At 42.5% G+C, this 144,179-nt stretch overlaps 1 protein-coding gene and 1 long non-coding RNA gene across 3 annotated transcripts; one reads left to right on the plus strand and one right to left on the minus strand.

Annotated features, from left to right (window-relative positions):
- Nucleotides 1-9,650: 9,650 nt before the first annotated feature.
- On the minus strand, nucleotides 9,651-32,920 carry LOC139079704 (uncharacterized). 2 transcript variants are annotated; one of them, XR_011533561.1, is made up of 3 exons: nucleotides 32,658-32,920; nucleotides 21,722-21,866; nucleotides 9,651-10,700 (listed from the first exon to the last, which is right to left on the minus strand). It is a non-coding gene; the product is annotated as an uncharacterized lncRNA (long non-coding RNA). The 2 variants fall into 2 exon arrangements; XR_011533562.1 differs by lacking the exon at nucleotides 9,651-10,700 and adding an exon at nucleotides 15,144-15,750 and having other exon boundaries at nucleotides 32,658-32,912.
- Nucleotides 32,921-59,923: 27,003 nt separating this feature from the next.
- Nucleotides 59,924-108,621, plus strand: RAD23B (RAD23 homolog B, nucleotide excision repair protein). The gene is made up of 10 exons (XM_070596289.1): nucleotides 59,924-60,803; nucleotides 75,724-75,805; nucleotides 77,178-77,257; nucleotides 80,358-80,626; nucleotides 84,767-84,822; nucleotides 89,936-90,063; nucleotides 92,788-92,920; nucleotides 94,668-94,795; nucleotides 95,529-95,699; nucleotides 106,156-108,621. The coding sequence occupies exons 1-10, from the start codon at nucleotides 60,738-60,740 to the stop codon at nucleotides 106,267-106,269; spliced, it is 1,227 nt and encodes a 408-aa protein (XP_070452390.1). The 5' UTR covers nucleotides 59,924-60,737; the 3' UTR covers nucleotides 106,270-108,621.
- The last annotated feature ends 35,558 nt before the right edge of the window (nucleotides 108,622-144,179 follow it).

Consider the following 144,179-nt stretch of genomic DNA (forward strand, 5'->3'; position numbering starts at 1 on the left):
CAGGGATAGATGCATTAACGGATTATGCATTAAGCACCTTGAACAACGAAGACCCGTGAAATGCAATCAGGCGACGACTCTCTTTTTTTGTCTCCTACTTGCCCTTCAAATTGTACTCACTTGCACTTGATGCTGCAAACACAGTATAAATCCAGGGATTAAAAGTCCAGTCACCTATAATAATCAAAGCTGCCAACTCATTTGAAGGTAAGACTTTCCCCTGCTTCCCAGGGAGGGTGGGGGCTGGAGAAAGGGGAAGGAGTGGGGAGCTTCCTGCGCCTGCCAATGCTCCCCTCCGCCAGCTTGTCAACTGCAGTTTCTGACCCCCTCAGGGTTGGGCGAGGGCAGGGTCAGGTGGCATAGGTGGTAGGAAGGAAAGGGAAGACTGGCAGAAAACGTTTCACAGCCACAACTTTCTCCAAAGAAATCTGCATAAATTTTCCCTAAATCTCCACTCTTTCAACCTTATTGTATTCTTAATATAGCTGTGGGTTTGGTGAGCTGTGGTTTTCAACTTGACTTCCCTGTAATTTCCACATATGGCCTAGAATCTCCTTTAGGCTGTATGTCATTGCAGCAATTGAAATCTCCAATACAACGTCCTGATTAATTTTCAGTGACCAAATGGGAAAGAAATGATAGAATTCATTAATAGCTAGGTAAGTGCTTGATGTTCCAATGCAAAGCCCTTGTGAGAGAATAAAGAATACAGACGAGGCCCGAAGCCATTGCTTCCCATTCATTGAATCTCTGCCTCTTCCATTCCCCAGACCCAACGGTGAGATGTGATCATTGCGGTGCAAGGAAAGACTAATGTGAAGCAGCACCTCACAACTGCCAGAGGAAGTGGAGCAAGTCAAACCACTAAAAAGACCACATTTGGTCCCAAACCTAGTGCTGAGTATTCCAGGCATTTTGGTGTGGGATAAGAACAGTAGACAAGGTTAGATTGTCATTTGGGAGAAACGGAAGCTGAATGGAAATGACCAAGTCTCCTCCAGCACAGTAGAGAAATCCCCTAGTCTTTCCCAATCCTTGGAATAGGAAGTGAAAGAGGAAGGGGTAGGCGAGCCCACCATGCATAGATTCAAGAAGTGAAACAGAAAGAGGATGGCTTGGTTCCCACTCCTGAGTAATCCAAAGCTTTCCAACTGGCCAAGTTGCATACCATGAGTGGATTACACGTGTGCCACGAGACCTTAAACTCTCAAGCCTTTGGAGCTGCCAGAGACCCTGGACTAGTTACCTCCAGCCATAAGTAGCCTTATTTGGGGGCTTTGCAGAGGGTGACCCCAGAGGAGTGGGATCCATCTGTATACCCACAGTCCCTGCAGGCGCGTGCATAATAATCACCACTGAGCACTAACAGTGCTGAGCAGAGCCAAGGAGGGGCCCTTCCACCTGGACAGCCACGCCAGCAGGTAACCATGGAGCCCAGACTGCCCATCAGAAACAAGTGGCCCAAGGAGCTTTGGGAGGAGTTTGTGTTTCCAGTACCCAAGGAGCACAGTGCATAGCCCAAGGTGCCACCTGTCCATGTTGAGAGAAAGGGGAGTAGGAGCTTCTGATGGTGGCCTTCCCGTCTATTTGGGATTCCCACCCATTTGTAATTGACGTGTCTTTCAGTGGTGACTGCTCTGATACGTGAGAGTTCTGCAAATTAGAACCACACTATTATTATTTTGAAATACCAGATATGAAGGACTTCAATTAGATCTGAAAAACATTTGCATTATCACAAGAAATTCCAACATTAAATATATTGACAGAAGAAAAGGATGGGCTGTTATAGTCCTTAAATACAATTTCAACTATTATGAATTGTGGAATAGCTGTAACACAATGGCTTAAATACTTTTTTGTGACCTCCTCACGCAAACAATTTTCAAAATGATCTCTTCGTGCAAATAATGATCATCCTCTTTAATGGCAAATATGCAAAATTTGAAGAGATCATTATTAAAAATTTTGATCAGGAATTGAGTTTAGCCATTTCAAGCATCAAACTTGATATAAAAAACTTATATTTCCAGAAGCAAACTCATTTTCTCATTTAAAAAATCAACAATATTCTATCTGGGTGTTTCATGCAAGCCTAATGTCATCTTTCTCAATTTTCAGTTTTCCTTGTAATTACATAATGTAAAAAACACAATAAAATGATTTTTCACCTCGTCCTACATAGAAGTCCCCACAACCCCTTCAGCCTACCCACAATACACTGTAAAAATATTACCATTTTTTGTATGAGCAGTAATCCCGTGCACATGGTCTAATTATCAGCTTAGGTATGGACTCCTTGCAACACTATCTTGAGTCAAGTGAGGAAGCTTAGAGGGAAATTTTCTTATGAAAATATTGCTTCAATGTACATATTTTTAAGTGTGCATGCTCCATCAAAAACATATTGAGGACAGCCCTGTGGCATTGTGGTTAAGTTGGCGCACTCTGCTTCAGTGACACTGGGTTCATGGGTTCGGATCCTGGGCGCAGACTTATGCCACTCATCAGCCAAGTTGTGGTGGTGACCCACATCTAAAGTAGAGGAAGATTGGCACAGATGTTAGCTCAGGGCAAATCTTCCTCAGCAAAAAGAAAGAACACATTTATTGTGTATAATGTGTCAAAAATGTTTCCTAAAAAATTTGATCCTCAACTATAGATCTCAGCTCTCAAGATTCTTGCATGAATCTCATCTTGGGAGGATTGCTCCTGGCCACCTCATTCCTCAGGATCCTCCCTCCGGCAGGAAGACACAGAACAATCTGGGCACTGCACTCTCCCAGAGGTTTGACATTACCACACCACGTTTTCTTATTTGGTCGTTTGGCCACTTTAAAACAACAAAAACAACTTAATTTTAGTATATTCTTGGGCTAATTTCACTATTGTCAGTATGTAATCTTTAAAAATATTTTCTCTACTCTTTTAACTTATTTATAATATTGTATCTTTCTTCTTAGCCTAGCCCGTTGTGGAATGGGAGGATTGAAAGATGAAGGTACTCAGAGATTTTCAGAAAAGGCCTCACATAGGTGACCCAAGTCAGCGACACATGCGGCCCCAGCCTTAGGAAGCCTTGCTGAGTTTCTCCTCCGCTATCATTCATTGTTCACTCCTATGTGCTAGGCACACGCTACTGCTACTTATTACAATGACCCTGCAAGATAGGTATTAGTAGATCCAACGTACAGATAAGGACACCGATGCTCAAAGTGACTTAGCAATTACCCAAGGACGCATCTCTCGTGAGTAGGTGAGCGTGTCAGAGTTACAGCAAGATCTGTTTGATTTTGAACCTGTGCTCTTTCTACTTGCACAGTACTTCTCACACTTTAAGATGCTTCTAAGTCACCTGAGCATCTTAAAATGCAGATTCTAATTTAACAAGTCTGGGGTGTTGCCCGAGAGTCTGCATTTCTAACAAGTTCCTAGGTGAGGCAGATGCTGCTCCCCTGACACACAAGTCAAAACGTGCACATGGTCTTAGCCAGGCCCCTCCGTACTTTGGCGTCAAGGGAACAGCCAGATAGAGCTGTCGAGGTTATCATTTACAGCTGATTTCGCCCTCTTTCCTCGACTGGCTTTTGATCAGGGTTCCAGTGGATGGCTAGCAAGAGCTAATTACAATCCCAACTAATTCACTGTGTCAGTTGCTATTCATTAACAAATTATGTTCCTGACAAACTGCTCTAGTGTGGTACCCTAAGTACTGTAATTAAAATCGCGGAAAGTTGCATGTGGGCCTAATTGATTTCCTTAATGTATTACTCAGACTAAACATTCCATTATTTTCTGTCTTGATGTTTATGAAGGGGCGGATCTGCCGCTGCCACCCAGGCGGCAGAGGGAGATGGGCTCTGGGCTCACGGGGAGCTTGCCTGTTCTTTGGGACCCGCTCGCTTCCCCAGCAGCGCTGCCTTAGCATTCAAATAACAGTGGTGATTGCTCTCCACCAGAAATATTCACAGAGAAAGGGATGGAGGGTGATTTGACTGATGCCTATAAATATTTTGTGTCCTCCTTGGATTTCCAGACTTTGCGAAAGTTGCAATGACTCCTTAACGGTCCGAGGGAGGAATGGAGAGATGTTCCCTGAGGCTGTTGCAGCCTCATGTCCTATAGGCTGTCCCTGTTAGCACTGAGCACCACAGGGCAGAACGGGAGGGGGAGCTGGGGACAATATCTACACTTCATCTGAAGTCATGTGTGATGCAAAAAAGTCTAAACGTATTTGGCAAATCTGGGATGCTATGGACAGCCAAAATGTATCCTGGGGGCTATTGCATTAGACTGCATGTATTCGTTCATTCATGTCTTCAACAGCCTCATAATGAGTTCCTAGTATGGACTAGGCCCCTCCCCCCAAAAAACCATGCAAAATAAGCACAATCATAATAGCAAACACTTATATATTACACCAGGCACTGTTCTAGGAACTTTAAACATATTAACTCATTTCATTCTTGCTGAGTTCCTGGTAGATACCCTTATTATCTCTGTTTCACAAATGAGAAAACCAAGGCAACAGAGAAGGTAAGGAACTTGCCTAAGGTCACACAGCCAGTATTCAGATCCAAATAGTCTAGCTCTGACTGCTTGCTTGAACCTCTGTGCTATATACTGCCTCTCTTAAGCATAATAATAGCAGCTGAGGAGGATTTAGCCTGTCCTCATGAGTAATTTTATACTCACAAAAACCCTAATGAGGTACTGTAGTTATCCCCATTCCACAATTGAAGAAACTGAGGCACAAGGAAGTTGCTTAACTACCCCAAGGTTTCACGACTTGTAAGTGGCAGGTCAGAATTTGAGCCCAGGTCCACAGCCTATGTTCTTAATCTCTATGCATCTTAGATAGAACCAGCAGAGATCTGAGAAATCATACAGTGATCTGGGGCCTGCACGGCCAACAAAATTAAATAATTAAACTCCAGGTGGCCCTGCCCCAGATTTCCAGCAGATGAAAGTAAGACCCAGGTAGAAAGTGCAGAGCTGGGACGTGATACAGATGGTCCAATGCCTGAGGCTGCCCTTGACCTCTGTATTGTCACACCTCTTCCGTACCCACAGTTCTCTGATGCTATTTCCCTGCCCTCTGCCCCACTCACCCGCCCTCAGCATCCGACACAACAGGGTGGACCGCACATGTCTAAGGATAAACCTAGGCTGGCAAAACGTTGCATTATTCATGACACACTATACGTTGAAGAAACTAAAATGTGCTTAATTTTGGAATTTCACTTTCATTTTTTATGAGGGCACGCATCAAAAAAAGGCAAATTATAAAAGACAGATATTTCTCACATTTTCCTGATTCTGAAAAAAACGGTGTCAGTTCTAAGTTCTTTTGGAAGAATTGGACTATTTTGTGCGCTGGAACAGGAGACTGGGCTTTTTCAATAGGTGATTTCTCACGCTGCACTGACGCGCTCAATGAGGACTCCCGTCATCCTCTGGCTGCCCCAGGCATGACGTGCTTCACGAGTGCTTTCCAGCTCTCTGCCTGGCTCTGGAACCACAGCTTGACATGACTCATCCCCGCTACCCTCTGAGTCACTTCCCGTGTCGCTGGTTCACATGCTCCCTCCTCACAAATCGATTCTTTCTGCTTCTCTCTGACCAGCGCCTTTGCCTACACCCCATTGCAGGCTTCCAGATCATCTTCTTCCCAGACTTCCGCCCCAGGCACCAGAAATTCCTTTCCCTCCGGTTTCTGGGGATGATCTGACTACATGCCATCCTTGCTGAGTTCCTTCATTCAGCAGTTTCCACTCATTATTAAGCACGTTTTCCTCTCAGATAAACCAACTGTGTAGCCTTCTGTGGGAATGTCCCACTGGTAGGACAAAGTGATGTTTCATTCATCACTTTAAACACATAATATTCTTCAGCTGTTTTTTAATGCACATATATCTGTACATATATTTATACTTTAATGGTAGCAGCCAATACCGTACATTCTTATTATATTACTAAGCAAAAACTGGTTTAAGTTCAGAGTCATGTAGACATATTCATTCCTGGAAACTCAATTTTCAATTCTTCCGCAGGATCATGGAGCGTTGATGTCTTAGCTGATAAAAATGCTGTCGAAAGTTAAAAAATCGCTGCTGGGGGAGCACTACCTTTCAACAAAAGAGTTCTTAAAAACACTTGACAGAACTCGGTTGCATATGACAGATTTTTCCTCTACACAAGTCACCGTTTGCAAGCAAAGAAGGAGGCAGTGCAATCGTCAGGAAAACTTCAACGCTTCTTTTCAATTTATTTGATATAAAAGAAAACATCTGGTTTAGGCTATGAGCTCAGAATGCAGACTATGTGTGAGGCAGGGATGCTGGTCCCTAGTAAAGACAGAAGCTCTTTTTTTCTCTGCTGGAATTGCCGTTGGGGAAGTTGCTGGCACTTTTTAGTTTTGGGAGGCTGAGAAAGCTCTCAGAATCTTTGGAACAGATTCCTTCTGTTTTTGGAAAATTACCAGGACTGGCCCTGTGGTTACATAAACATAAAGCAAGTACCCACCCACTGTCCTTGGTGATAGCGATGAAGTCACCGTAAGTCTGAATGCTGATGCTGCAGAGTAAGACGCCAAGGATGCTGCTCAGTGATGTCAGTGGGGTATCTTCAGCCAGAACCCTGCCCTTGAGGAAGGTGAGAAATGCTTTGCCTAAACGTGAATCCAGAGCAGGACCGCTGGTATTGAAGTGGTATTTAAGGAGTAGATAACACCAACATTGTGAAATGTCTTTGCAACTTTTTTGATACACAGTTTTAAAAAAAGATATTTTATGTTTTTGTTTCTGTTTTTTTTAAAGATTGGCACCTGAGCTAACAACTGTTGCCAATCTTCTTTTTCTTTTTCTGCTTTTTATCCCCAAATCCCCCCAGTATATAGTTGTATATGTCCTTAGTTGTGGATCCTTCTAGTTGTGGCATACGGGACGCTACCTCAACATGGCCTGATGAGTGGTGCCATGTCCGCGCCCAGGATTCGAACTGGCGAAACCCCGGGCCGCCGAAGCAGACTGTGCAAACTTAACCATTCGGCCACGGGGCCGGCCCCGATATTTTATGTTTTACACAGTATTGCAGTAACACATGCCACAAATATCTAACACAAATAAAAGTTTCATGAAGCAATACTTATCCTTATTATGTGTAACACTGATATTTCTATATATTCTATGTCATTGTTTTTAATGTTGGTTGTGGCTCATTGAACTCATCTGATGACCTGTATATGGGTCACAATTTGGAGGTTGAAAAACATCCCACTATTGTGGTTGCTTTATCTGAGCCCAGTGATCAATCTTTGGAATCCAAGAGATTAGGGACTTTGAGGTTTGAGGTTTGAGGACATATGGTAATAATCGTAATTTATTCTAAAACACTTCAATATAGACAGTGACATAAGACATATGTACCAGTTCGTTTCAGCTTTTACTCTAGGGACAGCTGGGGTGGTCAGCTGGCATCGTCATCAGCAGTCCATCCACCAGTGTTTCTGCCATCTATATTTCAATCAATAGTCAAGCCTTTGCTAATTTGCACATAGAATGTCAAAATGGGTTTCTATTGTGAAAAATGGTGTCCTGTTGATCAGCATAACAAATGTCAGAAATGGGCTTTTATTAGTGAAATTAAAAGTATTCTTTGTCAAATATATTTCAATAAAAAATTTTTAAAAAGAACACATAAAAAATGTTTCTAAGAATGCTAAAAAAAAGGTGGGTTTTTTTTTTCCTTTGGTGGGGAAGATTGGCCCTGAGCTAATACCTGTTGCCAATCTTCTTCTTTTTGTTTGAGGAAGATCATTGTTGAGCTAACATCTGTGCCAGTCTTCCTCTATTTTGTATGTGGGATGCCACAGCATAGCTTGATGAGCAGTGTGTAGGTCTGTGCCCAGGATCTGAACCTGTGGACCCCAGGCCACCGAAGTAGAGCATACAAACTTAACCAATATGCCACCTTGCCAGCCCCAAAAAAGGTATTATTAATATGTGGACTGGCTAAAATATCTCTACCCTCACACAATCAGGGTGTCAGAATCCAGAGAGCCCAGTAGCCTATAACCCTAGGGAGACTTGGTTGCTAAAAGGCTCTGTATGCATCACTGGCGTGTGTCCTTCGATGTGGAGTATCCTTGTCTGATATTGACTGAAAGAGTGTCAGAATCCTACCTCTGCAGTCTTGGCTCTTATCTCCCATGAACAGAAGTTCATGCAAGATGTTCATCAGACCATCCAGAAGGCCAGACACAGGCTTCGACTCCCTCAAGCTTCCAGAATAGACAGCTGTTTTGCGTCTGCTCGCTAGTGAATGTGTGTTTAGCAAACGTCTGCTCACGTGATGGAATTTGGTCTGAGACGTGCTTTCAATAGAACATGGTGGCTAGGTTATGGGGGAGGGGCAAACTGTCACCCACCTCAAACTCCTTTGGGTGACTAGTGTTATCTTTAAAAAAAACCCTAAGAGCTGTGATTACCAAATTGATCAAATCCAGTTCATAGACCCCTTCTGCACTTGCAAATCTACGTGGAGAGCAGGAGATCCTGGAGAAGCAGGTCACTTTGGGGGTGAATGGCTGAAAAACACAACTGGCAGAACAGATACGTAGAGCGTGAGAGTGTTCTCTTGACTCCCAGAATTCAGTTGGTGAGAAAAACTTGGCAGAAGAAGGATCTTCAAAGGGTGGGGACTTAGGGTCATTTTACTTTAGATCATAAAAGGAAATATGACCTTATTTGGTAATCAGAGGCTAGTGAAGCCTGGAAATCCATAAGTCACGTTCGGAACCACATTATATAACAAGAAGGATTTTGTTGACATTCCACTCTACTTTAACGCTGGTGTTTTAGTTATGAAGTTCCCTTTCTCAGGATAATACTGTGGGAGGAAAAGTGGCAGGATTCCATTAGAGCTTAAGATATATCCATTGCTGAGTTTCAGACCCTCCTGATGAGGCAAACAAAGTGACAGGCCACAGTGAATAACCACTGAGGAAGGGGCTTTCTGCATTTTGGGGCTATTTGGAAGGAAGTTAGTGGAGATGGTCTGAAAAGCATCTGAGAGAGATGAAGATGAAATGAAGGATTTGGGATCTGGTTTGCATCTCACTCCCTGGCCCAGCCCATGAACTAGGTCTGGTCTCTCTGGCCTCAGGCAGAATCAAAAGGAGACATGAGGATATTGCTCCCAGTGCACTGGACCTTGGAAATGAAGTGTAACTCAGACTAGGGAAGGGATCTTCTCATTATGGCTGTATGGATCCAACACTGAGCAGATCCAGGGGAGCGCACAGCTGCTTGGGAGCTAGAGAGTCTTGGGTATCACTTAGAGAGCACAGACATCAGCGTTGTCTCCCAGGGCCCTGACATCAGTGACAGGACCACCGGCATGACCACTGAGGGCCTTTCAGTTGGTGGATGTTAACTGCGTAAGCCAGAGAGGAAGAATTTGAGATCAGTGTTTGCAGACTCATGCAGTTTGGAGCAATAGCCAAGATATTTTGGTTATGACCCACTCTAAGCTCTATTGTTCCTATTTATGCAGGTGAGACTTGAGGAAACTTGGAATGAATTTGGGGATCTCATTAGAATTGTGATGATTCTGGCTTCTGCTTCAGAAATAGAGCCTGAGACAAGGGCTTGCATGCAAGCAGTTTATTTGGGAAATGATCCAGGAAAGTGAGGCCAAGAGGGAAGGGCAATACAAGAGTATATTATCAAGTTGGTCACTGCTGTGTTACTAGGGCATGACCCACTAAGACCTTCTGAGGAGCCATGGAGAATATGCCTCATTTATCCACCAGCTCTCATCCCCCATTAGAAAGGGATGCCCCATTGGGCTTTAACTCCCTGCCCTTTTAGGTTGCGCATGCCTGAGTGGGTTTCCACAGCCATCTCACAGCACAGCATTAGAGAATTCCCAGTGCAGGAAACCATAATGCAGATGAAGTGAGGCACTGTCAGAATATATTTGCACAAAGCTCGTTGCTACAACAGTGGCTGGAGTCAAATGCTGGCTGAGAAGATGCGATGTGAAGCGGCACACACAATGTGTCTGATACAGTACATCTCTCGCACTGCTCAGATCTACTCTCGCCCTACATTGAGTCCCATTCATCAGACAGCCTTCAATGTGGGGGCCCTCCACAGTCTCTGCAAAAGACTTAGTACAAGAGGCTTCCTGAAAAAAGCGATAGATCCTACTGATGCAACTGGTGTTGCGTGAAGGGGTCTGCCACCAGGTGCCTGGCTGAAACCTTCCTCATACCTTCCCAGGAAAGGGAAATTACCAGTTGTGAGAGTTGCAATTCAGTTTCAAGTAATAGGTAACTGACCCAAAGTGGTTTAAACTAAAATGGGAAGTTATTGGCTCATATAACTGAGCAGTCCAATAGTAGATGTGGATTCAGATAGGACTTGACGCAAAATGTACGTGATATTGTTGCCATGGAACAGAAGGAACTGATGCAGGGCAGGAAAAAGAAAACAAGTGTGTATTACACCAATATTTGACTTTTTGCCAATATGCTAAAGGAAAAAACCCAGCATTTTTACTTGCATTTCCCTAAGCATTGCTGGTCCAGTCCTTGAAGTGGGATTTGAAGACAAGTCAGTTGACATAGGAATTCATATTCTTTTACCAATACACTACAGTGTATCCTTCACATCAGCTCCATTTGGAATCCTGAACTAGAAAAAGGCAAGAAAGAAACAAAAGTGTCTATCAGATCTACGAAGATGACAAAAGTTTTAGAAATTCTGCCCAGGAAAACTTAAGAGAAATGAAGACTGTTTTCCTCATTGCTAAATTTGAAAAGGCTGTGAAACAACGTAACTTCTCAGGAACCTTTAAAGGTTTAACTATTGCCTTTTATTGAGGGAGAATCATGAAAAGATTCCTACCAGCTCTTCTGGCAGAAGAGGAAAGGGACTGAACTGGAGCCAGAAGGAATCAGCCTAGTCACAACAATGACATTTCTTAACAGAAAAGGCACAACACAGGGATGGGTGTAGTAGACATACGTTGCTGTCTCCCCTGCATCCTCCCCAGTTCTTGTAGTCCTACTACACTGGAACTGTGAATAATGATGCTGCCCTTCTCCCAACTCGAGCGGTCACGTGGCCCAGGCTAACCAATCAACATGTTCATTTCTCTGTCCTAGAGGATGGTTCAAAGATGGGCATGTGATGTTAGGGGAGCCATGACTAGTAAAGTAGAAACAGAAAACAGCATATTTAAGGATCTATACCCAGACCACCAAAAAAGGAGGGAATGGAAGAGAAAAGCAGAAAACAAAACAGAAGTAATATCAGTTACCACCTGATCCTTGTAGTAAATGATAAAATATGATGTGCAATTGTTCAATTTTCTTTGCTACTCCTAAAATGCAGGTCCGCATGGAGTCCTCCCTCGGAGGCTTCTGTCTGAGTAATCAGAATACCTCTTTTCCATCACAGTTGATAGCCTGGCGTTGGATGCCAGCAGCAACCCTGGATTTCCAAGTCACGTGAACTAATCAGTTTCTATTTTGCCTGTGCTGATTTGTTCAGATTTCTGTTTTCTAACAAGAAGTTTTTAACCAATATACCAGCTCACACTCAAGTCTGTTGTAGCTCTTTCTTCTGAGTCTATTGATGTGAGATGACTTGTGTGCAGAAGGAGGATGGCCAGTTGACACCATAGAGGTGGGTCCCTTATCATTAGGGATCCCATGGTGAGTATAACGGAAAGAAAAAGGAATGCTTCAGATTCTGGAAAGTGTGTTCATTGCCCCCACATTCCTTAAGTATGATTCCAGAACTCACAGGTGAGCGACATTTAAGCGATTTACAATGTGTAACAGAGAAAGCTATAATCCTTGCTCCTTCGTTGCATAAGAAATGAAAAGTTGATTCCTGTTTACAATCATTCACACAAAGCAGATTCCGGACCAAGTGTCAGCTGTGGTGTCATCAGCCAAAACAGTGCTTTGTAAACAGTCCTTTCTCAAACTCATCCAGTACAGCCAATTTATCAATCAGCAGATGAGCTGGAAGCAAGGCTGTGATAAATAAAGATTAAGTGCAGCCAAATTAAAGCCTTTCTGAGAGCCGTTGTAACTTGGGGTGTCAAGGGAACAGAAAAAGGAGTTGAACTGAGTCTCTGACCCTAAGATGTTTCGGTTCCGTGGAGAAGAGAAATAACATCAAAGCCACAACAGGAAGGGCCACCATTTCTGGAGCTGCGGCTACATGCTGTGCACGGCACACACTTGATCCCACTTGATCCTCACAACTATTTTGTAAAGGAGGCGTTTCTAACGCGTGGATCTTCATGTGGAGAAACCGAGGCTCGCCAAAATCCAGGTTTGCCCAAGGTCGCAAAACTGGTACACAGAGGATCTAGGGTCCAGCTTAGCTCTAGCTTGTCCAAGACCTGTGCTCTTCTCAGAAGCCTGGGTTTTCTCCACAGCCTTATGTGGCCATCTACAGCTGCGTTTATTAACAGTTCTGCCTTTACGGCATTCCTTCAAGAACTAGACTTCTAGGCAAGTCCGCGGAAGGAATCGAATCGCACCCACGATTAGTACAGTACTTCTAGAAGGATGCTCTTCCAGAGGGACTGTTTGCTGCCTTGACCGCTCTCGGAAAACCTCAGTTCACAGGTTGTGAATGTCCCAGTAAACAACCAGCTTTTTATTTTTTGCCACTGGCCTAACTGCATTACTGCCACTCACGAGGAGTCATTTCCTAATCTATGGTAAAGCACACTACACACTCAGTTCGTATTATAGCTCTTGCCCTAATTATATGTGCCCTTAACTGGAAATGTTTATATAGTCGTGATGGAATCAATTTTATTAATGTTGCAGTATCCACAGATTTCCCCTCTCCCCCACTCTGCCAAAGAGATCCTGTAATTCATTACTTGTCCCATTTTCCTGCTGAGGAGACATGAGAAAATAAAAGAACTCCTCTAATTGTTTGGTGCTTATTTGCACCTCTGTAAATCTCACTCTTCTCTGAGACTGAGCCACTGGGGACATAGCTCCTATGGAGTTGCACAGTAACACCTGTGAAAGCTAGCGGCACGCCAGGTACAGACGCACACGTGCCCGGTGGTGTGGCAAAGTAGGATGATTGGTGGAACCAACCATCCCTTATGTGTGCTTCACAGCATTATCAGGGGGATGACATGAAACAATATGCACAAAAATACTTTCTGAACTACAAAACACTGTGCAAATGTGAGCCGTTACAGCCACGTGGTGTGTGCAATGGAGATTACCTTCTGCCAGGGGGTAAGCATTTCAGTTTATATAACACTTTTCATTGCAGGAGCCCCAAACCCTTGTGAATATTATCCTAAGAAACAGCACTTGAAACAAAATGCGTATAAATAAACAGAGTCTAGCAAATGGAGGCACCAATTATGATGACAATGATGATGATCTGAAATGAGAACATCAACATTTTGACATGTCAGCTCTCAAGGATGTCGCCACTGTAGTCACAACACCTTCTGAGGGGAAAATCAATTCCCAGCATTAATGTTTCTCATCAGTGTTGACTGTCTGGGGGAGGGGGGAGGATGAGGGGAACAGAAGTGGGAAAACATTTTAAAATGTGAATTTTATTTCCCAAAGCCGTACATCAGAAAACTCAAATAGAACTCCACAACTCTTTCAAGAGTTTCTTTTTGTTTTCCGATGGTAAAGGGAGAGAAAATAAGCTGTCGTTATCAGAATGATCAAACGCAGAGAGAAAAGAGGCAGAGGGAAGTAAAACACCAATTACAGCGCTGCCAATCTGTGTGAGTTGGGCATCTTCCAAACAACAGAGCGAATGGATTTGAGGACATGGGGAAGGGGACAGTGAGGGTGGTGACGAGAGAGCTGCCAAAGTACAAGACAGGGAGGCGTAGAGCAATTGCCCCCTGACGCTCTGGCAGCGGTTGAATCAGGCGGAGCCCTGCGCATTCCCATGCACCCATTCCATTGTGTGTGTTCACTTGCAGATTTGGCTTCTGGCTCCCTCTCTTTGTTTGGGTAGCTAGGCATGAAAAAGAATCATCTGCAACCAGAGCTCAGCTTAATTCCCAGTTCCTCTCTGGAAAGTATCTGTTGGCATCATGAAATGTTCTGTGTAAAAGGCCACGCTTTGGCCAGTCTAAAGAGGAATTTCAGACCTTCCATCAGAGTCTTTGTGGATAAAGCTAAGCCAATTCTTGGAAATGGACAGAGGAGCCTGCACCTCTGGAATAATTTGTGCTGCCCCAGGATCTCACTGTTCTTGCCAATGACAAACGGGAACCCCTGACAATTTTTCCTCTCTCTCCTGGCAAATGCAATGACGGCACAGCTGTTTTCTCACTATAAAAAGACTGTCACTCCTCTCCGTCACTCCAGCCTATAGCAAAAGGTCAACTTCCATTAGTGATTGAGCTACCATGTGTCATATGAAGAAACACAAAAGAAGCTCACCAGGAGAGGCTCTGAGATTCATAATCATTTTGTCCACGTCCCAGCACCTCAATCTGAGCCGAGTGCTCATTGGGTTTTGAATGAATGCAGAGGAAGAAATCTGGATAAATATTGCATAATCTGTTGTTTTCAGAAATCTTCACGCAGGGTAATTTTAATCCCTGCCTTTTCTCCCCTTGGGTCAGGGAAGCCATTTTATCACATTATAACTGCTTCGATTTGTATCGAATACCTGTTGGGGTCAAGAAACATTCAGAAGTGCTCTGGAAAAAAGAATAAATGGATAGACTTCCAGTAAACAGAAAAGATTTTACACAAAATTGGCCTCTAAAATGACAGTGAAAATTAAAAGAAAAAATAAAACATGAACCCACAGGAGCAAAGAAAAGGGAAAAGGAGACGACAACAGATTATAGACAGGCACAATATTTTGAAAATGAAAACCCAAGGAGGGGAGGGAAAAGGGGTAAGGGAGGAAGAGTCAACCAGAAGCAAACCCGTTCATGCCTCCGAATTCCCAGGAAGTCTCAGGAATTGAGGATGCCAGGTGCCCCCAAAGGCAGAAATGCTGAATGGGTTTGAAAGCAGAACAAGTGATTGCAAGTCTATGTGTTACCAGCACATTGGGTTCTTATTGTCCCCCAGGATGGAAATCAAGGGAGACAACAAACAGGAGCAGAAAAGTAAAAGTTTATTAGCTTGTGCCTAAGAGAGGCACAAGGGAGCCGGTGAGGAAAGGAAAGGGGCAGGTGCCCAGCTCGTTAGGGAGCGGGACTGTGGGTCTTTTATTAGGCAAAGGTTGGGGAGGAGTGCCTTATCATGGCCTGTAGAGGTGGGGGTGTGCTTGTGCCTGTGCTGTCACGTAGCATGCTACTATGTGTGATGCACATATGATTAGTGTGCTAACTCTCCACCCCAGGTGTGATTTTTACTATGTTAATAAGATTAGGGTCACCTTCAGTGGACTCCTGGGTGCTAGGAAGCATGCATAAGCCCAGGAACGTCCAGAGGCTGTAGAATGTGGATCTTGGTGGGCTCTATCTGATTCTCCCAGCTTGCCAATTGGTTAGGGGCCTTATCTTGTTAGGCCAGGGGCCTTGCAGATGGCCCTGTCTCGTTAGGCTGATTCCTGTCTCGTAAGGAGTGAGCAATCTCCCAAGTCCCCTCGCCAGCCCTTTGTGGTCAGGCAGCCACAATCCTTCCCCAGTGGAACATCAGAGGTGCCCCCCTGGACATGCTGTGCAGAGGTGTTCTGGTCTTGGGAACAGCAGACACACCTGCAAATAGAGGGAGGCACTACAATCAAATGGAGAGATTGAGTGAAAATCACATAATGAACAGAAAGTCTGACCCAACTCCAGTCCCTTCTTCATGTTAGTTCTCAGAAGTATTGCCATTCAAGCTTAAAATTGCAGAATTAGTCACGAAGAATTAGGGATGAGAATGGCTCCATCTTCTCTATAGCAACGCTAGCAGCATGATCTTGATTTAATCTCCTTCAATCCCACCCCACATACCTCCAAATGCTTGGTTCTGAAGCTTGGACCTTATACATAGGCTCCCGCAAAATATTAGTCTTTGCCTCTGTAAGTGCTTAGTATGGCATATCCACCAGCCCCTTCTTACCAGAGAAATGGCCTCGCTTCTCAGCCTACAGAGATATTGAGGAAGTGCCTTAGCAAAGGGAAGGACCAGCATAGATTGTTCCCAGGGAACCTCTGTTCTTCAGAGAGTGCTTTACTCTCAATTCCCTGTTCTCCTCTTGTGATTATAAACTAAATCGCAACTATGGCAGCCAATCCCAAATATATTCCTAATTCCTGCAACATAGCCAAAGACTGATTTCATCACTCTGTCCTCTTTCGCTGATGATTGGAGGAACAATTAGATCATGGGCTTGGTTTGATGAATAAATAAGCAGCCTGGTGACATTTGGAGTGGCAGCCTTCCAGATCTGCAATTCCCATAAAACTGCAGACACAAATAATGAACCTGGGGAGGAGACGTTGGGTTCAGGGACCACAGATTTGATATTACCTCACCATCAGAGCAGCAGCCTTGATTTCCCTTTCTTGGCTGCATTCAGGGGCTAAATGCCAACTCCTCATTAACTACGTAATGGAGACAAGAAGGCAATGATCACAAAGTCCACCATGGTGTCTGGAGCCTGCAGTGGCTAGTATGCTTAACACACACTGTCATCATGGTGTTAGAAGTGTCTTTTTAATGAAAAATAAAGGAAAGGAAAGGAATGAAAGAATAATCTCATCTTTTTAGATGGCTGATGGAGAAGATGACCACTTTTGCTTTCATTAAACCAATGGAGGAGAAGGTCAACTCACACAGTCTGGAAAGGAATGAGAATCTCATTCTTTTACACTATGAAAAATTTAAGAGAGATGATTTTTAGGGACTTGAATGGATACAACTCTATCGTGTCTTTGGTTCCTGAACCTTGTTTTGAACTTCCTCTCTCTGCCATTTGAACCTTCCCTTGATAAAGCTGGCCCCATTCACTCATGAAGAAGAAATTTGCACATGTCCGAGGTTCCAAAGCTGAGTGAATCAGGGAAGATAGTAACATTCGCTGAAACTTACAATAGAGGAGAAGAAGCCATTGAGGGAAAGAAGATCAGTTTGTCTGGGGGCATGGTGAATTTGAGATCCCTTCAGAACACTCAGGTGGAGGTTCCTGTGAGCAGTGAAAGTGTCACAAGATAACGAGAAAACTGGAACCCGAGCTCCGGGGATCAATTCAGTTGAGTTCAGTAGATTTGGAATTCATCTGATAAGAATGTAAAGTTAAAACCATAATCTTAGATAAACTCCTCAGAGGATATGGTGAAGAGTTTGAGGAAAAAAAGAAAAAGAAGGCTGTTTCAGTCAGGATAGAGTCAGATTATGCTACAGAACAAACAAGCCCAAAATCTCAGTGACTTAGTACATCAAAGGGTTCTTTCTCATCCATTCTTTACATCAAGGGGTGACTAGGAATTCTGTTCCACGTCATCTCATTCTGGGATTTGGACTGATGAGCAAGCGCCTACCTGGAACATTGGTGGTCTCTGTAGCAGGAGGACAGAAGGGTCTCATACTGGCAATTAAATGCTCTAGCCCAGAAGTGACAGACGTTGCTCTGCTTATAATTCAAAGCCCCACTCAACCACGAGGAAGGCAGGACGTGTCATCCAACCATGCCTCTGGAAAGAGGAGTGCTGCTATCAGGAGCCACATCAATGACTACCCCAGGGCCCAGAGCAGAATGTGTACAGACACGTTACTCCAGAGATGCCAGAACTAGGAGTCAGCGTGGAGAGAAGACAGAGAAAGAGCAATTAGACATAGGAGGAGGACCAAGAAAGCAGGAGCCATGAGTGACCAGGAGGAAGGAGGGAGAGTGAAGAAAGAAGCAAGTCACGAAGGCAGAAGTTTCTAACAGAAGTGTGCACCATGCACAGTAGGCAGAAAGAGGTAATAAGAAGGTCAGGTGGCTGTTTCGCAAAAGGCACTTCAAGATGGCACTCCTTTCCTTGATGAATTTCTCAGAGTCACAATTTCTGTCCCTCAGCCTAATGCTAACCCCACCTCTAACCTTAATTATAATAATGCATATGTAAGGCTGCCTTAGCCTGTTGCCGCCGAACACTCTCAATGTCTAATCCCAACCCCCTTGCTCTGATTTCATTTTTATTAAGCAAACTTCTGCTTATGATTTGGCTTTCCTTGAAGGTCTATCTTCAGTAAGAGAATGTGTTAGTCATATTAGAGCATTTGAGACCACATGACAACTCCATTGCTCACTGGGTAAATTTAAAAGCCGACATTCTGGTTTTATACATCAGTGTGATGAATTTGGTACATATGAATCTCTCACTAGATGGTTTCACCCTTGATAGGCAGGTAAATGTATAACATGCAGGCAAATGTCAGGCCTACAAGTCTTATATGCAATATCTGACTTTTTATACAATGAGCGTTTAGAAGGAAAAATCCAATAAAAATGAACTCCATGTTGAAGAGAGACAGAAGAAGGAGTAAAAAGAATACAACAGGGGGGAAATCTAGATAACAAGGATTCAGAAGGAAAGGGAAGGGGGAAAAGAGAGACCATGAACGGAGACTGTAATTTCAGAAACCTAAAGAGTTTGGTAGCCTTTTTATTTTTGCTGAATTTAAAATTGGACTACAACAGTTTACGGACTATAAAGTCTGCAATTTGGCAAAAGTTTAAGCTAAGGTTCTTGCTGGTGGAGTGGAAATACCAAAACTGAATACCTGCCAGAAGCCAAGTGTGTACTAGATTTTTCTATTTCTAAAAATAAGATGCTGAAAATTGTTAAATAAATTATAACAGGACCAGATTATATATTATATTATGTACAATATGCATTACAATATAATAAATTATGACAGATTACAATATAATGGAATACAATAGAAATAGAGTCACCAAAACTAGATTGTTAGAGAGTATTAAATAGCACAGAAAAAAGATGGCCTGAAAATAATGTTCAGTGGGAAAACAGCAAGATTTTAAAATGTGTGTGCATTATTATAAAAAGTTTGAAAAATAGAAAAGACTGGAAGATCTCAAGAATGGGTAAGGAAGTAGTGGTGTGATTATGGGTGATTTTCATTTTATTCCTTCTACTTTCCCGTGATTTTCAAATTTTCTATAATGAACTTAGAATTCTTTTAGATAATGTAAATTACTTTTATAGACAAGCTTGCTTCCATTAGCAACTCAGTTTTTCAATTATTTTGGTTAGTTATATTGGAATTAAAATTCATTCGATACATTAAGTGTAACATTTTTAAATGCTCAGGGTACATATGCTCCCGACTGCTTTTAAAATGAAATTGTAATTAGATGGAATAAGAGAATTGAGACTGGAAAAGCTCTCTGAGGGTAATAGCAGAGGCACTAAATGCCCTATTTCCAATATTGTGAAATACTTATCATACAAATGGCAATCTTGTGAACATACTTTGCAGAATGCAATACATGTAAATTAAAACCTGACTTTAGATCCTCTCGTAGATTTTTAATATAAACAGGAAAAGTTTCCAGATTTCAAATGGAGCTAAAAGTTTATTTTTACATTATATGAAAATGAGATCATAAGCAAACCAATATTGAAAATACGATCGTGGAGGAAATAGTCCACCTGCCTAAGAGAATATACTGTTGTCAAATAGTGGAATTATCCTTTACATACTTACAACGTATGTGTTAATTAACAATTAATACTCTTACATATTTACGATGTATGTGTTCATTAACAATACTGTAAGTATAGCTCTAAGCTCCACTTGGTGATGCAGAAGAAATGGAGTTTACTCCCATCTGATGGGTGCTACTTTCTCTACAAAGACTGAGCAAGATCATCTGAGGGTAGCAGGGCAGTGTGAAGTTCAAGGATCGAAGAAGGCAGAGAGGTTCCAGGCAACTTTGCAGAGAATAGGAGAGTGTGTCCACCAGAAAAATGTTCTATTGCCACGGCCTGACGGTTGAGACTCAGCTGTGGATTAGATTATTTCTAATGATACTAATTGAATGATTCATTGAGCAAGCTGGACTCCTAGGATGCAAAGAGAAAAGAATTTTATTCTTCACCTGCAACTGCCTATTTGAATCTTCTCCTTTGGGCCAGTTCTTCCCACCCTTCAGATGAATTATATGGAAGGTCTCCTGATTCTCTGATCATCTCAGATAATAAAATGTCCTCTGGTCATCTCAGATAATAAAATGCCCTCTGGCCACTTCATCCCCAAATCACAGCCTCAGTTTATAAACTAATACACCCAGAACTATTGTAATAAAACTCCAAACTGCATTGCAAGCTTGGACATGCTTTAGACCAAAGAGCCGGCAGTGGGGAATGGGGTGTTGATCTCTGTTTCCCATTAATGCTACTTTCTCTTGACCCTCATTCTATTCTCCCACCTCTTGTCTACCAATGGGTCCTCCCATTGGGAGCAGAGAGAGCAGGAAGGTAAGAGGAAGGAAGGCCTTATTTGACCACACAGATATAAGCTGGGGTAGCTCCCCTCCAGCTCCAGCTGATGTTTAAAGCTGACATTTATTCTCTCATCCGAGCATCTGGGGCCCCCTCAGACACTCCCCTGCTGGACCCTTCCGCTGGAATTCCTTTGTCTCGGGCAGTGTCTCTCCTCAAATCAGCCACCCACAATCCCCCTCTGCTTCTCCATCTAGTGGAATCTCCAACCCCTTTTGGCTGAGGACACCTCATCAATTGCAGGAAGCCCTCTGGGCCAGGATTCCTTTTTAAACCACCCAGATTCACATTCCTGCTATGGGTTTCACATCTGGAAAAAATGCAGCTTCGGCCTGGCATAGGCCAGAATGTGGTTATTTCCTAACTGCAGTGCTCTGCTGTGCTGACACAGCCTACTTCAGCCATCCTCTCATTAAAGACTTTTTCTCTAGGCATGAGTATAATGCCTGTGTGTGTCCCCCAAGCTTCAAAAGACACCTATCAAAGATGCCTACGAAGCTCCCACATGGCTACGGGGGTAAGGAGGGAGGCAATGACAGGAATAATTCACAGCTCACAGTAAGTGAAACACACAGACCATAAAACTTGTTTTCATCCTCCCTATGTAGAAGTCATGGATAGGTGGGCCAATAATTTGCTCTGGAATGTGATAGTATTTGGCATCCTGTGTCTTGGGGCCTCATTGAAAACTGGAAGAGAGGGTTCTGTTTTAACTTTGTCTTCCCTGTGTGCAGTTTTTTCAGTACTGCTCACCCTCCCAGTTGAAGAGAAAGAAGATGGTGGAGCTCAAGTTACGTCAGATAGGAAGGCTGAAAAAGAGAGCAGCAAGGGGATTTGGGCTCTGGCGAAAGTGATTGAGTTGATCCACCATGGAGTCAAAGCTGGAAAAGGAAGGAAGTAAAGGTCAATGGACAAAAGGGCTCAAGAGGTTGGAGAATATAGTAGGAATGGTTGAGTACACATTCTGGAAAGATACTTTTAGCAGTTGACTGGCTAAAGGGAGTGGAGATGAGAAAGGGTTGAACAGTCTTTGGGGTTTGGAGTCTTGTGGACTGGCCAGTGATTACAGAATTGTTGGCAGGGTTCGGGTATTGGAGAGGAGAGATGATTTTCAGGGCATCATAATGAACTCCACTTTGAACAAGCTGAACTTGAGACGATAGTGAGACATCCAAATGGAAATGTCCCTGAAGGGCTGGAGCTCAGAACAACAGGGTTCAAGATGTACCTTTCAGAGCCAGGACCAGAGATATTATTGGAAGTCACAGGATTCAGTGACTTCTCCAAAGGAGCAAGTAGAAGGACTGAATGCAGAGGTTGATGACCACTTGGGAAACGCATCTTCTTATAGAGGAAAGGAGCATAAAGAGAACCTGTTAAGAGAGAAAATAGAACTTCCTGTTACACAAGAGAAAGACTGCATCTGAGAGTCAAGCTAATCTGTTCTGGAGAGTGCTTCATCCAAAAATATCTCCTCTTCTTCCTAATTACCCTTATTGCCTGGTTATGCAGCTAAATCTCCTCCTACCTTTTATGCTTAGTTTCCACATCCGTAAAATGAAGATAATAGCAGTATCTGCCTTCCAGGGCTGTGGCAAAGATACAATAAGGCAATGGGTGATATGCCTGGCAGAGGGGTCATACCCAACAAATGTGAGCTATCCTTACTATTGTCACTACTATTTTTTCTCGTATTTGTCTCTGTTTAATCAATAGGCATTCCTTTACAAGATGAGTATATCAAACTTATTTCCAGAGGTTTTGTTTTTTTCATCGTTGGTTTTTTGTTTTGTTTTTTGCCTGTCACTAATCTCTTCCCTCTGATGCAAATGGCACTGAGAAAGAGAGAATAATTTCAACACCCCAGATTGTGGATACTCTGGCACAATTAGGATAAATAGGTTGCCATGATGGTATTGGTTTGATTTTCAAATCTAATGCTCAGAGGTCACTGTTTCCTCTTAGGGACTATGCCTAAAGTTTTGAGACAGTGCTGCCAGCTGGATGATGGTTGCTGAATTAGGACATTTACTGTATTAGTTTTCTATTGCTGCATAATAAATTACAACACATTTACTGGCTTAAACAACATCCCTGTATTAGCTCACAGTTCTGTAGGTCTGAAATCTGGGCACTGCATGCCCGGGTTGTCTACTTAGGGTCTCACAAGGCTGAAGTCAAAGTGTCAGCAGCAGTCCTCCTCTGAGGCTCCAGGTCCTCTTACAAGCTCACTAATCGTTGGTAGAATTCAGTTTTTTGTGGTTGTAGGACTGAGGTCCCTGTTTTCTTGCTAGTTTGTTGGTTGGAGACCAGTCTCAGCTTCCAGAGGCTGCTCCTTTCCATGGGCAGCTCACCACATAGCTGTAGGCTGTCTTCCAGGCCAGCAGGAATGTTTTTCTCTGATTTCTTCCTTTGCTACCATTCAGAGAAAACTCACTGCCCTTAAAGGACTCGCCTAATTAGAGCAGGCCCACCCAAGATAATCTCTCTTTAGCCATATAATGTCTCATCCTCGAGAGACTAATATGTCATCATACTCATGTTTCCCACCCACACTCAAAGAGAAAGGGATTATACAATGGCAAGGATCATTGGTGGTGATCCCCTAGAATTCTGCACGCCACATTTACTCACGGAACAGCATTTACGCTTCATTGCTCTGGGGCATCGCACAAAGCACTGTGGGTACAGAGATAGATTAGATGCTGCCTTCGAGTTGCTCATCCTCTAGCCTTGCACTGTCCAAGACAAGAGCCCCTAGCCACCTGTGGTTAGTGAGTGCTCAAAGTGTGGCTAATCCAAACTGTGATGTGCCGTAAGTGTAAAATTCACACCGGATTTCAAAGAATTAGTACTCCCAAAAAACTGTAAAATATCTCATTAAGTGTTGTTGTTAGTGCCATCAAGTCAATTCCAACTCCTAGCAACTCTGTGGACAGCACAGCAGAACCCTGCCTGGTCGTTTTGCGCCATCCTCTCATCTCCCAACATTGTATCAGACCATAATCTGCTGCTATTCTCAGGGTTTTCATGGCCAATGTTTTCAGAAACGAGTGGCCAGGACCTTCTTCCTAGTCTGTCTTAGTCCGGAAGCTCTGCTGAAACCTGTCCACCATGGGCGATCCTGCTGGTATCTGAAACACTGGTGGCATAGCTTTCAGCATCATAGCAACATGCAGCCGCCACAGTCTGACAACTGACAGATGGGTGGTGTGGTTCCCCAACTGGGAAATGAACCCAGGTCACGGCTCTCGCCCCAAATCTTAACCACTAGACCACCAGGGCTGGCTCATTTATATATTGACGTATAAATTATATATCAAAGTGATAATATTCAGGATATATTGGTATCGATAAAATAAAACATACTATTAAAATTAATTCCCCCTGTTCCTTTTTACTTTTTGAAAGTGTCTATTGAAGAAAACTTAAAATGACAAATGTAGCTCGCACTATCAGACAGTACGTCTGGGCCAAGAAAAACAACCAGCCCTTCCATGTCTAGCAGGTGCCATGAGAGAAGAAGCCAACAGTGTTTTGGGCACACAAAGAGGCAGTGGTCCTCATCGCTGGCGAAGAGAGTTCCAATAAGAAAGGCTTCAACTGCGTGGTTTCCCGTTCACAGCAGACAAGGTCCAGCACACTTTCCCACACAACAGTCCTTTCCAATAGACAGGAATTCTTTATATAAAACTGCAAAGCAATCACTACTGACTTTTTTATTTTAGAAGACACAATTCAGAGCAAGATGTTAAAACAAATCCCAATACCCAAATACAAGTGAACACTTTGCTGACGAATTTTCAGCTGTTCTCCATCCACCTGGACCTTGCTCTTCTTTCTCTCAGACCACAGCAGACAGCTCTCGGAGCTACTTCATGAGGCCAAAGCTTCAAGGCTGTCGTCCCTGAGAGCAGCCTGTCTTCAAAGTCCTCGCAGGCAGTGTTTCTCTGTCTTTTGATCTCTCCAATAGAGGGCAGCTATTACCAGCTTAATTAGAGAGTAGTTAATTACCTTCTTGGCCCTCCCAATTCGTTCAAAGAGCTCCCTTTGGCTTCTTGACTTATGACAAATCAGAGAAAGAAATGTTGAAATGTGATCTGCAAAATTTTTTCTATAATAGCCTTTTTTTCCATTGGGAATTCCCTATCAGTTATCTTTTTAGACTAGATCCCACTTCCCATAAAGACCCACGCAAATAACGTTTATCCATTAGACAAATACCTTTATATGCAAATAGTTAATACTTGTCAAGCATATGCTATGTATTAGCTATTGCGTTAAGCCCTTATGTCATCTCATTTCACCTTTACAACTCAAAAAGGTGATGATAATAATAATATAACGCTAACAATTATTGAGTGCTCACTACGTGCCAGGTACTTTTCTAATCTCTGTTTATTTGTGATGAAGTTAATTAAAGGATTAATTAAGATAAAATATGGGGAGTGCTAAGTGTCTGGCACTGGGAGAGGTGCTCAATAAATGTTAACTAATATTTAATCCTCACAAAGATCCTATGTCATAAATATTATTATTATTATTTCTATTTTGCAGATAAGTAAACAGGCTTAGAGGGCTTAAATTCCTTGCCCTGGAACAGATGCTCTCAAACTTTAGAATGCACCAGAATTATCTGGAGGGCCTGTTAAAACAGATTGCTGGGCCCTACCCTTGAGTTTCTGATTCAGTGGGTCTGGGGCAGCAGCCAGGAATGTGCATTTCTAACAAGTTCCCAGTGATCCCGTGATGCACTAGATCATACAGTTAACTGATGAAAGACTTCACCCCAGTTGTCCACGCTCTTCACCACTACATGACACTCCCTCTTTGTCATCTTATGTTAACAGAGCTTAAAATGCCTAAAAATCAAGCCAATATCAGAACTTAGACAACTTTAAACAAATTATAAAAGATTTTTAAAACAGAGTATAAAATGAATGACTTACACTGCATATTGGGAAATCCTGAACCAAATAGGGCATCAATTCTCTTTCTAAGGAGCATGTCATTCATCAATTCTCATTAGTAAGGGTCTTTTACTCACTTCCAGACCCCATATATGCTGGCAAAGATGAGTAATATCTTTTCTAAATATGCATGTAGATGGGCCTTCCCAAGCAAATTATGGCTTGTTCTTATGGAGGAGGGATACACAGCACCTTCAGGATAAGGGTTTTCTCCAGAGAGGAGAGGAGGGCTATGAGACTGAGAGGAATTCATAAGTTTTAATTAGAATGCCAATGTTTTTGTTCTTTAAAAATATGTGAAACAACTCTGGCAAAATGTTGAGATTTGTCAAAGCTCATTGATAAGTACACAGGTGTTTATTATACTATTCTCTACATTTTTATGAATCTTTGGACTATTTTCTAAATACATATTTTTAAAAGGCCCTATGCCGGCCTGGTGGTGTAGTGGTTAAGTTCCCGTGCTCCACTTCGGTGGCCCAAGGTTCACGGGTTCGGATAACCGAGTGTGGACCTACATACCACTCATCAAACCATGGTGTGTGTTGAGGGGCGGGGGCATCCCACATACACAAAATAGAGAAAGATTGGCACAGATGTTAGCTCAGAGACAATTTTCCTCAAGCAAAAAGAGGAAGATTGGCAACAGATGTTAGCTCAGGGCCAATCTTCCTCACCAAAAAGAAAAAAAAGGCCTATGCCTACCAGTTAGGAGAGAAGGCACATGGAGAAAAAATAGACACAGTTCACCTCCCATGAGAGTCACTGACCAGCAAAGGAACTGGCCCTGAACCAAACAATCATGGACAGGCATAGAGTTACAAACTGTGAACAGTTTACAAAGCTGAGGTTTAGAGTGTGAGGAAAGCTTTTAACCCCAGTACCTGACCCGGACTTGGAGTCATGGAATGTTTCCCTGAGGAAGTGGAAATTCAGGCTATGAACTGAACGACACAGAAGTGTTAACTAGGAGCAGGTGGGTTGGGGCACAGAGAAAACTGTAAAAAGTCCAAGTGATAGAAAGGAGCAAGAGGTTTTCAAAGGAATGAAAGCAGGTCTGTGGGTCTGCAGAAGAGTGAGCAAGTACAAGGATGGCATAAGATGAAGGTTAAGAAGTGGGCAAGGACCAGACCATGCAGAACCGTGCTAAGGACTGCGGCCTTGATCAGGGCCTTAGGAGAAGGGAAGGAGCCCTCATGGTCACTCGGAAATAGGTTGAAACTGTAAATATCAAAGCCTCGACTATGAAGTATCTATAGTGTAACAATTGGTGTGCTGGCAAACTGGCTCTCCAAATTTAAAAGAAGTCCTGGTTGAAATGTTTGCCAATTTCTGGGGTGCCAATACTCCCACCATGTCTGATTTCAAGCCAGTCACGTGATGTGACAAAATGCGGAGTTGGGAAGAGATGTGTAGACAGGCTCTCACTGATACAAGACCGCTTCTGTTCATCATCGTACTGTAACTCGGTTCTAGACAAACTCTAAATGGAAACGATACTGTGTACTTTGGTATTAGTGAGAAACAAGCAGCTGTTGATGGCAGACAGAATATAAAGCACTTTTTCACAGAGAATATAAAATGTTCTCTTATCTGATGAAAGATGAAATTTTCCAGGATGAATTTGAGGTTTTGCCACTTTATGTAATCAAATGGGAACAAACTATGATTTCAACCTAACCTTGAGTTTATAATCCTCGTCCATGCTTTGTTTCCTTACGTGTAAAATGAGGAATGCTTTGAAGGGATAAAATCTTTATTATTTTATGAAATGAGGTCTTTTATAATCAAGATCTAATTTATGCTCACTCAGGGTTATAGCTTTCCAGTTTCATTGTCAGGGTATGGAGACACAAAAAATCAGCCACCTGCTTGCTAGTGGTTTCTGACTCGTAAATCGAAACTTCTTCTCTTCTCTATATGTCAGAGAATCACCACTGAGGCCAGTTAAGGATTTGAATTTGCATTTTCTTTTCTTTTCTTTTTTTTTTTTTGAGGAAGATTAGCTCTGAGCTAACTGCTGCCAATCCTCCTCTTTTTGCTGAGGAAGACTGGCCCTGAGCTAACATCCATGCCAATCTCCCTTTACTTTATATGTGGGACGCCTGCCACAGCATAGTTTGCCAAGCAGTGCCATATCTGCACCTGGGATCCGAACCAGCGAACCCTGGGCCGCTGAAGCGGAACGCCCGCATTTAACTCCTGCGCCACTGGGCTGGCCCCTTAATTTGCATTTTCAATGTCTAGTCCTTAGCCAACTATGAGGAGGAATCTAATACGCCAAATATCTGAATAACTAATGTAAGCATTCTTTATACCAAAAATTTATTCCACCAGGACATGCAATTAATTCTAAAATTAAAATGTCAGACACCTGATTTTCTAGAGCCATTCTAGGTGATGGCCTACTATGTATGAGATGCTCGGGCAGCCTTGACTTTCTAAAGAAGTTAAAAAAAAAAAAAGGTCAGTGTTATCTCATGAATCCCAATTTGGTACACCATAGGTGTTTTCTACACAAAAGTAGAATTTCCTGACTGTGAAGTTTTTGTTTAAGGCTGCAATGTAAGAGTGGTCTCTTTGACAAAGGATAGAAGGCAGAATCCTCCAGCATCATTGACAAGGGGTTACGATTTCCGTTGTAAAATATTCCTATGTGATTCATTCATTGCATGAAATAAAAGTGAATGGCGGCACATGCTTGCGTGGAATATCATTTGAAATCTCTCCATGGACTTGTTATTACTTTCAAAACACCCCATTACAATAATGTATCATGAAATCTCGTTCATTCATGCTTGCTTCAGGGGCCATACTTGGAACCCCAAAGAACCACCCAGGGGCAAACAGTCATGGATTGGCTATATTGCTCTGAGCGACTTTCTAAATTTTTATTATGAACACGAATGTTCACACGTATCCCAAATTAGGGAGAATGGCAGAATGAACTACCATGTAGCCATCACCTAGCTTCAGAAATTATCAACTCATGGCTGATCTTGTTTTTTCTTTACTGCCACCACCTTCCCTTCATCCAATCCCACACTGAATTCCTGAGCGCTTTCAAAGGAAGTCATGAAATCCTACCCTGTGGCAGAACAACTCCTCACATTTCCTCCCAGGGACAACACTTTCCTATAACCTTACAGTTTGAGCACAGCTAACAAAGAAGGAAAGAATACATTGTCCAAATCATTCTATTTACATGCTCAGGGTTTTCTATCACTCACATAAACGAGGGTGACATTCCAGTTCAAACTAAAGTGACTCATCAAGCCAGAGAAGTGGGTCATTGAGGACACAGGACACCTTCCAGTTTAACCTGCTCTTTGACTGTGAACACCTGTATAGTCATCTTGCCATAAATTTTTCCCTGACCTTTCTGTAATGGGAGACACTGTTTACCAGATCCTGAGCCCTACTGGTATAGTAAAAAATGGTTTCAATATTTATTGTAGGAATCCTCAATTTTTGGAGAGTTTAAATTTAAATCAAATTCAAAAGCAAGTTCGTATCTTTACTTTAGGAGTAAAGCAAACCATTGGAAAAAGCACTGGGAGAGAGAGAAATGAATTCCTTCAACCAGCAACTCTGTATCTATCAATTTTTCTTAAAGAAACAATAAAGCAAGTGTCAAAAGACTAATGTATTTGGGTGTTAGTGCAATAGATGGAATATTGGGAAAATACTGGAAACAATCAATTATTCAACCATAGAGAATGATGGAAATAAGCTATGGAATATCAGGACACCTTTAAGAATAATGGGGAAATATTTGTGATATATTAAGTAAAAAAATTATCTTTAATAAATCTATTGTAAAAAAAATAGGAAGAGACTTAAGAGATGTATTAAACAAATGGAATGTATTGTATTGCCTTTGTAAGTCCAAGCGTGCACACATGTGGGTGCGCACACACACATGAAAACTGAGGAAATGTGAACAATAACTAGTTATTGAATGATACTATGGAATTTTTTATAATTATTTTTTAAATGTGATAATAGTATACAATTATTTTTTTTAAGTTCTATATTTAGAGATGAAATGCTATGCTGATGGGGTTGTGAGTATGGCTATAGATGAAACAAGATTAAGGAAGTTTAAGGGTTCATTACACACTACTCTCTATGCACGTGTTTAAAATTATGCACTGAAAAAAGTTTTTAAGTTATAAAACAATATGCCTACTGTGATCTTATTTATTAATTTATTTTAGATATCTTTTTTACTCTTTTTTATGAAATGACAGTTTTTAAACATAGATATATTTTTTGTAATAAATATTTAGCAACTTGAACTAACTTACGCTAGACATTAATGATCCAAAATTTGCTGTTTTCCCATTATTGCTAATATACACGGAGTTTGTTCATAAACTGTTAAAAATAACAATGGAAGATGAAGTCACACATTGTCTCAAACTAAACTTCTTGACCTTCTATTCACCTAAGGCCCATACATCAGTTATGAATGGACTTTTATCCTCTGGCCTGGGAACAATTCAAGCCTGAAGCAAGCAAAGGGATGAGCACAACTCTTTTGAAATCCTGAGCTTTCAAGTTTCAATCAAAAGCTAGAGCTTCATCAATAAAACAAGAGAGTAGACTCAATTTCCGAATAGGTGAGTGTAGAGAAACAAACACACCGTTATTTTATATAAATGATTTGCATAGTTTACAAAATTTGAGGGGTACTTTTGCCTAAATCAGTAAGAAAATGTGATTTTCCCTGGTCCCAGTTTTGCTTTTGCTCTGTTAAGGTGGCTAGATTTACCTCAGATAGGGAAAAAGTCACCAAGACATTACACTTTCAAACTCCTAAAAGAGGCATTGAAGCCTGAAGTGGGCCTTCCAGAAAGTGACAGTAAGCATACAAAACGGAATTAGGAGAAATTAACGAGAAAGTACTTATATTCTCGGAGCCTCTGTTGATGGGGGTGTTGTGCCAAGTAACTTGTTCCTGCTGAAAAACTCAGCCACCGCTCCTGTGTGCCGGAAAGAGAGCAGTATGGAAACTGGATTTTTGTGATCCTGCTTGTGTTCTCCAGGGCTCCATTGTGTTTCACTGACTAGAAAATTCTGCTTTGCTGCAGTGCTGGTCTCCCTTCCCTGGCCCTCTCAACTACAGGCCCCGAGCCCAATTCGGGTGATTGAGTTCTGCCCCACTCAGACTCCTGAGCCCAAGTTCACCCTCTGTCCAGAGTGACTCTTCGCCCTACCAGAGAGTGGGGTCTGGAATGGGCCTGGTTGCCGTGTCCAGGAGCCAGATGGGTGCAAGGAGCTGGGCGCTTCTCCCCTGACCCCTTCTCCAACAGCACCTCCGACAGACTCTGTTTTGGTTTCCTGCCTGCTCCCCTGGTCAACACCCAGAGAGAAGCCCTGAGTGTCAGCCTTCTGCCCCAACATGTGGCCCTCATCTTACCCTTCTAGTAACCACAGGCTCTCCTGGCTCCCTACATAAGGGACCGCCTGGAACCACACTGCCCCCTGGTGGATGCCACTCTTCCTGCCTGGAGATCCCTGCAGCCAGGCCACCCCTCACTCCCGGTGTGGCACCCAAATATCGCCTTAGATGGGGACTGAACTGTAATTTGCCACACCTGTAAAAAACATAATTAGGACTGTAGGATGGCCCTCAGTGGTGTGCTGATTAGTAATTTTTCAGGCTTGTTACAAGTTTAAACACAGCCATTATTAAAATTTATATAAACTTACAATTAATTTACATTAAAAACAAAGGTCATCTATACTCAAAACTCATCACTTCTTAATAATCTTACTACATTTTACTATTGTCTGTGCTCATGAGTTATTTACATCTATTGTTATCCGGACAGTGGAAATTATCCCACTTGTCAAGTCATGGTTGAATTGCAACCATAGGTTGACTGTGGATACAAGAATTCAGCAAAAATCAGTGAAAGCATTCAGTGAGAATCAATTGGCTATACGGAATTGAAAATAAAGAGAATTGTATATTTTATTATTATCTGTAAATTGCGTGCAACACACTCTTTGTGTCAGTAAAATTTATAAATTGATATATTTTGTTTTCCAGAGAGCTAATTGTTAAACATTTCAAAGCACACAGCAGTGGCCCTTTCTCTCACTCCAGGGCCAGTGCTACAGTCTCATTAAATTCTCCGAGTTCCGCTCGTCTCCCGTTACTGACTTTGAGCAGGTGGGAGGGTGGGAAGCTCACAAGCAACCCCCTCTCCATTTATCTTGTCCAGGTGGAGGAGCATCCGTTAGCATAACACACTTGGCCTCGTCTGCTCTCTTACACATCCCTCCCCTCGGGAGGTGAACTGACTTGGCTGGTGAGTTTGGAAGGAGGAAGAAGTCATGCACAGCCTACCTCCTGTCTTTGTTCCTTTTCTTAGGAGTTATCCACATGGGGCATCTTTCACCACATGGGAAAGTCTACCATGTTGTGGTGTTGCCTGAGGCTGATGAGTAAGCTGGTCAAATTCTGGAGCTCGATGTCAAGAACTCCACTTGCCCAAAGATAGAAGCTATGTTCTGTAAATTAGCATTGATCAGTAATGAGGGCCAGACATTGGTCTCCATCTGCTGACTCCTTTGTCTTATTTCTCAGTTGGTTCAAAAATTGGGGAAAAGGAATGCTATTTATTGGGCCCCTTAGAGACTCCACAGGGTCCTCTCCATCAGCCTTTGCTCCTGAGGTCCCAGAATGCCTTGTGACTGAGCCTATAGATCACAAAGGCATAAGCCTTTTCTAAGATAAGAGAACTTGACTGGCAAATTTATTTGATTCTAATTCCTTTCATTACCAATATGTGTATGTGATAATACTTACACAATTGAGCACCTTAAATATGCCAGATATTGCACATACAAACTGAGACCTTGACAAACAAGTGTTATTAGTAACCTAGAGTGTTTAAGTAATTTCCGAAGGTCACAAAGTAACCAAGCCAGTTGTCTAATTCCAAGGCCCTTGCTCTTTCCATTACACATTCTCTCCCTCCCATTTTCTTGCTCTCTTCCCACCTCCATCCCTCCACCTTCCTCCTCTCTTCTCTCTCTCACCCACCCTTCTGCCTCTACCTTCCCTCATTTCCACATTTTCTAGCCCTCTAACACTACAGAAAACTAAGACAACATTTGAAACTTCAGAGATTGCAGTATATGTATATATATATACAAAAAAATTCTACAAAATCTTACCCCAACAGCTGGGCCCTCCTTGGCAGCAGGCCATAGGAAAACTGTGGCTGTCTCTTTAGTATCCTCCTCAGGTTTCTCATGAGGAATGTCCAGCATCCCATTCAAGGTCCTGAGGGAGGAGGTCACAAAGAAACTAGTGTGCATTGAGAGAGACCACAGGACTTCATCAAGCTGCAGTCTGTCCAGGCTTGACCTGGGGGCTGGACTCTATGTAGAAAATGCAGTCTTCCCTCAAAATGAGTGTGTGCTGTTACTGCTGAATCAAGGTTTCTTTCGCTGGGGTCAATAGTTGTGTAAAAAGTTCAGGGATTGAGCAAACAGTTTAAAAATTACTTGATGAGTGACTGAGGCAAGAAAAAAAACATGTATATATCATTCATTCTCAATGGGGGTAATATCGCCCCCAAGGGAGTGAAAATTGGCTCTTGGGGGAGAGGGTGAAAAAAATCTCACTCTTTTTACATATAAAGTACAGATGGTACCTACATACATATAGTACCTAAACAAATACACAATATATCTGTGGTATTAAAATTTCATGGCAGGGATATTAAGAAAAACACATCTAAAAAGGCCCCTTAGGGGAGCAATAATTTCTAAAAATGATTGGAAAACACTGATGTATATAAACAGCCTAGCAGCTTCTGTGACACGTGGTAGGTATTCAATACGTGAGAATTCTCATTGCTATTATCATGGTTAGCTGTGATTACGACTGTTCTACCAACTAACTAGAGAACCACGCCATCCCTCCGTGGTCAGGGTGGAGAACGTGCACTGTGGCAAGTGCCCAGATGAACTTAAGGTGGATCCTGAACAAGCTGGAGGTTCAAACTGCCCCAGCTTCTAGAAAACAAGGAGATTCTCGCACACTGCTGAGATGACCTCTGGGATGTCAGAAACACTTGTGCACCGTGGTGTTAAAGTCCAAAGAAGAAGGCATGGTACAGATGTTTGTGGGCAGGGCACAGGGTCCCACGATGCCCACTTGAATCCTCCGGGAAAGGACACGCTGCCCAATTCACTTTCTTCCTGGCCAAGAACTCCACCAAGTTTTGCACCCACGCCTTTGTTTCTCCTTACAGAGGATCTGGCTTGTGGGAGGCCCTCAATAAATGACTTAATATGGGCTTGGGGCAAAAGTTGAGCAACTTCTCATGCGTGCTGCACGTGCTTTGCAGCCTGGAGGAAAACTAAATAATCCAGTGACTATTCTTAAAACCTAGGTTTGTGTTACTTTTAGCATACAAAGTGGTTTCATTTATAGTATCTTATTAAATCATCATAATAACTGTGTAAGGTCAGGATTATATCCCCACTTGAAGGATAAAGAAGCTGAGGCTTGGAGAGTTCACTTAGTTATTTGTCCTCTTTAGCCACCCAGAAATAAGTTGCAGAGCAAGTCTCCTTTCTACTATACTACATGACCTTTCATATTCCTTTCCCACAGAGGAGAAAGACACGTGAAATGGTAAAGCTCTGGAGGAAAAGTCATGTGCTGGGATTTGGGGCCCCCCTTTGAGGGATGTGGTAAAGTCTGTGAATGGACCTAATCAGTTGTGAGGGAGATGGTAACGTCTGTGAATGGACCCAATCATTGTGAGGGAGATGGTAATGTCTGTGAATGGACCCAATCAATTGTGAGGGAGATGGTAATGTCTGTGAACGGACCCAATCAAGTTACGCGGGAAGGGGTGTTATCTTCATGGAGTATGAATCTAGTGTATGGCAGAGCCTGCTGGGGCTGGTCAAACCTATCAACTGCCAAGTTACAGGGAAATGAAAAACCATCAAAATAGAGAATGGAAGCATCTCGAGAGGCTGTGAAATCTGAGACATAAAATAAAAGACTTAGGGGCACAAATGTTGAGAACAAAAATATGACATGAAAAAAATGAATGACTAGGCACACACTCAGAAATGTTTATTTCAGAGCCAAGGCTTCAAATGCAGAAATGACGGATATTTGACTAAGAACAGAGAGCATTTTTCAAAGACTGAAAAGAATGTGTTTCGTCAGAGACCAACTCATCTGGCCTAAAGGGCTGTAAATGGAAAACAGATGGGAAGGAGAAAAAAACACCTAGATAAAACTGAAATGGGTTTCCATGGATGACATGAAGGAAGGCCTGGGAAGAATTTCAACAGTGAGGGAGGTGCCGAGTAATTCCATGAGAAAACAATTGGGAAGGACATCAGAAACAAAATGTAGGCAGCAGATGTCCAGATATCATGCACAGCACATGAGCAAATAGTAACCTTGAGATTATGGCACAGGGTGACAAACAAGACCTCAGAGATAGCAGAGAGTTGGCAGGATGGAACGGATCCATGGGAACAATGATAGAAGGGTGTGCTGTGCACGAAAGACTGTTGGGTGGAGATGGAACAGCACTGTAGGCTGTGATAACAATAGATTCAGAGGAATCCCTGAACACTTGGATGAAGATGAAAGGAGAGAGGAACAGAAGTGATGTTTTTATGGAAGCAGAGCTGAGCCACGTGGAGGAAAGCCACAAAATTGGCAGAGCACACACGATGGGGATAACATTCTGGATACTTCATTCAGATAAAAGCAGAGTTCTTCACTTGCCTTCCTAACAATTTCATGTCTTAGAAGGTAGAGGAAGGAATGAAAATAACTGTGCTCTGGCTGATTCCAACCAATGGGAAGAAGCCATTAGTTGGAGTGGAAGGGATAGCAACCTGGAAGAATGTGACTGAGCCATCTTCAAGGAAGGGCAAGGTTGAGCTGAGCAAAACGCATACAGAGGACTTTAGGAAGCTAAACTTCAAAAAAATTTAAGAAAAAATAGGCATAATTCTGCAAGTTTCCAAAAGAAGACAGTAGCAGGAAGGGCTCAGAAGCCTGACTTTGGGGAATTCCAATGAAGAGAAAAGAAGAGGGGCGATTCTTAAAGAAATCAGAGTGATGGCACAGAGCTCTTTAAGCCAGGATATAGAATTAACATTCAAAAAGATGGAGACAAAAGATAATTCTATTAAGAGTGGCATAAAACCACACAAATAGCAGCAGGAATGTTAAAATCCTGCAAGAATCAAAGCATGCAGAAATGGTAAGGACCAGAAGAAGTGTAACGGGCCAAGGGAATTATGATAACGGATGGTAGAAAGAATGTATTATCTCTCAATGATGTCAGATTCCTTTAGGCTCTGACAAGGACTGTGATTGCGGGGCTGAAAAGACAAAAGGATAAGAGTATGTTGCAATCCAACTTTGAGGAAGATATTACTGATCCCTTTCAGAATCTAATCTGGGATCAAACTTGGTGGTCTACAGTCTGCCCATCTCCAAACTTTGTTTCTTCTTCCTAAGTCTTATCAATACCATTTCAGGAAGTTGATCTTCAAATTCTTTCAGGATCTTGGGGGTATATCATTCTTTTGGGTGAGAAAAATTGATTCCATTTGAATCATCTGCATACTCTCTTTTATGATGTTTTTTAATTAGATATGTCTAGTTGAAGGCTTGAAACTAGCTAACTAGCTACAGACAGTTTCGAAAGTCCTCAGCAGGATCCTGTTTATACCTCTAGGCAAAGAAAGCTTACTTACTTAAGGTATTCCACCTTTACCAACACAAATTGAAATGTGCTGGAGTTGTCTAGAGTGGTTTCTCTTGAAAGTACTTGGAAAAAGGAGTGTCAATGTCTTTTATAACAATTATGAAGTTAGCCCATAATCAATACAGTATTTTATCAAGTTCAAGAATAATCAAAACTGATCCCTGGGATAGAAATCATAATAGTGGTTGCCGGCATAGATGGGGGCAGGGATGGAATGGAAAGGGACCCTAGTGAACTTCTAGGAGGATGGCATACTCTGTTTTTCAGCTGGAGTGTTGGTTACATGGATATATGCATTTGTCAAAACTCATCAAACTGTCACTATCACTGTATGTAACTACACCTCTATAAAAATACACAAAAAGCATATAATAAATCTGGGCAGTGATATAAAGAGAAGAAAGAATGATTTTGAATGACTCGACAGTAATCAAAAGAAGTTGACATAAATAGTCAAGGAATCAGAGAAAACTAGAGTCACAGAGTTTGAACTTAGCCATGCTCTCCAAGTAGATTTAGGCAAAAGTAAGTCTGACCAACACCCTCAAGCTGTTAATTTCCTATTGCAAAGTCCTCCACACTGCAGAGAAGGAGCACCACCACCTTTTAGCCTGGTTCCATTGGAACCAAGTACCAGTGGTTCTCAAACTTCCATGCACATAAGTATCACCTTGACTGCTTGTTAAAAATGCTGATTCTGGGTCCATACCTGGAGATTCCGATACAGTAAATCTAGGTTAGCATCTAGAAATTTGCATTTTAATGAACATCCTTGGTGAGATTGATGTAGGTAGTCCATGGACCTACACTTTGAGAAACACTTCATGAGATGATCAAATCGTGAAACTAGCTCCTACTTCCTCTAATTTCAGGCTCTCCAGGCAACCTTCTGATAATAAAGACCTTTTCCATGCCTTCACAGAGAATATGTTGCTTATATCCACACATGTATTCCAGCCCACGTGACAGTGCTCTTTTTCATTCCAAACAATAAATAGGCATTGGTTTTGTACCTCAGTCTGATGAGCTTGACAAATATTGGTTTGCCCCTTATAAATAGATGTGTTACCACGTGATACTGAAAAATTGTGCTTCTAGGATCATGAGGGACAGAAACGTGATTTGTGCCAAATTACCAAGATAAAGGGTATTTCCAAAATTTCCTCTTTAAAGAAATCCTATGCTTGACATCATTATGGCTATGTTTTCCCTTTTTTTTTAATTAATAAACTTTTTTTAAGAGTAGTTTTAGGTTCACAACAAAGTTGAGTGAAAAGTACAGAGAGTTCCCATTTACCCCCTCTCCTCCCCCACACACAACCTCCCCCAATATGGACATTCTCTACCACGGTGGTACATTTGTTATGATCAATGAAACTGCTCTGACACATCATTATCCCTCAAAGTCCACAGTATAAATTAGGGTTTATTCCATGTTGTACATTCTATGGTTTTGACAAATATTGTTCTTTTAAGCAATTGAACTTAACAATAATCATGTGTTAATATATTTTCATTTTAAACTCAATGAATTTTTAAATAATTTGCATTGTGGCTTATTTTTCTAATTCTAAATAATGTTTATTATTGACATTGACATTTTGTAAAAATGGGAACATATATAGGGCCGGCCTGTTGGCACAGCGGTTAAGTTCACACATTCTGCTTCCGTGAAACCCACCTATGCACCACTTGTCAAGCCATGCTGTGGCAGGTGTCTCACATATAAAATAGAGGAAGATGGAGATGGATGTTAGCTCAGAGCCAGTCTTCCTCAGCAAAAAGGAGGAGGAGTGGCAGCTGATGTTAGCTCAAGACTAATCTTCCTCAAAAAAAAAAGAAAGAAAGAAAGAAAAGAAACAAAAATGGGAACATATAAAAGAAAAACACCAATTATTCTACTACCTTGGGCTATCCACTGTGAGCATTCTGATTTTTTTTTTTCTTCAAGTCATTATTCTGTCTTTAGGTACATGTATTTATGGTGGTGGTGGTAAAGATGGCTATTTCTTTACAAAACCTGGGATTATACTATATAAACATCTTCTAACATTGTATCATCGTATCACATTTTAACAGTATTAACTCTCCTCTGATCTGATTTTATTTTCCTTCTTAGCATGAATCACCACCTGACATATTTGTTTGCTTATTTATTCTCTGTCCTTTCCTGAATGTTCCAGGAGAGCAGTTGTTCCAGGAGAAAGTTCTGTTCACCATGAAAACCCAGCACCTATAACAGTGCCTGACACATGTTAGTTATTCAATACATATTTGCAGAATGAATGAATAAATGAATGAGTGGCATTTTATTGTGTCAGTAAATATGCTTCAAAATCATGACTTATGGTGAGTAGGCAATTCTATCAAATGTATACAATGTAATTTGTTGAACCACTCTTCTAGAATTTAACAGTTGGGCTATTTCCACCTTCCAATTGTCACTATTATAATTAATGGCGATACATACATCTTGCTTACAAAAAGGAGTTCATATTTCTGAATATGTCATTAGGACTAATACCAAGAAGTAGAGTTGGTATCTCAAAAATCATGAAAATCTTAAAGACCTTTTCACATTGCCATATAACTTTCCAGGAATATTGCAATTTATATGTCTACAAGGAGTGTAGGAAAATGTCCATCTCTGCACCTTTGCTAACACTGAGCACTGCCATTCTATTAAAAAAAAAGGTCCTGGCCAATTCAATTAATCAAAATATATTTCTTTGATGTTTGAGTGGATTAATAAAATAATAATAAAGGGTTTTGTCTCATTATACATGAAAGACTATTGCAACACTTTTTCCCAGTTTATAATTTCCTTTTTTATTTCATTTATGTTTTTTCCAATAGACGCATTATTGACTTTGATGCTGTTAAGTCCATCTATTCCTCTGCATTTTATTCCACTATTTTTGTGCTTGGAAGCCCTTTCCCCATTCTGAGATAAGGTAAATATTCACCTCCACTTTTGCTAATTGTTAAAAGGCTTCATTTTTCACATATAATCCATTCATCCACTTGGAATATATTTTAGCCTATGGCGTGAGGTATAAATCTAACTTTTTTTTCCATTTAATTTATTAATGACTCCAATACAATTTAAATGAGTCATCTTCCTTTTCTTTACTTACTTGGGTTATCACTTTCATCATACAGTTTTTTTTTCACATGGAAGGGTCTGTTGTGAAGCATTTAAATCTGTTCCCTTGATTCATTTGTCTATTTTAGTTCCAGTATCACCTTGTTTGACATCTTCCAAGTTATTAAGTTTAAATATTTAATAAGGTATGTCACCTCAAATTTTTGCTCTGTTTGGGAAGTGCCATACACGATAACTAAAATCTCATGTTCTTCTCACTTGTGTTGAGTTAAATACTAGCGAAGTGGAGTGTTTTTTCAAATGTGTGATATTGACCACTTGTGTTTTTCATTTATTTATCGCATGTCCATATCATTTGGCAAGTTTTCTATTAGACTATTTAACTTGTCCTTATTGATTTATAAGTGTGCTCTATTAGTTAGAGATATTAATGTAACACATGGTTTATTTTTGTTTTCATTTTAATTCTTCTTTATCTTTATCATGAAGAATGTTAGCTGGAGCACCAGCCCCCTCTTATAATTGACTTAATTTCTGCAGGAGCAGCTTACTGTCATGGAAACAACCATTCTTTTCCCACTGATTTAAAATGCTCACTTGGATCACATTCTGTTTTTATGGTCTAGTGGTTAACAGTGAAAACTCTGGGATCAGACTGTTGCCATTTCTCTTTGCCAGTTTCTGTAAGGTTGTGAGTGAACTGGAGCAGTGGCCTTCGGCTCGTGGTAAGTGGCATATAAGTGAGAGCGGTCAGGACTGCACTGGCTAAACATCTCTCCTGGTGTGTCTGGTTTGTCTTCACATCTTGCCTCATTTGATGAGATCAAGCTCAGTAAGGCTTGACCTTTGCTCTTTGAATATTTTCAGCTATTCACCTCCCTAAAGGCAGTTAGGAAAATCCCTCAAGTAAGATAAATGGAGTTCTCCAAATTCTTTGCTTTGATGTGCCCCTCCCCCACCCTTAAAAAAATCCCGCTCAGCATTCCAGCCTCTGTCCTTGGGATACTAAGGACACTGTAGGAAGTTACTGTGGAGGTGACATGCTGAATTATCATGACATGCTCAGTTTACCACAGCAGCCTGAAAGGGCACTGCTGCCACCAAACTCCTTTCCGCCCAATTTAAGAGCTGCCTGTGGCAAGCCCCTCACTTAGCCGGCACACCGAGCAAAGGGAGGTGTGCCAGGCCTGAGGTCCTTCTGTTCACAGCCCTACCCAACTCTTTGCGTCTCAGGGCTGGCTCCTGATAGCAGCGCCTCTGCTCTGAGCTCGGAATTTTCTTCCTTGAGCTCATACAGGAAAATCCACCTGGGTGTTTTTTGGTCCTACCAATCCATTTCCAGATGCTTTATAGCTTCCAGAACAAGAGCTGCGTATCCCAAAAACTTCATGGCTTAAAACAGCAATTTCTTATGACCTCTCATGATGCTACATGTTGACTGGGTTCAGCTGAGTGGTTCTTCCTCCGGTCTCTCTTTAGATCTCTCACACAGTTACAGTCAGACAGCTCTGCTGCACAGGGACATCCAAGATGACTTCTCTCACACATCTGATGCCTTGGTGCTTCTGCAGATGGCCATTCTTCCCATCCTCAGGGGCAGCTCATCCTATAGGGTCTTTCTAAGTGGCCTCTCTCTACAGCATGGTAATTGGACTTTACACATGGTTGCCAGCTTCCAAGAATGCGTAGGGGACCAGAATATGCCACCCCAAAATACGCCACTTTGGCGTAAGGATTATTTTGACCTGGAGGCAAATGAGAATGGACAGATGCAGAAAGAAGCCTACCCGGAGCTTCCCTTATCTGATCAAAAGCAGAAACGTCTGAGCAATGAGGACTGCCATAACTCCCCTCTTCCAGGGAAGTTTTATGGCCATGAAAAAGACAGAGTCAACACTGAGATGGACCTGCGCAAACACACCTTACTCCACTAGTTTCCACCATATATTTACCTTCCCATAGTTTGCCACCAGTGGAAGCCTAAAACCCTTTTCCTTTGTCTTGTCACTTCTCCACAAATTTACTATTCTTTGCTAAGATGCCATATAAGCTCAAGTTCTAACCACCTCTTTGAGATACTCATCATTGAGTTCTCCCATATATATGCAAATTGCATGTGTTAATAAAATTCTTGGGGCGGGCCAGTGGCACAGTGCTTAAGTTTGTGCACTCCGCTGCAGCAGCCCAGGGTTCTCGGGTTCAGATACCGGGCATGGGCCTACACACTGCTCTTCAAGCTATGCTGCGGCAGTGTCCCATATACAAAAAGGAGGAAGATTGGCACAGATGTTAGCTCAGGAACAATCTTCCTCACCAAAAATAAATACATAAATAAACGCATGTGTTATTAAAATTCTTTTGTTTTTCTCTTGTTAATCTGTCTTTATTCCATCTAATTTGCAGGGCTCTAGCCAATGAACCCAAGAGAGATAGAAGAAAAAAGTATTTTCCTCCCCTACAAGTGTAAAACAGGAAGCTGCCTGAACTTTTAAAGGCTTAGATACAAAATGGTACATCATCACGCTCACTGTATTCTGTTGGTTAAAGTCCAGCTACTATATGGGAGCTGGTTACACAAGGACATGAGTACCAACAGGTCTGGCTCACTGGCAACATTTTTGTGTAACTATTACATCACCCTTTTCAGTTTTCCAGAGCTCTTATGGCTCTTTTTTTAACTGGATTATTTTAAGAAGATTTCAAGGAGAGACAAATGGTGAATTCCTAGTTTGAATTCACCATCTTCCAAGAAAAAGTTGAGTACTTGTTTTGAAAATAGCTCTGTGAATTATTTTTGGGTATTTATGTCATTCTCTTTTTACATATATGTATTGCGTAATATTTACAATGATCTCTTCATTGTCTGATCCTATCAACATCAACTTAATTGAAAAAATAATTTTTTCTTTGACAATGAAATCCCTCAGAATAAGAATATATTCGATTCCTCAATTCAATAAACATTTTTAAAATGCCTATTATGTGCTGGGTCCTACAATTAAGGTGCTGACAGACTAATATGTTCAATTCAATTCAATAGTCAGTAACCACAAGCATCTATTTTTTTTTTTTTTTAAGATTTTATTTTTTCCTTTTTCTCCCCAAAGCCCCCCGGTACATAGTTGTGTATTCTTTGTTGTGGGTTCTTCTAGTTGTGGCATGTGGGACGCTGCCTCAGCGTGGTCTGATGAGCAGTGCCATGTCCGCGCCCAGGATTCGAACTAACGAAGCACTGGGCCGCCTGCAGCGGAGCGAGTGAACTTAACCACTCGGCCACGGGGCCAGCCCCACAAGCATCTATTTTTTCAAAATACATTGAGCTCTTGTTAAATGCATGGTACTATAAGGGATATAAAGGATTATAAGACACAGTGCTGTCCTTAAGGGGTCTTGCAATATGGAAAATTATCAAATGTAATAAAAATGAACATCTATGGGGCTGGCCCCATGGCCGAGTGTTTAAGTTTGCATGCTCCTCTTTGGCAGCTCCAGGGTTTCACCAGTTCGGATCCTGGGCATAGACATGGCACCACTCATCAGGCCACATGGAGGCAGCATCCCACATGCCACAACTAGAAGGACTCACAACTAAAATATACAACTATGTACTGGGGGGCTTTGGGGAGAAGAATAAAAAGAAGAAGAAGAAGAAGAAGAAGAAGAAGATTGGTAACAGTTGTTAGCTCAGGAGCCAATCTTTAAAAAAAAAAAAAAATGAACATCTAGTAGCTACATGCAAAAAAAGGAAATTGGACCTTTCCCTAACACTGTATACAAAATTTACCCAAAATGGATCAAAGACCTAAACATGAGATACAAAACTATTAGAGAAAATCATAGCTTCATGACATTGGATTTGACAATAATTTCTTGGATATGACACCAAAAGCACAAACTACAAAAGAAAAAGTAGATAAATTGGACTTCATGAAAATTAAAGAATTTTTGTGCACTAAAGGACACTGCTGTGGTCTGAATGTTTGTCTCCTCAAAATCCATATGTTGAAATCCTAACCCCCAAGGTGACGGTATTAGGGATCAGTACCCTTATAAAAAGAACTCCAGAGAAATCCCTCATCCCTTCTGCCATGTGTGGACACAGGGAGAAGACTGCCATTTTGAACCAGGAAGTGGGCCTTCACCAGACACTGAATCTGCTGGTGCCTTGATCTTGGACTTCCCAGACTCCAGAACTGTGAGAAGTAAACTTCTGCTGTATACAGACTATCCAATTTATGGTATTTTGTTATAGTAGCCCAAGTGGACTAAGACAGACCATTAATACAATAAACAGGCAACTCACAGAATAGGAGAAAATATTTGAAGATCACATATCTGATATGGGATTAACATTCAGAATTTAAAAAGAACTCCTAGAACTCAAAAACCATAACCACAACAATACAACCCAATTCAAAAATGAGCACAGGACTTGAATAGACACTTCTCCAAAGAAGATACACAAATGGTCAAAAAGCACATGAAAAGATACTCAGCATCACTAATCATTAAGGAAGTGTAAATCAAAACCACAATGTGATACCACTTCATACCCATTAGGATGACTATTACCAAAAGAAAACAACAACAGAAAGAAACCAGTGTCAGTGAGGATGTGGTGAAATTGCAACCTTTGTGCATTACTGGTAGGAATTACTGGTAGGTAAAATAGGCACTATGGAAAACAGTATGGCAGTTCTTCAAAAAATTAAACATGAAATTGCCATTTGATCCAGCAATTCCACTTCTGGTTATATACCCAAAACTATTCAAAGCAGAAATCTGAACAGATGCATCCATGGTCACAGCAGCATTATTCAAAATAGCCAAAAGGTGGAAACTGCCCAAATGTCCATTGGCAGATGAATGGATAAACAAAATATGGTATATACATATAATGGAATATTGCTCAACCTTAAAAAGGCAGGAAATTCTGATATGTGCTACAACACGGATGAATCTTGAAGAAACTATGCTAAGTGAAATAAACCAGACACAAAAGGACAAATATTGTATGATTCCGTTTATATGAGGTACCTAGAGTAGTTAAATTCAGAGACAGTGGGGCTGGCCTGGTGATGCAGCGGTTAGGTTCACAAGTTCTGTTTCAGCGACCCAGGGTTTGCCGGTTTGGATCCTGGGTGCCGACACGGCACCGCCTAGCTAAGCCATAGTGTGATGGGCGTCCCACATATAAGTAGAGGAAGACAGGCACAGATGTTAGCTCAGGGCCAGTCTTCCTCAGCAAAAAGAGGAGGATTGGCAGCAGTTAGCTCAGGGCTAATCTTCCTCAAAAAAAAAAAAAATTCAGAGACAGAAAGTAGAAAGGTGGTTGCCAGTACCTGGGGGGAAGGGAAGGAGTAATTGTTTAATAGGGACAGAGTTTCAGTTTTGGATGATGAAAACATTCTGGTGATGGATAGTTGCACAACAATGTGAATGTGTTACATGTCACTGAACTGTACATCTAAAAATGGTTAAAATGGGGGGCCAGCCCTGTGGCATAGCAGTTAAGTTCAGCATGCTATACTTCCGCAGCCTGGTTTCACATGTTCAGAACCCAGGCGTGGACCTACTTCACTCGTGAGCCATGCTGTGGTGGCAACCCACACACAAAACAGAGGAAGATTCACACAGATGTTAGCTCAGGGCTAATCTTCCTCAAGCCAAAAAAAAAAAAAGGGTGAAAATGGTAAATTTTAGGTTATGTATATTTTACCATAATAAAAAATAAAATAAACACATAGAATAAAGAGTGGTGAATGCTACAAAAAACACACAAATAACCTTTCTCTAGGATTTTCCTCAGATATTGTATCCAAAATTTCAATCCTGTTTCCATCCTGATACTTCTTAACTCCCCAAACTCGCTTCATTTGTTCTTATTGCTATGTAATATTCCATAAATTTAACTTTATTTTTTTATTGTCTGCTTTCTCCCTTAGAATGTAAGCTCCATAAAGGTAGAAATTTTTGCCAAATTTATTCATTGCTTTATCTGCAGGGACTACAACACATAGTAAATGCTCAATAAATATTTGTTGAATGAGTAGAAAAATGTTGAAGGAATTGAGAGGAAGGAAAAATGATTCACTGAGCAGTTGAAGGAAATCTTCAAAGAGAACGTGGAAATTGGGGCCCCCGATTGGGTTAACCCCGGAAATTGGGTTAAGTTCTTGCACTCTGCTTCGGCAGCCCAGGGTTTCGCTGGTTTGAATCCTGGGCGTGGACATGGCACTGCTCATCAAGTCAGGCTGAGGCGACATCCCACATGCCACAACTGGCAGGGCCCACAACTGAAAAAATATATATACAACTATGTACCGGGGGGTTTTGCGGATAAAAAGGAAAAAAAAAATTCTAAGAAAAAAAAAAAGAGAACATGGAAATTAAATGTACTCTTAAGGATGAATAGGATTTGAACTCTTGAGAGGCAAGAGTGATTTGCCCATCAGATTAGCAAAAAGGAAAATTACACAACACATTAAGTGTTGGGCGGGGGTCAGGGGAAACTGGTACTCTCAAACAGCGTTGATAGGAACGTACATTGATGCAGCAATTTGGATAGCATTTTGGTAGGACCTATTAAATTTAAAATACACATTCTCTATGACCCAGCAGTCTCACTTCTTTGCATCTTTCATGGAGAAATCCTCAGACACGTGCACAGTGGAGGAAAACTGAGGCACAGAAAGAGTAAGTACCTTGACCAGAGTCATCTCATAATTCATGTGAGTGTTAAAAGTTAATGCATTAGGCATTTAGAAAAGGACCTGGGCACATAATAAGCACTATATAAACACTGGCTCACATTATTATTTATTGGCTAATTGTACCTTTTCCATGAATTTTCTGTATAAAACTTTTGTGCTTTTGCCTAATTGGATCGTAATGCTTTCCTTTTCAACTTGCATGAGTAATTTATATATTAAGGATACTAAATTTGTCACATGTTGAAAATATTTTCCATTTTGTTGCATGCTTCTTATTCTGTTTACATTGTTATTACATGATGAGATAATGAAATCTGTATGTAGTCAACTCCATTATAAGTTAAGCTTGGATATTTCCTGCCAACCAGAAATTTGACAAATATTTGTTTCTTATTTCTTCTGTTTCTGTAGCCTGACTTTTTATACTTACGAATCAACCCATCTGGAATGTACATTGGTGTACATAGAAGTTTTTGTATTAATTTCCTGGGGCTGCTGTAACAAATTACCACAAACTGGGTGGCCTCAAACAACAGAAATTTATTGTCTCACAATTCCAGAGGCTAAAAATCTGAAATTAAGGTATTGGCAGGGCTATGTTCTCTCAGAAGCTTCTAGGGGAGGACCCTTCCTTGTCTCTTCCTATCTTCCGGTGGTTGCTAACAATTCTTGGTGTACCTTGGGTTGTGGCAGCATTCCTCCAATCTCTGATCCATCGTCACATGGCATTCTTCCCTGTGCCTGGGTCTGTGTCCAAATTTCCCAGTCACTGGATGCGGGTCCACTCTAATCCAGTGTGACCTCATCTTAACTTGATTCTATGTACCAAGACTATATTCCAATAAGGTCACATTCACAGATACCGGGGTTTAGGATTTAAACATATCTTTTGCAGGACACAATTCAACCCACAACTAAACAGCTAGCCAATTATTTCACCACTAACACTTTTCTCTATTAAAGATTATTAAATAATGTTTTTTTGTGCCATCAAATCCTAAATTAAATGGATATACACTACAGTCTCTTACAGACTGTCATTTTTCACTCTATTCTATCTATCCTTATACCAACACAAGAGGCAATATCCTTTTAAGTGGCGTATAACCATTTTTCACAACTACATTTGGTCCTGGAGACTTACAGTGGTTCGATTTACGATTTTTCAACTCTATGATGGTGGGAAAGGGATACACATTCAGTAGAAACCATACTTTGAACTTTGAATTTTCATGTTTTCCTGGGCTAGATATGCAGTACGACCCTCTCTCGTGATGCTGGGCAGCGGCCATGAGCCCAGCACCCAGACAGCCACACGAGCACGAGGGTAAACAACCAATACACTTACAACCATTCTCTGCGCATCCAACCATTCTGGTTTTCACTCAGTACAGTATTCCATAAGTTACATGAGATGTTAATCACTTTATTATCAAGTGGGCTTTGTGTTAGATGACTTTGCCCAACAGTAGGCTGTCAGTGCCCTGAGCACGTTTACGGTAGGCACGGCTAAGCTATGATGTTTGGTAGGTTAGGTGTATTAAATGCATTTTTGACTTATGTTTTCAACCTGTGATGGGTTTACCAGGATGTAACCCCATCATAAGTCCAGGAAGATCTGTAGTTGAATATAATGACTTTTTTAAATGTCACATAATACAATACAACCATATCATTTCCCTGAGCAGCAGGGTCTTCTTCATTCCTAACTTTCTCAGAGCCACTGGTTTTGTCACGAAAGCTAAGAAGTACAGTTTTTGCTATGTTTAGGAGCACGCCCCACTCTAGCCCTGTTGTGTTTTTTGGTTTTATTTTATTTCAACTAAACTACAATGTGAGCTACATCTACTTTATAACAATTGGGAACTGGCAGTGAGGAAACCCAAGAAGGAATGAGACAGACTGGGAATACCAATGGGAGCTAGAAACTACAAAACCAATTTCACTCAACAATGAATATGCAAGAAAAGATGGATCAGTGAGCCAACTGCTATCTAAACTTCAAACACTTTGGGTCCTGGGGCTCTCCTTAACTTATACTATTACAGCTCTGCAAAACACAAGCATGCTTGTACTGTAAAACCACAAATCATAAACACGAGTCTGTGAAAAAGAAACCCATGCTTGCCATTTAAAGTTAAAAAAGAATTCTTCTTAATTCTCTAAATATAGTCATGCACCACATAACAATGTTTTGGTCAGCAACAGACCGCATATATGATGGCAGTCCCATAAGATTAGTACCATATAGCCTAGGTGTATAGTAGGCAATGCCGTCTAGGTTTGTATAAGTACTGTAGGGAAAAAGAACTTCTCCTCTACCCTTCTAAGTTCTTCTGGCTGGTCTAACAATCAAATTGACATGAGACAGACTAACAGGAGAAAAACAAACAAAAGTTTAATAACATGTACACATGGAAGAAACCCAGGAAAACCTAGTAATTTGCCAAAATGGCCAAATCCCTCCCCTTAAATACCACCCTCAGCTAAAGACGAAAGAAAATGTTGGGGGTGGGGAGAGTCAGGGACTCCAACGGGAACGAAGGCAACTCACAGGTAGTGAAGAGGAGCAAACGTTTGGCCACACAGAAAGAGAAGAACACAGAGGGGAGCCCAACAAACAGGCTTTTCTAGGTTCCTCGCTGTCTATCACCCAGTTCATGTGATGCCAAGGTGATAGCTCGCTTCCTGAGACAGGTTTTTTATCTGAATTCTTTTAGGGAGTCAAGGGGGAGGTAACAAGAAAAACTTTCTGACTCTGATTCTTAAAAATAATCAACCTGAGGCCGCCCGGTGGCGCAGAGGTTAAGTTCGCACGTTCCGCTTCGGTGGTCCAGGGTTCACCGGTTCAGATCCCAGGTGCGGACATGGCACCACCTGGCAAGCCATGCTGTGGCAGGCGTCCCACGTATAAAGAGCAGGAAGATGGGCACGGATGTTAGCTCAGGGCCAGTCTTCCTTAGCAAAAAAGAGGAAGATTGGCGGCAGATGTTAGCTCAGGGTTAATCTTCCTCAAAAAAAATAATAAAATAAGATAATCAACCTAAAATAATTCTCATGTTAAAGAGGCACATTCTGAGGTGGCAAATTTTGTTGCCCTTCAGTACACTCTACGATGTTTGCACAACAGTGAAATTGCTTAATGATGCATTTCTCAGAATGTATCCCCATCATTAAAGTTTCTTCAGAGAAGCCCACAGAATTGTATTAATTTATTCATAATTTCCTTTAGGACAAGATAATATTTTAATTTGAATACAATTTTCAGAACATTGGCCAATACAAAGATTAGATAACCAGCTGTGAAAGAGAGAGAGAGAGAGAGCTGAAAGATGCTGAGTCCCCGGGTCCATCTCCCACCCCACCCAGGGCCAATCAAGCCCACTGCCTTCCTGGAACCTGCCTCCACCCCAGCACCAAACACAGATTTTGTACTTGTTTATTCCTCCTAGCAACCTCCTGAGGGCAGAGAGTCAGACTTATCCGACACAGGTAGGGCGTGTGGGCATATAATCAATTCCCAATAAACATGGGAGAATAAACAATAATAAATTAATTAACGAATAAACATGATTTCAACAAAAATCCAGCTATGATTTTTAACTCTAAAGACAAGGCAGGTAGACTTCAAACAAATCATGTATTAAAATCAGCTTTAGCTGAGAACGAAAAGATCTGTTGAATGAGAAAAAGAACATTGAGCTGGGAAAAAAGAAAAAACAAGAACTGTTTAAACATATTGAACTTTAGCAAAAGATCTATTTCACAATTTATTGCTAACAATCTTTCTACTCTCTCTTGCAAAACTAATGAGAAAAATCAATTCAAATGAGAAAAAGAAATGTTGGGTTGCGTAAATGATACTGTTTAAACATAAGACATGTGAATGCCAGGCCTTTGCCCCAGTGGCTGGCTGACTGCACCATAAAATCAGCTTTTCAAATCATAGAGAGCTGAGCCAAGAAAAGTAGTTTTAGGGGTATTCATGTAGTGTGTATAAGAGTTGAAATTCTGGAAGTTAAGAACCACCTATATGGCTAAACGGCTTTCCAAAAGGTTGTAACCAATTGTAAGCTCAACAGCAAACTATAAAAACACCATTCCCATGCACTTTGGATGTTATTGGAGGTTAAGTCTTAACTGTTAATGTTAACACATAATATAGCCTTGTTTTAATTTGCTTTTTTTGATGGGTGGCTCAGTTTTCCTTTCATTATTAAATGAGTTCTTTTCTCTGTTCCAGGCACTCTTCCTGGTGCTTAAAGAATGTGAAGGAGCAAAACAGATAAAGATCCCTGTCTTCCAGCAGGAGAGACAGACACTCAACAAGAAGACATAATAAATAAATAAATCATGTAGTGTCGCAGAAGATAGTAAGTTCAATGAGGGGGGAGAAAGGAAAGCAGGGTAAGGGGAATCGGCAATGTTGGACTGGGAAGTGTAGGGCATTGTGTCATACTGATAGGGTGATCAAGGGGTCAGGGTAGGTTTCATTGAGAAGGTGAGATTTGAGCAAACGTTGGAGGAGGTGAAGGAGAGGTCAGCTATCTACAGAAGAGTGTTGCAGGGAGAGAGAACAAATGACGGAGGTGGGAGCGGACCTGGCCAGTTCAAGGGACAGCAAGCAGGCCAGTGTGGCTGGAGCAGAGTGAACTTGGGAAATGTGTAGCTGATGAGGAGGAGAAAGGGGGGAGGTATTGTAAAGACTTGGGAGTTTACTGATTGAAGTGGGGAGCCATTACAGGGTTTCAGCATGAGTGAACTGATCTGATTTATGTTTTAAAGGGATCTGACTATTGTCCTTCAGAATAGGCAAGAGTAGAAACATGATGGGCACGTGAATAGAGTGACCATGTGGCAGAGATGGAGACTATGCATAGTCTCTTGGCATGAACTCTCAGTTAGACTGATGTAGCTACGATCACCTCTGAACATCCAACCTGCCAGAGAGACCACTACTGAATTTCCAATATGGTACCGTTCTTCGAGGGATCAACTGACCGCCTGGTGGCAAGTTGACTGCATTGGGCCCTTTGCATGCTGGAAGATCATGCACTTTGTTCTCGCAAGAATAGACACTTATTCTGGGCACAGGTTTATATTTCCAGCCAGTAGAGCTTCAGCCTGACCCACTATACAAGAGTTTACAGGATGCCTGATCCATAGTCACAGAATCCCACCCATCATAGCATCTAACCAGGGGACCCACTTCACAGTGATGGAGGTTTGGGAGTGATCCCGTGATCATGAGATCCATTTGTCTTATCATATACCACCCTCTCCAGAAAAGGCTGGCTGAGAGAGCAATGGAATGACCTGCTGATAGTGCAGTTGAAGCTGTATCTCAGAGGCAATATTGTGCAAGAACAGGGTCTCATTCTCCAGGATGCAATCTACGCACTGAATCCGAGAACCCTATAGGCACTGAGTCCCCAGCAGGAAGACTAGTTGAGTCCAGGAATCAGGGCAAGGAAGCAGGAGTGATCCCACTTATCATTCCCAGTGACCCACTGGGGACTTTTCTGTCCCCATAACTCTGGGCTGTGTGGGGTTAGAAGTCCTGGTCCTCAAAGGGTAAGCACTTTGTAAGGGGACAGAGCAATGGTCCCATTGAACTACAAGCTATAGCTGCCATTGTTTATATCAAGAGACCAATAAGCAAGAAGAGTCATCAACTTGGTAGGGGCAATTGATCCTTACTAGCAAAAGGAAGCAGGGCCACTGTTACACATCAGGGACAAGAAGGAATATATGTGGGATTGACTTGGGTGCTTCTTGCAACTCCCTTGCCCAGCTGTGACTATGAATGGACAAGTGCAGCCATCCAGGTCTGAGAAGAGTGTCAACATCAAAGGCTTACTCCCCTCAGGAAGAAAAGTTTGGGTCACACCAGTAGCTAACGCATCTAGACCAGCAGAGGTGATGGATGAGAACAAAGGGAGTTTAGTAAGGATGGTGGAGGAGGGAAATAATGAGTACCAGCAGTGGCCCCAAGCCCAAATCCTGGTGTGAACGGTGTGGTCTGTCCCACTATCTTACCTCTTCCAGGCTTCCCTCCAATAAGAGAGGCTCAATGGGCCCCTGGAGCAGCCGTGTCCTGAGTGTGTATGGATGAGTGGGTCGACACGGTGCAAGCAGAGGCCTGTGGCACTCAAGCAAGCACACTGCTCAGATTGCCTGTCGAGAAAAAACTTACCTGTGAGAACTCAGCTGTGAGAAGTACAGTTAGCTGATAGCTTTTCCTGGGCAGTCCCTGAACATGGCGGGGATACCAAGGTCTGGCAATTTTGTCCAAAAGCTGACTGCTCTAATGGGTAATCTTTGCTCCATTTACTTTCAAGGGTTGGCTAAGGCTTGTCAGATCCGCATCACAGTCTGAATCTTTCTCTACCCAATCTGTTTCCTTCTCTTTCCTTTCACAGGAGACATCAGCACTGTGGTCTAAAGCCTTTCTCTGCCAAATCCTGCTTCCTCCCCTTTATTTTTCACAGTTGATACCCACCACAAAACCTCCTGTATTCCTAATTCCATTTCAGTGTCTGCTTCTTCCCACAAACCTGAATTGGCAGAGTGACTGAACAATAAACGAGATTCACACGGCTGAGAAACCCAGGGGGGCAGGGAGGAGGGAGCTGGGCAGAGGTTAAGGAAGCCAGGAGTCTAAGCTAGAAGACATATATTTTTTTTTTTTTTTTTTTTTTTTTTTTTTTTTAAAGATTTTATTTTTTTCCTTTTTCTCCCCAAAGCCCCCCGGTACGTAGTTGTGTATTCTTTGTTGTGGGTTCCTCTAGTTGTGGCATGTGGGACGCTGCCTCAGCGTGGTCTGACGAGCAGTGCCATGTCCGCGCCCAGGATTCGAACCGATGAAACACTGGGCCACCTGCAGCGGAGCGCGCGAACTTAACCACTCGGCCACGGGGCCAGCCCCGACATCAGATATTTTTAAAGGTCAATTGTTATGGGCTGAAATCGTTTTAAAAAGTATATTTAATTCTGGTATGCAGAAATACTTTCAATAGAGTTGCAAGCTTTGATTACAACAAGGAAATACTTGCACCACTCTACAAACATCTAGAACTTGCAAAGAGGTTCTATTAACATAAAATTTGTCATAAATCACCCATAGATTTTACAGTATAATACAGCCTCTTTCTCTCACACTCCACGTTGACGCCATCAGCAAAGCCTGTGAGCTCTTACAATAAATCCAGAATCCAACCACTTCTTACCACTTGTATGGCTTCCACCTTGATATAAGTCACTACTCTCGTCTGGATTATTGCAGTAACCTCTAACTGATCTCTTTGCATCCATCCTCCTCGAGCTCCCCCAGGAAGTTCTCCACATAGTGATCAGAGTAATCCTTTCAAAACATAAGTCAGATCCTGTCACTCCTCTGCCTTAAACCCTCCAAGGAGGTTCCATGTTACTCTGAATAAAAGCCAAAGTACGCGATGGCTTTCCGCCCATTGCCCCACTTCCTTTACATCTTGAACGTCACTGGCTACTCTCTCTCCACGGCTCCCTCAGCTCCTTCATCTGACCTCCTGGGGATTCTTCCAATATGCCAACGATGCTTCTACCTCATGGCTAAATGTGCTATGTGAGTATGAACATTTGTGGCTAATACTGTTGCTCCTCTATTTGGTTTCCTCTAAATCTCCCTGGAACCTGCGTGGCTGGCTTCCTCACTTCTCTCTACTCTAATATCACCTTATCACACAGACTTTCCCTGATTAACCGGTCCATCAGTCAGGGCCTCAGCAGAAAAACATGCCACATTCAAATTAGGTATTGATATGGGTTGAATTCTGTCCCCCCAAAGATATGTTGACAACCTAACCCCCAGTACCTCAGAATGTGACATTATTTAGAAGTGGGGTCATTGCAGATGTAATTAGTTAGATTAAGTCATACTGGTGTGGGTGGGCCCTTAATCCAATGACTGGTGTGAAATACTAAGAAGTACCTATATTGGTTTCTGCCCCTGCTTCCTGCTAATATTTAGTCTTTGACCCTGGTTCCTGACACCGGATTCCTAAATCCCTTGGAATCTCCTGGGTGATAGCAGTGTCTTTTGTTCTAATGAGGCGACTCGTGGTGGGCTCCTTGATGGGTGCGGGGCACCAGAAAGACTAAGCCTGGATTAGAAGCTTGGAACTCTCAGCCCACTCCCCATTCTCCAGGGAGGAAAGAGGGGCTGGAAATTGAGTTAAGAATCAATCACGCCTAGGTGAGGAAGCCTCCATAAAAATCCCAAAAGTACAGGGTTTGGAAACCTTCTGGGTTAGTGCACACATCCACATGCCAGGAGGGTGACGCACCCCAACACCACGGGGACAGAAGCTCCTGCACTCAAGACCCTCCCACACCTGGCCCTATGTATCTCTTCATCTGGCTGTTCATCTGTATCCTTTATTATATAAGAAGCTGGTGAACGTAAGTGTTCTCTCAGTTCTGTGAACTCTTCTAGCAAATTATCAAACAGAAGCAGGGGTCGTGGGAACCTGTTTATAGCTGGTCGGTCTGAAATACAGGTGACAAGCTGGGACTTGGAATTGGCATCTGAAGTGGGGGCAGTCTTGTGCAACCGAGCCCTTAACTTATGGGATCTGATGTTAACTCCAGGTAGTATCAAAACTGAATTGAATGGTAGGACCCCCAGGTGGTGTCTGCAGAGAACTGGAGAACTGCTTGGGGTGGGAAAAACCTACACATTTGGTGACCAGAAGTAAAGTAATGAAAGTAGTGATACAGTGGAGAGTAGAGGAGAAACAATAAGAGTTTTTCCTCATCTACTGACGTCCTTATAAGAAAAGACAGAGACACAGACATACAAGGGGAGAACAGCATGTGATGATGGAAGCAGAGATTGAGGTGTTGCAGCCGTAAGCCAAGGAATGCCAACGATTGCCAGCAAACCACCAGAAGCCAGGAAGAGGCAAGGAAGGGTTCTCTCTGACAGGTTTCAGTGGGAGTACGACCTTGCCAACACCTTAATTTTGGATTTCAACCCTCCAGAACTGTGAGACAATAAACTTCAATTGTTTCAAGCCACCCAGTTTGTGATATTCTGTTACGGGGGCCCTAGGAAACTAATACAGGTGTATTCCAGGAAGATCCATGAAAGGGACTCTACAGTGATGGAGGGGAGAATACAGGGAAACTACAGGGAGAGCGCAGTACCCCGGAGTGAGAAATAAGGACCCTGTAGGCCTGAAGGGGCAAGGTGGGGAGCAGTGACCAAAACCTGGAAGAACAGGGTCACCTGGAGAGGGGCCATCCTACAGAAGCAATGACCTTGTGTCAGGGGCACCACCAAGCATAAAGAGGAATAAATTCCCTAACTTCACTCTCCTCCCTCACTCTCATCTCCCACTGGGACTCCCCAGGACGCCAACTGAGGGAGTCCATATAGGTTGGCCTTCCTGGGGCCAAGTGCTGGATGAAGAAGGGAGAAGAAAGAATCATGGGGGAGGGGAAGGAAAGATCTGGCACATTCTCTGTAGCAGCTCTATCTTTTCTGAGCACTAGCGATTCTCTTCATGTGTTTTTTTTTTATTATTAAATGCCTTTTTTTTTTAAAGATTGGCACCTGAGCTAACAAATGTTGCCAATCTTCCTTTTTTTTTTTTCTGCTTTATCTCCCCAAACAGCCCCTCCGCCCCCCGTACACAGTTGTATATCTTAGTTGCAGGTCCTTCTAGTTCTGGGATGTGGGACGCTGCCTCAACGTGGCCTGACGAGCGGTGCCATGTCTGCACCCAGGATCCGAACCCTGGGCCGCCGCAGCGGAGCGCGCGAACTTAACCACTCGGCCACAGAGCCAGCCCCTCTTCATGTGTTTTTCGCTTATCGTCAGCTGATATATTTTTTTATTTTTAGCTTATCATCTGTTCATCTATCATCCCACTTGAATAGACACCTCTTGAGGGCAGTTGTGTTCCCTACTGTATCCCCAGCATGCAGAATAGTCCCTGGCAGGGAGAGAGTCTCAATAACTATTTGCTGAATCAATGAATGGTTTGAACCTGGGCATTTTTTACCCTGGTATTTTCGAAATCAGTAGCTGCCGCATCTCTGCTTGCTCATCCTCTTCCCTGTAATCATTTGACTGATTTCCAAAGATGCGAGCAAAATTCCTGGGCTTGTTACCAAAAATTTGGAATCAAGGACTCCCTCCATCTTTTTGTCTGGGCCCAAGAGCTCTGCAGGAAGCCTAGCCTACAGGGCCTTGCTCACAAGCACCCTCACCTCGGTGGCCTCTGCATTTTGGGGGTGGCGGTGGGGTTTCCCATCATGTGTCATGTGAACAGTGGGACTGTGGGCTCAGGCAACTACATCTTACAAGGAGGTATATAGTCTGTCCAGCCTGTGCTATTGGGCCAAGAGTGGGTATGTCTGGCATACAGTTTCTCCAGAAATTAAAAGAAAACAAAAACAACTTTTTATTTTAACACTGTACTTTAGAGAATGTTACTGGGTGAATCTTTCAATTAATTGACACTGACATTTCAAATCTACTATTGTCACAACTATTTGGGGGAATATGTTCTTGCATATATCTAGAAACTTTTTTGGGGGGAGGGTGAGGAAGATTGGCGCTGATCTAACATCTGTTACCAATCTTCCTCTTTTTGGTTGAGGAAGATTGTCACTGAGCTAACATCTGTGCCAATCTTCTATTTTGTATGTGGGATGCTGTCACAGCATGGCTTGATGAGCAGTGTGTAGGTCCACGCCCAGGATCTGAACCCGTGAACCCTCGGTCAGCAAAGCAGAGTGTGTGAACTCAACCACTATGCCACTAGGCTGGCCCCTAGAAATTTTTAAGACACTCAAAACAATGGTTATTTCTAGGAATGGGGAATGGAATTTTATTTTCAATCAATCCCTTTCTACAGTTTTGTGGGGTTTTTGCCATGAGAAAAAGATTATTTATTTAAAGACACACACTAATATATAGAGAGGCATCTCTGACCTCTCCTTTTCTGCAGATAATAGTAGTTGAAGCAGGAAAGGTTTTAATACCTCTGTACAGCATCTTCTGGTTTCTAAAATAGTTCCACATGCTTTTTTACAACTGTTATCAATTATAACTAAAGTGACTTTACCATTTTTTCAAGCAACATAGATCAAGCATCCATATTGTGCTAGACTCTGAAGATACCATGATGAACAAGACTGACACAACACCTCGCCTCCTGGGGCTTACAGCTGAGTTGGGAGTCAGTACCTCTTGAGCTCCTACTTGTTCCAGGCACCATTCTAGGTGGTGGGGAAAGAGCCGTGAAAAAGACAGTGAGTTCCTCTCCCCAGAAAGCAGAAATGGGAAGTGGGTAGTAATGTGAGATAGACAATAAACAAGTTAAAAAATAGTAATTTCAGGTAGATCCATGAAAAAATTTAAACCAGGGTAATGCACTGATCTGATGGAGTTTTGTGGGACTTAAATGAGACTATCTAAGTAAAGTGCCTAGAATAGTGTCTTGTCTAGAGTAAAGGGTTAATACATGTTTATTAAGTGTTATCAAAGCTGTTGGAGAAGTCCTCTTAAGGAAGTAAAATATGACTTGGAACCTGAACGATGAAAAGGAGGTAGCCATGCAAAGATCTGGGGGGACAGAGTTTCAGGATGAAGTCACCTCAACTGCAAAGGCCCGGAGGCTAGAACCAGCTTAGCCCGTCTAATGGGTGAAAGAAAGGTGGTGCAGAGGGATGAGAGTGACTGAGAGGGAGAGAGAGGAAAGAGATGAGGCCAGAGAATGTGGCAGGAGTCAGATCACATGAGCTCTGCAAGGCCAGGTGAAGAGCTTGGATTCCATTCGAAAGTGTAATTAAGTGTTAAGAATAGATGTGATGGGCTGGCCCAGCAGCGCAGTGGTTAAGTTCACACGTTCCGATTCAGCAGCCCGGGGGTCACCAGTTCGGATCCTGGGTATGGACCTACGCACCACTTGTCAAGCCATGCTGTGGCAGGCGTCCCACATATAAAGTAGAGGAAGATGGGCACAGATGTTAGCTCAGGGCCAGTCCTCCTCAGCAGAAAGTGGAGGATTGGGCAGATTTTAGCTTAGGCCTAATCTTCCTAAAAAAAAAACCCCGAAAAACAATAGATGTGACCCGATTTGATTTATGGTTAAAAAAGACCATGCTGACTGCTGGGGAGGCTGTTGAGGGAAAAGAGTGCAAATGCAGAGACCAGCTGGGAGGCAGGTGAAGGATAATGATGAATTAGCCTGGAGTTGTAGAAGTAGAAATGGTGAGAGATGGCTGAATTTGGGATATATTTGGGAGAATAAAGTTGATAGGAGTTGCTAATGGACTAGATGTGGTAGTTGTCAGGGAGGAAGGGAGGAGAGAGATTTATCAGGGACGATGACTAAATTTTTGGTCTGAGCGCCTGGATGGATGGTGGTGCAATGAACTAAGATGGGGGGAAACTGGGAGAGAAGCAGGTTTCAGTGGGAAGGGAGGTCCAGAGGGAGATCAATGGTTCTGTTTGGCCATGTTAAGTTTCAGAGGCTTGTTATATTTCAAGTGAAGATATCCCATAGGCAAGTGGCTAACTGTCTATGGTTAAGGGGAGACATCCAGGCTGGAGGTATTTCAAAACAAGGGACAAGATGAGATCACATGGTGACTAACAGCAGATATACAGGAAGACAGAGGGCAGAGGGTTAGATACTGAATTACCATACAGGGAGATACCTGCTGTGGAAGAGGAAATACCAGGTTAGTGGAAAGGGAGGTTGGTCAGGGAAAGTTCCATGGAAGAATTATATCTCAGCTCCTAGAATCCATGGAAAACCAAGCAGTGACATTGTATCAGTAAGGACACTGGCCCAGAGAGGTACTTTGTCATTGGTCACACAGCTAGTGGTCTCACTAACTTTCCTTTATATTTGAACCACTTTAAGTCAAATGTGCCACAGCGTATCCTACGAAGAGACACAACAGCCGGGCACCTAGGCGCACAGGCTCTGGACTCATTCTGCTAAGGTTCAAATTCTGGATCTGCCACTTACTAGGTGGGTGACTCCAGGCACATTACTCAACATTTTGTCTACTTTATTTTTCTTATCCGTAAACGGGCATACTACAAAGAGTTAACTACTTACGGACTGCTTACTATGTTCTTTGTACTAAGATTTTACATATATTATTCATCAGAGGGCCCTTATTCCCATCTGACTGATGAGGAACTGGAAGCATATTCACCCATTCCACAAATATTTATTCTGTGCCTGCTATGTGCCACACACGTTTCTTCGTGCTGGGGGAACATAGGTTAACACAATAAAATTCTTGTCTTTGTGCAGCTTCAGTCTGGGGAGAAAGATGATAAATTATATAATAAATATGTACATTCTATGGTAATTAAAGCATGATAAATACTATTTTAAAAAAAACAGGGCAGGATAATGGAGCTAGAGAAGTTGCGGTTTTAAGATGGGTATCCAGGGTAGACCTCATTGAGAAGGTGACATTTGAGTAAAGATTTGAAGGAAGTGAGACAGCGAGGCACCCAGGTATTTGGGGAAAGAGGACTCGGAGCGAGGACAGCAAGAGCAGAGGGAGGCCCTCAGGCGGGAGGGTATGCCTGGTACCCATCAACGCCAAGGGCACGCCGGGAGATTCCTGAGATGTGCCGAGAGGCAGGGGCTATGTGGCCAGTTCTAATAACTTTGAGTTTTACACTGGGTGAGATAAGGAAGCATTGGACAGTTCTGCCCAGAGGAGTGATATAACTTGACCTCCCACATGGTGCTTCTATTTAGGTCCAAGGTCCATCCACGCAGTCGGACGCTGGAGTCTGTGCTCTCAGGACTAAAGAATCAGTCGCGACCCCAAAGACTCAGCCACACAGCAAGCGCCCCGTAAGCGCCAGCCCATCTCAGTGGTTTCCACGATCCTTTCGCTGAAACCCCGCCCCGACCTACCGCCCTCTAGCTCCCCAGCTCCAGGGCTGGGCATCCACTCAGTCCGGTCTCCACGTAGAGCTTCCCCGGCTACGGATTGCGCAACTCCGGCAGCGGGGCGGAGTCCGGACGTGGGCGGAGCGGCTGCGCGCGGGAGAACGCCCCGGCTCTCAGACGCGACTAGGAAGCCCCGCGAGCCCCCGGAACGCCCACTGACTGCGCCTGCGCACGCCGGAGCCAGGCCGCGGACATTCCAGAGCCGCAACCCGCCCCGCCCCAATTCCGGGGCGGAGTTCTCGGCCGCGCCTGCGCACAGCCTCGCCGCACCCTACGCCTGCGCACTTCGCCAGCCCGGCACCATCCTCGGGTTCTTCGGGTGGGGGAGGGGGCGCGTCTCGGCGAGTCACGATGATGGCGGCCACCAGCCTGTGGTGAGCTAGCGGATTCTCTGCTGGTCTCGCAGAGCCCCTCGCGCCTCCTGCAGACTCCGGGGCTGTCGCCGGGCACGTGAGGGAGCACGGCGGCCCGAGCTCGCGGGGAAGGCCGCAGTCGCGGAGGCAGCGGCGCGGCCGAGGGCGAGGGCTGGGGGAGAGGCCGCTCCACAGGGCGAATGTGACAAGCCCCCACCCCCCACCGCCTTCCTCCCGAGTGCGCGAGGCGCGCGGGCGACCCCGGGGCCCCGCCAGGCCACAGACCCCGCCCAGCGGCCAGCACCCGGAGCAGGCCCGGCAGCCGAGCTGCGCGGCGGCACCATGCGGGTCACCCTGAAGACCCTCCAGCAGCAGACCTTCAAGATCGACATCGACCCCGAGGAGACGGTGCGAGCGGCGGGGAGCGCGGGCCCGGGCGCGGCGGGGGAGTGCGAGGGGCCCTCCGGGCCTGGGCGCGCGGGGGGCAGCGCGGCTGCGTGCGGAGCCCCGGCCTCGGCTCCGAGCAGGGCCGGCGGCGCGCCGGAGCGGGGAGAACTCCCGGCGCCCCCGCGGGAGGGGCGGCGAGCGCGGGGTTCGGGCCCCGGGTGTTGGATGAGGCCTGCGGGTTCCGGGAGCGGGTAGGGCCCCGGGGCCCGGCCCTTCGGAGTCCGCCGCGGGCTTTGTGGCAGAAGTGAGGGGACGCGGTGGCCGGACGCCGCGGGCCTGGTGGCAGATGGCGTGGAGCACACGTCCGCGGAGCCCGGGAGGCCTCGGCCTGGGAGCTCTCGGTGGTGGGCCGGAGGGGGAGGGGGTTAGGGCTGCCTGGGCGGTGGAGCCGGCTCCCTGGAGTCGGTGCCTAGGTGGGGGAGGGAGAGGTAGGCGTCGCCACTACCCCTGCGTGGACGGGTTAGGCGCTAAGGTCTAGGAGGTGGTAATCGGAGATAATGAGCCTTAAAAAAGTAGGTATCAGGTTCCGTCTGCAGGAGAGAGGTGAGCGGTGAGGAGTGGTGGAATGAATTCTTTGCCCTCTTCTACCCAGAATTGGGAACCCTTTTATGTGTACGTTTCTTGAATTATGGAGCTGCAGTTCTCCCGCCACCCACACCCACACCCTTATGTAGATTGTACTTTGAGACCTCTTTGGTGGTGAAGATTTTTGCATTAGAGCCCTTCCAAGAAAGGCTCAAAGTCAGCTCCAGATTAGCTGGTCCTCTGTGTTAGACGTCTTGGAATTGTAGGAGTTGGAACCCTGCACCCCTACCCCGACATAATAGCGTTTCAGGGGGTATAAAATTACTTTGAATCTCTACTGCGCTTAAACCCTTGAACACTTCCGAAGTCCACGTGGTAAATTCTCATGCCACCTTCTGTATTTGTGACTGCAGAAAGAACTACTGTGTCGAAATCAGTACAACTTCATGCCAAGAATCTAAAAATGCTTTGGGTATAAATTTACGACTTACGTTCTGAAATTGTGATTTCGTACCCCGTTAAGATTTGTCATAATGCTAAGTTTAAGCCAGCAACTTTCTGCCCATCTCTATTTAAAAAAATAGTTGATTCTATTTTTGGTGGAGATCGGGGGCCTCCTGTTAAAGAGACCTGAGTGCCATTTGTGGCTCTAACTTATTTGATAGGACCTTCGGAAAATTAATCTCTTAGTTGCACCCTTTGCACAATGGGAGTAATAACTGCCTTGCAGAGATGTGAGGATTAAATGGTATTTAATTTGTGGTCAAAAAGTCGTATCTGTTATTAATCAACGGATGCTTTTGAGTGAACATATAGTGGTGTTTTACCTATCTCATATAATCTAAAGTTTTCCACATCTTTAATTATTTAAGAAACATAGTTCCCAACCTTTTTGGACTTGTCCACAAGATAATTTGATTTCAGGATATTAAGTGTATGTGGAAGTATGCTGTGTGGTACATTCTTAAAAGTGCAGGAAGTAACAATTACATAGGAGAAACTTCAGAGTCCTCAGAAGTAATTGACAGCACACTGTGGATTGAAATTACTTACAAAAATCAAACTCTTCTTGAGTATTCCTTTACTGCTTAGTGTGCACTAAGTTGTTAAAGGATTTAAAAGTTAAAATGCAGCTGTTTAATGTTTTCAGACAAAATTTTGCATGAGATATCTATTTGACTTTGGTTCTTCATAGTAAGAAATGTTGGTGCTGCAGGAACTTTATCAGCTTATAATATTCAGAATTAATTCCAGAATTATCGGAATTAATAAACCTAAAGGAATTTTTTTTTTTTGGTGAATATCTGTGGATTTATTGAAGTTATGCAGTGACTTCCACAGTGCCACTGAAATATTTATGTTCTACAAGGTTTGTATAGCTTTTTAGGCACTTTGTGCGTACAGTATCGTAGAGCTAATATTGTATTCGTATAGATTCTTAACTCTATTTGCTGCTTTCAAGTTTATTTCCAGGGGAATGTGTTAAGTTATATGAATTATAAATACATTTCTAGAACTGTATTTTCTGAAGCCTCATTGTAACAGAGAGAGGCTTCAGCTTATTGTTGCTGTTTTTATAAAGGTAATTTTTGTTGCCATTTATATAAATATGAAAACTGACATTGTTAACCTGGGGCAAGAAATGAAAACATTTATTTTGTGATATGACTTGTAGGCTTTCGTTTTAATGGCTTTAAATTTCACAGATGTTTCTCAAGCCAGTAGTATTTTAATTTCATTTTATAGTGGTTTTCTAGTTAATATTTATTTTTGATACAGTACTTGAGAGTAGAATTCCAGTAAGAAAAGAAACAATAAAAGTTATATAGTATAGGGAGACTTTTAAGTGTTCTGTTTCTAATTTGTTGTGAAAACTAAATAACCAAATATATTAGAAATACATCTAAAACGAAGGGAAAAAATAGGATTTTAGTGAGGCCTGTAGGAAGATCTACATAAAATTAACAGATTTTGGTGTCTGAGAGCTCGTATTTTGGCTGCTCAAAGGTTTGTCCTTGTTTGATTTTTACCTGGAAGGAACTAAGGAAATTAAGTAATTAGAGGTGGCCCATACAGAAACTCTTGTGAGCTTGAGATGAACAGGAGCAAAAATGAGTGAGAGAGAAGACTGAAAGATAAGAGGAGTCAGGGGAATGATCCATTTGTTGAACGAGTAAATGTTTAGTAAGCTTTGACTGACAGGACCGGAGGAGTTCAGGGACGTGTGGGACATGGTCTGGGTCTTCTGGAAGCCTTATTGACGTAGCTGGAGCTCACTGGCCATAGAGTAGATGTACCGAGTGGAAAAAGCAAGCCGATTTGTTTTTAAAGTGTTTGTATTCCTTTAGTTTTTGAATGTTCAAAGTCCTCCCCACCTTTTTTTTTTAACTAGCAAAACTTTCTTAACACTTACTAGCCATTTTGTACCGTTTATTTGACCATTACCATGCACTGCCTTTAGTGTTAACTGTTGGAAAGTAGTCATTTTATTATTCCAATAGTAATGCATCTCCTCTTCTGTTCAAATTCTAGAGAAACAAAATGAGATGGTAGTATGTGTGGGATGGGGAGACCATTGCTAAAGGAATATTCTTCATTGTGTGAGGTTCTATATTAAATAGATAGTTTACTGTAAAACAATGTAGGAGGAATTTAAATAATCTATATGTCTAATAAAGCATTTAGAGAGGTGTAATAGACTGCTGCTCCTTTAAATTCTTAAAAATTGTGAAGTTTCTTGGTGTGATGGACATTTAGTGGCAAGTGGAAGATACTGTTTTTAAGCTTAGATCCAAAGTCACTTAGTTTTTCGTTTTGCTGTTACTTAAACTCATTAATTAAGAACAAATGAATTAAAGAACAAAATTGAGATAATTGTAGTACAGTGCAGATTTTATTGTATCACTGAAAATGCTGACAGAAAGAGTATGTGGTATACAGTTAATCCTTCAATCTGCTAATCCTTGCTACTGTTATGTGCTTTTATAACTGAAAAAAAAACCCAACAGTAAATTTGAGATAAGAGTTTAAATGCACAAGCTGAAATGTGATCATACTACTATGTAAGTGACATCAAAGCTGTGTATATACACTGGAAAGTTTTTGATAAGAGAATTGTAGAGATACAGTAGTTTTAATTAATATAAACAACATATTTAGTGTGGTATACAATAGTCTGCAAAGAATGACCTCGTTTTGTGGTTTATCTGTGTAATATTGGTGATTATGCTATAAAATACTGCTTTAGTACTTGTTCTTTATACAGTATTTGCTACTCATCATTTATTACCGAGTTATTCCTATTGTGGTTTATTGTATTTTAGTATAGTTGTGCTGGAGATGGTGTTTTATAGAAGCTTCCTAGATTATTGAAACATTAAGCGGTAAATGTATTAACATACTATATCATGTAGGTGAAATTAAGGTTTCTTGGCATAATGATATTGGTAGAACAAAACACGAGAAGTACCTGTGAGATCTGGTATGGTTTCTGCTAGGCTTTTGCTCTTTCTATGCCTGGCACACAGTAGGCATTTAATAAAGATCTTTTGAATGAATTGAATGCATTCTTTTGGTGAATTGTCAAGTCAGTGATCCCTCAATGTTTGCGTGTTGATTCATTTATTTAATACTGATTGAGTACTTATTAAATGTCAGGTCCTGCTGTCATGGTGCGTACGTTCTAGTGGAATAAATCAGTCAAAAAACAAATTTTAAAAATGAGATAATGGTAAGTGCTTTGTAGAGAATTGAAATAGGGTGAGGTAATGTGATAGTGCATGACTGGGTGGCTACTTTTAAATTGGCCACAGGAGGCCTTTTTGAATAAGGTGACATTTAAACTGAGATCTGAGTAATAATAAGTACTCTGAGAAGGTGGGGAATTTTTTCTTTAGGGAAAGCCCTTTAAGAGTGTGTTTTGGCAATCAAAAAAGGCCTGTATTGTGGATCTAGGAGGCAAGAGGAAGAGGGATAAGAGATTAGAGAGTTGGGCAAGGGGCTAGAGCCTGCAGAGCTTTGTAGTAAGCTGGGGGTTTTCAAGGTAAAATAGGAAGCTTTGTGGGATTTTAAGCAGAAGGGGAAATGATATCTTTTATGATTTGGAAAGGTTACCCTGCCTGCTGTATGGAGCACGGAGAGTAGAACGAGCAAGAGTGAAAGCAGGGAGACCAGTTAGGAGGCTTGTGCAGGAGTCGTAAGCAGTCAAGGCTTTGACCAGGGAAGTAGGAGTGGAGATATGGAGAGAAGTGGGTGGATTTGAGATACATTTGGGAGGATAGAGTTGAAAGAATTTTTTGATGGGTTGGAGTGGGGAAAATTGAGAAACATAGATTGTGATTGTATAAATTGTATACTTGTGTTCTTTCGTGAGATGTGGAGGGTGGGAGAGGAGCAGGTTTGGAGATCAGGGTGGGAATCTGAGGCTTAAGTTTAAAGTGCCTACTAAACATTCAAGTGGAGATGCTGAGAAGATTTGTTATGAAGGTTGATTCCAGAGAGAAGTTGGGCTGGAGATAGAGACAGGAAAATAGCCAGTGTGTATGGTTGACTTGAATCCGTGGGACTGGAGGAGATCATCTAGCAGTCTTTTTCAGTGCCCATTTCTTGAGGAAATTGGGCCCTAATGCCTAAATTATCCATTGTACGTAATTAGTACTTCTATGCTACTAGAATTGAGGAACGTTGGTGAGAATGTTGCTAGGTAATAGGATTTGGCCTAGAGCTGAATCCTGGGATGCTCTAACATGTGGAATTTGGTCAGTCAAGGAGCAAGCCTTGAGGTAGGAAGAAGCCAAGAAGAGAAAATGTTTCAAAGAGAAGGAAAGGGTCAAATGTGTGTAATGCTTATGTCAACGAAAATAATCCATAACCAATCTATAAATAAAAATTTGGGAGAGTTTATTCTGAGCTGAAATCTGAGGACCATGGCCTGGGGCCTTTCTTCCCGAAGGAAGAAAGGGCACCAAGGAAGTGAGGTATACAGAGTGGTTATATACCCCCATACAGGACATTTCACATGATTGAAATGTCCCTCCCACAAAAGTCACAAGATTGCCCTGCCCTGTTGGCACAGCGCTTGATGGACACAGCAGGTAGTGGGTCCGCTATCTCGGAGGGCGTAGCAGGAGGCAAGTCTATTGTCTTGAGCTGGGTGGTCACAGGTGAGCGCAGCAATCAGTTTCTAGCCTAAGAAAAGATGCTTAATCCTTAAAGAAATGCCGAAGGTTGGGAGGGGGAGGGAAGTTGCACCTTTATCTCAAGGGCCTTTGCTCTTGCCATAGGGAATATCTAAAGCAGATATACAATGCACGCTCAACAGCCTCTGTCAGGCCCTTTTGGAAAGACAAGGTCAGGCCGAATTAGGTTTACACAAAATGGCTTCCTCATATTCTCCAATATATGCTATTGCTTGCCATTTTTATTTGTCGCTTAAGAAATCCAAAGTGAGATACAAATGCACATGACCTTTGATTTTGGCACTGTGGGGGTAATTAGTGACTCTGATGAGTAGTCTCCTTGGAGTAGGGGGCTGGAAGCTAGATTTGAGTGGATTGAGGAACGAATGGGAGATGAGAAAGTGGAGATAGTAGCTTTGGACACACAGTCGTGTGCCAAATAATGACGTTTCGGTCAATGACGGACTGCATATACGGTGGTCCCGTAAGATTAGTATCATATAGCCCAGGGGTATAGTAGGCTATGCCATCTAGGTTTGACTAAGTACACCCTGATGTTCACACAGTAGTGAAATCACCTAACAATGCATTTCTCTGATCATGTCCCTGTTGTTAAGCAACACATGACTGTATATTGCTAATGATCCTTGACATTGTCCTTTTTCCAATCTAGTTGCTTTTATCTGTGGGTTAAAAACATGAAAATGATTATAATAATTCTGAGCTTCGCAGCATGTGGTAGGCATTGTTTAAAAAGAAACCCACACCAGAATTGTGAAAAATATGTAATAGTGTATCTTTTAAAAAGAAGAAATGAGAACCAACCTGATTAGTAACTTGCCTGGGGTCACAGTCAGTGGCCTTGGTAGTTTCAATGTCTTTGAAAGATAGTCTTGCCCATACCCTGGCCTTCTGTTCTTTAATCTCTCATCCAGTGATCTTTCCTTCTACTCTACCTCAAGTATTCAGTCCCATGGCTAGTAACTAGCTCTTATCATTACCAGTAATTGTAACTCACCCCGCCACCCCCACCCCGTAGTCTGTTTTTAGTATCTCACTTTACCTTCTCTCTTATTCCAACTCTAATGAGATCTATAATCCTTTTGATCTATACTTCTTTTCGCTGGCCCTCCCCTCATGTTATCACTTCCACCCTTGCCCAGCTAAAATAGAATCAGTGATTATAATCACTCCCTGCAAGGGTCAGCATAGCATGACTGTTGAAGCCTGGGTTTCAGTCCTGGCTGTACCACTTGCTATGTGACCTTGGGCAAGTTACCCAATTATATACCTGTTTCCTCATCTCTAAAATGTGGATACTCCCACTGGAAGTACTAACCTTGTAAGGTTGTTTTGAAGGTTATGTAAGTTTGAGATACTCCATATAGAGTGCTTCGAACGATGACAGTGCTTGGCAATATGGTCCCACACTCACTCCGTTGTTCTTGCATAGAAAACTCCAAATGTGATTAAATTCAATTCTATGTGCTTGCACCTGTGCAGCTAGAAGACAAACATAGCCACATTGACTTGTCTCACTTAAGTTCATGAACATTAACCTTAACTAGGCCCTTTATGCTGCCTGACAGTCATATATTTCACTCACTAGACCATTCACTCTTCTGCTTCCATAGGCAGATTTCATGTCATCTCCTCCTTATTTTCAGCTGATGACCCTAGATTTTAGATATTATTGAGATTATAGAAGCAGTCAGGACAGAACTTCTACAAGGTCCTACCAGAGCTACCTACCTGCCAGCTTCCTTTTCTTGTGGATAGCTATCTGTTGTGGATGGTGCTGTCTAAGGCCTGTCCCTCCACTTTTCCACTGTATCCTGTCCTCTGTCACCTGTGAAGGACATCACTCCATCAGTTCTCCCATTCTCCTCTGCATCATTGATTTTTCCATTTCTAGAGTATAGTACAAACATTCTCCCCATCTTAAAACCCTGCCATGTCTTCACATCCCTCTTTGGCTGCTGCCCCATTTCTCTGCTCCTTGCAGCAAAACTTGAGCAGCTCTTGATTCTGTTTACTTTTTTCCACATCTTGTTCTTTTTCAAATACATTGTACTATTCCTAAAGTAAAGGAAACTTTTCTCCCACTTTGTACTTGTCCTGTATCCTTGAGCACAGTACTTAAAAAAATCTCTTTTCTCATTAGTAAAAATGAGTAATAATTTACCTGCCTTCCTCATAAAGTTGGTGTGAAAATCAGGTGAGATCATGGATCTGAAAATTTCTACTGAATTGTGAAAATGAAATAAATTTATGCAATTTTTTAAACAAATCTGCTTTCATCACTTTTCTATTATTTTGATCGATGTTTTCATTATCCTTTCTAAGAAAAGGTTTGTGTGAATGAGGTGGTATTAGTATCTCAACTTGACATAATCAGCAGTTTCAAACAGTTTGTAAGAGCAATGTCCTGCCCTTTTTTAACTTGGAAATTGTGAGATTATTTGATAGGTAATGTATAACATTTCTGTTACTTTTTGAAAGAAATGTGCTAAATTTCAGCGTGCTGCAGCACTGGTCCATGCCGAAGGACACCACAGCATCTGCTCCCTGTAAGTGTGGATAAATGAATGCCTTGTGTAGTGTCTCAAAGAACTAATTTTATAACTGAATGACCTTTATGAACCCTTTAAACATTATGTAAACCTATTCCAGCAGAGGCAGTAGACTGACTACAGATGACTAATATGTATGATCAGGTCCTAGAGGCTTCAACAGAGAGATAAAGATTATACTCTCTCTCCCCCTCCTCCACACACTTCTGGTTGAATAGGTAGGTGATTTTTTTTCCCTAGTGTATTAGGGAGATCCATTCTCTGTTGGTATAGAAACTTTAAAAATTATGTGTATCTTGGGAGTTTCTACTTTTCTACTTAACTCAGTCTTCAAAGTCCTGTGTGTTTTTTGGTCTTGTTGAAATCATCCTGTTAGGAATATATTTTAGAATAGGATAGATTAAATTGGCATGCGTAGTTTGCCTTAGGAGCCTATGGACCATAGTTGCTGTGGGAAAAATGAATTCTGGATTTCAAGTTATATTTAAAATAGTAGGCTCTTGGATCCTAACCTTAATTTAAGGATTGATTGCCCTTGTTTACTGTATTCACTCAGTACTGTTTACTGTACTCAGTTATTTTTTTCAACAAAAAATATCTCTTGTGCTATATTTTTTCATTCCTTGGGTCCAGTGAGGATATTTTTTTCTGTTTGCACTGAAGTGGACTGACATCTTTATAATCAATTCTGTTTTTAGAATTAGCAGGAACCTACTTTTGGGGAGAAATTCAGGGACGACTACTTAGTGCCTGTGCCACTTTCTCAAATGGAGCGATACCACCCAAGGAACCAGAGAGGAAAAAGCTTTGCCCATAGTGAAAATCTAGGAAATCCTTCTGTCAACATATTTGGCTTTGGCACGCTCTCCTTTTGCTAATAATTGCCAAAATTTGGTTGCTCTTATTTTTTAATTTGTTAGGTTATGTATTAGAACTGCTGCCTTAGACTTTTTTTTTAATGAAATCTCAAAATTGCAGTGTTTTCTTGTGTAATATTAGTAAGCAATAGTTGGGGAGGTGCAGAGAGATTTTCTTCTTCTTTAAAACTATTGTTTTCCCTTAAATTACTAAAATAATCCAGGCTTATTATAGTAAATAAAGTATATTGAGTTAAAAAGCTTTAGGCCCCTGATCTAGGTAACCACTGTGGTCTCTGTACATGCCCTTGGTCATGTTTGTTTCTATGTATCTAAATGTAATACATGAACACAACTACATTGTGTATGTTTTTTAAAAAATCAATTGCTTAGCAACTGGCTTTTTTTTCCCTTGAGGATAATTGTAAATATTCCTTTCATCATTCATTCATATGTGCATGCGTTTAGTGAATACCTTGCTTACATAGTCATCATTCTTGTATTGCGTAGTATTCAAATGAATGCATGTGCAATAATGTATTTTACCTTTTTGCAATGCTGGATGTTTAGGGTTGTTTTTAGTGTTACAAAGAGTTGTGTAGTGCACATACTTTATGGATAGATCTTTGAAGTACTTCTGAGAGTATCTCTCTAGCATTGATTTCTGGATGTGGGATTGTTGGATCAAAGGCTGGCAGATTGGTTCAAAAACACCTGCATCAGTGCTCACAAATATCACCTTTATTTGTTCACAGATATCGACTGCCATATGAGTAACTAGCCTGGATTCAAATTTAGGCAGTTGGCCTCCACAGCCTGTGCACTTAATCTTCTGTTTCTATGCTTTTGTGTCCCCCTCAGAAAATGAGGATAATAATAATATCTGCCTATGTACTAGTTATCTATTACTGCATAACAAATTGCCTAAAACTTAGTGGCTTAAAACAACAATAAACTTTTATTATTTCATAGTTTCTGTGAGTCAGGAGTTCAGGGGTGGCTTAGCTCTGTGGTTCTGAAGGTTTCTCATGAGGTTGTGTTAAGGGCTGTAGTTATCTGAAGGCTTGACTGGCTGGAGGATTCCCTTCAGGCTTTACCACCTGGCTAGCAACTTAGTACTGGGTGTTGACTGGAGGCCTCAGTTCCTCCCCATGTGTTCCCCCCCACCCAGGCTGCTTGAGTGTCCCATGACACGGCAGCGGGAATCTCCCAATGTGAGTGATCCAAGAGAGCAAGACAGAAGCAATGGCCTTATAAACCAGCCACGTCGACTGTGTTTAATATTAGATATTGAGTATGTTTTTGTTTCAGAATTCACAGTTTTATAAGAGGGAAGTATTTGGCTAGGAAAAAAGTTTGATTTCTTGAGTATTGCTATGCTTTAGCTCTAGTTGAGTCAGATGTTCAACTCCTGTTCTTTATCTAGGAGGATAAGCAACAAAAGGAAAGCTTAGTCCTGGCTTCTTGTTTATTAGTCTTGGATAAGATAGGCCTGGTTGTTTACTGGGACTGTAGTGCTCAGTTTAGATCTATCCTGTGGAGATGACTTATTGGAATGGGAGTGCTGGCACAAGGCTGAGCAGTTAGAGGAGTCATGACTATATCCATTGCCGGTCATGACCTTCTCAAGAGAAACCTTGTGCAGGGTTGCTGCCACTTCCTTCTTTGCAGCACCCAGAAAGAAGGCCCTTCTTTGTAAGCTGTTATAAAGTGTGCTCGATTGGGAAAGGGAAGGTTTAGACAAACTAGAAACTATCCTTCAGCAAATACATTGTGGTTGAAATACCTATAGGACATCCAGTGAAGGTGTCCAGTAGAGAGATGGGTATGCGTAACTGAAGGTGAGGAGAGAGCTGGGGGATACAGATGGCATCTGGATGGTTATTAAAACTACGAGTGGATGAGATGGATTATCCTGGAAGTTTTGTGCAGAAGAAAAGGCAACCTTGGGCATAACCCTGAGTAACACTTAAAGGGCTAGCCAAGGAAGAGGATTTCACAGAGGACTGAACAGAGAGATAGGAGGACAGCCGGAAAAATATGGCCTTATGGAAGCAAAAGGAAGACAATGTGAAAATGAGAGACAGGTCAGTACTGTCAAATGTGACAGAGAGGTCAAGTAAGATAGAGAAGGACTAGGAAGTGTCTGGTTATGATAGTGCCGAATTCAGTGATACTGGTAAGAGCAGTCTTAATGGAATTGTGGGAGTTGGCACGACTGGAGAAAATATGCAGCGAAATGAGAATAAAGTCCATGCTTCTGTTTATCAGTGCTGTATTGCACTCTTGAGAAAATAGGTGTGAGGTTATAAGTAAGTGAAGAGAATATGTAGTTAATTTTTTGAAAAATGCTTGAGGGGCTGGCCCCTTGGCCGAGTAGTTAAGTTTGCCGCTCTGCTTTGTTGGCCCGGGGTTTCGATGGTTCAGATCCTGGGTGCAGACTTAGCACTGCTATCAGGCCACGCTGAGGCGGCGTCCCACATAGCACAGCCAGAAAGACCTACAACTAGAATATACATCTATGTACCGGGGGGGGGGGGGGGGGTGCTTTGGGGAGGAGAGGAAAAAAAGGAAGATTGGCAACAGATGTTAGCTCAGGTGCCAACCTTTTAAAAAAAAAAAAAAAAGAAAAATGCTTCAGACTAGGGGGAAGAGAGTATAGCTGGCAGGAAACAAGGGGTTGTGAAGTTTTTTTTGTTTTGTTTTTAAGATGATAGAGAATTGGACCTGTTTAAGTGTGAATAGAAATGAACTGACCTAACCTTTTAAATATATATATTTTATGGGTGCTGGGAATGAAAATACAGTTTCTGTTAGATAGAAACTAATATATATATATATATATATATATATATATATATGTATATATTTATCAATTAAATCTGTCTTAATTGCCTGATTCATTCTGACCTGTCAAGGAGTAAATTCCTGCTTGTTTCTTTTACTTTTTGGCTCATATATTTCTTCTTTTTATTTCCTTTTTTCTTCATGTATTTCTATGCTACATTAATTTACTTATTCAGCAAGTGATAATTGAGTTACCCCTATGTACTAAACCACTATGTACTGTTCTGAGAACTGGATTGACTCAGAGTGATTCATGTGGTCTATAATTCATTTGTGATTTTTCACCAAGTAATCACAGTTGTAAATATTGCATCTCTTCTCCCTCTCTAAGCAAAAAAGTGTGAAAGGAAATTTATCATTCACCACAGAGTGCTCTAACCATGCTTTGCTACTGCTCACTTGACTTTGGGCAAGTCATTTAGCATGTAAGATAGCGGTTTTCAAACTTTTGGTTCTCAGGGCCCCTTTACACTTAGAAGTTATTGAGGACTCCAAAATAACTTTTGTCTGTGTGCTTGTATTTATTGATATTTACCATATTAGAAGTTAAAACTCAGAAATTTTTTGTGTTCAGTTAAAAATAATAACCCATTAAATGTTATAATCAATATATTTTAGTATGAAAAATTATTTTCCAAAACAACAAAAAGCAGTAAGAAGACTGACATTGTTTTACTTGTTTTGCACATCTCTTTAATATTTGGCTTTAATAGAAGATAGCTGGATTCTCATCTGCCTCTGCATTCAGCCTTTTGTGATATCACATGCTCTGTATCCTGTGGAAAACTCAGAACTGTATACTTGTGAGAAAAGGCAAATGATGTCTTTTGATCGTGCAGATGACCTAACAGGGCTCCCTGGACCACACACACCTGGAGAATCTCTGCTCTAGTAGCAATAGAGGGGTACTAGATGGTCTTTAAAGGCTACTATAGGTCGGAAATTGAGATCGTGTCTTTTATTTCCCACTCTTATAAAGTGCTAACGGAATGTATAGGTAAAATCAGAACTGTCATAAATGGTATTTAAAGCAGGGACAAACCGTAGAGTTGTTAGAGAAGTTGTGGACTCTTTGTGCTGTTTCAAACTGACCTCACCTAGCATAGAGTTTACCATCTAATAGAGTAACAATGTACTAAATTGGATATAGACATGGAATTTATATCCTCAGTTTGTTGAGATCAGATTTTCTGAGCGCTTTTTTAAAAAGTTGTTACTTATGTTAGTCTTACTTTTGAAATTCAGAGCAGCAGAAAATGGTTGAGATTTTTGTAATGGCTTTCCGCTTTGGGGAACATCAGACTAGCAGTGATGCCACTGACCTATTTCAGGAAGATCAGTGTAGAAAGGGTGATTTATCTGGATGGTATTTGCACAGTATACTGGGTTCTAAAGCTTAGAGTCAGAAGAGCTGGTTATGGGTTTCAGCTACTACTTAGTAGCAATGTGATTTGGGGAAGAAATTTAACCTCTTTATTTCTGTTTCCTCATCTATAAAATTGAGTGGACGATATTCCCATTTGTCCCAGAGTTTTGAGGATTATGTGAAATTGTGTTTGTTAATGTACTTGAATCTATATAAACATTACTATCTTTTTTTTTTGGAAGAATATGCCATCACTTTGTAATTGTACAAAGGAACCCTCTCTTTGTATCCCTTTCTGTCAGACAGTTTTTCACTGAGCTTTTCATAAAGCTCAGAACTATCAATTTAGACAATTTTCAGAAGTATCCTGGGAAGTAGAATTTTCCCCCTTGATTCTTGTGCCTTTAAAGTGATGAAACTAGTTCCATTATGTCTCCTTGCCTTTTTTACTCCTATGCCACTCTACTGTCTGATCAGTTTCAGAAGTTGATTGGACTCGTTTTCTAAATACTTCATAATGAGCCTATTTTTGCATAATTTTAGTAATCGAAGAGACCATAAAGATCATCTGTTTTAGTCCTTCTTACTTTACAGGTGAAACTGATGCTAAGATAAGCCAAGCCACTTGTTTAAGATCATTTAAGTAGAACACTGGTTCTCAGCCTTGGCTGAACTTTGGAACCACCTGTAATGCTTTGTAAAAATACTAACGTCCAGGGGCCAGCCCGGTGGCACAGCAGTTAAGTTCCAATCTTCTGCTTCGGTGGCCCGGCGTTCGCCGGTTCACATCCCGGGTGCGGACGTGACACTGCTTGGCAAGCCATGCTGTGGTAGGCGTCCCACATATAAAGTGGAGGAAGATGGGCACGGATGTTAGCTCAGGGCCAGTCTTCCTCAGCAAAAAGAGGAGGATTGGGAGCAGTTAGTTTACTTTTTTTTTTTTTGGAGGAAGATTAGCCCTGAGCTAACATCTGTGCCATCTTCCTGTGCTTTATGTGTGGGATGCCTACCACAGCATGGCTTAACAAGCGGTGCATATATCTGTACCCAGGTTTCAAACCTGCGAACCCTGCACCACTAGTCCAGCCCCTCTACACACTTTTAAAGTGAATCATTTGCCTTTTAACATTCACATTTAACTTTTGTTATTGTAGATGAGACCATTTTATTTCTTAGACCTTTTATATTAAAGAGGTTTATTTTCTTTATGGGAAGTAAGCCCAACTTTTTAGTGAGAATCAAAGCTTTTTGATGTGAAGTCTTTATTTTGAATAGATTTATCAAATCAACTGGTGAAGTTTTTTTTAAATCTATGTGTATTTAACACATGGTGGTAAAACAAAGTTTATACCTATCATACCTAATAATAGAGGTTAATAATGAATCTCTTGATATAATGTTAGAAAGACATGATCTCAGGTTTTTGGAAGCATTAATTAAAATGTATAAAAATTTTATCTTGCATCTTTTATTCAGATTCTAGATTGTCATTTGTTGTTTAGAGTTTTTAAAAAAGAATCTTTATTTTTCCTATAGGTGAAAGCACTGAAGGAGAAGATCGAGTCTGAAAAGGGGAAAGATGCCTTTCCTGTAGCAGGTCAAAAATTAATTTATGCAGGTATGAATTAAATACTGAAATTAGGATGCCATTTTATTGTTTATGGTGACATTCTTTTAGTTTTAGAAATTATCATCTTACAAATTGTAGTGTATACAAATTGATTCTATCAGAAATATGATTGTACAGATAGAAGCAGTGAACAAGTAGTCGTTTGAATGTAATTCAATCTTCTCTTTAAATAAAATAGCAAAATTGACTGAAGAATATAGAAAACGTTATGTGTCAAAAGACACAAATAAGTGACAGGAAAAGAAAAGATTAATATTCACATTATATAAAAAGCTCTTAAAAATTAGGGGAGAATGGCCCCATAACAAAATCAGCAAAGGATATGAATAGGAAATTGCAAATTTAAGTAGCTTTACTAGTAACCAGGAAAATGTGTGTTAAAATAGACTTCATTTGTGAATTTTGTGGGGAAAATTCTTCTGTTTGTTCTTCAAAAGAAATACTGAACGCTGTGATTGTAGGTGACAGTAGGGTGGATCTTGAATTGCCCGTGGTTTCTCATCTCTTCCTAGATAATGGATTTTGTAGTATTTTCTTAACTGAGATGGTTTAGAGGAAACACTAACGCCATGATTAGGAATCAGAAGCCTAAAGAGGAAGACAGAAAACTAGAATTTCTGGTTCCTAGTCTTAGCCTGTTTACTTATTTCTATACAGAGTAAGAACTCTGTTCCTGTCTTAATGCTTGCAGCTTTTGATTCAATGACTTTTTAAAAATGGAAAACTAAATTCAAGGGAAAGGAAACCTGAGGGAATCCTCATCTAACACTTGACCTTCAACATGACCAGTCTTGTGTACTCTTTTGTGCTTTATTCAGTTCTGTACCGTCTGGCCTTTTGTTGTGTACCAAGTCATTTTCTGAAGTACTTTTGATTATGAATATCTCGCTTTCATAGCATTGGAACATTCCTGTTTTGCCAGATACTCGGTATTTGTGGCAGCAGGAAGTTTGTTATTTTCTCCTTCCTCTTATCAGGAAGGATTATGGATTATTCCCCAGGGGGATCCCTGGGCAATTGCAGTATTGAATTTTATTTGTCTTCATGATCTCCCCTTTCTCAGGACCTAGTTAATGTTTCCTTACCCAGCACGTCTTTTTTTTATAAGTAATAATTTTGAAGAATTGCTTGGGATATCTATATACAGTGTATGTTTGATATCTTAGTCAAATGCTTATGCCTTCTTCACTAGTCATGTTTCTATTTCCATTTATCTTTATCTTGGCTGATTGGTTAATGTTTTTCTTTGGGGAAAGTGTTGACTAATAGAATTGCCATTGGTGATTGTTTTAACTTCAGTTATGCATAAGACAAAGATTATGTTGCCTTAAATAACATGTTTTTTCTCTTAATGAATTAGGCAAAATCCTCAATGATGATACTGCTCTAAAAGAATATAAAATTGATGAGAAAAACTTTGTGGTGGTTATGGTGACAAAAGTAAGTTCTAGCTTCATTCTGTATATTTTGCTGCCTGCAGGTCTTTAAAAAACAATGCCTCCCAAGTCCAGCCTTTACGCTTTGAGGTGAATACACTTGATACACATCCAGAGTGGCACGCACTTAACTGTTAGTAAAGAGTCTAAGTTTCCCTTGGGTCAACCGTAAAGTTAGTAATTTGATATGTTTGTAGTTTGAACGTAATTTTGAGTAAATTAAAACAGTTTTATATAAATATCTTGTTGAAAATTGTTAGGTTTTGCTGGAGTAGTGAAATCACTAATTATGTAATTATTAGAAAATGTGGTTCTTAGAAATTGAATAATGTTTCTTATTTTGTAGTTTTTAATAGGGGTGCCTTAAAGGGACTTGCTATGTTATCTACTAGACCTGACAAACTCCTCAAGGCAGAAAAGTCATGTAGACTTATAATTTCAGTGTTATTTCTTAGTTAGTGGGGTAGATTTTTAGAAACAAAAAAAAAGGAAAAGGCAGCTAAAGAAATGATAGAATGATCATTGTGAAGAAGTTTTAAACAGAAACAATATTTAGGAGATTTTATTAAAGTCTTAAGTTTTTCCCTAAAGTAGAGAATGAATGTGTTTTCAGAGATTTTTAAAATTTATGTCCTTGTTTAAAGATACATAAGCATGCAGTGGAGAGTTAAGACAGAGAAGTGGTGGTACTGACATTTGTTTTTAGGACTGAATTGCTATAATCTGAGAAGAACAGTGTTACTTCTAGCTCTAGAAATAAGTTTAAATAGTTAATTGAAACCAGTTTATCAAAGACCAAAAGTAGAACAAATAAATTTTTAAGAAGTACGGTTTTTTTTCTTAAATAGCAAAATAATTGATTTGTGCAGTGGAAAATAGAGTTGAACAAATAAATTTTAATTACTATACAGTAATTAAATACTATACTTTGTACTGAGAAACAAAAAACAGGTAAACAGCTGTTTTTTTTACATGTGTTGGACTTAAAAGTTTTACATCCATTAGAAGCCATATTGATTTTGCTATATTTAAGCACTTATTAAATGTTTAGCTTTAAATCAGAGGAACAGAATTCATATTAGGAAACTTTGTCTCATCTAGTTTTTTTATCTAGTTTTTAAAAAAATTGTGATAAAATATACATAACGCAAAATTTGCCAGTTTAACCATTTTTAAGAGTACAGCTCAGTGGCATTAAGTAATTACATTCACGTTATTATGCAGTCATCACTACATCCATCTCCAGAACTGTTTTCACCTTCTCAAACTGAAACTATGTACTGTTAAAGGATAACTCCCCATTTTCCCTTCCCCCCAGCCCCTGGCAACCATTCTACTTTCTGTCTGTGAATTTAACTGCTCTGGGTACTTCGTATTAGTGGAATCAAATGGTATTTGTCCTTTGTGACTGGCATATTTCCTTTAGCATAATGTCTTCAAGGGCCATCCATGTTGTAGCATGTGCCTGGATTTTTGTCCTTTTCAGGGCTGAGTAATATTCCATTGTCTCATCTCATTTTATCATGCATAGTACATAATGGAAAATGTGGTAGCCACACATGTGGAAATCTATTTGTTATTGGTCTTATTTCCTTTAGTATTACAGTAACCTTGACTATTTAGAACGTAACTAAAAAATTAAGCAGCATGGGTCTCAGAATAGGTGCATGCATTTGAAGAGTAGCTACTTGGAGTTGAACCTATTCTTATTTACATAGAATTCTAATGATATTTGTGGTCATTTTATTTTCAGGTGAATAATAGAGGCCAGTTGTTAGAAGGGGAAGAAAACAACTACAGTTAAGCATTATGAAAGCGATGAGAAATGACCTTCTTATAAAGAAGAGACAGGAAAAAGCTGATAAGATCAAAACTAAGCAGGAAAAAAAGCAGATGGGTTTGATCCCGTTTAGAATGAGGCTTAAATAGCTCTTTGTGGCAACAAATACCTTGAGGGCATGGTTGTTGCAACATTATATTGATCACAAATAATCTTAAGGGAAATATTAAAGGAGTATAACACATCTAAATTACGTTTTTATCCAGATTGCAATTCAGAACATCAATAATTTGTGGAGTATTATATTGGCAGTCAAGAAAGTTAGAGAGCTCAATGTAAGACTTAGAATAGGGAAAGGAGAGCGAATGCTGCTAGTCGTTTTTAAAGCCCTCTCCCGCTGCCTTGCGCTCACCACTTTTCCAGTGTGCGCCTCTGCTAGCTCACATCGAACAAGACAAGACTCGGCTCCCTGCTTTTACAGTTTGTTCGTTTATACTTGGGGCAAATTATCTTGAATTTTAACCTTGTCTTCCATCAAAAATTACCTTTTGTCTTTAGGAAAGTTATGAGCTAAACAGGTAGTGAGTATTGATAAACCTTAGGAGAAGAATAAAACTCATAGTATGATTTTTACACATATGTAATTGCTTTTTGCTCTGTGGGAACCTCTCTGCTTCTAGTTCAGAAAGTTCTGAGCATGTAGTTATAACTTTATTTTACCTTTATTTTTCTGTTTGACTACATATACATCTCAAAATGTTATGTCAGCCTCTTTGTATTTATACCTATTGGTTTGTAGTTAGTATTGGGATTTTCCTCCTGCTTCTAAAATACTGCAGAATATCTGGCATGTTCATTAATCATAGTTCTATTTATATGTCCATTATAAGAAAGTTACTTTGGTAATGCTTTTAAATGACAATGAATACTTTAAAGTTATAGCCAAGGAATTTAAATTATAAATTGGGGCAGGGGGCGTTGTGTGGTTCTTTTTCTGGGTACACATTCTCTCTATTATTGAATACTGGCTTCTTTTTCATATTAACTTGATGGGAAGACTGGAACTGTTGCCTAAAGCTATTAGAGGTTGATAGTTAAGGTAATATATATGCTTTCATCAGCTTTGAAAGAGTAACATAAATAGTGATTCAGATTGCTAATATTGATCTCATTTATTATGTCACTTTACAAAATTATTTTCAAGTTGTGGGTTTGTTTGTTACATTTTTTTGTAGCATCCTGTAACAATACAGTCTAATTAGAGATCGGGTAATGATGTAGTATTTTATCATAATTCTTTATTTTGCTTTTTACTGTGTTTTAGCCCAAAGCAGTGACAACACCAGCACCAGCTACAACTCAGCAATCAAATTCTGCCACGACTACCACAGTTAGTTCCTCCACAGCACCGGCTGCGGCTCAGGCTCCAACCCCCGCCCCTGCCTTGGCTCCCGCTCCCACGCCTGCATCCATCACTCCAGCATCAACAACAGCGTCTTCTGAACCTGCACCTGCTAGTGCAACGAAACAGGAGAAGCCTGCAGAAAAGCCAGCAGAAGCACCAGTGGCTACTAGCCCAACATCAACTGACAGGTAAGAACTGGATTCTAGGAAATTGTATCTCACAATATGTTTATAACAAGAACTTCATGCATGTATTTATTTTGATTATTGTTTTGATCAAACTAACTTTATCTGCTGTGTTAAAGTTTTTCTAAACTTTGAACTCTGGCTTGTGTTTGTTTAAATTTCGGTAATCCAGATTTGTATACTGTGCATTGGGGTTTTTTCCCCCCGGGGGAAGGGAAAGAGGGTCAAAGTTGTTATTCATTTTGTGTACAAGAATTAGGAAATACAAATGACCAAAAAGAAAAAGAATTATAAAATAACTTGACATTATAATTTGACATATAAATAATATGACATTCCCCCAATCATCATTCATATTTGATCTGTATTGTTTCTGATCATTGTCATATATATATCACGAAGATCCTTCCATGTCAGTAAATATTTTCGCTTGCTGCTTAGCATTGTGTTTAAGTCTGACATTTGTTAGCTTGTAACCTTAGAAAAGTAATTAACATCTTTGAGTTTTTTCCTCATCTGTAAAATGGGAATGACAATAGGACCTATCTGATAGAGTTGTTATAAGGGTTAAATGAAATAATGAGTGTAATAGATGTGGAATAGCACATGGCACACAATTAGTGCAGAGTAACTATCAGCTATTATGGATATGTCACCTACTACCACGTGAATTGTTTCAATTTTGCACTGTTTTGTCTATACTTTTGTGAACTTGTGTAGAAATTTAAACTTTTGCCTGTGCAGATCTTCAGATATTTTTTCCCCAATGATAAATAAAATAACCAAAGCAAATGCATCAATTCTCTTGGCTGGAAATAGTACAAGGGAATTACTCTTTCATCTGAGAGCACAGGTTGTATTATGTCCAGTGTTCACTGGCACTGGAGCTGTTTGTATTTTGTGACTTTAGTTGCAGCTCAAGACTCCAGTGGTATTAGTTAAGAGTCCTTGGACTCAGAACCAGACACAGTGGAAACCTATGCAGCTACTGGAAACACTTACTGACGTGGAAGGATGTTTGTGATAAATACAACAATGGTCAGAAAGAATGTGGTCATGTTCCTTCATTTTAGTATTCTGCCTTTAAGTGCGGTTTCTGTGTCTGACCCAGTCAGCTGTGTGGAGGGGTTTGAGTCACCTGGTTCATTGCTCACTCGGGGCCTCTCTCCAAGGAATTGATTCCCTAAGAAGAGAGCATAGGCTCAGTTAATAAAATATTTTCCCTTTGCCTGCCTGCCTCACTTGACTTTAGGTATTCTGAGGCACCATTTCCTAACTTGATCCTTCTCGCATGTATAGCTAGAAATGCATTCAACACTCTTAGCTAGTGGGAGACAATCCAGAGTCAGGTTAAGTTATTATGTCAAAAGGCTTTGGTCAATTTTGTGTATGGTGGGGAACTTACAAATTTAACAAATTGGTTTCCCAAAGCATTTAAACATTGTAAACTTAATTAAATCTTGGGTAAGTACAGTATGTCTATTTTCTTAAATGCTTTAAGCTCCTTAAAAAATTCATAGTATGAGAATTTCAGAATTGATCAATACGTTTTAATGCGCTAATATCAATTCAAATTTCTTTATTGTTTCTATTTTAAGGTACAGTCTTATTTACCTAGTCTCAAGAGTCAGGATTACCTTTTCAAACCTATAGAGGTTGCATAAATGAGTTGATGGTCAGGGATCCAGAAGAGCAGACACCAGAGTCACTTACTTAGTTGCGCTTTGTATGCCAACAATTTACTCTTATTTCTCAAAATTACATACCTCAGAGAAGGGTAACACAGGAAGGGAAGGATGTGAGAAGCTCAGAAAACAAACTACTTAAGTATACCTTAGTCCTTTCATTTGTGCTATAAAACGTTTAGTGTCCTGTAAAGCACAAAACTTAGTGAGATAATTATCAGGAGATGTGCTGGTAAGAATTTGAGGGGTGGCAGAAACTCTGTCCATTGCCACTGATCTGATATTTCATTTATTAATGATTTGTTTCTTTAGGTTGGTTTTGTTCTTTAAAAACCACCTATTACAATGCAAATTCTACTTATTGATGTCTCCCTTAGAGAAACTGCACTTGTGCATAAGGACTGTATTGTTTGTAATTGAGGACAAATTGGAACCAACTTAAATAGCCATTAGTGAGGGAATAACTTGACCTGTGATTTATTCATATTAGAGAACGTTGCTGCTCAGTGCATGGTAGTCAGTAGGCAGCATCAGCATCACTGGAAGTTAGTTTGAAATGAATTCTTAGGCTCCACCCTAGACCTCTAAATCAGAGTTATTTGGGGTGGATTCCAGAAATCGGTATTTTAACAAGCTCTCCTGGTGAATTCTTGGACAACCTAAAGTTTCAGAAGCCCTGATAACCAATACTAAAGTATGCAGCTGTATGCATATTAAATGAATGTGGTTTCAAGGCTTTGTTATCAAATGGAAAAAGCAAATTGCAAAACAATATAGGCAATAACCATACACCAAACAAAAGCCACCAAACAACATGGTGTATTTTATGTGGGTATGCATAGTAATGTATAGAAAACCAGTAGCGAAGGGACAACACACTAACTGATAAGTGGCTTCCTCTGCAGATGGGGAGGGGAGAAGTGGTGAGGCAGAATCAAGAATGAAGAACTGTGGTTAAACAATACCGCAGTCTTATCTGTAATGTTTAGAAAGAAATTTTAAAACTGTGCAAAAATAGCACAAATTGTTCTGTAAAAGAACAGTAATGAAGGGGACTAGTCCTACCATATAGCAAAATATATTATACATGGTAATGATTACAACAATTTACTATAGCTCTTCCTAGAGAGACTGCTCAGTGAAATAGTAGTCTAGAAACAGACCAAAATGCCTACAGGGACTTAATATAAGATAAAGATGTAATTTCAGACCACTGTGAGAAAAATGCTACTGGGATAAATGCCTGTCCATCTGGAGGGAAAAAAGATAGATCACATACCTCCACTCGTAAAAATAAATTGTAGATGGATAAAGATTTAATGTAAAAGTGAAACCATAAACCAGAGGAGAATGTGGGAAAATAAAGATAATCTTAACCAAAAATGTCATAAAAAGAACAATTGATAAATTTGACTACAGGAAGAATTTTAAGGTTAGAAACCAAACTGAAAATTCCTTAATAAGAGCTTGATTTGGTGAATTAAATGGAATACTGTGAGTCTTTGGGAAAAAATTGAGGTGGTTGTGGCTGCGCTGACATGGAATAATTGTTAAATAAAATACACTAAAGCAAGACACAAGTTGTTATGTAGAAACTGGTGGTAGTGATGTCTCTGGGTAGGGGTCTTGGGCAGGGTTTTCTCAGAACTAAAGTCTACTGTGTTTTGTTTTTAAAATTGGGACAGAAGTATAAGTGTGTTGTGTTGTGTGTGTGTTAATCTAAACTTCTAACTCTTACCTTTACCACTTTTGTAAACTTCGTTTTATTTTCCTTTAGTCTACTCTTTATGATCTTTCATAATCTTGTTTTTGTCTACTTTGTTTTCCATACTTACTTTTCTACAGTTCCCCAACAGAAACTTAGTCTTTTTAACTGGTTTACTTTGGTTACAACTTGGGTTTATCCCATCTCTGCATATTTTGCTTACGCTATGTTCCTTGACTTGAATTCCACCTTCTTTCAGTTTCTGTGTTCAAAACTGAAGTATAAGACCTAACTGAAATTCCGCTTTGTAAAGACTTCCCGGGCCTTTCCAGCCTCGTGTGGTTTCTACATGTGCCATTTATCGTGGACTGCTTTTGCTGTTTCTTCTACTGTGACTTCACTTATAGATTATTTAACTTCTCATGTAAACTCTTTCAGGGAAATAGTTGTGCATTGTCCTTTTTGTATTCCTTAAGTAGTAAGCTATCTGTAAGGATGTTATTTTGTGTCCTTGGACATTTAAAATGATGGATTTTCAGAATAGAATGAGTGTTAAGATTGAAATTTCTTCCCAAACCATACCTATTACGGATAAAGCTTTGAGGGTTTAATCTAGAAGAATGTTGAAATGCTGTAGCTAAACTTCTGCATTTAATTAAAATCAAAGACTCTTTGTAAATTAGGCAGTTACTAAACTTTAATGTGAATTTTACGTACTTTTCTGATATATGATTTTCTAAAAACCTTTTACAGTACCTCAGGAGATTCTTCTCGGTCAAACCTTTTTGAAGATGCAACAAGTGCGCTTGGTAAGTATGTAAGTTGTAAATAACCTTAGAAGAGAGAGGGAAGAGGTTTAAGTTTTGTTTTTCTAGATCATGAAAATCTGTTCATTTTCATGGTAGCTAATAATCAAGGTACTGAATGATTTAGGTGATTATTCAGTTAATGATGTTGCTAAAGGGCCGGCTCCGTGGCCGAGTGGTTAAGTTCGCATGCTCCGCTGCGGCGGCCCAGGGTTCGGATCCTGGGCACGGACATGGCACCACTCGTCAGGCCACGTTGAGGTGGTGTCCCACATCCCGCAACTGGAAGGACCTGCAACTAAGATATACAACTGTGTACGGGGGGGGGGTTTGGGGAGATAAAGCAGGAAAAAGAAAAAAAAAAGATTGTCAACAGTTGTTAGCCCAGGTGCTAATCCTTAAAAAAAAATAAAGAAGATTGGCAACAGTTGTTAGCCTAGGTGCAAATCTTTTAAAAAAAAATAAATAATGTTGCTAAAGACTTTGTAAATTATTGTTTATATATTGACTCCTTTAAATTGTACTGTTAAAGTTAAGCATACTCCTTTCCTTAAAGCAAATAATTGTCCATTTTCCAAATGTGAATTTTAAATGAGATCTTAACAAAGTTTGATCTGTGTACAGGTTTATTACAAAGTGTCTTCAAAATGAGTATAAAATGTTACTAAATCTGTCTCACACTTGCTCTTTATTCACCTCTAGCCTTTTATTCCAGCTTGTAGCCCTATAGGTTCCTATCTACATCTTGTCGCTTCTATAGTACTTGCAGTGAAAATGCCTTTTTATCCCACCTTTCACTTTTGCCTCTTGAATAATGTCTTTCCATCTCCCCTTCGTACCTAATCTGTCAAAATCATTTGTTTCTTTCCCCATTTTCCCATTGTAACACCTCTGGTATGGTTCCTGCTGTGCCTGCTAATTAACAAGTCCGTGGGCTGGCACCCCCATTCCTGCCCTTTGGTACTCTTCTATGTTACTGGAAATGGGAGGTAGACAGACAGCTGGGCACAGCAGCTTCAGTGGACTGTGGGCTTCTGGATTCCTGCTTAGCTGCTGCAGCAGTGGTAGCACCTCATTAAGATCTGGAGTAGGCCCTCTGTCCTAATTGGACTTCAATTCCATGATGCCCTCACTGCTGTGGGAAAGGGCATACTGGTTACCCATAGCATGTAGGGGCAAAACAGTTTAAATAATCAACCTAAGTTCACCTGGATGTACCAGACCCACGTTCACATATTTGAGGGACTGTTTTCTGGGACTACTCTGCTACCAAATGAATATAAGTTAGTGTCCAGTCAGAAAAACAGAAATCTGTTTCGAACATGGGATGGCTTAATCTTAGGAAATTGTTACAAAGATACTGGAAGGGCTCACGGAGATTACAAAGAGATGGGTAAAATGCTCTGTAGTGTCAGAGCTGGAGCCAGCTGACACTTGCCCCTGGTGCTGCTGAAGGCTCTGGCCCTTGCCACTGCTGTTTCATTCAGTTGGACTGCATTGATGCTACCGAGCAGGGGTCCAGGAGACCACAGCTCTAGCTGCTGCTGCTACAGCTACACCAAAGCCTCTGATACTGATAGCTTACCTTTACATCTTATGTCTCCTACAACAGCCATTGTCAACTTGATGGTCTCGGGATCCCTTTACTCTTTCATTTACCCAGTCTTTGTGTTGATACCTTGCTTCTTTAAACTTTCCTTTTTGGGGACTCTGACACTACTCATTTCTTGATCTGTACCTCTGACTTTTCCTTCTTAGGCTTTCTTGTTAATTCTTTCTATTTTACCTTGCCCTTAAATATATGAGTTTTCTATGGTTCTGCTCTAGGCCATAGTTCAAAGTTCAAATTATAGGAATGGCAGATACCACCCATCTACTATAAGAGCTCCCCCAAACTATAACATCTTTAAACTGCTAATCAGAAAATCTACCACCTCCACAAACTCCTTAGGTTCCAGATTGATTCATCTTTTCTTCCCCCATCTGATACTTCTCCTTTGTTCCTTTCCTTGTTTGCATCATCATCCACCTTCTACCGAAACCTTGCTGTCTTCATCCTTGACCCGCTGCCTCCCCTGGCCCCGTGAGCCCAGGAGTCCTGTTGATCCTCCTTCCTGAAGTCTCTAGAATATTTGTTTCCACTGCCAGTCAATTGCCTTAGTTTATGTGCTTACGCCACTGATACTCTTGCATTATTCTCTTCTAACTGGTCTATTCCTGCCATAGTGGGCTTTCTAAAAGGCACATCTGATGAGGTCATTGTTAGTTCCTTTCATAGCTCCTCGTGGCCTAGAAGATAGGTCCGAACTCACTCTTAAAGATAGAAGGTTTCTCATCACTACTTTTTTAGCCTCATTAACTCTGTCTCATGTTATCCATTGTCTCTAGTTTTCCTACAAGTCATTTGCCCTTGTACTTTTAAGCTCTGAAAAGTATCAAACTACTTATAGGCATTTCTTTTTGAGTTTTTATAACTTGATTAATTAGGAAGTGTGATTTTAGGAGAGATAGCCTAATGATTAGGTGTGGTGCTCTGCACTCTGACAGCCTGCGTTTGTGTCTCTGCTCCAGGACTTACCAGACATTGATACCACGATCAAATTATTAATCTCTCTAAGCCTCAGCCTAATCTTAAAGGGAGAGGAATATTAACCTTTTTCATAGAATTGTTGTGAGAATTAAATGAGAAACACTACATTAAAATAGTGTGATCTGATACTCCACAGCTCTTAATTTTGTTTACATTGATGCTAATTTCTGTATCTGGTAGCTAGATTACTGAAAGTGTATTGCCACTTGAATGACTTTATGCTAGAATTCTGTCAGTTGGTAATTAAGAAAATAAAATTATATTAACAAGTAAGGAAACATCATTACTCTAAACAAGATATTAAATGCCAAATTTGCTTAGTGATAATTAGTTTTTTTAAGATATACTTTCATAGCTATTAAATACCTTTATTGACAATTCCACAGAAAAAAAGTCATTCAACTGATATTGTCACCTATGGGTCAGAGAAATAGTGATGCAAAATGATATGTCTCTTTGCACAGTTGAACTTTGCATTCAAGTAGGGGAAAGAAAAAAAGAATGTAACAAAATAGATTGCAAATCATATTAAGAAAACTAATGGCTTCCATAGAGAAAAAAAGAAGGCTACTTATATTTAGGATAGTTAGGCAATACCTCTAAGACTGTAATGATTAAATTGAGAACTGGAGCCTGTAAACAAACTGGCCATCCAAGACGCCTGGGGTCTAAGGTTCTGGGGCAGAGAAGGTACGGCTTGTGAAGTAAACTGGAGAAGATTGGTGTGGTGTGTAGAGGATTGTGGAGGGTTGGGAGCCTGAAATGAGATGAGGTTTTCTTTTTTAAAAGCTTTTGCAACTGTCTGCAGAATGGGTTGTGGGCTTGGGGGCAGGAGAGGAAGCAGGGTGTGATCCAGACCAGAGGTCGTTGTGGACTGGTCTTGAGTGAAGGCAGAGGACAAAGAGGGAAGAAGATAGGTCTGGGTTATAAGTTAGAGAAGGATCTACCAGATAAGTTGTAGACTAGATGTGGAAGGAGAAGAAAGGGAATTGAAACCACCGAGGTTTCTGATTCAAGCACTTGGATGGATAGAGGTGCTGTTTTTTGAAATGGAGAAGGCAGATAATGGTGGGACACATTTGAGGGGAAAATCTTTAGAGATGCAAAGTCACATAATGATACTGGTTGAAGAGTCAGTGAAATGCGAGGAAGTGGACATTGCATGTGCAGATATATGTGGCTGCGCAGGGAAGAGAGCAGAGGGACCAGTTCCTGAAAGAGGAATTCGGATGCAGTCAAGGGAGGCATGTTTTTGTTTTTAGGATGACATGCCAGGACATAGTTAACTGGTGATCAGGATAATTTAAGTGGAGATGTTGGAACGGTGGGAGACGGACATCAGAAAGGATCACCAAAGAGTCCAGTTCTTTGGGGAGACAAGAAAGGGAGTAGTACCCAGAACACAGATGAAAGAAAAAATAGGTTAAGTGAGGTAAGTGTAGTGGGAGAGAGTTTGGCTTTCTTTCAGTCAGTGTGTTTCTTGTCTGACATTTTCATGAAGAACGAGTTAGGTTTTCAGCTGAGAGAGTCGGAGAGAGCCTGTGGGAAATAACTTACTGGAATAGTAGTGCTTGGGGCATTTGTATAGTATGGGAAGTTTTTCTTTGTATAGTATGGGAAATTCTAACTTTCTAGCTTCTAACCTCCTCTCTCCCACTATTTTGATAATAAAAGGTGTCAAAGGAAAACTGAACTTGTTATAGCAGAGTTGATTGCTTGAAATGTCCCTTCTACTTGTTTTTAAAAATCAGTTCATCTGTCTCTTCTTCCAGGTTGTCTTCCCTGACTTGCTGATTCTCTCCTATATTTGTGCTACATTTGTACCTGATTTTCCTATTAGACTTATTAAACATACTCTAGTAGTTTTCTGTTGCCACTGTAATAAATTACCACAAACTTAGCGGTGTAAAACAATACAGATTTGTTATTTAAAGTACCGTAGGTTAGAAGTCCAACATGGGGCTCGCTGAACTAAAATCAAGGGACTAAATGACTGGGCTAAAATCAGGGCTGCATTCCTTTCTCTAGGCTCTAGGGGAGAATTTGTTTCCTTGTCCTTTCCAGCTTCTGGAGGCTGCCCACATTGCTTGGCTCAGAGCCCCTTCCTCCATCATCAAAGGCAGCAGCATGGAATCTGACTCTGCTTTTGTCTTCTCTTCCTTACATCTGTTTCTCTGACCCTCTCATCTGTTTCCCTCCTACTTTTAAGGACCGTTGTAGTTAGATTGGGCCCACCTAGATAATTCAGGATAATTTCCCTGTCTTAAAGTGAGCTGATTAGCAACCTAACTCCCTTTTGCCATGTAACCTAACATATTTATAGGATCCAGGGCTTGGGGGAGGGCATTATTCTACCTACTACATATATACTGTAGTTTATACTGTTATTTATCTTTTTATTCTTAACACTATCATGGCTGAAACATCGTATACATATATATATACTCAAGAAATGTATGGAGAATGTTTATTTATTAAATGTTTCCTTTCTTCCCTCTCCTTCTGCCCCCATATGCCTTTTTTTAGTGACAGGTCAGTCCTATGAGAATATGGTAACAGAAATCATGTCAATGGGCTATGAACGAGAGCAAGTAATTGCGGCCCTGAGAGCCAGTTTCAACAACCCTGACAGAGCAGTGGAGTATCTTTTAATGGTGAGAAGCGTATTTTACTTTCTTCATTCTGGTTGTTTAAGACCAAAATCTCAAGGGAACAAAGATTTTTAAAGAAATAGTAACAATTCATTGGAAAATAACATGCCAGATACTCTACATAATGCTTTTATATTTCTTAGTGTGTTAACATTTTGTGTAGATTCAGAGCAACCTCTTCTAAAAGATTTTGGTACGTGATTTTTAGTTAGAAAACAGCATGACTAAACGAGTTATAAAATTGGCTACCCACTTGTGGTGCTTGTATCCCAGTTATGTCATCTTAAAAGTATGACAGCTGTGTGTTGGGGCGGCAGATTTTTAATCTAATCTAGTCCAGTGTTTTACTAGGTTTTTTGACCGTCACCATAAGCAAAAGTTTGAAGTTGGAAGCCCAAGCGAAATTTTATTTGCCTTGTACTGTGTAACTTTTTTTATAATTAGCTGCCAACTTTTAAAAATTGAGAGATTTCATTTAAAAATTCCGATATGTGGTTTATCTGGACAACATTAATATCAGATTTTTGCAAGGGTTTAGGAAAAGTTTAGATCATAGACTCTTTAATTTACTATGTTCCCATCCCTCTTCTGTTACCTGACATGGCATCATACATTTGATTTAATGTGTGTTGTGACTTGCCTGGTTCCCTTGGCATTTAAATTGTTAGCTTGTTTATAGTCATTAGCAGTCGAGGGAATTTTGGATAAGTTACCATTTTGTTACTAGCATAAAGGTTTTTGAGAAATAGGATGTTGTGGGCATGGACTGAAACCCTTGATATTTTATGACAGTGAATGTCTGTTCATTTTACAAATGTGGCACGGGTTAAAGTAATAGCCTAGAATTTCGGAGTAATATTGGATTAACTTTTTTTTCATCTTAACATTTTATTCTATAATTGTCTTAGGTGTTTTGGGGTATTATCAAAGTCTGAATTACCTAAATATCATCTTAGGAATCCACGATCCTATCTCTGGGGAATATAGTCCACAGTTTAATCCATTCCCTTGTCTCCAGCTTGTGCATCTGTTAGAAACTCCTTTTCTCATAGTACTTTCGAGAGTCACAGTTCAGAGTGAATAACTGCTCTGCTTTCACCGGTTGTTTGCCTAGTCATTTGCATGTGAGATTCACAAAATCTTTTCTTAGCATATCATTTTATCTTGTGAATTCTCTTTTCCATCGCCCTCTTGAGAAAAGTCTTTAAATGCTGGCAGTTTGTTTATTTATCACTTTGTTTGGAATTGAGGAATCATTGGATTGATAACTGTCATGCATCTATTTGTGGTTATCCTTTCACCTCCCCCCACCCCCACAAAAAACCCATATTATATAAAAGTATTGCCTTTTCTCTTATAGAATGGCTTTAATTTATACCTGCTCTGTAATTCTGCATAAGTTTAATAGTATCAGCTATTCTGATCTAATAGATTTGAAATTTTGAGATATATAAAAATGAATCACTATTTTCAAAGTTGCCACTGCTATTTAGCATCAAATGTAATTGAATGGATGAGAGAAGTTCACGAAACAGTTTAAAGTGTTTTGATATATTTACTGGTTTGTTTCATAGACTGAAAAGGGCTACCTTTAACTCTTACTAGTTCTGTATAAGTGAGGGTGAATGGATGGAAAGGAGAAACACTGATCTAATGAAAAGCTGAATACCGTGTGTGAGAATTTGAGGTAGATCTGTAGCATCATTGACGATTAACTTTTTAGTTTAACCCGTTTGAGAATTTGCTGGAGGCTTTGGACCCTCAATCTGTATATAATTTGTGAGCATTTAACAGTGCCTCATCTAAGGGTTTGAGTTGGTGGACTCTCAAAAATATTGGTTTCCAGTTCGTGGAGTGACCTTTAATGCAGGCAACCACTACCCTACTATTCCTTACACTTCATTTTTCATATGTTTATGATTTTGGCTTCTGATTTATTGGGAAATGGAGGTATATACCATCTCTTATTCAAATGTAATATTTCCTTCTTGATTCTCCTCCTTCCAAATCTATGAGAATTTCGTAGAGACTTTTTTTAATAAGTTGTATATTAGAAGTCTTGTAAATCATTTGCATCAAAACAAGGTGTTAAAAAAGTCTTAGTGCAGTTCTAAGTTACAGTAACTTCAGAAGATAAAATACTACAAACTTAGAAAAAGCATCACCTAAATATATTTAATTATTGAAAGTTCTTTTATGCCTATTTAGTAGATTTTGAATAATGAATTTTAACTTTTTGTATGTGATACTTTCTGAATGACGCTTTCTCAGGACCATGGATCAGCAGAGGAGGTTCTCCTTGCTTGGCCACTGTCTTCACCTGCTCTAGCTATTTAAAGTTAAAAGTAAAAGTAAATTAAAATTTTAGTTTCTTAGCAACATTAGCCACGTTTCAAGTTCTCAGTAGCTGTCTGTGGCTAATGGGTCGTTTATTGGACAGCGCAAATCTAGAACATTTGCATCATCGTGGGAAGTTCTGTTGGGAAGTGCTGCCTTACAGTAATCTGTGTTCTTCTACACCACACTCAGGCCATTTCTCATCTAATTTGGATACATACAGCTTTCAGATAAGTCTTGATCCTTTACTTTTAATTGAAGGAGACATCTGTTTGATGCCTTTGGAAATTAGACAAGGATATGAAGTAGATGAATACATCTTTTACTCTGTATAATGTTTAACTAATTTTGAATGACGGGATGTTTTAAAGCGTGGAAATTGTGTTATAGGGAATCCCTGGAGATAGAGAGAGTCAGGCTGTGGTTGACCCCCCTCCAGCAGCTAGTACTGGGGCTCCTCAGTCTTCAGTGGCTGCAGCTGCAGCAACCACGACAGCGACGACTACAACAACAAGTTCTGGAGGTAAAGTGGAATCTTTTGGCTGGGGAAGAAGAGGCCTTGAACTTTTATTGTAAAATAATTTAATCTGAAATGCTTTTGAAATGAAGTTTATTCCCATAGCATTTGGATAACTCTTAAAACAAGTTCTCTGTTCATTAATGTTAGAGAAGGGCCCAAAAGAAATTCTGCCAATTGGATATAAATGCTACCCTTGCTTGTATTAAACATCATTGCTGCAGTTTTGGCCAAGGGCATATTCTCTTTAGCTTATTCTAAGGAAGAGATGCTTCCCGGTTTGCATTTAGTGTTACATTCTGAAGTAGTTCAGGATGGTTAGCCCACCTTGTCTCTTTCACTTTCTGTAAATGTCATAAAGTATGTATAATTTCAAAGCCTGTAGGATCTTAGTGGTTATGCAACCAAGGAAATAAAACCCTGGGAGTTTTAAAATCTTGTATCTAGAGGTGACATCCAAGTTTGAATTTAAGTCTCTTTACCAGCCAGTGCCCACACTTCCATTGCCTAAGGTTTGACTAGGGAGCAAAAACTCGACCCCGTGGTAGATCCAGGAATTACTTAGTGTTCTCCTTCGTTCTTCTCTATATTGATAGAGTACTTCAAACTGCTAATTTTGAAGAGGCCATTGTTTGATACATTTCCTAGCTCTAATTCTGGAAGCCAGCTCTGGTTAACAAAAATCCATAAGCACTTTGTGTACAGTCTCCCAGGACAGGCTTTTCATTTCTTGAGATTCAGCATGGGAATGGAAAGAGGAGGCCCCAGCTTTAGTTAAGATTTAGGGTGCCGTGCCATTCAGCAACATACTAGGTAAAATTTCTTCATCTGTAAAACTGATGTTATACAAAGAAGGATAAATACCCGTGTTATGTGGTCATTTTAATTTGAATGATTTTCTTAAAATTTAGGAAATGACAACATACATGTAAAAAATTCTCATTATTCATTCGTAACCTCAAAAAGAATTCTTTTGTATGCAATTTCTGATTTTCAGTAGCATAACCGGACAAGTACCACCACCCTAAAAAGACCCAAATTCTATATCTCATACCTTATTTGGTATTATTAATATTTATTATTGTAAGATATCACGGACTAAACAGTTGTGAGAGTATTAGCACTGTGTTATCTTGCAGCTTATTTATCTCAAGCTTATAGATTACAAATTTTTGAAATTTAATGATAAACAAAAGTCTTGTTTCTGCTTGTAATTCAGGTTGTGCTAATAAAACTCCTTCTGATCTACAAGCGTGAACTCTTTTAAGTATTAAGTATCTTTCACTTATTTAGTTTAGAATTTCCTAGGAATTTAAGGTCGGATTTTCTTTGGGGTTTTTGTTTGTATTATAAAGTAAGTGAGTTTTCTTGTTTTTGTTAGTCCTTATATGTATTTTTCTCAGAAACTTGAGCAACAGGAGCAACTTTTTTAGAAGCTTTTATTTTGATGGAGTACATGCAGAACACAAGTTCTTAGTATTTGATAATACTGAGTACCCAGGGAAATTGTAGGAAAACATTCCTTTAGTCTTCTGCACTCTCTACCTTTGCTACTAGGAATAATTTCTGCAGTATCAGACTTGCAAGTTGGTGCAGTTTGAAGGTTTTGTCACTATTTACTTCATTTTGTATACATCTAAGAACTCAAATCATATGTTTTACTTGCCACTGTTTGCTATCTAAATTATGATTGAACCAGCTGTTTGTAAATTTAATTGCAACTTTTATTTAAAAATGTTTATGTGTGTTTTAGGACATCCCCTTGAATTTTTACGGAATCAGCCTCAATTTCAACAGATGAGACAAATTATTCAACAGAATCCTTCCCTGCTTCCAGCATTGCTACAACAGATAGGTCGGGAAAATCCTCAGTTACTTCAGGTGACTCTTGCATCAGTGTTAATTTCAAAAGTGGGTTTAGAGTGTGTCACATTTTGAAAAAGTCTGTGAGCACCTCCTTCCACTCCAGCAACTCTATAAGCTTTTCTTCTAAGCTATATTCAGCAGAATATGCTTTAGATAGATGTACTGAAAAAGAGTTGTGTGTGGAGGTTGGGCTAAGTTGGTCAAATAATAAGCTTGGGAAACACTTTATTAAAGAATCTGAGAGATTCTTTAGCACAGGAACTGTTTAACTTTTTAAGTCTTTTTTCCCACCTTATTACTAATGTAGCACTGCCTCTTAGACAACATACCCATGGGCTTAGTACTGGTCAGGTCATGAAATAATTTGAGTTTTGTCCAGCACTGTAGTGCCTACTAGTGTGGAAGATAATTTTATATATAGATATAAACCCATATATGTATAAAGGTTCTGCTTCTTCTTAAAATGTCCAAGTAGTTTTTTAACATTGATTTTTTGAGAGGGAAACGATTATGAAAGAGAATTTGAATTCTCTTAATTCTCCACTGTTCACCTTGCTCAAAGGTACTGAAGTTTCTTTCATAATTTATAAGGAATCACATTCTGCTGAAGACTGTGTAATCCAGAATCATTCTAACATATTGCAGTTGCAAAGTTACAGGTTTTTCTCTATTTTTATTTAGAATTCTTATTTTCTGAAGCTAACTTTATATCAACGTATCTTTTTCTCTGTCTTTCACATCACCACAGCAAATTAGCCAACACCAGGAGCATTTTATACAGATGTTAAATGAACCGGTTCAAGAAGCTGGTGGTCAAGGAGGAGGGGGTGGAGGGGGCAGTGGAGGAATTGCAGAAGCTGGAAGTGGTCATATGAACTACATTCAAGTAACGCCTCAGGAAAAAGAAGCTATAGAAAGGGTGAGTTGAAGTAAAACTGAAAATTCATTTAGTCACACTAACCACATTTCAAATGCTCAGTAGTCACGTGGGGCTAGTGGCTACTGCATTGGATAGCACAGATGTAGAGTGTTTCCATCATGGGATATAGTTCTATTGGACAGAGCCAAATAAACCATTGCCCTGGGAATTGCAGTAAAGACAGTCTCTTCTCAGCCCTGCTCTCTCATCTTGACCTTTGTGAAGCCAAGAGGCTAGCAGTGAATACCAGTCTAGCCTGAAATAATTGTAAATATATTAAGAAACTAAAAATTTCATTTATGTTTTAAACTTCAGGAAGAAAAAAATGGTCTTAAAGTGTATGCTCAATACAAGATTATCCATTTTTAATTAATATTTTAAATTTTACATCACTGTCACTGAAATGTAAAATAGATATGTATATCAATTGTATAAAAAAATACAGTGAACATCAGAACCTGGTATCCTGAGTCTCTCTCTGTCCTTACCATGTTGACCAGTGCAGGTTGTGGCACTGCAGTAACTCAGTCATTTTCCTCTGAGCCCCATTGTTAACATTTGTAAATAGGGAATCAGTACTTGCCTTGTGTTAGCTCACGCAGTGTTTTGAGATGGAAAGCAGATATAGTACATTTTAATTTAATATTCAGAAAATCATCTGGACAGTAATATGTCCTTGTTTATGATATAAACATATGAAGTGTTTAAGATTTATAATTATATATTTCTTAAAAGATACTTTATATATCATGCTGATATTTTTCCCTTCATATAACAGAAGCAAGCAAATGACACGTGCCTCAGTTGTTCTGTAGCACCTATTTTGAGGTTAGAGTTATCAGTTCTTGATTTCTATGTTGGATGATTTTTTTTCTTTTGTTGCTTGAGCTTTTGGTTTCATACTAAGAGAACGTTGCCTAATCCAAGGTCAAAGAGGTTATAGCTCTTATTACATTTAGGTCTGTGATCCATTTTGAGTTGCGTTTTGGTTGTGCTAAGGTGTAGGAGTCCAGCTTCATACCTTTGTATGTGGATATCCAGTTGCCCCACTACCACTTATTAAAAAGATGACTCTTCCCCATTATATTGTCTTGGCATCCTTGTTGAAAATCAATTCACCATAAAAGTGAGTGTTTATTTCTGGGCTCCCAGTGCTGTTCCATTGATCTGTATGTTTATGCTTATGCCAATACCTCACTGCCTTGACTACTGTGGCTTTGTAGTATTGAAATCGGAAAGTGTGAGTGCTTGGGTTTTGTTCTTTCTCAAGATAGTTTTGACGTTTCTGAATCCCTTGCATTTTCCTATCAATTTTAGGATCAGCTTATCCAATTTCTGCAAAAATAACTGGCTGGGATTTTGATAGACACTGTTTTTTCTGTAGATCAATTTGGAGAGTATTGCCATGTTAGCAGTGTTAAGTCCTACCAAGCCATGAACATGAGGTCTCTTTCCATTTATTAGGTTTTCTATAATTTCGTTCAGAAATGTTCTATAGTTTTCAATTTGTGCTTCTATTCTTAGGTTTATTCCTAAGTATTTTTATTCTTCTTGATGCTATTATACATGGAATTGTTTTCTTGATTTCATTTTTGGATTGTTCTTTGCTAATTATATGGAAATTCAAGTTAATTTTGTGTAGTGATCTTATACCTTGCAACTTTCCTGAACTCATTTATTCATTTTGGTAATTTGCGTGTGTGTTCCTTAGGATTTTCTGTATGCAAGATAGCATTTGCAAGTAGACATAGTTTTACTTCTTCTTTTCCAATATGGATTCCCTTCTTTATTTTGGGCAAGGAGGGACCTAATTGCCCTATCTTGTCTTTCACCATTAAGTCTAATGTTAGCTGTGGATTGTATTAGATTCCTTTCATCAGGTTGAAGAAATTCCCTTCTATTCCTGCTTTGTTGAGTGTTTTTACCACAAAAGGGTTTTGAATTTTGCCAAATGCCTTTTCTGTGTTTATTGAGATGATCAGGTATTTTTGTCTCCTTTTCTGTTAATATGCTTTATTATGTTGATTGATTTTTGTATGTTGAACCAACTAACATTCCTAGGATAAATCCCACTTGATCGTGCCGTATAATCTTATTTGTTGCTGCATTTGGTCTGCTAGTATTTCTGTTGGAGATTTCTGCATTTATATGCGTAAGGAATATTGGTCTGTAGATTTCTTGTAATGTCTTTGGTTTTGATATCAGAGTAATACTGGTCTTATAGAGTGAGTCAGGAAGTATTCCCTCTTCTATTGTTTGGAAGAGTTTATGAAGAATTGGTGTTCATTTTTCATTATGGGGTTGGTAGAATTCACTAGTGAAGTTATCTGGGCACAGCTTTTCTTTTGGGAAAGTTTTGTGATTACTAGTTCAATCTCTACTTGTTATAGGGCTATTCAGATTTTCTCTTTCTGCTCGTGTCAATTTTGGTGGTTTTTGTCTTGCTGGAAATTGGTGTCATGTGAGTTAATCTAATTTGTTGACGTACGATCATTCATAGTATTCACTTAATAATTTTTATTTCTATAAAAAGTAGTAATGTTTCTGCTTTTATTCCTGCTTTTAGTAATTTGAATACTCAGACCCCTTTTTTCCCCCCTCATTTTAGCTAAAGATTTATCAATGTTGTTGGTCTAAAGAAAAAACAGACAACTGTTTTTGGGTTTTGTTGATTCTCTCTCTTGTTTTTCTAGTCTCTCTTTTATTTATTTTCTGTCTCATCTTTATTATTTCCCTCTTTTGCTTGCTTTGGATTTAGTTTCCTCTTCCTTTTTTTAGTTTCTTAAGATAGAAACTTAGATTATTGATTTAAGATCTTTCTCTTTTTTGTATATATATATTTTTGTGTGAGTTCATAATAGTTTTACATCATTGTGAAATTTCAGTTGTACGTTATTTCTTACCTGTCACCACATAAGTGCTCCCCTTCAACCACTCTGCCCATCCCCCTTCCCCTGGTAACCACTGAAATGTTTTCTTTTGTCCATGTGTTTGTTTATATTTCACATATAAGGGAAATCATCTCGTGTTTGTAACTTTCTCAGTCTGGCTTATTTCGCTTAACATAATACCCTCCAGGTCCATCCATGTTGTTGCAAATGGGATGATTTTGTCTTTTTTTAATGGTTGATTAGTATTCCATTGTATATATATTCCACATCTTCTTTATCCAGTCCTCGGTCAGTGGACACTTGGGTTGCTTCCAGGTCTTGGCTATTGTGAATAGTGCTGCGATGAACATATGGGTGCATATGTTACTTTGGATTGTTGATTTCAAGTTGTTTGGATATATACCCAGTAGTGGGATGGCTGGGTCATATGGTAGTTCTATTTTTAGTTTTTTGAGGAATCTCCATAAGGTTTTCTATAGTGGCTGCGCCAGTGTGCATTCCCACCAGCAGTGTATGAGGGCTCCCTTCTCTCCACACCCTCTCCAACATTTGTTATTTTTAGTTTTAGTGATTATAGCCATTTTAACAGGTATAGGGTGGTATCTTGGTGTAGTTTTGATTTGCATTTCCCTGATGATTAGTGATGTTGAACATTTTTTCATGTGTTTATTGGCCATCTGTGTATCTTCTTTGGAAAAAGGTCTGTTCATATCCTTTGCCCATTTTTTGATCAGGCTGTTTGTATTTTTGTTTTTCAGTTGTGTGAGTTCCCCATATATCATTAACCCCTTATTGGATATATGATTTGCATATATTTTCTCCCAGTTGGTGTGTTGTCTTTTTGTTTTGATCCTAGTTTCTTTTGCCTTGCAGAAGCTCTTTAGTCTGATGAAGTCCCACTTGTTTGTTTTTTCTTTTGTTTCCCTTGTCTGAGAAGACACGGTATTCGAAAAGATCCTTTTAAGTTCCATGTCAAAGAGTGTACTACCTATATTATCTTCCAGGAGTTTTATGGTTTCAGGACTTATCTTCAGGTCTTTGATGCATTTTGAGTTTATTTTTGTGTATGGCGTGAGATAATGGTCTACTTTCATTCTTTTGCAAGTGGTTGTCCAGATTTCCCAACACCGTTTATTGAAGAGACTATCTTTTCTCCATTGTATGTTCTTGGCACCTTCGTCAAAGATTATCTGTCCATAGATGTGCAGTTTTATTTCTGGGCTTTCAGTTCTGTTCCACTGATCTGTGTGTCTGTTTTTGCCAGTACCGTGCTGTTTTGATTACTGTGGCTTTGTAGTACATTTCGAAGTCAGGGATTGTGATGCCTCCAGCTTTGTTCTTTTTTCTCAGTATTGCTTTAGTAATTCAGGGTCTTCGGTTGCCCCATATGAATTTTGGGATTCTTTGTTCTGTTTCCATGAAGAATGTTAGTGAGATTCTGATTGGGATTGCATTGAATCTGTAGATTGCTTTGGGTAGTATGGACATTTTAACTATGTTTATTCTTCCAGTCCATGTGCATGGAGTCTCTTTCCAGCTGTTTATGTCATCATCGATTTCTTTCAGTAATGTCTTATAGTTTTCATTGTGTAAGTCCTTCACCTCTTTGGTTAAATTTATTCCTAGATATTTATTCTTTCTGTTGCACTTGTAAATGGAATTGTATTCCTGAGTTCTCTTTCTGTAAGTTTGTTATTAGAGTATAGAAATGCCACTGACTTTTTGTAAGTTGACTTTGTACCCTGCAACTTTACTGTAGTTGTTAATTATCTCTGAAAGTTTTTCGATGACTTCTTTAGAGTTTTCTGTATATAATATCATGTCATCTGCAAACAGTGAGAGTTTCTCTTCTTCAGTGCCACTTTGGATTCCTTTTCTTTCTATCTCTTGCCTAATTGCTCTGGCCAAAAACTCCAGTACTATGTTGAATAAGAGTGGCGAGAGAGGGTATCCTTGTCTTGTTCCTGTTCTCAGAGGGATGGCGTTCAGTTTTTCCCCATTGAGTATGATGTTGGCAGTGGGTTTGTCATATATGGGCTTTATTGTGTTGAGGTAATTTCCTTCTATCCCCATTTTGTTGAGTTTTTTTTATCGTAAATGACTTGTTGGATCTTGTCAAATGCTTTCTCTGCATCTATTGAGATGATCATGTGGTTTTTATTCCTCGTTTTGTTAATATGGCATATCACATTGATTGATTTGCGGATGTTGAACAAGATATTTCTTAATACAGATATTTACATCTGTTAACTTCCCTCTAGTCACTGCTACAGCAGCATCCCATTAGTTTTAAGTGCACTGTGGTCTTGTTTTCATTCATCTCAAAGTAGTGTCTAATTTCCCTTGTGATTTCTTCTTTGATCCATTGGTTATTTAGGATTGTGTTAATTGCCACGTATTTATGAATTTCCCAAATTTTCTTCTACTGCTGATTTCTAAGTTCATTCCATTGTGGTCAGAGAGCATACTTCATATTATTTTAATCCTTTTAAATTTATTGAGGCTTGTTTTATAGCCTAACATGGTCTTTATGGAGAATGTTCCATGTGTACTTGAGAAACATGTGTAATGTGCTGCTGTGAAGTGTTCTGTAAATGTCTGTTAGGTCTAGTTGGTTTATAGTGTTGTTCACATCTTCTGTTTTCCTGTCAGTGTCTGCCTGGTTCTTGTATCCGTTAGTGAATATGGGGATATTGAGGTCTCCAAGTGTTATTGTGGAACAGTCTGTTTCTCCCTTTGATTCTTTCCATTTTTGTGTCATGTATTTTGGGAGTTCAGGTTTGTTGTTACATGTGTTTATAATGAAGTCTTCCTGATGTTTTATCATCGTAAAATGTCCTTTGTTTTTAGGAGCAATTTTTGTCTTAGTCTGTCTTGTCTGGTATTAATAAAGCCACTCCAGCTTTCTTGTTGTAACTGTTTGCGTGGTATATATCTCTTTTCATCCTTTCATTTTCAGTATGTTTGTGTCCTTGAACCTAAAGTGTGTGTGTCTTGTAGAAGCATATAGTTGCATCCTGCTCTTATCTGCCTTTTACTTGAGCTAGGCCACCTTTAATTTGGACAAGACCTAGGTAACAAAATCATTTTTGATTTTCTTCTTTCATGGGTGAATAGTTAATCATGCTGAATTGGGACTTTTGCCCAGTTTTTTAGGTCATTTCTTGATAGAGTCTAACGCAGGGTGATTGAAACAATTGAGGAGGAGGTTCATAAATCACATTTGGCTGACAAGTATATAGGATTTAATGAGTGAGGTAATTGACCTGAATGTTCTGAATGTCTGAAGTCTTTTAAAAGCAGCGATTATTGAGTCAGAAGTGATTTTTAGGAGACTAGGAAAATGAAATTGAGTTGGTATCACCATTTAAAATACTATAAAAAGTAAGCAGCTAAGAATAGAACTCCGTATGTCTTGATCTCAAAATAGATCATGTAATATAACTAAAAGTTGATCACCTATTTTTCTTGACTGAAGTATTTCATAAGGCAAAAGAGAGTGAGAGTGATATTTGACCCTAACGAAAGACATGACGTTCTTTTTCTTTTTTTTAATGCTTTTTTAATGAGGAAGATTGGCCCCAAGCTAACATCTGTTGCCAATCTTCCTCTTTTTTTCCTTTCTCCCCAAAGCCCCAGTACATAGTTGTATATCCCAGTTGTAGGTCATTCTTCTATGTGGGATGCTGCCACAGCATGGCTTGATGAGCGGTGCCAGCTCTGTGCCCAGGATCCAAACCGGTGAACCCCAGGCCACCGAAGCAGAGCGCGTGAACTTAACCACTCAGCCATGGGGCCAGCCCCAGACATGACTTTCTTTACAAATAATTAGATGAGGTAGTAAGACTCATCTCTAGTTGCTGTCATCCCTCTCTTCGCTTGTATATACTAAAAGCCATTTGATTTACCAATCTGTAGGGTCATTTATTTTTAAACCACCACAGTTCACAACTAATTGTTTCTTTTAAATTTTTTTATTGTGGTCTAAATAGTTTATAACATTGTGAAGTTTCACTTGTACATTAATATTTGTCAAACACCATGTAAGCGTGCCCCCACACCCCCCCCCCCCCGTAACCACTAAATTGTTCTCTTTGTCCATGAGTTTTTTTATATTCCACATATGAGTGAAATCATATGGTGTTTGTCTTTCTCTGTCTGGCTTATTTCGCTTAACATAATGCCCTCAAGGTCCACCCATGTGGCTGTGAATGGGACGATTTTGTCTTTTTTTTATGGCTGAGTTGTATCCCATTGTATATATATACACCACATCTTCTTTATCCAATTATCAGTTGACGAGTACTTGGGTTGCTTCCACATCTTGGCTGTTGTCAATAATGCTGCACTGAACATAGGGGTGCGTAAGTCTCTGTATTGTTGATTTCAACTTCTTTGGATAAATACTCAGTAGTGGAATAGCTGGGTCGTATGGTATTTCTATTTTTAGTTTTTCGAGAAATCTCCATACTGTTTTCCAAAGTGGCTGTACCTGTTTGTGTTACTTCCAACAATGGATGAGGGTTCCCTTTTTCTCCACAACCTCTCCAACATTTACTATTTTTTGTCTTGGTGATTATAGCCATTCTAACGGGCGTAAGATGATATCTAAGTGTAGTTTTGATTTGCATTTCCCTGATGATTACTGATATTGAGCCTCTTTTCACGTGTCTATTGGCCATCTGTATATCTTCTTTGGAAAAACGCCTGTTCATATCCTCTGACCACTTTTTGATCAGGTTATTTTTTTGTAGTTCAGGTGTGTGAGTTCTTTATATATTATGGAGATTAACCCCTTATCAGACATATGATTTGCAGATATTTTTTCCCAGTTGGTGGGTTATTTTTTTCATTTTGATCTTGGTTTCCTTTGCCTTCTAGTAGCTCTCTAGTCTGATGAAGTCCCACTTGTTTATTTTTTCTTTTGTTTCCCTTGTCTGAGTGGACATCATATTTGTAAAGATCCTTTTAAAGCTGATGTCAAAGAGTGTACTACCTTTATTTTCTTTCAGAATTTTTATGGTTTCAGGTCTTACCTTCAAGTCCTTGATCCATTTTAAGTCTGTTTTTGTGTGTGGAGAAAGATAATGATCTACTTTCATTGTTTTGCATGTAGCTGTCCAGTTTTCCCAGCACCATTTATTGAAGAGACTTTCTCCATTGTATGTTCTTGACCCCTTTGTCAAAGATTAGCTGTCTCCAGATGCATAGTTTTGTTTTTAGGCTTTCAGTTCTGTTCCATTGATCTGTGTCCCTGTTTTTGTACCAGTACCATGCTGTTTTGATTACTATAGCTTTGTAATATGTTTTGAAGTCAGGGATTGTGATACCACCAGCTTTGTTCTTGTTTCTCAGGATTGCTTTGGCTATTCGGGGTCTTTTGTTGCCCCATGTGAATTTTAAGATTCTTTGCTCTATTTCTGTGAAGAATGTCATTGGGATTCTGATTGGGATCGCACTGAATCTGTAGATTGCTTTAGGTAGTATGGCCATTTTAACTATGTTTATTCTTCTGATCCATGTGCACAGAATCTCTTTCCATCTCTTTATGTCATTATCAATTTCCTTCGGTAATGTCTTAGAGTTTTCCTTATATAGATCTTTCACCTCCTTGGTTAAATTTATTCCTGGATATTTTATTCTTTTTGTTGTGATTGTAAATGGAGTTGTATTCTTGAGTTCTTGTTCTGTTAGTTTGTTATTAGAGTATAGAAATGCCACTGATTTTTGTAAGTTGACTTTGTATCCTGCAACTTTGCTGTAGTTGTTGATTATTTCTAATCTTTTTCTGATGCATTCTTTACGGTTTTCTGTATATTAGAATCATGTCATCTGCAAAGAGTGAGAGTTTCACTTCTTCATTGCCTATTTGGATTCCTTTTATTTCTTTTTCTTGCCTAATTGCTCTGGCCAAAACTTCCAGTACTATGTGAATAAGAGCAGTGAGAGTGGGCACCCTTGTCTTGTTCCTGTTCTCAGCGAGATGGCTTTCAGTTTGTCCCTGTTGAGTATGATGTTGGCAGTGGGTTTGTCATATGTGGCCTTTATTATGTTGAGGTATTTTCCTTCTATATCCATTTTATTGAGAGTTTTTATCATGAACGGATATTGGGTCTTGTCAAATGCTTTCTCTGCATCTATTGAGATGATCATGTGGTTTCTGTTCCTCCTTTTGTTAATACGGTGTATCACATTGACTGATTTGTGGATGTTGAACCATCCCTGTGTCCCTGGTATGAATGCCACTTGATCATGGTATATGATCTTTTTAATGTATTGCTGTATTTGGTTTGCCAATATTTTGTTGAGGATTTTTGCATTTATGTTTATCAGCAATATCGGCCTGTAGTTTTCCTTCTTTGTGTTGTCCTTGTCTGGTTTTGGAATCAGGGTGATGTTGGCCTCCTACAGTGTGTTAGGAGTATTTCCGTCTTCCTCAGTTTTTTTGGAATAGTTTGAGAAGCATAGGTAATAAATTGTCTTTGAATGTTTGGAAGAATTCCCCCAAGAAGCCATCTGGTCCTGGACTTTTATTATTGGAGAGGTTTTTGATTACTGTTTCAATCTCTTTACTTGGATTGGTCTATTCAGATTCTCTGTTTCTTCTTGATTGACTTTTGGGAGGTTGTGAGAGTCTAAGAATGTATCCATTTCTTCTAGATTGTCCAGTTTGTTGGCATGTATGTAGTTTTTCATAATATTCTATTTTAATCTTTTGTATTTCTGTGGTATCCATTGTAATTTCTCCTCTTTCATTTCTGATTTTATTTATTTGAGCCTTCCCTCTTTTTTTCTGACTGAGTCTGGCTAAGGGTTTGTCGGTTTTGTTTATCCTCTCAAAGAGCCAGCTCTTTGTTTCATTGATCCTTTTTTGTTTCAATTTCATTTATTTCTGCTCTGATTTTTATTATTTCCCTCCTTCTGCTGAGTTTGGGCTTTGTTTGTTGTTCTTTTTCTAATTCTGTTAGGTGTAGTTTAAGATTGTTTATTTGAGCTTTTTCTTGTTTGTTAACATGGGCCTGTATTGCTATAAATTTTCCTCTTAGGACTGCTTTTGCTGTATACCATAAGAGTTGGTATGGTGTATTTTTGTTCTTGTTTGTCTCCAAATATTTTTTTATTTCTCCCTTTACTTCTTCGATGACCCATTGGTTGTTCAGTGGCATGTTTAGTCTCCACATTTTTGTTCCTTTTCCGCCTTTTTTCTTGTAGCTGATTGCTAGATTCGTGGCATTATAGTAAGTAGAAAAGTTACTAGATATGATTTCAATCTTCTTAAATGTATTAGCAACTAATTTTTAGTGTTAATGCCAATGAGTGTTAACAATGTATCTATTAGTCTGATAGTTTTAACTGGGAACAAAGACTTTTTTGTAGGTAGTTGTTAAAGGAAAAGTTCTGGGTTCCATCCAGCCCCTTGAGTTGGACAATGAATCCATGTTCAGGTAGAGATGAATTCATGTAAAATTCTCGAGCTTTTTTGTGTCTTTTATATGTTTTCAAGTGATGATCTGTCAGTAGTGCTATACTGGAATCCATAATATGTTTTCTTTCTTTTCTTCCAGTTAAAGGCTTTAGGATTTCCTGAAGGACTTGTGATACAAGCATATTTTGCTTGTGAGAAGAATGAGAACTTGGCTGCCAATTTTCTTCTACAGCAAAACTTTGATGAAGATTGAAAGGGACTTTTTTTTAATCTCACACTTCACACCAGTGCATTACACTAACTTTGTTCACTGGATTGTCTGGGATGACTTGGGCTCATATCCACAATACTTGGTATAAGGTAGTAGATTGTTGGGGGTGGGGAGGGAGGGACGTAGGATACAGGGCAGGGATAAATACAGTGCATGTCTGCTTCAATTAGCAGATGCCGCAAATCCACACAGTGTGTAAAATACTATACAACCAAAAATCAGCTTTTGCAGGTCTTTATTTCTTCTATAAAACAGTAGGTAACTTTTCCTAGGTTTCACTCTTTATAGTGTACTAGATCCAGAAATTTAGTGTAATGCCCTGCTTTATATTTCTTTGACTTAACATTGGTTTCAGAAAGAATCTTTGCTACCTAGAATCTACAGGCTCTATTTCATGGCAACACTGGATAAATGGCTTTGTGAAATTGAAAAAAATTTTGGAGCAACTGTAAACAGAAATGCCAAATTATTGATGGTTTTTGTTGCTGCTTCAAATAAGTATAAAATTAATGTGTAAGGAAGCCCATTCTTTCATGTTAAATACTGGGGTGGGAGAGGGGTGCAGGGGAACCTTTTCTTAAAATGAAAATAATTACTGCTATTTTAAAATTTCTTGATCATCGAATGGTGAGACCCTTCTAACATGATTTGAGAAGCTGTACAAGTATAGGCAGAGTTATTTTCCTGTTTACATTTTTTTGGTTTGTTTTGGGGAAAATTGGTAGGTGTCTAATTCCTGTTTACTTCGTTGTTATATTGCAGTAAAAGTTTTAAAACCACCCTTGCATGTTTGCTTTTGATGTATCCCTTTGTGAGATTAGCACTTTGGGGCCAATGGAGAAACGCAGCATTCACGCTCCCTCCTCCCCTTCCCCCCGCAGAAACGTGTTCCTCAGCAAGTCGTCAGTTCAAACTGCTGCCTTTTTTTAAACCCACAGAATGCTGATTCAGTTCAAAATTAATGCAGATGTTTCAAAACTGGGTTTCTGATATTTGTAAATGTTTTTCCTTATTAGATAAGAATGTATGACCATCAAAGTCATTAGGATTATATTGCTTTCATAAAGAGAAGTGGACAGAACTATATAATCCAGCATCTTTTATTGCTTTTGAAAGACTGGCAGAATCTTTTGGAAGGGTTGGGAGATGCGGCTGGAAAAGTACTTTGGAAAATATACAATCAAGATCTCTCATGACATATTAAAAGAAAAATCTTAATAGCAGTGTTGGCTTTTGTTTGGATGTTTTCATCTCAGTTTTTCTTTGCAGTCTCCTTCGTTGACATTGTTATTTGATCATAAAGAGGGGGCAGATTTCTGCCTGTTCAGTTTTTCAAAGTTGTTTTCTGAGTATGAACAAAAACTATTTCAAGAAGTAATACTGGTTTTTTTTTCCTATCCTCTGATACTGAATTAAAAAGATGAATTTGCACAGATTTCTTCCTGCATAATCTCTCAGAATAATCCTCAGCACAGTTTAGTGACAACTTTCAAGCTTTTACATCATGCACTCGTAACCTCTTTCTTATGAAAATAAATGAAACCATGATTTCTCCCCACAGTGTTTATCATGTGGTTTAATCTTCATGTGTTTATTCCATAAACACGGCAGGCCTTTGGACTTTGTATTACCTGTATATTTTATAATGGATCATGCACAGTGTCTCAGGAGAATAAAATGAGGATGTGTAAATAATGTTTCTCTTTCAAGGCAGAGCAATGAGTTGGGAAGAGGGGTGGCATTTCTGGTCAGATCATGGAATACTCTCATTTATTTTATGACATTTTATCTGCTACCTGACTGCCCAGAGCGTAGTGAAAAAGGAAAGTAACAAAAACAGTAGCCTCTTTTCTCTGGGAAGTGACAACAGGAATTGGTGGCATGGAGCTTTTGTCTTTGGACAACAAAACTACAAATAGTGGGATTAATAATTACTGGAAGACAGTTGAGGCCGAGTTTTGTCCATTCTTTACAGTACCTTGTTTATCTGCTTCAAGAATCAGCAAGACACTATGAAAGAAACAGGCTTTTTGTGACCTTCTGCTGTTATAATTTACAAACCGTTTTGGTAAATCTCTTAATGTAAGTGGCTATTATTTGACTTTGGAATTTCGCATTTGAGATATTCTATTTCTTGAAATATTTTTATTGTTTAGTGGCTGTATAGAAAATGTGAGGAAGCTTAAGTTTATATTTGTTAAATTCTTATTGCCATCCTCTAGTCAAATATGTCTTTACATTGTTTAAAAATGCTGAAATGTTCCACCATATAATTTTTTCCTGTATTAGATGGCTAGGATTCTAGAGAATTAATTATAAAATATTTTCAATACATCCAACATTGCATTTCTCATTTTTTTAAGTGATTTTGCCATATGGAATCTGAGATTGAAAGTTGACAACGCTTCTATCACCGATATTTGTTTTTTCAGTAATTGGTGAATGTAGCATATAGGAGGCCAGGCAGTAGGTCACTTTTATTGGGATGTTTGTTTTCTTAACCAAAGCATCAACACAGAGATGGGATACTTGATCAGGGTTCATGGGGGCTTTTAGAGATTTTAGTAAATTCCCATTATTCCTGTGCTTCTTGTCTTACAGCAGCCAGCCTAAGACTGCTAGGAAATAACCAAAAGTAAGCAAGCAGTTTCAGGGAGTAAGTACTTCCTGACCCAGTCTATACATTGGTGAGTTCCCCAGCCATGAGGCTCAGGTACAACATGTCCTCTCAGTTGACCTCCCATGTCTGCTTTGTTCTTTTAAACCAGGGACTGGCAAAGTTTAGCCCCATGAGCCCAGGCTGGCTCACTGCCTGTTGTGTGGTCCATGAGCTAAGAATGGTCTTTACATTGTTAAATGGTTAAACAAAGAAGAATTTTATAATGTGAAAATGATTATTCAAATTTCGTTGTCTGTAAATAGTTTGATTGAAACACAACTATACTTTTTCGTTTCCCTGTTGTCTCTAACTCCTTTTGTGCTACAGAGGTTTGCTGCTGACTAGTTGCGGCAGAGACCGTGGCCTGCAGAGCCTAAGTAATTACTGTCTGCCCCTTTATAGGAGAAATTTGCCCCGCCTTGTTCTAAACTGCAACTAGCCCATCATCTGTTCAATTATGTGATGCTTTTTATTCCTTTTTTGGCATCTTGGCCTCTTCACTTCAGTTTGGTTTGCGTGTGACCATCACAGGCTCTTTCCAGAGGAGTGGTGTCACCCCCACATCTCCACTGTCATGGAAGGAACAGTGCGTGCATGATGTGCTAGCCTAGCGTGTGTGGTATCCAAAGTACCACTTTGCAATGATTCTTTGCTGTTGCTGCACTATTCCTTGCTCTTATGGTAAGATAATGAAATTCAGCACAAAGCACACTGTCAAAAGCACCTGGCATAGTGATGAATCTACCAAAACAAAAAATTCAGATCCGGGACTGATCTGGGAATCCTTGGGCCCTGGGATCAGTCTTCAGCATCTTAACCACTGCTGGAAGAAGAGAGTGGGAGGAACACTGGAGGTAGGAGTATAGCAGTTGGACCTGTTTGGGTGGCTGACTAGTTTCCAAAACTGTGTGGGTAGTTTGTGGATAGGAGGATGGTAGTGGCGGTGACGAGGCAGGGGGCAAACGTTTGAATTCGCTAGGGAAAAGCCACAGCACTGCAGTAATGTTTGGGGAGGTACAGGACAGTGATAGTGACAAGTTGGTTGTAAAAGGCCTTCCCTGTCATGATGTGGTTAGATATCGAAAGCAGTGGTCCCTCAAGTAGGGTTTTCACTGTGGAGAGGAGGCTGGAAGGACCAAAGAAAAATCAGTGGTGACAAGTTTGCCTCGTGATGCTGCAGATTCCAAAATGAATGGAGACGTGGTCTCTGCCGTTGAGCTTGAAGTAATAGACAGAGACCGTTTGAAGAGTAATGGGTCCTTTAACAGGTATAGCATAATTTGTCTTCCAAGAGCACAAATGAGAAAATCACAGACTTCTGCCTCATGTCTCACTCAAACTGAATTCTCCACCCTTTCCCACCTGGCTCGGAATGAATTATAGATAGTAATCCTCTCCAGCCCATGGGTGGTCTTCAGGACCCTGGCGAAGCTGGCCTCCTCACCCTAGCCCCAAGCAGCCTGTCTTTTCTCCCCAATGTTTTGTACAAGTGGTTTGCTGTGCTGAAGATGTTGGGAGGCTCTGTCCTACACTCGTGCTGGCGCTCTAGATGGGCTTCCTGCTTGTGGACAGCTTCCACACTTAGGCATGTGTCCACCACACCTGGGTACTGCCTGTTGCATTGCCACCTAGGGTTCAAAGGATGTTTGCTGTGGATCCTGGGTTTGGTTATGGACAGCTTCCATCTCTATAACAAGGCCAAAATTGTCTCAGAACTGCTCTTTTAAAGTGTACACCTGTAAATTATAGAAGCCAATCTGGGTTTTCTTGCCTTGCAATAGCAGATTTGAAGAATACTTGATAAATTATCTCAAAATGTATTGGTTAAAAATTGGATGAGAGTGGAGACCTGGTGGGGCTGTGCCTTAGAACAGCCTGGGGTTAGGGTTCTTAGATTTGAATGTTTTTGTGAACCTGAAGTGATTTTTGCAACTGTTTAGCATTTTAGTCTATTTGAGGTGGTTTGGTTTTTGGTTGCTTTCACATTTCTTTTTGGTCCGTTAGGCCTGCTTCTGCTTATCTGGCCACACTTTGACTAATTTTTATGTTGTCTCCTGTTCTAAGGAAATTATCTGAAGAAAAAAATATTTAATTTATTACTTTAATGGTAAAATATTTTTTTATCTTTTACTTTGGTGCTATAATTTTTCCACCGTGTTTGCATTTCTGCAAAGAGCATTAACAATGTTTTCATCCTTACACAGGTTCTAACTTGAGTTGCAAGAGCAGCACAAAGAGCTTCCATTTCTCCCCCTCCCCCAGCCCATTTAAGTTTTGCGGTTGTCCCAGTTATGTCCTCCACAGCAGAAGGATCCAGTCCAGGACAACACACTGCATTTAGTCAGCCTTCTCCAGTCCATACTCTCTCACAGCCTTCCTTGATCTTTATGACCTTAATGTTCTTTTGAGATTACAGAACAGCTGTCTGACAGAATGTCCCTCAATTTATGTTGGGTGTTTCCTTGTGACTAGACTCTAGTTAGGCATTTTAGGAAGAAATACCATGGAGATAACTGCTGTGCTCTTTCCACTGCGTCCCATGAGGTGGCACAGGGTGTCAGCCTGTCCATCACTGGTAGTGTTCACTTTGGTCATTCAAGGAAGGTGGTGTCTGCCAGGCTTCTCCACTGAACGGTGACTGTCCATTTGTATTTTAGTAAGTGTGTTATATGGAGATATTTTGAGACTGCAAATATCCTATTTCTCATCAAAAGTTTGCCCATTAGTTTTAGTATTTACTGATGTTTCTTGCCTGAATGAATTATTACTAAGATGGTTGCCAAGTGGTGATTTTCAAATGACATAATTTCTTGTGCATTTATTAGCATTCGCTTGTATTCTGGCCTTCTCTTTTTTCCATTTATAATTTGCATCTGTGACCTCAGATTCCCATTTTACTCAGTGGTATGTAATCATTACTGTCGGTGTTTTGATGCTCAAGTTGTCCAGGTTTTACCATTTGGTTGCATCCTTACAGCTGGCTTCTGTGTTTCACTCTTGACGACTTCCTTACTTTCTGGCACAGTAACATATTCCAGGCTCTCCTACTTTCTGTGTCCCGGCCCTGGAATTCGCCGTTTCTCCAAGGAGTTCTGGCTCCCTTTCCTGCAGGTTGTACTTAGAAACCGGCACTGCGTGCCTACTGCTCCTGGAGTCACCGCTCCTAGGCCGGTTCTGAAGACACACGCGCATGCATACATCTGCATTTCTGTCTCAGTATAGATGCCAGACCCCGGAGTTCACACCCAGACCTTCGACACAAGGGTCACCCCAGCTTTTCCCTTCCACGTTTCTGACCCCTTTCTGGGACAGTGAGAAAGTTGGCGCCCATTCTGCTCAGTCTGTTTACCTGTTTGTCACCTTCCCTCATGTAACCAGACTTCTCAGGCACTCCATTGCCTTTCTTGTGTGAGTGCCAAGCTGCCACTCTGCTCAGCCACTGTCGTTGCACAGCTGGAGGAGTAATGTTTACTGTTTTTTTTTTGAGGAAGATTGGCCCTGAGCTAGCATTCGTGCCCATCTTCCTCTGCTTTATATGTGGGACGCCTACCACAGCATGGCTGGATAAGCAGTGCGTAGGTCCACACCCGGGATCCAAACCAGCGAACCTCGGACCGCCGAAGCAGAGTGCAAACTTAACCGCTGTGCCACCGGGCTGGTCCCTGGAGCAGTAATGTTTTAAATGTTCTTTTCCATTAGATTTAAATGGAGGCAAAAATGTGTTTAGATGATTGAGTCTGAATTTAGCACTCCAGTAACAGCACCTCTCCACGAGAGAAGGCAGCCTTATTTATTCTGTTCCAGTTGCTGTGCCACCAGATCAGCCTCTAGAGGCCCTGCAGTCTCGTAGCATATAAACGCTGAAGTTGTGAGTTAAAATGCTGGGTGAGGTTTCCCAGTTGCCTTCTCCTTGGGCCTGGGGACCACTGTGTTTTAGGTGCTAGTAGGGTGAGGGAGAGGAGGAGAAGAGCAGTGGAGGGGAATGCAGCCCACGCGCTGGACTGTTGGGGCTTCCCCCAAGAACTGTTTTCTGTCACATCTTTGTCTTGGCACATGCTGCTTCCCTGATTCATACGTTTAGCAGATAACGAGCAGTCCCCGAGGGCCAGGCACCTGGTTTGGAGTTGTTCCCACCTCCTTTATCTTGCTAATTCCTCAATATCCAAAACCACACAAGGTCCCTCTTCCAGAAAGCTTTCCCATGACCCTCTTCTCCCTCCAATTTGGGTAAGAGACTTCTGTTTCCTTAGCTGCTTGTAAATAAATATCTCCCATAGAAGTGAAAATCCATTAAACTAAGGTGGTGAGTGAGAGAGTTCTTCAGAGTCAACGGCTGTGCCTTTCGTCTCTATATTCTCAGAACCCAGTGAAGGGCTAGACAATGCCCCGTCTGCATTGGATGGACAAACGGTCAATGAACGAAGAGTTGGGAATCACATCTGTTGTCTTTCCTGTGGCTCTAGGCTTTTCCTGCCACCCTTCCGTTCTAAAAGCCGACTAAGAAGTTGAGAGAAAAGGAACAGTATCCTGAAGGCTGCTTTATTTTTCTTTCTCAAGAGGAAAAGATGCCCAGGGACCTTTGTGCCAGATTCTGAAAGACCTGACACATACTACAGTGAGCTGGCTGGTAGAGACAGTGGGATTCTGTTGACACATTCCAGTTGGGTCTACATCTGAGACTTAGGTGGAGAGCACACCAAGAGCTGTGCTCCAAGGGGCCCATGCTGAGGCCAGGTCAGAGGGACTGGGGATCAGGACGCGGACTCAGGCCTGGACTTCTGTCACCCATCGCTCTGCCTCTGTCCTGGTCTCCTCGTCTGTCAAACAGAGCGTACCTCACAGCTTGCAAGGGGAGGGGTCCAGTGGGAGCGGATTGGAGAGCGTCCTCACCAAGGCTGGGTGTGTCTGTGTGGGTGCTGCCCACCTGCCCTGCAGTCCGGGAGGCGAAGTTCTCCACCCTTCTCCAGTGAGGAGAAGGTTGCACCGGAGGACTGAGGGGGTGGCTCGGTTATTGTCAGCAGCACTGAGTGCACCCCTGATCTCTGGGGGCCTTGTCCTCCCTGCTCCACTGTTGTCACCTCAGAGTCCTCAAGAGGCTCTGGGCTTCCTGCTCAGGCGGGCAGCATGGGTCAAACATCTGCCATTCCAGGCACGGGAAGTTTTAATTTCTGTGAACTGTTTGAGCAGTGCCGAGCTTTCTCCTGTCTGTGTGAAGGCCGAGGAATCGGCAGCCACATCTCAGACCAGATTAGCAGAGAACCCAGCCAGCCTGCCTGCCAGGATGCCCACTGGCCCTTCCACCCGGATGGGACTCTCTACTCCATGTTTTCCTTGAATTCCTCTCACAGGCTTTCCAATCAGCCAGAGGCACAGGAACTCCAACCTGGAAGGGGCCTGTGGGCGCCACCCAGTGATCCAGCCCAGCACCTCTTACATGCCTAAGCTCCAGCCTCCACTTGAACCCTTCTAGTGACGGGGCACTCATTACTGCCAGCTCAGACTTCTCAGGTTTCACACACTCCCCTTGCCCTCTTCCTCTCTGGATAGGCCATCTTCAGGCTGTAATTCACTTGTGGGGGTCACCTTGAGCCAATGTGTCAACCTTTCAGTTCTTTAAGAAGAGTGACTGTGTCTCTTCCTGACCACCTCCCACCCTCTGACCAAGTCTTGATGCTGAAAATAATCCCTAACTTGGAATGAGTTGTGTCGTTGAGTCTCTTCCTCATCCTGATGAACACAATACTTGAGGAAGGGTCTGAGCAGTATGAACTATCAGAGGAGCTCTCACCTCCCTTGTTCTCTGTGCCATACCTCTATTAATGTGGCCTAAATTTGAAATTGCTGGTTTGACAGTCACATGACACCGGGGCCTTGGATTAAGCAGTGTTCTTGCATTTGGAGTCCACATCTGGTCCATGTTAGAGAAGCAAAAGCAGTCTACCCTAGACCTACATGTATCTCATAGCTACTGAACAAATGCTGCTGTCACCAAGTCCTATTCTGGCCCAAGAGAGGAGAGCTGACGAGCCCAGTGGCTCACCCTGTGCTAAATGCTTTGCCTGTCCTAGCATCATTGCCATTTGCCGGATGGGTTAACTGAGGTCGACAGGCCAAAGCTGCACAGCTACTAAGTGGCAGAGCCAGGAGGCAAACCTGTGTCTGTTGCCTCCAAAGTCACCCTAGGTGACACTGCCCAGCTTTCTTCCCTGCCTCTTCACATCCCCAGGCTAAGTGTCTGCCCTTCCTGTGATTATTTTTATTCCTCTTTGCTGTTGTGACAGTTCTTTGCTCTTCTGGTGGTTGCCTGGCTGTTGCTGGACCAGCAGCCCCCACAGTGTGGCTCGAGGACCACTTTCGGGGGTCTGTCAGGTCAGAGCTGTTTCATCGTAGCGCTGGGCCTCTGCTGTGTTCACTCCAGCCTGCAGGTGCAGAGTGGAGCTCCCAGAGCCTCCATGATGTGTGACTGCGCAGCAGCTGAACCAGCAGCGGCGGACTCCACCCGTCCTCCATGAGCCAGACGAGAGGGCTGCAGAAATCAAATGGAACACCGTTCTTCTCGCTAGTTTTTCAAAGATGATTATTCTTCATAAATATTTTAAAAGTTTTTAACTTGTAGCGGATTTCTTAAATGAATTCATATTTTTTAGATTTCTCCATTTTAATTTTTAATCAAGTAAATTTTGATAGATATAACCGGCGTGATAATTTTTAAGAGGGAAAAGAAGCCCTAAGACCAGAAAGTTGGAGAACTGCTGTGTTAGGGATGGTTTTTCCACTTTACACTTATTAGGTGACCTTGAAAATACTGCTTGGGAAGGTCACTGGGGCGCTGGTGGGTGTTGCCTCCTGTCTGCTGGGGACACGGTTGGAGTATCAGAGACCTGGCGTTTGTTTGATGCCCACTGCCGCACGGCCCTCCATTCCTACTTTCAGGATAACGCTAAACTCGTCTGCTTGGCTTTCAACGCCCTTTACACCCTTGCTCCAACTGACGCCTTCAGCCTGTCTTCCTCCCTCCCCACCCCATACAGCAGGACCTCATGATCCAGGCCTTTGCATACCTCTACACCTTTACACCTGCTGGTCCTGCCCAGAAGTTCTCCCACATTCCTCTCGTGTGAACTCCTACTCAACCTTTAAAACCTGCTTCAAAGTTACAGGCTCTGTGAAGGCTTTCCTGCCCAGGAGCTGGCTGAGGATGGCTTTGTTCTACTCCCTGAGCCTGGAGTGCACGAATGGTGCATGTCTGACCGTAATTATGTATTTGCACATTTGTTTTGTGGACATAGTGTCAAAGCCAAGAGCAAAACTTGCCATATGGAGCAGCGGCAGGAGCTGAGCACCCAGAGCTAACGAGCAAACTCGAAGGAATCGCACTTTGAAGGCTTGCCTACAGGGCTGGGGTGGAAGGAGGGCTGGTCTGACATAGAGGGAAAGTAAGATGGAAGCCCAAGAGAGTGATGGGGAAATGCCAGGACCCCACAGAGAACGGGCTGGAAAGGGAAAGGGACAGGGACAGTGCTCTCCACCATGCCGTGACGCCCCCTTGTGGTGAGGGGAAGCCATGCAGCGTTTCAGGTGGGAGCACAGAGTGGGGACCCAGGCAGGTGAGGCAGCACCAGCATCTCTGGGTCATAGAGCTGAGGCAGCCTGTGGGGAACCAGGCTCGGGGAGGAAGGGAAGATGCTGCTCTGGAAAACCCAGCCCACACTGGCACCCTGTTCCCCAGGCTTGGGCGAGGGGGGCGGGGAAGGGGGAAGGGAACCACAGCCTCAGGACCGCGGGTACCCAGCTGGATCTGCACTGAGTCACAATCCTCCCGAAGAACTGCCACGCAAATGAGAGCCCAGCCCAGCGAGAGCGAGCCGCAGGCCAGGTTCTCATGACTGGAGCGTAGCCGAGGCAGCGTGGGAACTCACACCTCGCTCCAGGCCACCCCCAAGGCCCCTTCGTGCCAATTTTCTGTCTACACCAGCGGGGTTGGGGAGACATGGATTTTCTCCATCTGTGGTGGTTTTGGACCTCTGCCTTCCTATGACATGCCTGGAGGGAGGGGCACAGGGAAAGCTCATAGGGTTTGGAGTCAGATGGGGTTTTTTCTTCTTGGGGTTTATATTACTGTACATGGAGGGGGGTGAGGGCGGAGAAGTCCCTCCCTTGAGAAAAATCAGCCTTGCTCCCCTTCTAAACCCACCCAGAGAGCCTTCATGCAGTGAGAAGGCTGGCTCTTCGGCCCCCTCCGAGGAGGTCTGAGGGAGACATGAGGTCACTACAGGTTCCCCGGGCTAGCGTGTCACACCACCTGAGGCTCCCTGCTCCCCGCTGTCCGGCCCTGACCCAGTCCAGGTGCCACCTTCCAGCTGGAGCATTGGCCCTCACTTGGCCATGTGAATTCTTTGGCCAGAGGCCCCGCAGACCCCGGGCAGGGGGAGGTAGCTGGGGGAATGAAACAATTCATTCCAAAGGGCCATTCTTCCTTCCCTGTGGCCTGGAATTCTTTTGCAACCTCCTGTGTCCCTTTATGACTTCACAAAGCTGATGGTCTTGAACTACTCAATGCAATTCTGAGCAATGCTGGATTTGTGCTAATCCCAGGAACTGATGTAGGAGTCATAAATTTCCCGCTGTGAGCTTGGCAGACACACACATACACACGCACACACACACATACAGATGGCTCTCTGTAAACCTGTGCTCAGGGCCCAGGGAAAAGGCCTGGCCTCTGGACCTTTGCTCATACTGCTCTAGGGCCTCTCTCGACACTTCTTCCCCTGGTTCTCTCATTCAGCCTTCTAGACTCAGCCCAGATAAGCCCTCTTCCCCAAGCCTTGCAAGATCCCCCACACTGGACCAGGAATCTCCCGTGATTCCCCACACTGATGCAAAGCCTCCCATTATCCTTCACACTGGACTAAGAGTTTCCCACAATCCCCCACTCTGTACTAGGATCTTCCCATGATCCCCCACAGTGATGCAGAGCCTCCCGTTATCCTTCACACTGAACCAAGAGTTTCCCACAATCCCCCACACTGTACTAGGAGCTTCCTATGACCCACCCCCCCCCCACACACACACACTGGATGGAGAGCTTCCCATGACCCCCACACACAGACACATACACACTGCACAGAGAGCTTCCCATGATCCCCCACACTGGAGAGAGAGCTTCCCATCATCCCTCACACTGGACCAGGAGCCTCCCATGATCCCCCACACAGTATTAGCAGCTTCCCATGACCCCCCACACTGAACAGAGCTTCCCACGATCCCCTACATTGAGCCAGGAACCTCCCGTAATCCCCTACACTGGACAGAGAGCCTCTCATGGACTCACCTGTCAACTTGCCATTGACACAAGCTTTGTTTTTTGTCTCATTTCTTTTTCCATCACTAGAGCTGAGCTCCTTCGGGGCAGGTCCGTATCTCAGTCTTCTGTGTATCCTTAGTGCCTGGCACCTAACAGGTGTTCAGTACATTTCTGTTGAATAAATAAACCCAGTGATAAGGGGTTTCAAGGCTCTGGTTAATGATCACACCATGAAGGCTTCCCTGATGCTTCCCTCCCCCAGTGGAAAAAACAAGCTCACTGAGAGGCTTTTATTTTCAAAGTTCCTGCAGCAGAGGGCTTTGGGTTCTAACTGCAGCTCTGACAGTCATTTGTGAAACTTTGGCTAAGTCACTTTACTTCTGTAAGCCTTACTTTCCTCATCTAAAAAGTGGAGATGTTCATACTCGCCCGTCAACAATCTGAGGAGCAAGATGTTGCCATGTATGATGGCAACTAGTGTCTGGCATGCAGTCAGTGCTTAGTGAAAGTGTATCGCCGTGTATAGGCTGTCATGTTGTCCTCGTGTTTACCACGTCTTCCATTAGAGTGTAGCTCCTCATGGCTCTGTCCCCGCTCTGGGCCTGGCTAGAGTTTGTTCATGGTTCCAGTGACCTTTCTGTGTTCCCAGACACCTGCTGGCTGTTTTGTATTCATTGAGCCCCTAAAGCAAAGCAAAGCGCAGCGCTAGGCACGCCTCAGGCCAGCAGAGAGAATGATGAATGAGGCAGGACCCAAGACCTCCACAAGGATCACCATCTGGGAAGGGGACTCAGGCAATTCTCAGGGACCAAAGGGGCTGTGGGTGTTGCCCATGGAACTGCCAACTACAAGATTCCAAAGGGCGCTGTGCTGGGGGCTCTTCCCCAGGGCTGTCTGGAGGCTGTGGCGGTGGGAGGGACTTCTCCAAGGCTGGGGTCTGGGGTGAGCAGGGAGGGAGGCGTGAGTGCTGGAAAAGAGGAGTCCTCGGGCAGGAGGAGGTCCCTACCCCTGCAGGAGCTGACTCCTGATTGGCTGCTGCTTCTCAGCTGTAGGTGGTGGGCACCCAGCCCATAGATTCCTTCCTCTGCCAGCCTGCAACACAGATAGAGCCACCTTCTTGGGGCTTGACACACATTGCCAGGTGTCTACCATTGCTGCTCCATCTGGGAGGGCTGCTCTGGGCTGACTCCTCCTGTGATGGACCTCCAATGGGTTGACTAGTGTCTCCATATTCCTGTGTTGACATTGTGCTATTGATTCATTCATTTATTCACATAATATTTGTTGAGCATTAAGAGCCAGACCAAGCACTAGCCTGAGGATGAGGACTAAGGGCTCGAATCCTGCCCTGAGGAGTTGTGGGACAGAGCTTTCCCATGCCAGAAAAAGTACCATAGCCGATGGGGCTTACAGGGGAGTTGGCAGGAAATTGAGAAAGGCCTCATGGAGCGGGGCATATGTGAGCTGAACTGTGATGGTTCGGTGGGAGTTCACACAGCAGGAGAAGTGAGAGGAAGCGCATTCGAGGCAGAAGGAACAGCTTTTACAAAGGCACAGATGTGAGAAAGAACCCGGCAAATTTGGGAATGATGAGGTTGTTGGTGTGGCTCAGGCATCGGTCGGGGAGGTGGGAGGTTAAGTTAGGACGGGGCCAAATTTATAAGGGGGCATAAATGCCATACTGGAGGCTCACACCTGACCTCACGGTCAGTGGATGGCCAACCGGGTTCCAGGCACAGGCCTCAAGGCCTACTTCATGAAGTCCATAAATATTTATTGAACACCTACTGTACACCAGACACGAGGAGGAGGTTGAACAGGCCACTTGCCCTTAAAGCTACGATTTAACGTCTTTCATTTGGGGCTTCTGCCTATGATTCTATTATAGGAAAAAAGCCAGTTATTGTCTAAAAAGGAAAACCAAAACAACAAGTGTGCAGCCTATTGCTTCACTGGGGAGCCACTGTAGGTTTTGTCTTTCCTTGGTGGGCAGTGGGAGGGGTGTAGTGCCGCTTGTTTATTTTGTTTTTAGCAGGAGAGACAGATAGGGTCAGATCTATTTTCAAAAAGGTAAAGATAATTATGTGGCTCCTCAGGCCTTCCTTGCAGCCAAGGTACAGGAAGCAGGAAGCCCAGAAGGGGGCCTGTTTCTCTGGGCCCTGAGCTCAGGACTGGTTCCCTCTGCCCTGCTGGGCGCTCCCAAGGAAAGCCAGTAGTGGCAGATGATGTGGCTTCCCCTGTTGGTTCCAGGTGCCAAAAGGAAATGTCATTTCCTTCTGGGAAGGCCGTTGACCTCCTGAGAGGCTGGAAGTAGGAAGCTAAAGCGATCAAAGTACCATGCCAACCCCTTTTCCTTCCTGGGAAGAGACGCGTCTGAGGAGAGCCGCTGGAGTGGAAATGGCCTGGTCTTTGAAATAATACAGATGTGGGTTCAAATCCTACTTTGGCCACTTATTAGCCGTGTGATCTTGGACAGCTCACTGAAATTTTCCAAGCCTGCGTGTCCTCTTCTGTAATGATCATAATTGTTATTTACGCCTACCTCATTCACCTGTTATTAAGACATATCACAAAGCCATAGGCAAAAAAAGGAGCAGAGAACAAAGCAGACAAATGGAAGAAAACAGAAAATCCTGAACCAGATCTAGGAGTATAGGATATGAGGGAGAAGTGACAGCAGAATCAGTGGACCAAGCATGGAATATTTAGTAAACGGTGTTGGGGAAACTGGCTTCTCTCTGGACGAAAATCAAATCGCCTTATTATACATTTGTGTGTCTTCAGTTATCTTTGGTTGACTAAAGACCTAAATGTGAAAGGTGAAACTGTAGAAATGAGTAAAAGGAATATAAGCATTATTTTCCTTAGGGAGGGTAAGGATTTCTAAAGGGGAGAGGGCGTGGAGGTGGGCCCTGAGGGGCACATGTTGCCTGCAGGAAGAGGCCTCTGGACTGTCCTGGAGGGGGTGGGGGGGTTGGGGGGGAGGCAGCTGGACCCTGCTTCTGGCCCAGAAGGTTCAGGGGAGTCTGGGGAATTGAAAGTGTCAGAGGCATCCACCCAGATGTCCCTCTCCCATTGGTCAGGATCCCAGGGCCCTAACTGGATCCTAACAGGGCCCTGGTTGGGCAGTTAACTGTCTTTGAAGTTCAGCCGCTCTCGGACTGTTACATCTGGGGTTTGTCCCGGCCTCATTCCCCCTTCCCTGTGGAGAAGATGAAAGTTTCCTTGTATGAGATTGAAAAGGTCCTGTGGCTTCCAGTCCTGGCTCCGTTATCTGTTACCAGGCCTCAGCTGTTCATCATCTTTCTGTAGGGGCATCTGTAGTGCTTAGCCACAGCCGTCTAAGCATCTAACACTGTTACCTTCAGAGCTATTAGGGATCAACACCCCGGGGAAACCGGCCGGAGGAAGAAGTCAACTGCGATGCGGGCCTGACGAAGCCTCGGCCAGTCCCCAGGGACTCCTGGAGCAAGCCTTGCTGGCAGAGCTGTCCCACCTCTGGCTGAAGTGGCTGGGCCTTCGTACCACCCCCCTTCCCCCTCACGGGTTACCAGGTGTGGCGGCCCCAGGAAGGGCATGACCTCAGGCGAGGCTGCTCTCAGCAGCAAGTCCCTCCATGAAGGGGGACCTGGGCGCAGTCCCTAGGTGTTTGTAGCAGTTGGCAGAGTGTATGGATAATAATAGGAGCCAACATTTATTGAGTATGTATAGAGCCAGCCTTGGCTAAATGCTGTTGATGGTCTAAGGCAAGAACCTTGATATCCCCACGTTGTATGCTCAGATGAAGAAACTGAGGCACAGAGAGCTTAAGTGACTTGGTCAAGGTTGCACAGCACGTGATGGAGTTGGAATATCTGGAGAATTTTTAATTATTTTTAATAAAACTTTTTTGGAATAATTTTAAATTTTCAGAAAAAGATACTGCAGATAGCTTCTATATACTGTTCGCCCTGCATCCCCTGATGTCAACATCTTACACAACTGTGGTGCATTTGTCACAACTGAGAAACTAACACTGATACATTACTGTTAACGAAACCACAGACTTTTTGTGGATTTCCACTAACGTCCTTTCACTGTTCTAAGGTCAAATCCAAGACACCACGTTGCAGTTAGGATCCCAGAGATCTGGACTCTTAGGTGTAAACTTTTGACCTGTCTGCTTACTGCCTGCTGTTCCCACAAAGGTTTGGTGGCCGTGAACCACGCAGGTGCACCCTCTCCCCAGGTGTGTGTGGGCAGCCCCAGATGTGGGCTGCTGACTCGCTTGCCTCTGCGGGCATGTGGAGACGGCTCCTGCTGGCCCTGCTCAGTACTGTTTGTTTGGATTGGCCCATCAGACATTTACCTGTGCGAATGGGGTGGGCGCTGTACCTGGGCACACAGAGCTGCTTCAGGCCTGGCTCTGCTGTCCAGGAGCTACCCACAAGCATGCCCCTTCTGTCTGACCCACCTGTCGCCCAGGCTCACTGGCCCTGCAGGTTTAGCTTGAAGCAAAGAGGAGTTAAAGGGATCCCTGTCCTCACCCCCACATACCTCATAGATACCTGTTGTGTATCTATGCTCTGGTCCTGAGCCCCGTGGGCAGCTGCCCACTGAAAACTGTGGGGCTCTGAGGACACTCTATTTATACTATGGACTGAAAGAGAGACACCGAGCTTTCCTGGCTGGGATGTGGAAAAGATTATCGCTCTCCATCCCCAGCTTTGCCACTTAATTCCTGTGAGACCTTTGCGTCATTCCAGGTCTCATTTTCTCATGGAACCAACTAGAACAGCATCTTGCTTAGTGGTTAAAGAGGGTAGGCTGATGCCAGATGATTTGAGTCTCTGCCATTATCAGCTGTGTGACCATTGCCATGTTACTTAACCTCTCTGTGCCTCAGTTTCCTCATCTGTAACGTGGAAAGAATAACATCCACTTTAGAGGACTCTTATGAAGATAAAGGGAATTAATAGTTGCAAAGCATCTAGAACCGTGCCTGGCATGGATAAGCTCTCAGCAAATATTAGTTACGATCATCTAATTTGCATGGATGTTTAGAGAGAATCAAATGAGAGCATTATTGTAAAGGTGCGCTGTAAGTGGCAACCATGACAAAAAATGATTAGTACTGTTATTTTTTTAAACTATTGTATCTGGAGATACAAGTAGTCCGTAGAAAATCCTCGTTCGTCTGGGTTGGATTACCGTGACCAAGTTCAACTGGAAAACCGATGAGCTCGTGAAGTCTCCATCCTTTATGGAGCCCCTGTATGTGCTGCCTATAATTTTAGGCATGTGTCCATCTATTTTCTCAATCATCGCACAAAACTGGGATGGCTAGTTTTATCTACACTTACTGGTTGTCGAAACTGAGCCTCAAATATGTTCCCTCCCTCAAGAAGCAGGAACCGGCCTCGACTAGTGGCTATTGATTGAAAGCCTGGAATGTTGAGACCCTTCTGGGTGCTGGGGAGTAAGCGGAATGGGTCCCAGCCCTGAAGGAACCCGCATTAGGCGGGAGATTCGGTGGCCGTGGGAACCTGGGTGCTCTCAGAGCCTTTCCTCCCATTCTGCACCAGGGAAGGGCTTTCCTCGAGAGGGGCACTGCCCTGCCTGTCACTCCGAGGGACTGTCAGGACTCTGGCGACGGCCTCAGACTTGCCACCCGCTAGACCTGGGTGAGAGCCGAGCTGGAGTCGCTACTGCCGGAAGCCTCCTGGGTGCAAACGCTTGCGTGGAGCCAGGAGTTCCCTGGAGAAAAACTGAGTCTTGACGATGTCATTCACATGCTGAATCCAGCTGTGCCTGAAGCTAAGGCTCTTCCTGGGGTAAGAAAGTCTCATTTTGTCTCAAGAGTGGCCTGAAACAGTCCTGATGCTCTCCCGACTGGGCTGCTTGGAGGATGAAAGATTCCCTGGGGAGAATTTAGCCCGGTGCCCGCACCTAAGCCACCACCAGCGCTCAGCTGTCATGATTAACTAAATACAAAGGAGCCGTTATTGCCGCTGTGGCCGTCGCGGTTGCTGTCGCTGCGTCCGGGTGGAGCCTGCCTTGCAGATGTGGCCCAGGCAGAGCTCCAGCTGCAGAGCCTGGGGTAGACCGAGCGGGGCTCCCCTGGGACGCGCGTGTCGGAGGCTCCTCCTGGCGCGCGTGCTCGCTGGGCTTCCCTGTGTGCGGGTAATGCCGTAATTGCAGCTTTGCCAGCTGTCGGCCGTGGAGACGGCCCAGAAAATGAGGCTGGCTCGGTAAATATTGAACCAAATTATGCAAATGAGCTCCACAGGAGACTCAGCTGCAGAGACAGGGTCTGATCGGTGGGCCTTGACGCAGCTTGCAGGAGCGCCCCTCTCCCACTCAACTGCTCCCAGCCCCCTGGGGCCCGCCTGAGAGCCTGGGGCTGGGATGGGGTCCCAGTCCCCACTGCCTGCTCCTGATGGCCATCAGGGATGAGGGTTGAACAGCTTTGGGGGTGAAGTTAGCAGGGAGTGATGAAGTGTGTTTGTGGCGGCGGGCTGGGGGGTTGGGAGGGATGCTATTTAGTTCCTGCCACAGCTTTATCTCACCCCAAAGGAGACAGCCTGGCAAATCTTTTTTTTTTTTTTTTTTTTTTTTGGTGAGGGAGATTCACCCTGACCTAACATCCACTGCCAATCTTTCTCTTTTTGTATGTGAGCTGCCACCACAGCATGGCTGCTGACAGATAGTGGTGCAGGTCTGCGCCCAGGAACTGGACTCAGGAGCACCCCCAACTTAACCACTGGGCCACCAGGGCCAGCCTGCAAATAAGTCTGTGAGGCACAAACCTGGGCAGGGTGCTGACTCTCAGCTCAGCGTGCCCAGCTGCAGAGGGGAAGTGGGATGGGGGATCACCCCGCCCTGTCTCCATCCCAGGAGTAAAGCATTTCAGTGGCTCTTCCCGACGGGCAGGCCGAGGTCCTGAAAACTCCCGTGGTGGCTGAGTTCACTGTGAAGGAAGTCAGGATTCTAGAAACATGGGTTAGGGAGCAGGGTGGGGGCAAGTAAAACTCTGAAGCTCTCCTGTGGTCATGGAGGGGATCCCTGCGGCCTTAGCAGGGATGGAGACACATCTGGCACATCTGGCAAGAGTGGGTGCGTGTGCAGGAAGCTCCCGGATGTGAGGGTGCTTGGCTGAAGGAGCCAGGCGGGTTGCAGCGAGAGCCTGGGGGAGAGCCAGGACAGGACAGATGGCCGGGGTGGGGCCAGCGTGGTGTTGCAGGCACAGATGCCCCTCCTTCCCCACAGACTGCACCCTGAGGTGATGGGGATGCAAGCTGAAGGTGTTGCACAGGGACACGAGCAGCACTCCCTTGAGACCAGACGCTCAAGAGAAACACGACGTAGGGGGAGGAGACTTCTAACTCTTGATGGACCGCAGTGGGGTTTCGAGCGATGGGGACAGCAGGGATGGGGGCAAGCATTTGATGCTCTGTGTCCCTGGGGATGGGCCTGGGTGCTCTCAGGGGACACCTGCGGCAGTGGCAAAGCATGACCCAAAGGCAGCGCAGGCCTCACACATCCCCGGGGGAGCCGGAGTGGAAGACGGCTGGGGAGTGTTTGTGAGTTCTCACGAGGCAGCCCAGGGATCTCTGTCCAGAAGAAACAGTGAGGCTCGGGGGGTGGAAAGGGCTCCGCCAGTAAGGGCATTACATTAGTTTCCCATTTCTGCTGCCACAAACCACCACAAAATTGGCTTAAAACAACACAGATTTATCCTCTTACAGTGCTGGAGGTCAGAGGGTCTCACAGGGCTAACATGGAGGTGTTCGAAGGGCTGTGTTTCTTTCCAGAGACTGCTGGGGAGAATCCATTTCCTTGTCTTTTGCATCTCCTCGAGGCCGCCCACATTCCTTGGCTTGTGGTCATGTCACTCAGACCTCTGCTTCCAACGTCACGTCTCCTTCTTCAACCCTGAACTCCTGTCTCCCTACTATCAACCCTTGTGCTTACATTGGATCCACTTGGATCATCTCCTTATTTTAAGGTCAGCTGATTAGCAGCATTAATTCCATCTGCATCCTTAATTCCCCTTTGCCAGTTAACCTGACACAGTCACAGGTTCCGGGGGACAGGACGTGGACGTCTTGGGGGGAGGTGCACATTATTCTGCTTCCCACAGGCATAAACTGAAAAAATTGAGTTATTACTATTCACTGTAACCTCAAGACTACCCACAGGTTGGCAAGGCCCGGGGAAACTAGGTTATGCTTAGAAATATTTTCACGTTCATGAAAATTAAACAATCAAGATGGCATATTACACAAAGCGAGTGCCAGTGACATGTTATATACGTAAAATTAGAAATTCTGGCTGCCATGTTATTATTTTCTGTGTACCATCTCTTGTTCTATGTAAACTTTAGAGAATTTTTTTCTTCCATGGTTTTAGGAAGAAACTCAGCCATTTATTTTGCGGTGTTGCAGACAAGCCAAGCCAAGCCAAGCCAAGAGGCAGTTTTTGGTTTGTTTTCTTGCTTGCTTTTTTTTTTTTTTTGAGATGGAAACTATTGTCTCAAACTCTTTTTTTTTCTTTCTGCTTTTTCTCCCTAAATCCCCCCAGTACATAGTTGTGTATTTTAGTTGTGGGTCCTTCTAATTGAGGTCTGTGGGACGCCGCCTCAACATGACCTGACGAGTGGTGCCATGTCCACGCCCAGGATCCAAACTGGCGAAACCCTGGGCCACCAAAGTGGAACGCGCAGACTTAACCACTAGGCCACGGGGCCGGCACCTTCTTATTTTCTTGTCTGATCCTTTATCCCAAGAATCAAAACCTTTCTGATTTTACAACTGAATGTTCCTAAGTGTTTCCACTCCCAAATTCACGAAAGATCTTTATCTGAAATTATCCTAGCAGTGGGAAGAGTAGTCTGATAAATCTAGAGAAACCAGAATTATCCATAAGGGAAACTTGCAATTGGGAAGAAACACAGATGAGCTCATCCAACAACAAAATGCTCTCCTTGCTGCCAATCAGGTGTGGGGCAGCTGGAGGTACGCAGGAGGTTGCGCTTGTTTTCCATCCTGCCTAAAATAGCCTCAGACGTAGAGGTCTGGTTTGATCCCCACCATGAACCCATAAGTCAATTTTGTTATCCATTTACGCCCCGTATGGGTCTGGTCCCTCTTTATCTCTGGAGGCTTATCTCTCCCCGCGCCCCCACGGGCCACCTGTGAGGTCCAGGCACAAGGCAAGAGCATCACTCTGGGAAAACCCCAGCTCGCTCACACCTGCTGCTGCTGGCAGCCTCTCCCTTGTCCACCTGACTAGTCATCCTTCGAGCCCCAACTCAAAATGTCAACCATTCTGTGCAAAACGCTGCCTCCAACTCAAAAACTGGTGAGCCTAGGCCTCTCTTTCCTGGGAGCAAGGGGAGGAGAACCAGATCTAACAAGTGAGTTTTCAAGGTCCTCATAAGTAGCCTTCTCTGCTCATATTCAGCCACGCCCTGGGATGAGCGGGCTGTGTGCGTGGTCTCAGTTTCTCATTGTGTGCTGTGTCTCACAAGGACTTTATGAGTCAAACCTTATCATCTCTACTTTTCAGCTGGGCAAAGTTTAGAGAGATGGGGAACATGTCCTAAATGATAGAGCTGGTGAACGATAAAGCCAGGCCTCGAGGCCAGTGTGTGGATCACAAGCCCGTGACCTTAACCTCTGTATAATCCCGTCTGCACACCTGAGGCGGAAGCAAAGGGAATGGCAATCTACACAGGCGGCCTGGGACGGCGGACCAAGCAGAGGAACTGGTATGAGAAAACCTTGGTTTAAGTCCCAGCGGGACATATGCATGCTGTGGATTCTTGGGCGGACCACTTGGCCTCTCTGAGCCTCGCTCAGCTTCCTGGTGCCTGTCTCATGAGCTTATGGTGAGGATCAGATGCATGGAGCCCATGAACACCCAGGCGATCTCTCTCAACCAAGCTTCGGGGGATTATTGTCAAGGGGCACCGGGGAAGGCTCCCTGGCCAAGGCAACAAAGCAGACGCAGGATCAGCCAGCCTGTGTTCCGAGGCCCTGGCGGCAGGCCCCGGGCAGGTGGAGAGAAGACGCAAGAGGAGGCCCAGCCCCACAAGCACCAGCTTCTCCAGAAGTGTTCCAGAAGCCGCAAGGACGTGGGTGGGACAGTCGGCTGAACAGAAAGCCCAGCTGAGGGGAGCTGGGGTCTGACAGAGGGGGGTCTCAGTCCGGGCTGTGCTCAATCTCTGGATCTTGGGGTCTCAGCTTCCTCGTCTGTAACACGTGCTGATTTCTACTACCTACTTTACTGTGGCAGGAGGAGTAAGTGGAATAAAGAAAATGAAAATTAGTTATAATTGAAGAAGTACCTACACAAGAAACCAATAATAGTGGGTTTCTATAGGCGGGGGAGGGGAGGACTGTGTGGCTGGGAGACAGGAGCAGGAAGGGACTTTTCACTGTGTATCCTTTATACCCTTTGATATTTTGAACCACAGAAGGCACTGCTTTTTGAAAAAGTAAACTTAGAAGAAAACTCAAAGTCAGTAAGAAAGTCAAAACCAACAAATAAAAATAAGTCATTAGCATCAGCAGCAGCAGTGGCACCATCTCTATTTAGAAGACTCTTCCCCTGAGGTTTACTCTCACCCCGCTCTAAGGAAACCAGGTCCTCGGTCTCCAAAATCCCCGCCCCCCCGCTGCCCTGCCCGGCGTCCCAGGGCATGTCAGAGGCTCTTCCGCATCCACAAGGACCCAGTCCCTGCAGACTGGGCAGGGAAATTTCAACTTAACAGCACCTGCCACAGAATAGTAAGCAGGCATTTAAAAAGAGTCGGAGTGGCGGGCCCGTGGCCGAGTGGTTAAGTTCCCACGCTCCGCTTGGCGGCCCCGGGTTTCCCCGGTTGGGATCCTGCGCGCGGACATGGCACTGCTCATCAAGCCACGCTGAGGCGGCGTCCCACATGCCACAATTAGAAAGACCTACAACTAGAATATAGAACTATGCACTGGGGGTTTCGGGGAGAAGAGGGGGGAAAAATGAAAAAAACAGTGGGAGCCCTTCAGGTGACCTGGAGGGATTTCCAGGAGTCGCTGCTGGCAAAGGCAAGATGCAAGGAAACAGGTGATGGCATTTTCTAAAACGAAGACCAGTGGTATTTGGCTACAGACAGCAGACTGAGGATTGCATGGGTGAGGGAAACAGGAAGGACGCAAACCAGGCTGTGAGCAAGGATTGCCTGCAGGGTGTGGATCCGGTGGGGGGACGGGAATGGAAGGTGTCGGTGGTTAAAAAAACTAACAGTACCTTCCCATTGATGGAAGTTGACATAGACACGTACATCTGCGGATGCAAAAAGAGGTGCAAGAAGAGCAAGAACCAACATCAGTGGAGGTTAGCTTAGAGTGGGGAGGTTTTAGGTGGCGTTGTTTTGTCCAGATATTTACATGAATAGTTCTAATTACTAAAAATCTTCATGTATTATTTACACAATCAGAAAAAATCTAATTTCAATGGGAAAGATAACCAAAACAAACTAAATAACTGATATGAACCCCTGAAACAGCTGTAGTTACAGATAAGGTCAGATTTCTTTTAAAATTCAGATGGAATGATCTACTGACAAAGTCTTTCTCCCTTCCTGGTTCGCTCTCCTCTGGTAAATTGGGAATCCTGGAGGTGCGGTGTTGACCCCAGAGGCCGGCCTGCATGTTCTCGCCACCAACCACGAGGAGCAGGGCAGACATGCCTGCCTCTAGCTCGTTGGCTGCAGGGAACACTGGCTGCTCGTGGTGGCTACCATGCCACCTCCAGGACAGCCACCTGCCGTTGCTCTCTCATCCAGCACCACCTCGAAGTTCTCAGTAAGAGGCGAGGCGTGTGTCGCTGACTGCTGCCGCCCATGCTCCTCCCCCAGGCCATTCCTCAGAATGGGAGGCCATTCTCCCTTCCGAGTCACCGTCCGGGGAGCGACCCACTGCAGAAGCCAGCTTTCAGGGGACATCGCTTTAGTGACAGGGCTCTTTTAGTTTCACACACACACACACACACACACACGGCTACTTTCCACCCAGCGACCCCACTGTGCCACAGGGCTCAGGACCAGCCTGGCCTGCCTCCTGGGAGGAGGGCTGTCTGCTCTCAGTCCACAGCGTCTGTCCCAGCTGTCCCCATTGCTCCCTGGTGAACCTGGAATCCACCTTCAGACCCGCGCCTCCGGCGGGTGGACGCTCCGGCAAAGCCACAGGAACCCGGGGAGGGGAGGACGGGAGCATTGTCAGGGACGATGCCAACAGTCCCTCTCCTGACCTCGAGGGCAGGGGACTCACTCTACTCCCTGGAGGGAATGTCCTTTCTCTCTCCTCCATCCTCACTTCTCCCCAGGGAAGGCAGTTCCTTAGGCAAGAATACAGTTGCTCTGCCCCTCGCTGGCCCACCTGTTCCTCCAGCAACAGGACACGCGCGCTCTCCTCTCCTTCGTGGGCTCATTAGCGAGCCCCTGCCGGGGAGGCCAAAGGTTGTCTCAGACTGGGGGCCGGGGGGTTCTGGTTAGGATTATGGTTATAGTTGTCATTAAGGCCATGGTTTAGGGTTGCCCTGGGTGGGCGGGGGGAAGGAGTGGGCAGGTCTGGATTACATTCTCCAGCCCAGCTTTCCAGCAAAACGCTGCCAATTGGCTCCCTAGCTGACTCTTGTGTCTATTTCTCAAGTGGCTCAGCTCTCAGGGAGCAAAGCCATGCGATGCATTAGCCAGGACCACCCAGGGCCACCAACCATCAGACCTTGACAACCTCCACTGAGAGTACCAACCCCACCCCTCCCTGCGAGTTCCCCAGAGGAAGTCCCTGCCTTGTCAGTATGAAGGGCCACGTCACTGTCTGCCCCAGCAGGCGTGGTGGCTGCTAGATGCCTCCTTTGCTGCTGTGGCCCCGTAGAGCGTTAGGAGAAGAAAGCAGTGTGACCGTTGAAATTTCCCCAGGTCTTTGTTGCTCATTCATATTCCTGCTGAATGAACAACTGAATTGGTCTTTTTTTTTTTTTTCCATATTAAACGTTGTATTAGTCTGCTAGGACTGCCATAACAAAATAACAGACGGGGTGGCTTAGACAACAGATATTTATCTTCTCACAGTCCTGGAGGCTAGAAGTCCAAGATCAAGGAGCCCACAGGTTTGGTTTCTCCTGAGGCCTCCCTCCTTGGCTTGCAGATGGCGCCTGCTCGCTGGGTCCTCACTTCTGTGCACTGTGGTCTCTCTTCTGTGCACTCACATATCTGTGGCCCTTTTTCCTCTTCTTGTAAAGACATCTGTCACATTGGATAAGGGCCCACCCACATGACCTCATTTTCCCCTAATTACCTCTTTAAAGGCCCTCCCTCAGATACGGCCACATTCTGAGGGCCTAGAGTTACGACTTCTACACATTAATGTGTATAAAGAATGGGAGGAGTGCAGGACCATTGAATAATTTAATTTGGGATAATTTTTGGAGAATTGGAATAAGTTTAAACATAACCCTCTTCCTCCAACTAACAGTCAAAAATCTCCAATAGTTTTGTAGAAAACCCACTAGCAAAAGCCTGTAGAAATACTTATCAAATTTCTACAGAAGGAGAAAAAGCAGGAGTTCCTAAGCTTAAAAGAAAAGGGAGGCTGAGTGGTTAAGTTCACGTGCTCTGCTTCAGCAGCCCAGGGTTTGCCAGTTTCGATCCTGGGCACAGACCTACACACCACTCATCAAGCCATGCTGTGGTGGCATCCCATGTAGAAGAACTAGAATGACCTACAACTAGGATATACAACTATGTACTGGGGCTCTGGGGAGCGCCCCCCCCCCCAAAAAAAAGGAAGATTGGCAATAGATGTTAGCTCAGGGCCAATCTTCCTCGCCAAAACAGAAAAAGAAAGAAAGAAAGAAAAGTGTGAGGGTGAGGGGGAATTCACACAGAGAACAATAATTGGTTTAACTACACACAATAAAAATTTTTCATATGTACAAAGTTGGAGAAGCAAAAGGGTGGAAAATATTGATTATAATGGATAATTATTTGTTACAAAAGCTTATACAGATCGTGAAAATCCTTACCTTCAGAGTTGAAAGAGGATAAGAATGAATAAAGAAAAATGTAAAGGCATTTTACAAAAATGTGAAGCAAAGTAGGAAAACATTCAATATCATTTATAATCAAAGTACATTTTACTTTATTTATTTCATTTTTTTGAGGAAGATTAGCCCTGAGCTATCAACTGCTGCCAATCCTCCTCTTTTTGCTGAGGAAGACTGGCCCTGAGCTAACATCCGTGCCCATCTTCCTCTACTTTATACGTGGGACGCCTACCACAGCATGGCTTTTGCCAAGCTGTGCCATGTCTGCACCCGGGATCCGAACCGGTGAACCCCAGGCCGCCAAGAAGGGGAAAATGCAAACTTAACCACGACGCCACCGGGCCGGCCCAATTCTTACACATTTTAAAGTTTGAGAACGTATGATGCAAAAAACCCAAAGCCGATGGCCCCTGCATCTCTGCCCCTGTGCTTGAGGCCTGACTCTGACCATCAAATCATAAAAGGTTAGGAGTTTGAAAATGGTAGAAATGGAGGGCAAAAACCCAAAATAAAACCTTTACCTGTCAGCCTTTTACCCACCTGTCACATCAGGACATGAATGAATAGTCAATCTTTCATAAATTTGCTTGATTTTAAGTGAGCAAAGATCTTTATGCCGTAGAACAAGAAGGAAATTCATTGCTTTACTAGAATGGCACGACAAACCCACGTTTGCATCAAAATAAACCACTACCCTCCCGAGACACAGGGAAAGAGGAGGCGGAGACCACGAATACTTGGCTTCTCTTGAAGGTCAGTAGCAGAAGCAGGACAGTTCTCGTGATGCTCCCGACAATACTTAAGCAACAGGACACTGGGGAGTCTGGGGACAGGGTGCACAGGCCTTCAAGGACTCCTCAAGTTGTTCCATCGTCACAACTCGGGCACGATGTTCCGGGGGCCAGGACGAGAGGCTCAGGAGCACGCGGGGCTTTGTACACGGGGCTGTCCAAGGATGGTGATTTCGACCAAGTTCCCAGGGTTAACTATGTCCACCGTCAGCAGGGCCCGGCTTTTCCACTCCGTTTCTGGAATTACGGCTTGGTCTGGGCCGAAGACGCAGTCAGCCAGCCAAACATCCACATAAAACCCCACAGGAAGCCACCACAGCTGGGTGCGAGCCCGTGGTGGAGGCAGGGGTAACCTCAGCAAGGCGCCCAGGACTGAGCAGGTGTCCATTCCCCACCTGGGCCTCGGCAGCACCTGTGTCATCCACCATGCTAGCACAGTCGCCCAGGAGCAAGTCCGACCAGCTGGCCCGGACTCCCTGAGTTGGTCTTTGGTCAGCTGGTTGACCGGACTTTGAGGGAAGGGAGTCTTTGCTGGTGACACCTGCTTTACCCTCTTAGCGGCCCTGTGGAGCAGGCATCATGATGTCCCTGCTGAAAGGGACAAACGGAGTCTGAGAGGTAACACATCTTGGTCAGAGGTCTCAGCCCAAGTCTTTACGATGTGAGTTCTTGCTCCTTGAACTATGTTCTGTTGCCTCCTAGAAGCTGTGAACATCCCACAGAAACTGCCTGTGTGAAATGCTAATGTGTATCAATGAGAAGGATGGATTAAATTCATGAATATTCACTTTACATATGGCGCCCGAGGAGGTGCTGAGGAGGGAGGGTGCACCAGCTGCCTTGAGGCTGACGTGCTCTGAGCGTCAAGTCTGCCGGTGACACTTGAAGGGCCGTGGATGAAGGTGTCATGGCAGGCTGCCCCACCCTCGCTGGTCCCCGTGAGCCCAAGGCCCAGCCTGCTTTCAGGGATCATCCCATTTACGCCCTCTATCATTACTCCCTCACTCATCTCTACACTAGTCTCCTGGCTTCCGACACTTGGTCCCTGGACCCCACACTACCCCTGGGATTTGGCTGCAGCATCTGGAGTTCTCCACTTGGCCCCTTAGGGCTCCATGACCTTGTTCCTCCTCTAGGCCTACCCCGCTTCTGATGGCGTCTGCTGGTCCCTCTTCCCTTTGACAGGAGGGGGTATCTGCACCAACCCTGAAATGCTGCCCATCTCCTGTCCTCACCTCCTCTGGGCTCCCTCACACCCGCCCTCCCAGGCCCCCAGGTGGTCCCTGCATGCCTTGCTGAGTTGAGATGTCACCGTCTCCAAGAGCCGTGGAGGAGTGAGTTCAGGGCCAGCCGTCAGAGATTTCCAAGGGAAGAGAAAATGTGGGTGCCGCCACCACTGCCACGAACACGGTTGATTTGCCCAAGATGAACTGAGCCCCCTGATCTACGGCTGAATCTGTAAACCACTTGGTTTGGGGGCATCTCCAGCAGCAGCAATAAATCTCAGGCCCCTTGAAGACTCTCACTGTGAGTCCCAGTGGATCCAAGCAACAGCCTCCTGCCCTGCCCTTTTGTTTGAGGGTGCCCAGGGTTTGTTTTAATTGGGGATGGGAAGACATGCAGACACGGAAATGACTGTCATGGAGGAAGAAACTTATACACACGGCTCTCTAGAAGCAGGCGCTGCACGTGAGGCAGGGCCACATGGGGTGCACCAGGGTCACAGAGGGAGTTGGGGAAAATGGAGCGAGAGCCTTTATTGTGGTTTCCATGGGAAGGAACAGGCAGGGCAGGGTAAGCAGGTTTAGGATTGGCTAGTTGGAATAATTTGAGTGGGCTCCAGGGTGTGGAGGCTGTCCCTAGTTGCCTGGTTGCCTGGTACCCGGCTCTGGGATGGATAGCAGGTGGATAGTGAGAACATGGGAGCCTGAGAGAGGAGGCTGTGGGTGTGTGGGCTCTGGATTGGTTGGTTTGCATAGGAAAGTCATGCTCCCAGGTCAGTCACTTCCTATCTCTAGGAATTAACTAGCCCTGGGAGGGACAGTCCCTCCAGGGTCAGCAAGGCCCCAAGATGTCAAAGCATCAAGAATACAGAAGAAGAAGAAGACATGATTAAACCATTGACTCTGTCCTGAGCCATTGGTTCATTCCGTACTGGACTTTCTCCATGAGATTTTACAAATCCTTTGCTAGCAATGGATCACCACAATGAAGACAATAAAAAGCTATCAATTATTTGGCACTTTCTATATGCCAGGCACTTTGCACACATGTGACTAAGTTTGCTCAGTGCAATACAAGTGAAAGTGGTTTTTGCAACCTAGGAAGTATCAGTAAAGGAAGGGGATGTGTTCTTTCTCTTTGCTTCTTTAATTTGACTGGAATGTGGATGTAATGGCTGGAACTTGAGCAGCCATTTTAGTTAATAAGGAGAAAGCCTCTGTTGAGACTGTCAGTGCAAAAAGAGGAGATCTGAGTACTTGATGTTCAAGGAGTCACCATATCATCTTGAGCCACCATCCTGGATTTTACATGAGAGTGAAATAAACTTCTTTGTTTAAACCACAGTTATTTTTATTTTTGAAACACACAGCTAAGGGCAGTCTTAACAGGTAGTTGCTATAATTATGCCAATTTTTTTTTTTGAGGAAGATTAGCCCTGAGCTAACATCTGCTGCCAATCCTCCTCTTTTTGCTGAGGAAGACTGGCCCTGAGCTAACATCCATGCCCATCTTCCTCTACTTTATATGTGGGATGCCTGCCACAGCATGGCTTGCCAAGCGGTGCCATGTCCGCACCCGGGATATGAACTGGCGAACCCCAGGCTGACAAAGTGGAATGTGCACACTTAACCACTGTGCCACTGGGCCAGCCCCTATGCCAATTTTAAAGATAAAGAAACAGGCTCAGAGAAGTTAAATATTTTGCTCAAGATCACTGTGACAGAGTGATTGTATTATTGTTTAAAATATTTGAACTCTTCCTTAAAGAGCCTTCCTTATGGAGGCTGGTACTTTCTGTCCCATTGATGTCAGACTTGTCCCTATGACCTGATTTGGCCAATGAAATGAGGGAAGAAATGACACATGCAATTTCCTAGCACAAGTGCTGTCTCATTGTCCCATCATCTTCCTTTATTCCTCTGCTACAGAAATGGCGATGTCACTGATAGGGGCTGCTCCTTCAGCCTGGATCCCAGAGCTATGGCCAACCATGGCCGCCATATGCATGAGTTTGAAATAAATACCCATTGTTGTGAGCCACTGCGATCTGGGTTATTTTGTTACCACAGCATAATCTAGCCCAAGATGACTAATACAATTGCACACCCAGCAAGAGTTAGGCTGCGGTTTACACGTGCACCGGTCAGGGCCCAGGCAGGAGACAGAAGCCACGTGTCTTAGTGCATTTGGGCTGCTATAACGGAACACCATAGACTGAGTGGCTTAAACAACAAACACTTGTTTCTCACGGTTCTGGAGGCTGGGGAGTCCAAGATCAAGGTGCCAGCAGATTCCATGTCTGCTGAGGGCTTGCTTCCTGGCAAAAGGGGTGAGGGAGCTCTCTGGGGCCTCTTTACAAGGGCACTAATCTCATTCATGAGGCTCCACCCTCATGCCCTAATCACCTCCCAGTGCCCCAAGACCTCCTATCACCATCACATTGGGGAGCAGGATTTCAATATATGAATCTCAGGGGAACGCAAACATTCAATCCATAATTACACCTCCGAGGTGTGAAGAGTGTGTATTTAACATAAAGAATTGATAACAAGGTAATGGAAAAAGTTAAAAGAAAACTCTGAAGAACGACAAAGGTAGCAACCACAGGAAGCAGCCAAAACTTCTAGAGCAGAGGCAACAAAGGGAAGATGCAGTAATTATTAAACCTTAAAAATGTAAACGAGGGACCCCAGGGGGCCGAAACTCAGATCCCTGAGCAAGCAGGGGGTGCCAGCTGGCTGGTGCTGATATGTCGGAGGTGGACAAAATGAAGCTGTTCCTGCAGTGCTGGAAACTGCACTGCAACCCGGATTCAGGGGCTGCCACAGGGGGAACAGCTGCTGCCACGGCGGTGAAGAAGCCAGGCAGGTGGCTCACAGGAGCGGGAAGCAGACAGGAAGGAGCTAGTCCCTCCCGCTAGCGCCCCCTATGGACAGCATTTATCATCAACAGAACGAACTGGCAAAGCCAAATGAGGTTTGCAGGCTCCCAGCCCTGGCGTCACAAAGAGTGGAGAAGGGTCAATTTGGAGCTGAGAGACGATAACACAATGGCATAAACCTAAGCATCGGCACCTTCAAACCCCTCAAGGAGCACTGATTTTCCAAAGGCTCAGAGCTTTCACAGAGATACTAGCACAGCAATCCTTAGGCAGCTTATGCAGAACAGGGGGAAAGGAACCATCTTCCTGCCAGTTGTACGGACTGGGAAGCAGGAGTGGCCAGCCACAGGCTCCAGACCCACCGTGCTTTCCTCTGTGTTCCATCAGCAGGTGCAGCGCCACCCTCAGACCCAGGGAAGAGGGCGCTCTTCCCAGCCCCATGCTGTAGAGGGCCCTGCATTTCAGATACACTTCCTAAAGAACACATGTGTGCCTCTCTCACTTGGGGTCTGGCACTCAATGCCGTGAATATCTGCTCTTGTGACTGACTCCATTCAGGCCCCAGGGAAACATGTCTTCAGATTTCTTGGCCTGTGTCCTGAAATCAAAAGGCAACTGAGTCCAAATATTGAGAAGGTTTGTGGCTTTGCTGCTGGTGATAGTGGATGTGGATGCTGCTTCGAAGTGTGGGGAAGATTTGACTAGTGGAACTGCTTAGATAGAAGATGAATGAACTCACTTTTAAGGTCCTTACGCTCTTGCTGTGCAGAAGCTTTTAGCTTGATGTTGGCCCACTTGTTGATTTTTGCTTTCGGTGTCATATCCAGAAAATCGTTGCCGAGACCCATGTCAAGGAGCTTTTCCCTATGTTTTCTTCTAGGAGTTTTATGGTTTCAGGTCTTAGGTTTAAGTCTTTAGTCCATTTCAAGTTAATTCTTGTGAGTGGTGTAAGACAGAGGTCCAACTTCATTCTTCTGCATATGGTTATTCTGTTTTCCCAGCATCATTTATTGAAGAGACTGTCCTTACCCCATTGAGTATCCTTGGCTCCCTTGTCAAATATTAGTTGACTTTATATGCAGGGGTTTATTTCTTGGCTCTTAATTCTGTTCCATTGGTCTATGTGTCTATGTTTTTGCCAGTACCATAGCATTTTTTTTTTAAGATTGGCACCTGAGTTAACAACTGTTGCCAATCTTCTTTTTTTTCTGCTTTATCTCCCCAAATCCCCCCGTACATAGTTGTATATCCTAGTTGCACATCCTTCTAGTTGTGGCATGTGGGACACCACCTCAACGTGGCCTGACAAGCTGTGCCATGTCCTTGCCCAGGATGCAAACCCTGGGCTGTCACAGCGGAGCACGTGAACTTAACCACTCTGCCACGGAGCCGGCCCCTAATACCATAGCATTTTAATTCCTTTAGCTTTATAGTATAGTTTGAAACCAGGAAGTGTGATGCCTCTGGCTTTTTCTTTCTCAGGATTGCTTTGGCTATCAACAAATGGGACTACATCAAACTAAAAAGCTTCTGCACATCAAAGGAAATAATCAACACAATGAAAAGGCAACCTACAGATTGGGAGAAAATATTCGCAAACCATATATCAGATAAGGGGTTAATATTCAAAACATGTAAAGAACTCATACAATTCACTAACAACTACAACAACAAAAACAATACAATGAAAAAATGGGCAGAGGATCTGAATAGACGTTTTTCCAAAGATACACAGATGGCCAACAGACACATGAAAAGATGCTCAACATCACTATGCATCAGGGAAATGCAAATCAAAATCACCATGAGATATCACCTGACACCTGTTCAAACGGCTATTATCAAAAAGACAAGAAATAACAAGTGTTGGCAAGGATGTGGAGAGAAAGGACCCTTGTGCTCTGTTGGTGGGAATATAAATTGGTGCAGCCGCTATGGAAAACAGTATGGAGGTCCTTCAAAAAAGTTAAAAATAGAACTACCATATGATCCGGCAATTCCACTTCTAGGTATATATTCAAAGGAAATGAAAACATGATATCAAGAAGTTATCTGTACTCTCATGTTTATTGCAGCATATTCACAATAGCCAAGATATAGAAACAACCTAAGTGTCCACCAATGGATGGATGGACAAAGAAGCTGTGGTATATATATACAATGGAATATTATTCAGCTGTGAGAAAGAAGGAAATCTTGACATTTGGAACAACATGGATGGAGCTTGAGGGCATTATGGTAAGTGAGATATGTCAGGCAGAGAAAGAAAAATACTGTATGATCTCACTTATATGTGGACTCTAAAAAGACCAAACTCATAGAAACAGAGAGTAGAATGGCGGTTGCCAGGGGCTGGAGGGTGGAGGAATTGGGGAGATAGTGGATCACTCTGATTCCGTTTTGAGAACAGACTGGGCATGGGAAGGCAAAGGTAGAGAAAAGGTAGAATCGGGGAGACTACGTAAGGGGGCCATTTAATAACTCAAGTGACAGATGATGGAGGCATGGACCTGGATGACAGTAGGGGAGGTAGAGAAGAGTGGTTGAATTCTGGATAGCTTCTGAAGGTGGAGCCAACAGCATTTCCTGATGAGTTGAATGTGGAATGTGAGAGGAAGGGGAGGCACCAGGTTTGCCTCCAAGGTTTTAGCATGAGCCAATGGAAGGATGGGATTCCTATCAACTGAAATGGGAAAATCTGTGGGTAGAGCAGACTGGGAGAAGGACAGTCCATTTTGGACATGTTGAATTTGAGAAGTCTATTAGATGTCCAAGGGGAGATGTGAAAAGGCTTGTTGAAGGATCTGGGGTGGAGATAAACATCTGGGAGTCATTAGTGTGGAGATGATATTGAAAATAAGATCACCAAGGAGTGAATGAAGATAGAAAAAAGGAGAAGAAAAAGTACTAGGGGCCCTGAGGCCACTCCAACTGAGAAAGAGAGAAAGACAGCTAGAGAGAGAGAACACCAAAAGAGACTAAGAAGGAGCTACTGGAGAGGTAGGTGGAAAACAAGAGAGTAAGATGACCCAAAAGCCAAGTAAAAAACATGTATCAAAGATGAGAGAATAAATACTAAGTCCAATGCTGCTGATAGGTTAAGTAACTCGAGGACTGGGAATTGACCATTGAATTTTGCAACGTGGAAGTCCCTAGTGAGTGATAAGAATGTTTTTGATGGGGGAACTGGAGAAGAAGTCTAATTAGAGTTGATTTAAGAGAGAATGGGAACAGAGAAACAGGAGAGGGCAGGTTTGGATGACTTTCAAAGAGCTTTGCCTACAAAGGGGAGCAAAGCAGAAGGGAGACAGGAGAATTTTTTTTAAATGGAAGCATAATAGCATGTTTGTATGCTGATGGGAATGGTCCTGCGGAGAGTGGGGAACCGATCCTGTAGGACAGAAAGGAGCAGATTTGCTAGACTAACGTTCTTGTGGTGCATGGAGGGGGAGACTGCACGTGGATCATTCCTCACCCTTGATCCTCAGAGTTGTAAGGTTGCACTGTTTTGATTTATTCAGTGTCATAGAGCCAGATGGCATTTGAGTCCCGGAGCCGTGTGTCTATTTTGTGGATATCTCCACCCTGATACGAAGGATTCTGGGAAATTGGAAGACAGTTTGCAGACATGAAAGACGATGCCGAATTTTCCATAGTGCTTACCTGAGCACCTGGACACACATTTTTAGCTCCTTAGGCACCTCTGTGCTGGGTTTGCCAAGCTCTTGCTTAACAATCAGTGGGATTCTCACTCCTGAGTGAGCACCATCCCCAGGACCCCAAGTTTCACCTACTCCCTCTAATTACCAGTGTTGTCTCTCTGCTGTCATCATGACTGAGGATGATACAACCGCAAAGGGGAGTGAGATGCCAAAAAGGTGGGAGGAGCAGCTTGAGAGAAAGGTGTGGGGACAGTGTGTTTCATGAAGAATGGGGTGATTAACACAAGAGTCTCACAGAGAGGTCAGGCGAGATAAGGGCTGAAAAGCACCCACTGGGTTTGGCAGAAGGAGGCTATTGACCTTTGTCAAAGCAGTTTCAGCGGAGAGGTGGGGAGGAAACCAGGTTGCTGTGGGTTGAGGGTGTGTGGGAGGCGAGGAAGTGGAGACAAAGTGTGAGGGATATTTGTTTGATTTATTCAGCTGTGAAGTGAAGGAAAGAGATGCTCTGACCCCTTAAGGGCGAGCTGGGGTGAGGGGAAAGAGAGTTCAGGATGGGAGATGTTCAGAGGGTTCACATGCAGAGAGGAGGGATCCAGAGGAGGAGGGACTGGAGGGCCAGATCCAGATCAGTGGAACAGAGTTTTGAAGGAGACGGAAGGGCTTCTGAGCACAGTAAAGGGAAGGAGAGAAGAGAAGTGAAAATAGAGATATTCTGAGATGAGGAGAAGTTGGGCGTTCACCTGGTGCAGAATGAGACAAAGTTCCGTAGGATGAAGGACTTTGAGAAATGTTCAGGCTGTGAGAAGAGGCAAAACATTTTTGAAAGGCTAGTGCAGCGAAGAGGCCAGAGCTAGAAAAAGGACTTTGGAGCAACATCGTGGCCTCACTGACTCCATCCACAGGAGTTTAGAGCTGTTGATGCTCCCCGCTCCTCCAGAAAGGAAGCAAGCAGGAGCAGGGGTGGCAGAAGGAGAAGGGGCGGTGAGATAGAAGCCCCAGATTAAGATTAACCAAAACCATAAATAAGGAATCTGTCAGGTATTATGAATGCATTTCTAGCCAGCCAGAGGTAGCCCCTCAGAGTCCAGCTTACCCTCCTTGTGGTCTCTGACCTGTCAGAAACATGGTGGGATGGCAGAAACTCAAATTCCTCTTCCTGTCACAGGAAAAATTGGGGAATCAGAGAGGAACTGTTTAGAATGCTTCCAGATGGCTCAGTGAGAAAACAACTCAGCTCATGTGGGGTTCAGTGTAATAAAAACAGGCCAAAGAAGTTTCTTTGAGCACAAAAATGCCAGGGTGATAGAGTTACGAGGAAAAGGGTCAATATTTTCTTAGAAGAAATATACATTCATCCTTTGAGACGAGACTGTTACGTTTGGAAGAAGGTTAATGGTGTCAGTGGTGAGGGGTGCTGCCCTCAGGTAATTCAGAAGGAACTAGTGAAAGCTTTCTCTGTCGGGGAGAGCCAACTGCCATCGGAGCACCCCAAACCTCCCCACCCCCTCTTCACCCCAATCCGCAGGGCTGATTCCGAAAACAGGTAGAGGAGCATTTCCAATAACAATTGGAAAACTTGGGGTTCCAGAGCTTGCAAGATGCAAGAACTGAGAGCCAGGACTCTACCAGGTGAGGACAATGGAATTACCCAAGTCAGGGAGGTGGGGACGTTGGGTTGAGGGGCTGGCTTAAAAAGAGTCTGTGGGAGGAACTGAACAATGAGAGCTTGAGGAGTCAGAGAAAGATGGGGACTGAGTGTGTGTTTTTGTGGATGGCAGAGGCCTGAGTCCCCGGCAGTCACAAGGGCCTTGTGGTTAGAAGGCCCCTGTGCTTGGTGTAATCCTCTGATGTCACCTTCTTGAAATCCTTAATATATTTTTGGACAAGGGGCCTCACATTCTCATTCAGCACTAGGACCTGCAAATGATGTAATCAATCCTGTGGGAGGGTTTCCAAGAATCCAAACGAGGTGGTTGAAGTCACCACTACTGCTTTGGGTGGATGTTTGACACTTTAGTAACAAAACCAACTGGGCACCACCAGGCAGAAAGCCCCGAGCAGCAGCCGTCATCTCCTCCAAGACAAGAGATCCTCAGCCCGACTTGCTTGATATTCCCCCTCAGGATGACAAGGGACGACAATTTTCCCCCCAACTGACACCCCCAGCATGACATAGAGTAGAATGGCCCAGCTACACTCTGGTAACCAAGGTAACACCCTCATCCTTAATCCCCACGGGATGGCATTTTGTGGTTGCCATGGCCAAAGATCTGTGTACCTCTTGGTTCCTTTGAAGTAAGTTCTAGTTTCTGTCATTGCTCTCTGTCCTTCATTCAACAACCTTTTATTGTTAGTCATTATGTAACAGAGTGTTCCATCTTCAATCCGTCTGCCAAAAGCTTAGCATGCCCCAGCTACCCTTCAAAATAAAGGAGCCTAACAGAGAGAGGCCTGGAAAGAGGAGGAAGGAAGGAGAGGTCATGCAGAGTGCACGTGCCATTTCTCCATCCACTTTTCAATGCAAATTCAAGTTCAAAATCCCCTTTCCTCCTGTTCCAAGCGCACTATTTAAAAAGTAGCCATTAATCTTGCAGTATGAATTTAAAAGCTTCTCACAAATTTCCACCTTGGAATCTACAGGGGCCTCTTGTAGGCACTGGTGGTTGACGGAGGGACAAAATAATGCAATTGAGCTATGCACTCGACGTGTCAAAGACAGAAGGAATCTTTGGATGAACATCCATTTCCCATAGAGTCTCCACGAAAAAGATTAGAATGTCATTAAATAGAGAGAAAAAATGAAATCTCCCCTTCACATCACGTGTTCACACCTTCCTCTCTCCCCAACCACTGTCAACAGTTTCGTGTGCATTCTCCCACAGCTCCTTCTTCACGTGTCAAGTCATATGTATGTATACATATTTTACATATAACTTTTTTTAATGAATAACAAAACTTTTCTGTTTTCACCATTTTTAAGTATACAGTTAAGTGGCATTAAGTACATTCATATTGTTGTGCCAACATCACCATTATCCATCTCCAGAACTCTTTTCATCTTGCCAAACTGAAACTTTATGTCCGTTAAACACTACCTCTCCATTCCTCCCTCCCCCCCGGCCCCTGGTAACCCCTGACCTACTCTCTGTTTCTGTGATTTTGACCACTCTTAGTACCTCATATGTCTCAGTCCCTTTGAGCTACTATGATAGAATGCCATAGATTGGGTGGCTTATAAACAAAAGGAATTTATTTCTCACAGTTCTGGAGGCTGGAAGTCCAAGATCAAGGTGCCAGCAGA

This window comes from Equus przewalskii, chromosome 26, assembly GCF_037783145.1.
Source record: "Equus przewalskii isolate Varuska chromosome 26, EquPr2, whole genome shotgun sequence".
Classification (NCBI taxonomy): Eukaryota; Metazoa; Chordata; class Mammalia; order Perissodactyla; family Equidae; genus Equus; species Equus przewalskii.

Coding starts and splice junctions, on each gene's coding strand:
- RAD23B (XM_070596289.1), top strand. CDS start 60,738: ATGCGGGTCACCCTGAAGACCCTCCAGCAGCAGACCTTCAAGATCGAC. Junction 90,064..92,787: donor CAGTGGAGTATCTTTTAATG/GTGAGAAGCGTA, acceptor ATTGTGTTATAG/GGAATCCCTGGAGATAGAGA. Junction 94,796..95,528: donor AAAATCCTCAGTTACTTCAG/GTGACTCTTGCA, acceptor ACATCACCACAG/CAAATTAGCCAACACCAGGA.